We start from the raw sequence: 144,179 nt of genomic DNA on the forward strand, positions 1-144,179 counted from the left end.
TCCCTCTCATTTTGCCTGTTAGATTCAGAAGTTATTTTCAATACTAATGATATAGTATCACTCTCAGTTATTGTACTACTTCTGCTGTTAGAAGGTTTACCCTCCACTTGCAGGCTTAACCCCTAATGTTTCTATCTCAAGAAATGGGGTCTTTAGGAAGTAATTAAGGTTAAGTGAAGTCATAAGGGTGGGGTCTGAAAGGACTTAAAAGAAGAAGAGAGATCTGCCCACCTCCCCACCTTCCCTGTGAGGACACAGCAAGACAGTGGCCATCAGCAAGTCAGGAAGAGAGCTCTGGCCAGAACCTGACGGTGCTGGCACTCCAATCTTGGACTTTCAGCCTCCAGGACTATGAGAAAATACATTTCTATAGTTAAGCCACTCAGTCTATGGTATTTTGTTAAGGTAATATAAATTGACTAGTATATCTACTTCAAATGATTTAAGGAAAATAGGCTTTATCGTAAGGATACCGTTGTGTTTTTTTATATGAAATTTATTGTCAAACTGGTTTCCATACAACACCCAGTGCTCATCCCAACAGGTGCCCTCCTCAATACCCATCACCCACCCTCTCCTCCCTCCCACCCCCATCAACCCTCAGTTTGTTCTCAGTTTTTAAGAGTCTCTTATGTTTTGGCTCCCTCCCTCTCTAACCTTTTTTTTTTTTTTCCTTCCCCTCCCCCATGGTTTTCTGTTAAGTTTCTCAGGATCCATATAAGAGTGAAAACATATGGTATCTGTCTTTCTCTGTATGACTTATTTCACTGAGCATAACACTCTCCAGTTCCATCCAGGTTGCTGCAAAGGGCCATATTTCATTCTTTCTCATTGCCACGTAGTACTCCATTGTGTATATAAACCACAATTTCTTTATCCATTCATCAGTTGATGGACATTTAGGCTCGTTCCATAATTTGGTTATTGTTGGAAGTGCGGCTATAAACATTGGGGTACATGTGCCCCTATGTATCAGCACTCCTGTATCCTTTGGGTAAATTCCTAGCAGTGCTATTGCTGGGTCATCGGGTAGTTCTATTTTTAATTTTTTGAGGAACCTCTACACTGTTTTCCAGAGTGGCTGCACCAGTTTGCATTCCCACCAACAGTGCAAGAGGGTTCCCGTTTTTCTACATCCTTGCCAGCAAGGGATACTGTTGTTAAGAAGAGCTCACAGGGGGCGCCTGGGTGGCTCAGTCAGTTAAGCGGCCGACTTCAGCTCAGGTCACGATCTCGCGGTCTGTGAGTTCGAGCCCCGCGTCGGGCTCTGGGCTGATGGCTCAGAGCCTGGAGCCTGCTTCCGATTCTGTGTGTCCCTCTCTCTCTGCCCCTCCACCATTCATGCTCTGTCTCTCTCTGTCTCAAAAATAAATAAAAACGTTAAAAAAAAAAAAAAAAAAAAAAAGAAGAGCTCACAGATTTGTTGGGAAAGCGGGAATACCAGACTTTAAAATGGGTAGGGATCCAAGCTGTTGTGGAGGGATAGGAAGTTGGTACTGTAGGAACAGGTTCCATTATTGGGTTGAATGAACAACTCTGTCACTTGGCCTTGTGGCATTCACTCAGGAGTCAAAATCTCACTCAGAAGTAGCCAACTAGCTGAGTTTATGCAAAGTACTTACCCCTTGACAATACAGGACAGTAAAAGGAAGGATATAATCAGAGAAGCCTTTGGGCATTGCCTCACCTTCTACATTGGGAAAGCAAACAGCTGGTCTTACCACCTACCCAGACTGCACAGTTGGGAGAGGTAACACTCCAATAGAGACGTCAGTGTGTTCTTAAGAAGAGGTAAAAGAGTGCCTGGGTGGCTCAGTCGGTTAAGTGTCTGACTTTGGCTCAGGTCACGATCTCATAGGTCTGTGAGTTTGAGCCCTGCGTCAGGCTCTGTGCTGATGGTGTGGAGTCTGCTTCAGATTCTCTCCCTCTCTCTCTCTCTCTCTCTCTCTCTCTCTCTCTCTGTCCCACACTCCCTCCCTTTCTCTCTCTCAAATATAAATAAGTAAACATTTTTTAAAAAGAAGGGGTAAAAAAATTGCACTAATGTGTACCATACTATTATGAACAGAATTTGGATATGAGAGTGACAAATAGGGCACTCTGGATAAGGGAACATTATGAGCAATGGTGCCATGGTATATACGGGGGCATATGTAGAGAATAGTTTTATTCTTTGCAGTTTTCTTCTCACAAGTCTAAAATACTCTCTGTGACTTTATTCTCATGGCTTCAACTGCAACCTGGCTGCTAATGATTCTCAAACTTATATCTTTTTTATAGACCATGACCCACTTCCAAACTTGTGGTAGAGTGAATTATTGTCTCAAATTATTTACTTCCTCTTCCTGAAAGAGGATTGTTATTTCCTGGCTTGTTTACCATATGACTTGCAGTGCTTCCTCTATGGGGGTATACTTCCCTACCCCACTGATGTTGGCTTTGGCCATGTGACTTTTTTCAGCTTATAGGATGTAAACTCCTGTGACATCAGATGCGTCTGAGCAAAAACTTGAAGAGTCACTGTAAGGTTGGCTCTAGGCATGCCCCAGATGAGGGCTGCTGTCTCCACCATGGTCAGAGAACAAAGACAACAAATAGGACAGAGCTGCAGCTAATACATATTCTCAGTAAGAAACAAACTTTTGTTGTTAAAAAAAAAAACTGCAAATGTGGGGTTTCTTACCACAGTGTAATCTGGTGAAATATATTTCTCTTCAGTTTTCTATTGGACTCATCTTCTGAATGTTCCATGATTCCAAAGTACCTAAAATTAGACTCCTCATGTATTCTCTTAAATCTGCCCACTTTTTCTGTGTTCCTTGTTTCAAAGATGAATAAGACTGGCAATTCTGTTATCTTCCTTTTTGTTCAGAAGCTAACCCTGCCCCACATAACTAATATTGAACCAAGTTTTGCAGAATCCACGGTTTTTTCCTTTCTGACTCTTCCTCTCCAATTCCCCAAGCTACAAAAATAAAGTCAGACTCTTATGCATGGCATAAAAGAGCTTCATAATCCTACCTATCACTGTACACAGTTGAGTGAATTAAAAAAGACGGAACAAACATGCTGCTTAAATGAACACAAAGCACAGGTTTGAGAACAGTGTGAGGTTGGTTATTCTAATTCAGTAAAATCCAGCCTGGATCTTGAAAACTATCAGCCTTTTAAAAGAGACTTCTATCATATTTCGTTTGAAAACTGAGATTCTCATGACCCAGAGAACTTAGACTATGCAGAGATCACCACTGGACTGAGTCAGCAGACTTTGGTGGGTCATGTTATCTTGGTCGAGTCTCCCAGTGTCTCCAATCCTATGTTCTCATCTGAAGATATGAATAATGTCTGTCTCACTTGTTTCCCACGGCTGTTGTGGAGATCAAATGAAAGGATTCCTCTGATAACATTTTGAAAATTATGAAGCCTGAAAAATATATTTTTAAAAATTTAATTCCAGCATAGTTAACATACAATGTTGTATTAGCTTCAGGTGTACAATATAGTGATTCAACAATGCTACACATTACTCAGTGCACATCAAGATAAGTGTACTCTTTAATCGTCATCACCTATTTCCACTGTCCCCCCCCCCCCCACTCCCTCTGGTAACCATCAGTTTGTTCTCTATAGTTAAGAGTCTGTTTTTTGGTTTATCTTTTTTTTTTCTTTGTTTGTTGTGTTTCTTAAATTCTGCATATGAGTGAAATCATATGGTATTTGTCTTTCCCTGACTTATTTCACTATGCATTATACTCTCTAGATCCATCCATGTTGTTGCAAATGAGAAGATTTCATTCTTTTTATGGCTGAGTAATACTCCACCATCTATACATACAACATCTTCTTCATCCATTCATCTATGGATGGACACTTGAGCTGCTTCCGTAGCGTAGCATGGCTATTATAAATAATGTGACAATAAACACAGAGGTGCATGTATATTTTTAAATTAGTGTTTTCATATTCTTTGGGTAAATACCCAGTAGTGGAATTACTGAATCATATGTTAATTCTATTTTTAATTTTTTGAGGAATCTCTATACTGTCTTTCACAGTGGCTGCACCAGTTTGCATTCCCACCAACAGTGCATGAGGGTTCCTTTTTCTCCATATCCTTGCCAACACCTGTTATCTCTTGTGTTGTTGATTTTAGCCATTCTGACAGGTATGAGGTGATATCTCATTGTGATTTTGATTTGAATTTCCCTGATGATGATTGATATTGAGCATCTTTTCATATGCCTTTTGGCCATCTGCATGTCTTCTTTGAAGAAATGTCTGTTCATATCTCCTTCCCATTTTGCAGTTGGGTTATTTGTTTTTTTCTGGTACTGAGTTCTATAATTTCTTTATATATTTTGGATACTAAACCTTTATCAGGACATGTCATTTGCAAATACCTCCCCCCATTCAGCAGGTTGTCCTTTAGTTTTGTTGATTGTTTCCTATGCTGTGCAGAAGCCTTTTTATTTTGATATAGTCCCAATAGTTTATTTTTACTTTTGATTCCCTTGCCTCAGGAGACATATGTAGAAAAATGTTGCTATGACCAATGTCAGAGAAATTATTGCCTGTGCTCTCTTCTAGGATTTTATCGTTTCAGATCTCATGTTTAGGCCTGCAAAATATTCTTTTTTTTTAAATTTTTTTTTTAACGTTTATTTATTTTTGAGACAGAGAGAGACAGAGCATGAACGGGGGAGGGGCAGAGAGAGAGGGAGACACAGAATCTGAAACAGGCTCCAGGCTCTGAGCTGTCAGCACAGAGCCCAACACGGGGCTCGAACTCATGGAGCGTGAGATCATGACCTGAGCCAAAGTCGGACGCTTAACCGACCAAGCCACCCAGGCACCCCTAGGCCTGCAAAATATTCTTAAATTAGTTTTTTAAAGTTCAGTTTTGTTCTTTAGTACTGGGTACCTAAAGCAAAGTTTTTAATGAGGTCCTCAGAGAAAGATGCAAAAGTCAAGGGCTAGAGGTAGGAAATGAGAACCAGGCTCATCATCCTGGGATACAGGAGCAAATGTTGGTAGTGATGAATTAGTGGGGGGAAAGAGGAAGAGTGGGAAGGTGGCAATTCTGTGGATATCAAGCAGATTAGCCCAGTGGTCTGAGGCAAATTTTTAAAAGAAATCTTTGTCTTAAATTTTGAGTGACCAATATTTGTGTTCCTGGGAGAAGAAAAAAGAGCCTTAAGTTTACCTAATTTGTAGCTTGTGTATATAAATATATATATATATATATATATATATATATATATATATTTTTTTTTTTTTAATTTTATATTGTATATATATATTTAAATGAAATATTTATGCATGTTCCTTTTTCACTCCATAGAGAGCTGGTGACCCCTAAATGCTATTGGCCAGGTACTTTGAGATTTGGAGTTAAAAGACAAAGCATGCTAGGTTTGCCAGTTATCTGCAGGGGCTGACTCATGTAGCTCTGAGTAGTAGCTACTTAGAAGAGATGTAAATATTGCAACTCACTGTCAGCTGCCTGCATCATCCACAGTTTTAAAGTATATTCATCATCATTCTGTCCTGTCAGAGATCAAGATATAAGACTGAGCCCTCTCATTGAGTATGAGTAAACAACTTATTAAACAGGAAATTGAATCATTAGTGGTTGAGTCAGCATCTAATGATGATAATAAAGAACTCATGTTCTTTACTTTATATCCATCTTGAGCATAAACAAATTTGACCTGTTCAGCAGCAACACGTGGTGTTACTCCAGAAATAATTTAATCTTTGACTCAACAGGGGTGAATTAATGTTTATGAATTATTTCAAATAAAATAATCACTTTGATTAGTAAAGGTTATGATCTTAACACCTAATCTTGATTAGGTTATAATAAAAACTTTTAAGGGGGCAAGGCAATTTTCTTCCCATTATGTGTAAGTCATGTATGTGCTATCTGGTTAGGGATATAACAGCTGTGGAAATCCTCAATATTGTGCATCCAGAAAGCCTGCATTCCCCATTTATATAACTGTTATAATGGTGCTACATTATATCAAGAAAGCAATAAGTGGGTAGAAAACACTGAGTCTCTTGCTTAAGCAAGTTTGCAAACAAGTTGACCTGGAATGTTCATGAACTCAAAGAAACTGTTAGTAATAATCTCTCTTTTTCTTAAACATACTTCATAATTCACCTCTGAAGGGCAAGGATTGGCTTGGGCAAAGGTTGAGTTGGTCATTGGTAATCCCAACACCTCCCTCCACTCCCTGCTTTTCCTCAGCTCTTATATTAAGGACAATCTTACGTTTTTATTTTCAATGCCATGAATTCATTAAGAAAGGTATGGAATTTCATCTTCCTTCAGTTTAATACCCCTGATAGCATACTTTCCTCTGACCTTGCTTTGTGGCTCTTTTACCTTTTCTGTGCCCTTTCTCCTCCTTTGTTTGTTTGTTGTCTTTTATGCAAGTAAATTCCTTCCTTTCTAATGTGATAAAGTGCAGAATCAAAGAGTTTGAATGCTGGAGTTAACACCCTGGATTTAGTTCCTACCGCTGCTGTGTGTAGCAGAGGGACCTTAGGCAGCATACTTACCCTTTCTTTGCCTTCCTTTATCTACCTGAAAAGTGGGGTAAGATTAGCACCAATCCCATAGAGTTGTTGGGATTGAGTTAGCATGCAAAGTCCCTAGAATAGTGACTACCACATAGTAAATGCCATGTCCTCTAGAATGAATGCAGGTTGGATTTTCCTTTATTTTGTTCACTGCAATGTAACTATCACTGCTATCTCCCCAATACCTAGAACAGTGCCTGACACCATTGTTGAATGAACCAGTTTTTTCTGTCACATTACTTCCACATATTTTGCCTCTCAGGATCCCATCATCTACTGCTGACCTAAATTGTCACCTATCCCTGGGTTTAAGGATTTTGAGTAGAGTAAAACATGGCAAATTTGAAATTATAATTAGTAGTCATGGAATTACCAATGAGAAGACTGTCAATGTAATACTCTGTATGAAAATATTATATTTAAATTTGTGGTGACTTGTGTTTCCCATTTGTGCAGTTTGAGCTGCCTATAAATCTGCCACTTATTACCCGTAGTTTTGATTCTATAACAAAAATAGTTGAAAGAATAGTATAATAAACGGCTGCCATACCCTTCACCTGGATTCACTGACAACATTTTATCATATTTGATCTCTTTCTTTCTGAGCTAGATTTTTTTTTTTTTAAATCCCAGGTTGCTACATTGTTTAAAAGACAAAAGTACGCAAATGGGATATATTCAAAAAAGTCTTATCCTCATCCCTGTCTCCATTGTTTTTAGGTCATTTAAGAAAAGTTAGTTTCTGATTATTTTTCCTGTGTTTCTGTTTGCAAAATAAGTAGAGATCTATGTTGACATATACTACTTTTCTCATTCTCCTGCATGTATAGTGTAAATTTTAAATAGTTTCTCCTAGTTTGTCATTTCTATTTTGACTATCAAACTTAATTTATTTTTCTTTTATTACCTCTGATTTTGGAGTTTCTGAGTTTTGGAAGGTTTTTCTCATGTCCAGGTCATAAAGAAACTAAACCATGTTTTCTTTTCTTTTTTTAAAGTTTATTTATTTACTTTAATGTTTGTTTATTTATTTTGAGAGAGAGGAAGAGACAGAGAGAGAGAGAGAGAGAGAGAGTAGGAGTGTCTGCCTGCGAGCAGGGGAGGGGCAGAGAGAGAGAGGGAGAGAGAGAATCCCAAGCAGTCTCTATACTGTCAGCATGGAACCCAACTCGGGGTTCGATCCCACAAACCGCAAGATGATGACCTGAGCTGAAATCCAGAGTTGGACACTGAACTGACTGAGCCATCCAAGAGCCCCACCATTGAAAATGGCTTAGGATATGGCCACATTTACAGTTTTGAAAGAGCACTCTACTCTGGAAAGAGCACTTTCCTTTTTAAAAGTTTATTTATTTATTTCAGATCAGTTTGGAGTTTATTTTGGTATAAGGTGTGAGGTATGAATCCAGTTTTATTTTACTTTTATGCAAATTGCTATCCAGTTGTCTCCTTAAATAAATTGCCATTTATTTAAAATTTCATCTTTACTTCAGTGATTTGAAATGTAATTTTTGACGTTATTTTAAACTTTCCTAGGTACTTGTTATTTCTGGAACTTTTTTTTTTCTATCTCATTGTTCTGCATAATCACTTACCATTACTATACTATAAATTATATCATCTTCATGGTATGTTTTATAATGGTGGGGTTAATCTCTCATTTTACCTTATATTTTCAGAATTTGTATTGCTATTCTTATGTATTTATTTTCCACATAAGCCCTATCATAAACTTTTCTAGCCCCAAGAAACTGCTGAAAGCAAATAGAGCAAAATGCAGCAAAAATTCTAATGAGACAACTGGCAACAATTCAAGTGTTGGCTCTTTGTGCAATAATCTGGAACTAAAACCTGACATCTAGTGTTCACTGAAATAACTTCATGGTACTAACCAAACATCTGATATTCTTATACTATAAGCAATGCTTTTTAAAACTTAGAACATATTTTGCCTTGGAAAAATGTAGATGTTAGTGAAAGAGAAAGCTTAACGTAAACTAGAAAGAGGAATACTGAGACACTATTCTCTCTTTATAATTTTTTAATATCACAAGGGCAGGAATAAGAGAAGTGGAAAAGGGGCACCTGGGTGGCTTAGTTGGTTTCATGTCCGACTCTTGATCTTGGCTCAAGTCCTATCTCACGGTTCCTGGGATGCAGCCCCTGTATCGGGCTCTATGCTGGCAGCACGGAGCCTGCTTGGGATTGTCTCTCTGTCCCCCTCTCTCTGCCCCTCCTGTTTGTGCTTTCTCTCTCTTTCTCTCAAAATAAATTAAAAAAAAATTTTTTTAAAGAGGAAGTGAAAAAAATGCACTTAAGAAAAAAAAAATTCTCTTGAGAAGTGAACAAAATAGAAACAAGTCTGATAACATACATGATTCCAGCACTGCTGAAGTAAGAGGGGGTGAAGAAAAGAGGAGAGACTGAGTGGTTACTTTCCCTCTTTACTTTCATTTTTCGGTGTAGTAAGAGCCACAATGAGAAAAGCAAGAGGGAAGTGATTGTTTTTTTTTTTTTTTTTTAAGTTTATTTTGAGAGAGAGAGAGCAGGGAGGGGCAGAGAGAGAGAGAGAGAGTGGGAGAGGGAGAGAGAATCCCAAGCAGTCTCCACGCTGTCAGTGCAGAACCCCATGTGGGATGCGAACTCACGAATGGTGAGATCATGACCTGAGCCTAAACAAAGAATCAGATGCTTAACCAACTGAGTCACCCAGGCACTGCCAGTGATTGGGTTTTATAGCTGGAGCAAAGGTTTCTAAGAGAGATTGAGAAACATGGGCTATTACAAACTTGGGAAAATGGAACTATGCTGTTAATTCTAGCCGCACTAAGGGAACAGTGTCCCCACTGAAATAATTTTAATGCAAACATGCCAGCCTGAAAGGAAGAAATCATTTCTACAGTTGGTGCTACACTCTTCCATCGTACGTTCAGTTTTATTTTTCTCCCTGTCCCTAGTGTGTACTGAGGGTAGAGAACAGATACAAAACTTCAGGTTTTGTCACAGACAACTTAAGGACATTTAATTCATAGTTACTTCATATTCTTTCTCAAAATTCAAATCACCGAACAAAAACTAGTGATTAAAAATGCAAAACGAAAAGAATCAAAACTTGTAATATTAAATGAGATTCTGTTTTAGAGGATGTATAAGTGTCACCCCAAATTGCACTTCCTTATGTTGTTCCGAAATTTTGAGATTAAATTCTCAATCGTCCTTCTGTATTTTCCCCTAGTTGTTCTTAGGCAGGGTGAATATTCATTCTTGCAAAACTACACAGACCCTTGCAAAACAGGACAAGTACCTGTCTTAGGAGAGCTGAGCATGTTACCCATATTGACTCCTTTCACCATGTGTAGCCATGGGCACACCATGAAGTACTTGCTACCATTCACCAGACTCCTCTTTTCCCGGTAAAAGCCTTTATGCTGCTTTCAGAACTATTTGCCTACAATTTCCTCTCTTCACAGTTGAATTTTAAATAGATGATACAGACTTTTCTGTGATTGCTTTGCATTGCTTTGCATTTGGTGTTATCATGTACATCTTTTCCATATCAAGCAGTTTTCTGGTGTTCTGTAGAGTTTCACTGAATGGCTGCCCTGTATTTAATCAGTGAGTTACTTAAAATATTTAGTTTACTTTTGAATCTTAATGAACAATGTATAATGAAATCCTTTTATTAAATCTTTGTAGACTTGCTATCATACCAGTAAGATACATTATTATTATTTTTTTAATGTGGACTCATTTTTAATGTGGACTCATGAGAAAGAGAGAGAGGGAGAGGGAGAGAGAGAGAGAGGGAGCAGGGGAGGGAAAGAGAGAGAGAGGGACAGAAAATCCGAAGCCAGCTCTGTGCTGACAGTAGAGAGCCAGATACGGGGCTCAAACTCATGAACCGTGAGATCATGACCTGAGCCGAAGTTGGACTTTTAACCAACTGAGCCACCCCGGTCCCCCAGTAAGATATTTTTAGAAGTGGAATTCTTGGGTGAAGGGAATATGTGTCCCCCTGCCCCCCGAATTGGTCTGTTTTCTGTTAATAGGTGTTTCAGATGGCAGTGTAACATACATACAGAAGAGTGCATAAATTATAATTCTATAGCTCAGTGAGCTTCCCAGAGTGAACATACTTTCATGACCTACCTGGGTCAAGAATCAGCACATTACCAGAAATAGAAGCCACTTCCATCCTCTTCTTGCTGCCATCCTGAAGGGTAACTGCTTCCTAAATTCTAAGGCTATAGATTTATTTTGCCTGGTTTTGAACTTTATACAAACAGAATCATACCGCATGTCTTCTTGTTTCTGGCTTCTTTTTCGTACATGTATTTAAAATATTTGATAGGGCAATGTAAACTTTTCATTCCTTACATATTCTTGTCCTCTCAGCATAATTTGACACCATTGACCATCCCTGTTTTGATATTTTTCTCCTTTCTGTTTGGTGACAGTCACCTCCTGGCTTTCCTCCTGCCTTTGCTACTCTCTTTCCCATTCCAGAACCTTCCCCTTCACTCAACCTTAAATTGTTGATGTCCTCAAGGCCCCTTCCTAGGCATGCTCAGCCAAATACATGGCTTCAGTTACCATCTATGATCCTACTACTCGTAAATTTAAACCTCTGTTACAGACAATTTCCCTGAGATACAACTTGAACCTATCACTTAATAGGTTTCAAAACTCAACATCCCCAGACTGAACAAACAATCCCTTCTGCTCCCAGTTGCTTCACATCTGGTGCTGTTTCAGCACTTCTTCCCTCAGTGAAAAACACCACCAGCCACGGGTTTCACAACATAGACACCTACCGTAGACACCGTAGACACCAAGGAGGCATTCTTGACATGTCTGTCTCAGTATATCCTGTGGCCATGAAATCCTGACACCTTTTCCTCCTAAATACCTGTGGTAATGGTTCGCTTCTCACCAACATCATTACCTACATCAAAGCCAAACTAAACTTGGATCACCTCTTGCCTAGACTATTGCAATACCCTCCCGATTGATTTACAAACAGATGAATAGTCTGCTTAAAACTCTTCAACACTTTGTATGTCATACTGAAGTTTCTTAAGTCAGCATTAAGGACCCAGTCCCTTCCTACTTCTTGAGTCTCTTTCTTCTTGCCGTTCTCTCCTTACTCCAGATATTTCTCCACACATTCCTTAAAAGAGCTAGAAACAGGGTTGAAAGTTGAACTATTATATCCAACATGGTTATCTGGAAAATAAAAGTAAAAAATATATATATAAACTTGCAGTGAAAATTGATGGAAAAAAATCTCTTTCAAAATATGGAGCCCATTTTGGGGCGGGGGTGGTGGTGAAAAATTCAGAAAGCAATTAGATAGATAAAAGAGTAATCGCCCCCAAAGAGTTTCAAGCTGTTTGGGGCCAATTAGCATAATGAATAACAGTACAGGCTTCAGAATATGACAAAATCTGGATCTGATCATGATGTGGCCACTTAAAACCTATACAACATTTGCTGAGTCCTAACACCTCTGAGCCAGAATTCTCAAAATAAGATAATTCCTATCCTTCACAAAGATTAAGTTATATATATCTACATTTGGCACAACTATCAGTACACCGTTAAATTTTAAATAAACTGTAGGCAATTATTATTAAGAATAAAGTAAGGCTATAATATTATTGCCATATACCAGATAGGAATAACCCTTGTTTAATCAATGCTGAACATAATAAGCATCCCTGGGGCAGAACCTAGACCATATTCCCCCAAGAGCTTTATGGACTCTGATTCCTTGGTGCTCTTCCCTTGGGACCAAGGATAAGTTTCCAGGTAACCAGTCACTCAGGATGGCTGAGTAAAAATAAGCATATATTTACTCCCAAGGAGTCTTGTTTTTTTATTAAAATGATTTCAGTTTGTTTACTTCTCTCAGAATAAACACTTAAAATTGAATCTCCCTTTATCTTTGTAGTTGGGATTCTATGACCTCTATTGGAATAAGAAAATAATATTTTCTGTATGGCTAAATCAACTTTATACAGACTAGACAAATCCAACTATTGTATTTCTGCCTGCTTGTATTGCAAATGGGAGAACACAGCTTGTGATGCTTACCTCTTCCTTTGCAGTCCTTGAAAGATTTATATTTATGTATATATATATGTATACATACATATATACACACACTCATACATACACACATACACACACAAGTAATTGGAAACCAAATTAAAAAAAATAATGATAAAAGACTAATGAAAGTATTTATTTAAGCATTTAAATTTCCTTTACGAAAAAGATACATGATTTAGTGAAAAAAAAAATAGATTGAAATCAAAATAAGAGCATTCTGGTTTGACATCTAACACTGATTATATTATCTTGAAGATGTAATTTATTTTCCCCGATCCTTAAATTTTTCATATTCAATGCAAGTTTATCATCTTATCAAAATTCTATGAGTTTATACATATGCATATATAAATATGAAAGGAATGTATATATAGATGTGTGTATCTGTGAAAATGTTTATATGCGCATCTGCGTTCACACCCACAGACATCCTCTGTTTCTAGTATTTAAAATGCCCACATCTTCATTCCTCAATCCAAGACAACTGAGCAGTGGGAAATTTTTAGAAACGCAAATTCTCAGGCCCTACCCCAGAGGTACTGAATCAGGGGTTGTGGGGGAGACACTCCACCATCTGTGTTGCAACCTGCCTTCCAGGTGATTCTGAAGTGCACTAAAATGTGAGAACCACTGCATTCGAACATTCCCAGGGAAGAACCATAGGCTAGAGCTGTAAGCAGAAATGGAGAACCAGTAATTAAAGGGGGAAAAGCAGGATATTCTACAGACAACTTGGGTGAGAAGTGGTAGGAACGGTTTAGGGAGACACAGCAGAGGCAGGCACAGGGGAGTGCTCTTTATGGTAGTAGGGAATTGGTATGGCTGTAAAAATACACTGCAGAAGCCGGAGGGGCAAGAATAGAGCTGTAGCCACATGCTCACATGTTAAATCACTGTTCTCATGCAGTCATTTCTGCAATTGTGCTAAGAATTGCTGGATTTAGAACCTTTTTCCTGCAGTGGGTCCCAGAGGAAGATAATGATCCTGTTCTCAGCCATAGCTATCTCTGACCCCTAGTTATTTACGTAGAAACCTGAGACAGGAAGATTTAAGGCTTCTCAGGTTGATCCTGTGTATCTTTTCCAGAACGTTTTCAATAACCCAAGATTCTTCTGATTCCAGGTTGAATTTCCCCCTCATTGGCAGCTTGGGAATATCTGTGTTCAGGGATAGGAAGAAAATTCCTGGAGTTTCAATGGGCTAGAGGTAAATTTGACCAGAGAAAGTTGCAGGGGTGAGAATAAGCCTATGAAAACGACAAGGCAAGAACTCAGCATGGACACTCTTCAGGAGGCTTATGGATGCTATGTTGTCATCCAGGACATTACCCTGAGAGGGGAACCCCTGGCTTTGTAACTTCCTGGCCAGTGTGAGGGCCACCAGCTTGCAATAACCTTTTCTGCGATGCTCTGGCAAGGTATAGCCATGGCACATGGTGGCAAACTGATCTGTGAGAGACCAAGAGACTGGGTTTCCCTTGTCATCGCGGACACATACACTGGGGAAGCAAGAGATGAGGTTCACGATGTACCGGAGACACTGTTCATTGCCACCCCGCGACCAAGTCCTGTTGAGAAGATCAGCATCAGCAACACTCAGGTAAGTCAGTTGTGGGGAAGAACCCATTCTAGAAGAAAACAACATGAGAAGGAACGTGAACTTGGGATTATATGAATACAAACAGCTGCTTCACTTTCTCCACTGATTCAAACTGAGAAACCATTCCAGAGATCGTGCTTAACAAATACCAAAATATTTTTAATGAATTAGAATCTGTCACTTCCCACTTATGAACATCATTTAGGGTTTCATTTCTGATAGGGCAAAATACTCATATCAAATTTAAGTCTTTCCTTTCAAATTTATGCCTATTTCTTTTTGTCTTCAGTGTAGATTAGGGCAAGTATTTCATTTTTCTGTAAAACAATTCTGACTTGTTCTTAATTTTTCTTTAATGTTTATTTATTTTGAGAAAGAAACAGATAGAGTGAGAGTAGGGGACAGGCGGAGAGAGAAAGGGAAACACAGAATCAGAATCAGGCTCCAGGCCCTGAGATATCAGCATAGAGCTTGACATGGGACTTGAACCCACGAACCGTAAGATCATGACCTGAGCTAAAGTTGGATGCCTGACCAACTGAGCCACCCAGGCACCCCAGCCAACTTGTTCTTATAAAGTCCTAAGTCTGTTGACACCCTTCTGAAACCTGAACAACTCCAGATTCTTGGGCCCCTAATCTTTTCCTTGGTTAAAAAAATAAAGTAGTAGTATAAAACTTACATCTTTCTGCATCCATGGCCAGAAGAGAAATACAAGTTGCTGAACATTCTAGGAATATATAGATGCTCAAGAAATGCTAGTTTTTCTTACCTTCCCCTGAAAGGTCTGGAAAAATGTCTAAAAGTTCATGGTATTGAGATAAAAAGATAGGAACTGGTACAATTACTAAGGACTGAGATGGGATTACTTAGTTAAGCCTATGGGGCTGGTTTTGCCTCAGAATTTGTTTTCATTCTTGAAGTTATCAATGTTATAAGACCATCCTGTATGTTCATTAAGAGACTGCTAATGCCATTCTTGATATGATCTTTATAAAGTACAAGTTTGTGTTTTCTTTTCATTAGTGGCTCTGCAGTGTTAGCTCACATTTTAGGCATACTATGGGCTCTGGAACTGGGCCAACTGTCTAACCACTAAGCTTGGGTAAAAAATAAATAAATACAAGCAATAACTGGCTTAATAGAATTCTTAATTTAATTTTTGAAGATGAACTTTATTATTTTTTTTAAGTTTATTTATTTTGTGAGAGAGAGCAAGGGAGGGGCAGAGAGAGAGAGAGAAAAAAAAAACCCAAGCAGGCACCACACTGTTAGCACAGAGCCTGAACTCAGGGCTCAGTCCCATGATCATGACCTGAGCCGAAATCAAGAGTCGGTAGCTTAACCAACTGAGCCAGCCAGATGCCCGGAAAGACAAAGGCTGAGAAGCCTAAGGCAGAGAAGTCACTGTAAATAAAAACATTGCTAAGACCAGTGTTTTAGGAATAGTTGTCTTAGTAGTTACATATATGACCTTGTATCTGAAGGGCAGGGTATCCAAATTAAGAGTATATGAAGTTTGATAATGACTTAGGTGCTAAAGACAGTATCTTCCTAATGCAGAAGGGAGCAATTGGTTTAAATTTAAATTAAATTAAATTTAATTTAATTTTAGAGACAGCGAGCATGAGCCCGTAAGCATCTGTGCACGAACACCAGGTGAAGGTGGGGAGGGAAGGGTGGAGGGAGACGGAGAGAGAGAATCTTAAGCAGGCTTCATGCCCAGCATAGCGCAGAGCCAGATGTGGGGTTTGATCTTACAACCGTGAGATCATAACCTTAGCTAAAATCAAGAGTTGGACACTTAACCGACTGGGCCACCCAGCTGCCTCAGAAGGGAAACGATTTAAATCAAAATCCGATTTTAAAAGGCCTGACTGGGGATGGAGAAAATTTTTAAATAACATTTCAGGGATATGACAGTAAACAGACTGGGAAACTCTAAAACTCTAAAGGAAAAATAGCCTCGTTTCTTCAGTAAAAAGTAATGTAAGAACTAAAAAAGATGAACGGGGAACCCATATATAAAAAAAAAAAAACTAAACAGAGATTAATCAATTGCAATATATGAGCTTTATTTAGGTGCTTATTCAAAACAAACTGCTAAAAGTATTATGATAGTTTGGGAAATGTAACTACTGACTGGTTTAAGGAAATACTGACAACATTTTAAGATATTGTAGAGCAAAGGGCTGGTGCAGCAGACCTAAGGACTCTATCTTTAGAAAAGCCTGCTTGTGGGGCGCCTGGGTGGCTCAGTCAGCTGAGGGTCTGACTCTTCATTTCGGTTCAGGTCATGATCTCATGGTTTGTGAGATTGAGCCCCATGTTGGGTTCAAGACTGACAGTGCAGAGCCTGCTTGGGATTTTCTCTCTCTCTCTCTCTCTCTCTCTCTCTCTCTGTCCCGCTCATGTTCTGTCAGTCTCTCTCTCAAAATTAATAAATAAACATTAAAAAAAAAAGGAAGAAAAAGAAAAGCCTGCTTGCCAGGTTGGCCCTTGGCTGGTATCTGGCAATTTGGATTTCTGCCGGTGTCCTGCCATTCCCAGACCTGATAGGAGTTGAAACTCACTGTGCCTGTTTGTAACAGTCAATGTGATTTATGATGAAAACCTGCCTTCCTTCTGGAAGTCTAAAAAATTGGTATGTGCTAGACAGAGGGTGCCTCCAACAGAAATCCTGTATATGTTGTGACAACTTACTGCTGGGGAAATCAAGTGTGTTTTGTGTGACTCCATTGGGGAGGATTCTGGAAAGCTTGTCCCTGGTTTCCTTTGGACTTTGCCAATGCACCTTTTTCTTTGTTGATTTTGCTTTGGGGTGTATGTATGCTGAGTCCTATGGGTCCTCCTAGCCAATTAGTGAGCCTGTGGGTGGTCCTGGGGACCCCTGACACAGAAGTGATATTAGTATAGTGTGTGTGTGTGTGTGTGTGTTTTTTAAATAATCCTTATCTTTTGGAGACATATATTAAAATACTTAAGAATTAATGGGCGAATCTCTGAGATATTTGCAGATGGGGTATGGATGAAACAAGATTAGCCATATATTGATGGGAGGTTCGTTATAGTAGTCTCTCAGCCTTTGTATGTACTTGGAAATTTTCATAACTGAAAAAAGTAAAATAAAAGTAAAGTCCAGTTGCTTTATGTGATTTAAAGTGCTCATTCTTCTTTAGGTTTTGTCTTGTTTTGCTCAAAAATTCCTTCACTATACTCCATAGAAGAAAAAGTAACATTCACTGAGGTGGATACTTTTTCAATATATCATGTTTCATTTCTTTACATAGTACATGTAAGGAAGATATTATAGGTTAATTTTCAAAAAGAAGAAATTGATTGAGGCTCAGAAAGATGAAGCAGAAAGGAAAGTAACTAGCAAATGGCACAACAAGGGCTTCCCAGTGAGAAAGACAGAATCTAGATACAAAGTAACAAATCTTTTGAAGACTGGATTCTGGAGACAGAATCAGGAATTATTTCCTGGCTCTGCAATTTACTCCTGTGTGTTACTTAAACTCTGTTCAAAAAGGGAATTCCACAGTTAAAGGGATCTAGACATAATATACATAAAACATTTAGTGCCTGGCATATAAGAGCTCCACACAAGTCAGTTATTTACCCTTATCCTTGAAACATGAAAAAAAAAAAAAAAGCACTTTGGGCTCAGACAACAGAAGCTAGTTAGAATTATCTGCAGGAGGAGCATACAGGAATGATTTTTCTGTGTATACTGTGAAAATACAGGACTCCTGAGTCTGTTTATCACTAGGCACAAAGACTCCGGTTTGATTTTGCAAAAAATTATGAGCAGTCAAGCACAGCAGAAACAATTAAACACACACAGATCCACAGGCGCATACACACACAGACAAATCTAGACCCCGTGGCTCTAATCCAAGGTACCCAAATGTTCCTTAAAAATACCATGTATTCTAGGTACTACTATTTGTACTCCTATATAGTAAGTCCCATCCCACATGTAGAAACTTAGTTTACATACAGGGAACTGGTGTTCGGCAGAGTTGGAAGACGAGAAAAATGAACGGCCTTGAAGGAGGTTAGCTTTACATCTAACTGCTTTGAGTTGGCAACAGCTTTGGAAACATCATATAATTCACTCTGCAGCCCTGTACATGGTAAGAAATAATGAAAAATGTGGGTATTTTATTTGAAAACACAAAAAGGAAATTTGTTGCAGTATTTTTATACTAATTATCATCACCACCACCAGTTTGCCACCTTGCATTATCCTAACCACTATATACTTACATATGAATTATTACAGTTACTCCTTGCCTGATTTTCAAACATTGTGTGGGATTTTCAAATCCCCATCATATTGTTCATCACGATCATGGTCTCCCATTAATATTTCTGATGAGAATATCCCTTAGGAATTTGGAATTGCTTGTGGGATTTTCTTGATTTTTCTGACTTTCCAGACTGATCTTTACACTCTTTAAGGTAAGAGAAATTTTATAACTATGAAATTCTACAATCTAATATACAGCTAGAAGTATAAAAGAGCTCAAATTGATTTGGCATGTCATTCTGACTTAAAGACTCTTCCAGCCTCTTGTCCTAGATTCCTGTTACAGAAATATCAGCATATAGGGGCGCCTGGGCAGTTCAGTCAGTTGAGTGTCTGACTTTTGATTTCAACTCAGGTCATGATCTCACAGTTGGGGAGAGGGAGCCACATGTTGGGCTTTGCACTGACAGTGTGGAGCCTGCTTGGGATTCCCTCCCTCCCTTTCTCTCTGCTCCTTCCCCACTCATGCTAGCTCTCTTTCTCTCTCTCTCAAAATAAATAAGTAAACTTAAAAAAATATATCCTCAATAACAAATCCCCTCCCCCAAAAGGAGTATCAAGGTATAAACTATACTCCTAAGGTATAAACGTAGGAGTATCAAGATATAAACTTACTTGTATCCTACACATTTATCACAGCTATACTATATTATCTATAAATCTTTATTTAGTACTTGTCATATGTAAAGCCCTATGCTGGGCACTGTGTCACAGTGAGACAAGAATGGTACTGTCTCTGTTCATCAACGACGAAGCTCATTGCATGGAATGTTAGCTTCTGTTTACTGAGAACTGACTTGCTCTCCTTTTCCAAAATCCTATTGGCTCTCTCCTTTCCAGTCTGGGTCTTCATTAGTCGGATCCCCTCGAAATTGACTTTCCCACTTCCACCCATATCTAATGGCTTTTTCCCTCCTTCCAGTAAGTCACTTCTTGAAGAATACATAAATGCAGGAATGGAAAGCCATATTGAACACAGTCTGGTATCAGAGCCTTGGCTTCTCCCTCAGGGAGTTAAGTCTAAGAAAAGATAAGCAGGTCTTCAAGTTAATGCTATTAAAAATTATAGATGCTGTGGCTAGAATCCCATAGAATAGCCCCAAATTACATCTAAGTAATTCAAAAGACTATGAGGAAAAAAAACAGCTTGTGCTAACCAAGGGTATGGTAGTTCAAACAGAATTTCTTTTTCCTAAATTAGACTGAACTAATTCTTTATGAAATTTAGACTAACATTTCTTTGAAAAACCTTTTTAAATTATAAGATGCAGCAGAGAAAACTATATAACAAATGCTTAGCTTAATGATTATTTTAAGTACTATTAATGCCACAAAGAAATTTACTTACCCCCTTCTATTTAATACTCTCCCAATCACAATTCCCTCACTCTCCTCTAATAATAACCATTATCATTTTTATGACAATCGCATCCTTGTTGTAAGTTTTACTATGCAAATGTGAGTCCTTAAACACTCTTAGATTTTGTCCACTTTTTGTCTGGTAAATAATTTACAGATTTTCTTTCAGTGCCTAGCTCCCCTACACCCACCTTTAAAAATTCTTTCAATTTATTTGTAAAGAATCCAGTTTGCTGGGTAGAATTTCCATAGTTTGGATTCTGCTGATTATCCTTCCATGGTATTGTTGACCATGTCCTTCTGTCCATTGTATAGACTACCATTTTAACAAATGATTTTCTCCTTTCCCACAGAAGGAACTTTCACTAATTGTCCTGCCTTCATCCATCCTACCTCCTTCGAAAGGCAGGAGTTGTTCATTGGGTAAGACAGAACTCAGGCCATTTAACCACAGTTGATTGGAGTATAGTAACAGTGGGCAGGCTTCTGCAACTTTTAGCTCATGTCAACAAACTCTCTCATGTGCATGCAGCTAGTAGTGAACAAAAGGGCCTGGTCTGTCTGTCTGCTATATACTTCTTTATTCCTGGCCTTTGCAAGGCCAACACAAGGAATTTGGCTCTTTCTAGTAGGTTAGTGGGTTAACCGTCATTTAATATTGTTTATGGATGGCTCTTAGATTAAAAATGACAAAGGCATTCCTGGGCAGAGTGTGCTGTTGCTCTGAACACCCACCACTAAGGTAGCTACGCTGCCTAATGTTTAATCTATCCAGGCAGCCCAACAGTGGCTCTGTGGCATAAGATAAAAGATTGACCATTTCTATGGCAGTAGATAGGCTTCTGAAGTTGTTCATGATTTGGGGATGTTATGGAAGCAGCACTTTTTTAGATGCTTTGATTAAAAATAGATGAAGAGTGGATCCTGAGAAACGTAACAGAAACCCATGGGGGAGGGGAAGGAAAAAAAAAAAAAAAGAGGTTAGTGTGGGAGAGAGCCAAAGCATAAGAGACTGTTAAAAACTGAGAACAAACGGAGGGTTGATGGGGGGTGGGAGGGAGGGGAGGGTGGGTGATGGGTATTGAGGAGGGCACCTTTTGGGATGAGCACTGGGTGTTGTATGGAAACCAATTTGACAATATATTTCATGAAAAAAATATATAGATGAAAAAAAATAGATAAAGATACTGATGACTTCTCAGAAGCTATTCAGTATTCTAAAGAGAGGGGCACCTGGTTGGCTCAGTTGGTGAAGCGTCTGACTTCAGCTCAGGTCATGATCTCACAGTTGATTCGAGCCCCGCGTTGGGCTCTGTGCTGACAGCTCAGAACCTGGAGCCTGCTTCAGATTCTGTGTCTCCCTCTGTCTCTGCCCATCCCCTGCTCATGCTCTATCTCTCTCAAAAATAAACATTGAAAAAAATCAATATTCCAAAGAGATTATAGTTCTTACCATAGAAGTCTACAGCCAAGAGGCCACATCAGAAGCTAAAGGTGATGCCTGCACTGATTACATACTAAATGAGGGGCCTTTACCACTCCAGTTATTTTAGGTACTATTAACTTACATCTGTCCCCATCAAACTTCAGGAAAGATGGTTGTGTCAATTTAAATGACCATAACTGACTCATGATTAACAGCTCAGCCTTCTGGAAAAAAATACTGGCAAAAAAATAAAAAAAAACAAAAACATCCTTCTGGATGTTCTCTTCCTAATGATGGGTTCAGGTGATTTGAGGATAGTAGACCTATAGCACCATAATGTATACAGTTACTGCCATGATTTTTCACACCAAGGAAGAGATACTCATTTTCACATTAAAGTAATAATGATGAGAAAATTTTCCTAGGTTGGCTAAGTGAGTGGTAGAACCATGTCTCACTTCTAACCAGCATAATTGGGGTAAGTCTGTAAAGCTGGGAGACAGTTTAGAACTTCCACTATGCGGTCATTTTGAGCACTTCCAAATGGATTTCACAAAACACCCCAAGTCTTTAGGTTATGAATATGCATTAGTCATTGCTTGTAGGTTGAAGGGAGTAGTTAAGATGGCAGAGTAGTAGGGAGGCCCTGGGCTTGCCTTGTCCCTCAAACACAGCTAGATCAACATCAAACCATTGTGGACACCTAGGAAGTCATTGTTTGCAGGTAGATAGAAACTTTTCCTGTGAGAGGGCTTCAGCTATTTGTTGATGAAAAAAAATTACCAGACTTTAAATTTCTAACATGGGGGACCCCGCCTTCCTGTCACATGATCAAGAAACTCATTTTCAATGGAATAGTTAGAAATAGTAACTTTGTTGATTGTATCACCCACCAGTCAGTATGAAAAGTTGAAAAAATGATATACTGAAGCTGAAACTGTCCATCTACACTATTAGAAAACTCTTTTTTTTAAATGTTTATTTATTTTTTAGAGAGAGAGTGAGCAGGGAAGGGACAGAGAGAGAATCCCAAGCAGGCTCCATGCTGTTAGCACAGAGCCCGACACGGGGCCTGAACTCATGAACGTTGAGGTGACGCCCTCAGCCAAAGCCAAGATTTGGGTGCTTATCTGACTGAGCCACCCAGGTGCCCCCATCACACTGTTGGAAACTCTGAATGTATTTTTGTCTTGGCTAAAAGTTCTTCCACTAGCATTGATAACCATGCAGTTGTCTCCTCAGAGCTCAAATATACTCTTATTTTAATCATGTCAGGATAACCTATGCAGATCAGTTAACTATCTCTTTCTAGAATCATTTGCTTCAGAAAGAAGAGAAGACCTACCTATTGGCTTATACTTAAGTTAGGGTCATTTTAAAAGATTATGACAGGAAATGATTAAGGGTAATAAATAAAAATATGCTGATATTCATTGACATCCATATTAAAGTAACATTGAGGGAAAAAAAAAGTCACCTAAAAGCAGCCTCATTTAAATGGCCTCCACATACCCCAATGCCAAGCCTCATTAGGAGTAAAACATGAGTTCTTTTTTTTTTTTTCACAAAACTGTAGTACATAAATTGTAACTATATAAAATGTATATATGTGTATATATATGAATTTGTGTACTTAATATAGGTCATATCTATCTAACATACATGACAAAAATGAGAACAAAAAAGACTGCTTAGACTCACACCTATCTCACCTTGTATTTGAAAAACTTGATCCCAGTTGATAACATCATGTTCTTCCAACAGCCGTCGATAAGCCCTGATATCCTTGTAGAACACAGCATAGGCATTAGTATAATGGTCCAGGTTATCCATCTCAGCCTAGGATGGAAGACATAATCATAAAAACATAAATATATCCTCTAGGTAACCCAAATCCTAGATAGATTAGATACCATTAGCTGCATATGTCTAGATAATTCCCATTACCAGAGTTAGCCATCTATAAACAATGGCTAGATGGGAATGTGGCTAATATACTGTAGAAAGGGAAGAAACAGAAATTTTGGAACTTTTGCTTGATAATTCTTCTGGTATTTGGGAATTGTTAAGATATTTCACATTTTTCTGGGATATTATTTATTTACAAAAATGAAATGCATATAATTTAATGGAGCCACCTACAAGAATCAAATGGAACTCTCAGAACTTTCCTAGTGTGGTCAGAGCAGCACACCTTTGATCACGTGAGCTTCTCTTTGGTCTTGAGGCAGAACAGGGCAGATGTCATCCTTTTCAACCTTCTTAGATATTTATCCACATGACCCAGAGTCATCGGTCACAAGGAATCATCTAACCAGTGGAAGAACTAGTATGCACAAGTATGTATGCTTCATGCTTCTAGAGATTATGAAACACTAAAGAAGCACTTAACACATGTAGAGTAGTGGTTTTCTATGTCTGATACTCCAAAGCCAGTAAAATTAGAAACTAATGGTGACATGTGTAGCGTGTTAAGCTAACATGCATGGCTATGATAGTTATAATATCCCCTTTACCTAATCTTTTCTTTCTAGTTGATGTCAACTCGTATATGTTTTGGCTTTTCAAAACTGTACCTCTTTCTGTCGCCGGGTGATAACAGCTTTGAAGTCTGGCCATGAATCCACTACCACTTCCTTTTGAAAGGGATTCCCACGATTTATGTTCATCACAGCTCCATAAACCTGAGCCAGAGAACCCAGAGAGACAAGCCAATCACATTACTAACTATTCCAGTTACATGTTACAATTTTCACTTCTTCTGCTGTATAACTGAGGCCATGAGAAGGGAAATTATAAACATGTACACACACATATATATACAACACGCACACATACAAACTTTTCTCTTGTTATTTCATCACTGTACATGAAAACTGATAGTCTGTGAAAGCCTATGAAAACACTCCCCAAACTTAGGTTTTTACCATACAGCAGTGAGAAGTACCAAAACAACGGGGAGTCGATGGGTGCTTGGCACATAGGCCATAATAAATACTTACAGAATGCATCAGAATCTGATGTATGGATTTAGGGATTATATATCTTTTAAAAGTTCCACAGATAATTTTGATCCTCAGGTACTTCTGCTGCTTATTATACTCTCTGAAAATAACCTGTTAAATGCAATGACTCCTTCAACCCTGAATTACAATTAAACATCACTGAGGGTAACCCCCTCTCCGAATAAAAGACCCCTGCATTTCAGATTTGATGGAGCAAGGCTCTATAAGCATTCCCGGAGGGTCATAACTATGTCTCATTCATTATTATATCCATGGAGTCTGATACAGTGGATCAACTACTTGTTGACTAAACGGTACTGAATATTCGAATTCCCTTCTGCGGCCTTTCATATTTAGTCTCCACTAAGAATCAAAGATGCCTGCCCTACAAAACAACTTCCATATGTTATGTGTGTTTACAGAGAAGAGAAAGTTGTGGAGACTGAGGAGAGTGAGCTATAGGCTAGTGCTCCTAGCAGCATCTTCATAACAGATAAAAACTGGAAATAATTGGAGTGTCCACCAACAGTGGGAAAAATGAATACATGTTGGCACATTTATACTTTGGATTACAAAAAAGAAACTTAATGTTGAGCAAAAGAAGGTAGACACCAAAAGATACTTACTGTGATCCAATTTACATTATATTCAAAAACAGACAAAACCAAATTATGGCTTTAGAAGTCAAGATAGCGGTTACTCTTGGGGAACAGGGAAAGGCAGTGTTTGGAAAAGAGCTTTGCAGGGTAAGGAGAAGTCATGCCTGAAGTAATGTTCTTTCTTGACTGGAGTGCAGGTTATATTGACACTTGTTCTATGGAAATTCATTGAGCTACATAATTATGTACATTTTCTAGTATGTGTTATACTTCAGTGAAAACCAATTTAAATTCTAAGGGCATTGGAACCTACATTTTACCTCTTTCATCACATCTTTATTCAAATCACTCACCTCAATGACAACAACATTATTCAACTGTCTTCTGTCTTACCCAGCCTGGGACCTCACTCAAGTCTTCTCATAGACCATCTCTTTCCAAATTTAGTCTGGCTAATACTAATGTGCAACATGGATCACAGTGAAAATCTGAGAAGTAAAGCCACCTGGAAGGGTCATGCTTGTTTCCTTAATCATTAAATTCTGGGGCTGCTGATCCTACATATATATAGGCATAAGCTTATTAAAATGTCTATTCCCATGAAGACACCATACATCTTTATTCAAAAATGGAACTTAGATGTGCTTGGAATGCTTAGAAGAATAGAAGGGAAAAAACCTTTCCAATATTCAGATTGTGAAAGAAAAAAGGCAACCAACATGACTTGTTTGTAAGAGATTTGCAACCAACTGCAAGATTTCGCATTGGTTGAAAACTAAGAAACAAACTCTTCTAACAGCTGTTCTGTTTAAAGGGTGAGTGTTGAGAGGAGAGGGAAGTAGCTAGGGGAAGTAAGGATGCTGGAGGAATTAACAGTTGGAGTTTGTGGAGAAAATTTGGAGGAATATTTAATCACTGAAATACTATGATGAAGTAGGTGGGGGGATGGGTAAAATAGGTGATGGCACCAGGCCAATAAGGACGGCATTTGTGATGAGCACCGGGTTTTGTATGGAAGTGTGGAATCACTAAATTGTACACCTGAAACTAATATTACACTGTATATTCACTAACTGGAATGTAAACAAAAGCTTAACAAAAAGAAAAAAAAAATGAGATTATAGAATACAGAGCCATGGCCTCCAAAAAATGGAGGAACTGTGTACAATAAGACTATTTTTTATCTTTTTTATTCTTTAAAGGCCGCGTGTAACTGAAGGGGTATTTTGAAAGTATGGTCACAGAACCCAAGTCAGGCATTACATAACAATGAAATAATTGAAGTAAGATAAAGAGTGTCAAAGAAAAAGAGACTTTAGTGTATAGAAAACGAGTAATTGAGAGTGCCAAGCTAAGCAGCTATGAAAGAGAAGATTATACAAGGAAGACGTTGATTTGTGCCTACATGCTTCATTTCTTTAAGTCTTACTTCAAATGGTGTTATGAGAGGCAAACATTAAAAACAAACAAACAAACAAACACCACACAGTTTAGGATCTGATAACTTGGATTTAAATCTGAACTCTAGCACTTAGATATAGGGAAGGCATTTAGTAACATCATCTGTAAAATCATAATGTAAACACCTGCCTATTCAGAGTATTAATATTCTAGAGGGATTAATAAATTTTTATAAAGCTCAAATGAGATAGTGTGAAAGATATTTTGAAAATGATTATATACCATTCAGACCAACTCAACTAATCCGAATTCAGAGGTCTTTAAAAAATAAGATTTGAAAAGGTGGGGATTAAGAAGTAATTATTTTATAATGCTGCCAGTGACCAACCAACAAAAGTTTATTGAGTAACTATTTTGGGCAGAGCCCCATGGCAAGCACTGTATGAACGAGGAGTCCAAAAAAAAAAAAAAAAAAAGACAACATGTGCACTTGGGCATCTGGTAGCTAAGTCGCTGTGGGAGAAGCAGTAGATATGAAATCAAAGGAACTAAGAACCGAGATTTAACTTGATTCTTTCCTTGCTTTAACCTTTTTGGACTCCAACTTTTGGAGTCCAACTTAATTTAAGTTTGGACTCCAACTTAAATCATTTTTAAAATGGATTAATAGACATCTTACAAAGCTGGTGGAAGGATAAAATAAATTGAAACTATCTGTATGCTAAAGTACTGTCCAAATATAATATTTATAATGTAGGGGCCCATTATTTGTCTTGATGATCATAACATCTTAGATGACCCTGTGAAGGTCACCAAAACCTTTTTAGTTCTCTCCGATGAAAGAGTTGGCCAAACATTTATTCACTTTTGTGTCTGCATTCAGAATGGGAAATTTTGAGTCAGATTGTCCATTTGGTACTCTTTTAGTCATAAGATTTCAAATTATCCCTCAGATTTTCTCTACCATGCACAGTTTAAGCATGATTGGTAGGGCAAGATGACTAAATTTAATCAACCCAGTAGGGTGCTCCAGATCACTTTTGTTAAAAGTCTAGTGTAAATAAGGATTATCCAGCATGTGTGCTAAAAATACAGCTCCCTAGTCTCCATCCTTAGAAATCCTGATTCATTATATCTCTTCTGGGTTATTAGCATGCCACTCATATTTGCAGTTAAATGCTCTACCACTGAACTATAACCCCCGCCACTCACATTTGAAAACCACTATTGTAGGGCTATCTCCTTGGTCAAGAAACTCAGCCCTCACAGACGATTTCTTTGCATTCTGCATTTTTTTTCTCCAAGTGCTTAAAGTATTTTTAATCTCACATTTATTTGTAATCTTTGATTAATGTCATCTTCCACAGTAGCTCTGAGTTATCAGCAGGCCCTCATGGACTTTGAGAAGACTTCAACAGATAGAGGCTTAATGACCAATAAAGCCACTGAAAAGAAACTTCAAAAATAAAGATCTTGAAGTAATCGGAAAAACTTTATAATGACCCCTGAACCTCAGCTTCATCGTGAACCTAGATTATGTTCTTATGAGCAATACCACTTAATCCATACCCTTGTGCCATTAAAAAAAAGTTCAGTTCAAAACTCGAGTTTGCTTTAGAAATAATCTAGTCCAGTACCCCCTAAATTTTCCTAGACATCATCTAAAGTGGCTGTCAAGAATATAATTACCTGGGCCGTATCTACAATGGACGGGATCAGTCTCTGGCAGGAGGGGACTGGGAAACAGTATATTTAATAAGGGCTCTAAGAAAGTCTTGACATCAGAAAAATTTGGGAAACAGCTATAAGTCTGACATTATTTCACAGATAAATAAAATAAAGAAATAAAATCAAACTCTTAAATGTGTCATACCTTGAGTGACTCAGGAAAGTGACTCTTCAGCATTTTTTCCAGTATCAGTAATTTGGTAGAACAGTTTAGCACCGACATCTTCTCCAGGGCTCTAGCAATTATTCCACACCTAATTAAAAACTTGAAAGTATAGTTTTAATTTTTGCTTATTACCATCTGAAGCTCCTGAGGAATATCCTTGAAATCCTCTTTTCACCGGGTGTAGTTCGGAATGCTGTGGCTCCCTTTGAAGAGGGAAGGAAACGATGGCAGTGGAATGGGTTCCCACTCAGGGAACACGTGGGAATAGAGAATGTTAATGACCTAATCCTGGAAAGAGGTGAGTATCTACAGTGGGTTAAGTCTTGCTATTATACACATTCTGTGTACACTCAACTCTTCCTTTAAGACACCATAGCAGTTGTGATTTCACATTTGTTTGTGTTTTAATTAAGTCTGTCTCAAGTAGACTGTGAAGGAAGGCAGTGTGGGGGCACCTGGGTGGCTCAATTGGTTGAGCGTCCAACTTCGGCTCAGGTCATGGTCTCATGGGTCATGAGTTGGGAGCACAGAGCCTCCTCTGTCTCCCTCTCTCTCTCTTTCCCCCTTCCTAGCTTGCTCTGTCTCTATCAAAAATAAATACACATTAAAAAAAAAAAAAAAAAAAAAAGGAAGGAAGGGTTCATGTCTGCTTTGTGCTCCATTGTACCCCCATCACCTACAGGGCCTGGCATATAGTAAAGGGCATTCTAGGTAGTTGCTGAATGATAGGAAGCTCAGAGTAAGAGTCTTAGGGTTAAGTAGGGAAACTTCTTTTTACAATGTGGGGCAAAGACCAGAGAAAGACTTGAGTGGGTCAAGTGTCAGGTGGTTATGAGGAACAGCTTGCATAGAAACATCTAGATTGAAGATGAAGAATCACATGTGAGCAAAGGCTGAGGCTCATTTTATTAGTATTATTTTTATTTAAAAAATTTTTTTAATGTTTATTTTTGAGAGAGGGAGAGAGAGTGACTGAGCAAGCACAAGTGGGGGAAGGGCAGAGAGAGGAGACACAGAATCAGAAGTAGGCTCCAGGCTCTGAGCTGTCAGCACAGAGCCTGAGGCGGGGCTCGAACCCACCAACTGTGAGATCGTGACCTGAGCCGAAGTCAGACACTTAACCGACTGAACCACCCAGGTGCCCCAGTGAGGCTCATTTTAGTGAGATAAAATTAAGGAATGAAAAAAGGGTCTTAATATAATGTATGTAATCCAACCATTCATATACAATTATATTTTCTAGATTTGGGGGCTCCATATCACGTGATTTTTGCGTGCAAGAAAACTTTTTTTTCTCAACATCCCAATCAGGTCTTGACTGAATTAAAAAATATACATATTTTCTGTTTTTCTATATTCAATGTAGTAGAGTTTATCCACTTACTCTTAGCAGTCAGGCACTGGGATGGCAAAGATAATTCAGCTAGACAGGAGAACCTGGTGCTTCTGGGTTGTGGTGGACTGTTCCTGCACAACACATTTCCAGATAGAGAAAGCTACTACTTGATTTCCTTATGTGGCAGCTCTGTGTGACTATAAGATACTCAGAGTTTGATTATGATTTACTTAAAATCTACCATAAAACTCTACATATAGTTTATGTGAGTCTGAACTAGAATCATATTTCTTGTGACCAGGCCCCGTGGGCTCCAGTTAGCTGAGTGGCACACCTGAGGTATTTGTATTCTCTGTGGGAGTCAGAAGAGATACTGAGGGCCAGTACCAGAAAATCAGGCTTCTGGACCATAGCTTAGTACTCATAGCCTGGGTCAATATTAGAAGCTTTGCAGAAATAGTTTCCAGAGCTCAGGTTGAGCAAAAGAAGGAGAAGTTGAGCCATCCTCTCTTCACCCTTGTATCTACTTGACTTTTCATTCACTCATGCTATCTCTGAGTAAAATTTTAACTTCTTAATAGATCTTCAAGTTAAATATATCACTTTACTGTAATGCAATATTTTTTGAGAAAAGGTGAAATAACATATTTCATAGAGAAACTGATCATGTAGCTCTCATTACATTTGATGTCTAGAAATGTTTTTGTGTCCTGATACATAGCAAAGTAGCTAGTGCAAAGAGTAGGAATTCCAAGTACTTGTTGCTGATTTGCTGATTTATTGTCTGGTTTATTCCCCAAAGCATCTAAAACCCTTATACACATAAGTAAAATACATGAAGAAAAATTAACTTTAAATGAACATTCAGGCAAGGGGAAAATAGAGGTATAAAAGTAATATGGGGTCAAGAGTGAGGCCAGTAGGCAAAGCATATGGAGTACAGTTCTCCATATAGAGTTGATCCTCTTTATTTGTGGATTCCATATTTATGAGTTTACCTACTTGCTAAAATTTATCTGTGAACCCCAAAATCAATATTGCCAGTGCTTTCACAGTCATTTTTGGTTATGCCCAGAATGGTGAAAAATTTGAATTTCCAATGCCCACATTGTCAGCTGAAGTTGCAGAAACTGACTTTCTGTTCCAACTCTCATACTCTAAACATGTCCTTTATGTGATCTCTTTGTTCCACATTCTTTTGCAGGTTGTGCTTTTTGTTTTGGGAGTTCACTGTTTAAAATGGCCCCAAGCAGAGTACAGTAAGACCTTGGTTTGTGAGCATAATTCATTCTGGAGACATGCTTGTAATCCAAAGCACTTGTATATCAAAGTGAATTTCCCCATAAGAAAGAATAGAAACTCAGATGATTCATTCCACAACCCCAAAATATTCATACAAAAATGATTACAATACTGTAATATAATACAAAACAATAAAGAAGATACAAAATATAAAGAAAAATAAATACATTAACATCCACTTACTTTGCAAACATTTGTGGCTGGTGTGAAGGAGATAAGAGAGTGGAGGGTTATTGTGTACGACAACTTTCACTATCACTAACAGATGTTGACTACAATACAGTATTAATAAACTTGTCATATACTGTATTTAATGTAACTGGCAATAAGGCAGCAGAGGAAAGGGTCTATATCTGACCTAGAATGAAGCAAAGAATTCATAAGCTTCTTATATGGAAAAGTAAAGGACTGTCCATAGGTGCTTTGAAGTAACAAAAAGTATACTAGTACCAGTTGGAGGCACCTTCCAATGTTCTGAAAAATCACTGATTTCTGCCAAACACCACGGCCAGAGACCGAGCATCCAAGCCATGGGAGACGATCACACACAACCCCACAGTGAGCAAGAGAGAGAAGAACCATTGGCTCAGTGGTGATCATGTGACATTTGGGATCCTGTACTACTTGTGTTGCAAGACATCACTTGTTTATCAACTTAAAATTTATTACAAATGTTTGCTTGTCTTGTGGAATGCTCACAGAACAAGTTACTCACAATCCAAGGTTCTACTGTACTTAGGTGCTGTGTTCCTGAGTGCAAAAAGACTGTGATGTGTCTTACCAAGAAAATACATGCTTTACATATGCTTTCTTCAGGCATGAATTCTAATGTTCTTGATTGTGAGTTCAATGGTAATAAATCAACAATACATATTAATGTCTTTAAACAGAAATACATAAAAACCACGTTATGTGTTGGTCTGCTGATGAAAATATTGTGACCAGAGGCTTTCAGGAACCTAATCTTTTATTTTCCCTGGAAGCGATGGTTCAGAACTCACTAAGACAGTGTTCCCTGTGTTTATTAAACATAGCTACCACAAATAATGAGAATCAAGTGTACTCGCAGTAGGTGATTTGTACTGTAAGCTTTCGAGCAGCTAACACAAGAGAAACAAATGTGAGTAGTTATGTGATTCAGTTTGTCCATAAAATTATCCATATGCTCTTTACCATAGCATTTGCTTGACTTTTCACTTGTAATATCTCGAAATGAATTTCTCTAAGTTCTACATTATCAAAACCCTCCTTGATCCGGCTTCAATATACCTTTATAGGCTAAGGAACTCTTTCAATCCACAAATTTTGCAGGGTGACAAATACTGGTGATATTAAAATCAGAGAGACATTTCTCCTTTGGGTACACACAGAGAGGGTACTATATTTGTTAATGAAGAAAGAGATTTTTTTAAAGCACTTGTGATCCAATGGTAGTAATTATTTTTCAGACGATAGGTTTTCTGTTTAGAGATTCCTCTCTTATCTGTTTCTCTAGTAGTGCCCCTATCAGTGCAAGTAATTTAATATTTTGCAATGCTTGTTTTCCACATATCAAAATTTACAACAGTAAAACAAAAACAAAAACACCAAAAAACAAAAACATCTTTTCCTGTAAACTTGATTATGATTTATTCCTCCTATATAATGCTGAATTTCACCTTCCCCCTCTATTTCTCCCATTTCTTCTTTCAATTATAATTAATGATTTGGAAACTTATAATTTTAACGAACAGATGCTTACCTGCTATGGAGAGTTCAGTTTGCATCAGGGTAGTGGTTTCTTTTCCGTAATTGGTGAGTTTATTCTTCAAGCCTACTTCCCTAATTAGTCCTTAGTGGAAAAAGGAGGTAGTGGAAAAAAAGTGTCCACACCTGTAGAAGGGGAGGAGCTTATGGTGTCGGGTGAAAATCATCACACATACAGCATGAGTATTTTTACTCCGTCTCTTTTTTCTATCACATTTAGACTTACAGTGTAGAAACCAGTGGATACTTATCTTGATTTAGAGATGGACATTTTCTAGACACAAAATCTATCTATCTGTTAAGATCCTGTGAAACAGAATAAAAAGGAATGGGACCCAGGTGAAGGGGGTACAGTAAGTAAATGACAGAGAGGCACTGACCCCTTATATATTTTTATCCGTTTTGAAGAAAATGATTTTGCTTCCCTAAACTTCCAAGGCTGACAAAGGGGTAGTCTCTAAAAAGGATACTTGTGGAATTGAGAGTTCTTTTGGAAATTTTGATACTTTTACCCTATTCTTTTACATGAAAAGTCAGAGTTTACTCCCGTCTCTCAAATGGCTGCAATTTCAAGCGCCATATAAAACTTACACGGGCATGTCTTCCCACAGCACAATTCCTGAGCTTTGGGATAATAAATAGTACGAATGTCTCAGTGGTATATGAAGAATGTTTCAATCTGAATGTGGTCACATGGGAAGATACTGGTTACCAACTTATGTCTCATAAAGTCAAGATTAAATGAGGGGAAAATCAGGGCATTCTTTACTTAAAGATGCTTATTTAAGTAACACAATGGTTAGCTGGTACTTGAAAATGACTGGAGAAGTTGTATTAGATGACAGTTACTGGATGTCAAAATCAGACTGTTTTTGATCTGGCTATATTGATAACTTTTTTTCTTTTAAGATATTGACTGATGGTAATATATCTGTTCATGGCTGTAAGGATACTATATAAGTCTAATCTCTTCTAAATATTATCTGAGGAAAATCAATTTTAAAAAAGGAACAGATACTGTTATTTGTCTAACGGAAACTGTTTTAGATGTGATGTACAATGTCAGGAAAAAAAAAACCTTAAAAAGGATCAAGTGATTTATAGCCTCTGAGAGACATATAAATGTCTTCCCAGATTTACACCTCATCCTGTTCTCAAGTGTATCTGAAATAGAAACTTCTATTCTTTTTTCAAAGAAAAAATAAAATAAAATAAAAAACTAAGCAGAATAGGTGTTTTTTGTTTTTGTTTTTGTTTTTTGCCATAAGTAAAAATATCCACAGCATATTACCTTTCCAGGAAAACTACATTGGTTGAAGGTAATTAAATTTGAAATGTGTCCATCAAGGTAAAGTGAATTGTTAACCTGAGACTAAAAGGAAAAAGAAGGGAGGAGGAAGCTTGCTTACTAATATAAGATAAATTTAAAGAGATTTTCTTCTGCAAACCCACATTCATACATATTATCATTATAACACATAGTATCATTATACCTAGGAAAATAGAGGGATTTTTACGTTGTTGTAAACAGGATGCGCTCATCAGCCTCAGGAGCCTCTTCTATTTGTAGCTTATCAGAAAATCCCTAAGTCAAAATTACTATTTTTCACTTCTTAGTTCTATCACTTACTATTTGAGCAAGAGTATTTGAGGCAGGTATTTAGCCTCCCTGAGCCCCAGATTTTTCATTGCAGGATGGGCTAATAGTTGCCATTATAGGGTTTAATCCCTAGTGTTATTAGGATTAAACATTGGTATAAATGCACGTATACATCCAATTGGTTTAGAAGAGTGCCTGGCACACAGGACACATCAATAAACGCCATTTTTGTCATTGCTATTATCGTTATATAGCCCTGTTTCCCCATTTGAAAAACCTACCTTAATTTTAAGGTCTTCTTTAGGGCTGGAAATGGGATGAAATTGACTAAGGCACATTTACTTCTATTAAAAAATGAAATTGTTGGCCGGGTCGCAGCAGCTCGGGAGGCGGCAGGAGCGACAGCGGCCAGGCAGCCCAGCTTCGCGAAGGCTCTGGGCGTGCGGCGGCCCACAGGCACCTGCACGCACGGGCCGCGCCACCAGGATGCCCAGGAGGAAGGTCAATTCCCCCGAGGGGGCGGGAAAGGAGGAGCCCAAGAGGAGGTCGGCATGGTTGTCAGTTGCAAAACCTAGGGCTGCAAGAGTTGAAGCCAAAAAAGGCGGGAAAGGATAAATCTTGAGACAAAAAAGTGCAAAGGGGAGCAAAGGGAAAACAGGTTAAAGTGGCTCAGCAAGAAACAAAATGACTTACCTGCAGAAAACGGAGAAACTAAAAATGAGAGTCCAGCCTCTGATGAGGGAGGAGAGAAAAAAGCCAAGTCTGATTATCAGATCCCATGTCTTATCAGTGGCCACTGTCTCCCTTCCTGTACAGATCACAGGAATACTTTTATCAACTATTTTGTAAATCCAAGTTTTTTAGTAGCTCTAGAAACTACTATATATATATATATATATATATATATATATATATATATTTTTTTTTTTTTTTTAAGTATTTTTTTAAGTATTAAGAAGGAGGGAATCCCAACTTAGCCCATTTTTTAAGTGTAAATGCTTTTTTTTTTTTTTTTTTTTTTTTTAGCAGTGAAGTCATTTGCTGGTTGTTTATTTTTTGGTACAACCAGGAAATAGTGGGATATTGAATATGGGAGGCTCTGATTGTCTTGGGTTTCAGCTTAACATTCCATAGATGGGGTAGTTTTTATATACTACAAAAACAAGCATCCTAAATGGCAATTTGGAGTCAGTCATGCATTTAATATGTCTTGAACATTTTAAATTATAGTTCTATTACCATGTTGTTTTTGGTAGAATTGTTTCCTAAAGAAAGCCACTCCTTGATCTTGGCTCTCCCCATCAGGATTTTGTGAATTCCGTAACATTCTTGGTCATAGTAGTCCAGTTTCCTAGTAACTTTGTTAATGTGCTGTGCAAGATTAAAAATTTGAGTATGTAGTATATCAAATTGTGAATTAATGGGACTTAACAATGTAACAGCATATCAATATTTGAAGATATTGGTACTTGATATACTGTTAAGGAAAGTTTGGCTCCAAATTTTAAGCTGGAGGGTCACTGGCATAACTTAGAAAAGAATCACAAGTACATGATTTTTTAGATTTTCGGTACATACATTCAGAAGTGTATACAAGTTGAATTGTCGGTACTGATCCTCAGAACAAGCAATAAAAACTGAAATATGAAAGAAAAAAATGAAATTATCTATAGTAGTTTTATTGAATTTTGAAAATGTCATCTCTTCATCTTCCTCTTTGTCCAATTTTAGCAGCTATCAACCCATCTTTGGATATAGTTGCTACACAATTTTATAGCCTTGATAACAGCAGGTCACTTTAATGAGAGCAAACATCTAAGTCAAGATAAAGTGGTTGTATGTTGGTCTACTAGCAATGAAATACATTCAATGGCAGCAACTCTTAAGAAAAGCTGGTTAGAATACAAAAATGGCTCAAGTTACTTTGTACATGATGAAGCCCAAATGGGAAATTTGAACTTCTCTCTGCTCTTTTCCTTCTCTCCTCTCCCTTCCTCAAAGTTGAGTATTTCTTGACAATGAGTGAAACATGAGAGGATTTAGAAGACTTTTTTTTTTTTTAGAAGACTTTTGTTTGAAAACTAAGCCAACCTGAATGATTCACATACTAATTTTGACAGGTGCACCTGCATTTATCTTTTGGTTGAGAATGCCAGGAAATTCTATCCAACCAAATAAAGTAAATCCTATAATTTTAGGTTCCAGTGCAGGTGAGTCATATTTAAACAAAACTTGTTTGTTAAACATATGCCCAACTGAAAGTTGAGGAAGACAGAAGGGCTCCTATAAGATAGGAATTTTAAATGACAGTGCACTAAGTTCTGCCACATATCTGTATAGGCTACCCATTCACCTTCCAAATCATAGTTTACCTTGCTTCTTTTATGCTATATATGAACACTATCTGCCATTCCAAAATATATATGTTTTAGCCTTGAAAGTTTGTGGCAAGTGGCACTCTCCACTTGTGGAGAGGAAGTGTTCCATAGCTGTCATGGTCTGTGCATATGAAAACTTACCTGAGTGAGGATACTACATAGGACAGTCATCTGAATTATTGGGACCCCACACAGTTAAATTTTACTTTTATTTGGGTCTGTGATTAACTCTTGAATTCGTCACAAAGGGTGTACCAAAATTTAGTCTTCGAAGAAAATATTGTGTATGTTTTCGATTGCCTGCCACGTGCCAGAAGATACTGTAGACCTCTCAAAATTAGATCACATACTTTTCAAAGCTGTAAGAGGGTAATATGACCAGTTCATGCATGGTGAAGAACTGATTACTCAGTAAAAATGGTGAATAAAAATTCCAGCAGACATGCAATAACCTTGAATGGATGCTCTGAGATAAATAGCAGACATTTAATTAACTCGTCTTTCCCATCAAAAGCTATTATAAACATAGTGATTAATGAGAAAGATCTGTAAGTTGGGGCTCTATTTGTCACTCTAAAAACAAAAGTTCCAAGTTTCCAAGTGAGGGGCTTTACAGATTTTGTATTACCTTGTACTTTTAGTTCCTTTGCCTGGCACTTAGCAGGCAGTCCCAAGTATAGCGAAATGTTTTCTTTAAACGCTGCACCGCAGGTTTCCTTTCTTGAAGACTTCCTCTAAGATCTATTAATGTTCTCCTTGACCATTATTTCCTAAAAGGATATTGCTTTTGACTCTTTCACTAAAGCTCCCTAGGGTTCCACATGACAGTGTGGTCTCCCTTACTGCAATGAGCTTTAGTTGGAACTTGTTTAACTAAGGTTGTGTTTCTGCCTGGAGGGTATCAACACAGTTATGGCACCTTCTACCTTAACTGACAAGATCGTCTAGGCTAGAAAGAAAATTAATGAGAAATTGCAGTTATTTTAAAAAAATTTTTTACTGTTTATTTATTTTCGACAAAGAGAAAAAAACAGAGCATGAGTGGGAAAGGGGCAGAGAGAGAGGGAGACACAGAATGTGAAGCAGGCTCCAGCCTCTGAACTGTCAGCACAGAGCCCTATGTGGGGCTCAAAGTCATGAGCTGTGAGATTATGACCTGAGCCAAAGTCGGACACTGAAACAACTAAGCCATCCAGGTGCCCCAAGAAATTACATTTATTTGTTATTTTATTTTACAAATAAATAAAAGCAAATCAGACAATATACTGTAGTGTACAGAAAAGACTTTTAATATATTCAAATGATAATTTACTCATATATATATATATACACACACATATATATACATATATATATACATATATATATATATACACACACATATATATATATATATACACACACACATATACTTATTACTACAATGAGAAAAGGTTTATAGAAAGGGTTTTTTGTTTGATTTTTCTTTTAAGGGATAAATGTGCTTAGGTTTCTTTTAGATAAAGTATGCTTTGATGACAGTGGAAAATATTCGATATCTAGTCAATAACCCAACCAAAGAAATATGGTCATGCTACCTCCAAAGGCAAAGACACCTGGCAAATCTTAATTATGCCACAAAAATCCAGGGAGTTATGTAAAAGAATTAAGGCATTTGGGGATTTCTCAAGTTCCAGATAACCACACAGAAAATGCAAGTCATGAGCTAAAGGATAATAATGCTAGCAAACAATTGTGTTTCTATGTACCAGCTACTACACACACCTTATATATGACAGTACCACATTTCCACTGCACTAGCCAATAAATGAGTTCAATTCAGTCACTGTAAATCATTAGATTGTGACTGTTCCTTGTTTCATGGCTTCAGGCAAATAACCAGAGATACAGCAACAGAAATGTGAGTTCCCAGTTTTGGCAACTACTCAAAACAGTTTTTAGGACATTAGATGCTAACAGATCTATAAGGCTAATTTTAAGTGTGCATTGGAAATACATCCTGAAGAAGACTCACCCTCTGCAATATCATCACAAGTAACAGTTTTATAAATTCATAGACATTAAATTAATATGGACCAGTCTAAAAAAAAAAAACCTCATTAAGAGGCATCCAGTCTCTTATAGGCTTCTTCAATGAAAGTTAACATATTTTTCATCTGGGATGAATTATGGAGAACATCCAAGTCCTTCAGAAGAGCATTATGGTTTGGAATTAACGTCAGAATTTCTTTCTGTGGGTATAACAGAATTAGTTTAAAATTAAAAAAAAAATTGAGATATAATTGACATAGAACATTAATTTCAGGTATACAGCACAATGATGTAGTATTTGTATATTCTGCAAAACGATCACCACAATGAGTCTAGTTAACAATTATCACCATACATAGCTACAAATTCTTCCTGTGATGTGAACTTCTAAGATTTACTCTCTTAGCAACTTTCAAATATACAGTACAGTATTATTGACTAGTTACTGTGTTCTACATTATATCCTCACATTGATTTCATAACTGGAAGTTTATACTTTTTGACCATATTCACCCATATAATTAGTTTTTAACCTTTTATTGTAAGAAATGTCAAATGTATGTTAGAGAAAATGGTACAAAGCCTCATATATCCATCATCCAAACTTCAGTACCCATCAACTTATTTCTGCTCTTTCAAATTTGTATTATTCTGTTTTCCCTCTGCCCATTTCCTCTCCTTTCACCCTAAATGGATTATACATAAGCCTATTTAAAATTGTTATTTTTTGAAGTTTATCTATTTTGAGAGAGAGAGAGGGAATGAGCATGAGTGGGGAGGGGCAGAGAAAGAGGGAGAGAAAGAGTCCCAAGCAGGCTCCGCCCTGACAGGGGGCTTGATCTCACAAATCATGAGATCATGACCCGAGCTGAAATCAAGAATTGGATACTTAACCGACTGAGTCACCCAGGTGCCCTATTATAAACATTTACACTATAATACCTACTGGGAACCTGTGAAGGCAGATACCAGCGTATAGTTGGCTACAAATAACACAGCACTATTTTATGAAGAGTTATAGGCCATTTTTAGAAGCATAAACTCAACTATTGGAATTTACTTCCCGAAATCTATCCTACACTTATGACCACACAAATATGTAAAGATGTATGTATAAGGGTGTACTGAGCAAATAATTGCAAATAGTCTTCATTTTAGTAATTCACAAATTATGGAATGGTATATTCATATAATGGGATGTTATAAAGCTATTGACAAGAATGAGACAGATCTACAAGACGCTCACAAAGAAAGATGTTCAAACCATTTTGTCAAATGATAAAAATAATGTTTACTAAAAACTTATGTATTTCATTTGTTTAAAAAAAAGAAAAGGATATTATGGTTTTATATATGCAATTCATAACTGGTGACATAGTTGATATGGTAAATTGGCATTTACCTGAAGTGTGGGAGCTTTGAGACTCTTCTGAGAAAGTTCTGGAAGACAGAGTACCCCACTATCTATCTGAAACATCTAAAGTTGAAAAAGAAAGCTACAGATTATTTCAAAAGGCTGATTTCTCTCTTCTTACATTCAAAAGTTGTCTTGGTGGAAAGTAAGCATTAAAACTTTTATCCACACTCTAGCAATACATTATTAAGCAATTACCTGTTTTACTTTCTCTTCCTCTTCTTCCACCTCACTTGTCAGAATTTGAATTTTGTTCTTTAGGCTGTGAATACTCCCAGTCATTGACTCTATGGTCTCTAGTATTTTATCTATTTCCTCCTGAGTCCGAAATAAAAAGTTAATATTTTAAACTGAATATATTATTAATTGAAACCCAAATAGGTATTGATATACATATACATATTTTAAAAAAATATCTCATACACTGAAACACTTTTGGAAGAAACCGGTATATTTCTTTTTTTTTCTTTCAAAAAGTAGACTTCCTAGAAACTAATTTACCAATATAATAATGCATTGTAAGGAAACTTAATTTCCCTGGAACAAGGAGATATATATACCCCATGTACAAGAGTATTTCCTCAAAAACTAGGCAAAACTGCTACAATCAGAGATCCTGGAAGATCCGTGCAAATGTGGCAGAGCCCCAGGACTGATGGCCTAAAAATCTGTGCTTTGCCTGTTCATCTCTATCCCCACCACACAAACCTGGCAATCACTCATCTTTCTATTCTCCAGTTTTCCCACTTCTGGAGCACTGTCATGTTATATAGTTGCAATAATACAGTATGTGTAGCCTTTTCAGTTTGGTTTCTTTTATAATATGCATTTAAGGTTCCTCCATGTCTCATTAGGGCTTAATAGCTCATTTCTTTTTAGTGGTGAATAACATTGTCTGATGTGCCACAGTTTATCCATTTGCCTACTGAAGGACATCTTGGACTTTTCCAACTTTTGGCAATTATGAATAAAAGCTACCACAAACACCCATATGCAATATACCAAGGAGCGTGACTGCTGGATTGTGTGGTAAGAGTAGGTTTCATTTTGTTTAAGACGCTGCCAAACCGTATTCCCAAGTGCTGTACCATTTAGCATTCCCACCAGCTAGAGTTCTGTTGCTCCACATCCTTGTCTGCATTTATTGTTTTCCATGTTCTAGATTCTGGTCATTATAATAAGTGCATATGAAGGAAGTCTCTTTTCATCTCTTGTTTTCCACTCCAATTTTTTTGGTTACTTCCAGTTTACTTGTACTAGAAACTAGAGAGTTTGCTTTCTAGCATTTGCTGGTCAAGTTTCACCTGTTCCTCAGCCCTGAATTTCCTGTGACTTGGCTTTTGGATTTTGAAGAGTGCTGTCCAATACCACTATATGTAAGGTGCATGTATTCCCTTCCTGCCATAACAAACACAAACTTGGTGGCTTAAAACAGAAATTTATTCTCTCACAGTTCTTGAAGGCAGATGTCCAAAGCAAGGTGTTGGCAGGGCAGATTCCAGATCCCTCTGGAATATCTAAGGGAGAATCCTCTCTTGGTTCTTCTGGCTTCTATGGCTACAGCACTCCAATTTCTGCATTTTTTTTTTTTTTTCCCACACAGACATTTCCTCCACGTCTCCGCATAAGGCCACTTTTGTCTCTTTACTAGACAACTGTCTTTGGATTGAGGGCCCACCCAAGATAATCCAGGATGATCTCGAGATCCTTAATTATATCTGGGAAGACTCTTTCCAAATAAGGTCACATTCGCAGGTTCCAGGGTTAGGACTTGGGCATCTCATTTTGGGGGCCACCATATGACCCAACCCAGAGGAAATGAATAACAGCACTGAATACAGAAAACAGTATTAATAGGACTACAAATTTCCATTGTAATTAAAAAATTATTTTGTTGCATTGCTTTGGTTATCTTCTTTGGGTATTCCTACCCTACCTATGCCATATCTTCTTTGCTGAGCTCATACATTTGTCACTTTTTCTCAATACCTTTAAAAATTTCCATGTTTCTTTTTGATTCTTAAAATTTTATCTTTATTTTGTTTATTGTAAGCATTATCTGTTGTGTTTAATTCTCCTTCTAATTTAGTCTGTACACCTGAAAGGTTTCTTTCTTTTACTTACTTTTAATTCTTCCCTGAATTCTGTAGCTGCAGTTTTTGGTATCTCTAATCCTGATTAATCATTTTTTCCATACCCTCTATAGTTTTTCTGAATTTCTTTGTTTGCTTGACAATTAGGTTAGTGTTCATCTGTTTTGTGAACACATGTTTTTGGTATGCTTTTGTTATCTGTGGATTATTTTTTGTCCTTATTTGTATATTTTCTTATGTTAACTTTGGTTGTGAAATTCTATGGTTCTGTTCTTAGGCAGAGATCCACAGAGATTAAAACACTAAGGCCCAGCAGATCTTTTACCACCTTCTCAGAGTCACTCCAAGACTTTGCTGACTGCCTTTTCCCTAGTATCATCACGGAGTGAGAGAGCTCAATGAACACACTGTTGTTGCATGAATACAACTTGTTACTCATTAGCTGATACAGGTTTTGGAAAGTCACCATCAAGAATAACTCTAGGCTACAGTGGGGAAAAGCAGCGGTTCTAAGACACACAGCGGAAAACTGATGGATACAGACAAAACCTACAAACTCCTAGTTCAAAGGCTCTATTATATCAATGAAGAACTCTTATACCAAAATGCCAACAGTGCTTCCATTGAGTAACTGAATATTAACCAAGCAAAACTAAGACTGTTATAATGTTGTGATATAAAAAATATGTATTTGGTCTTCATCCCTGGTTTCTGGCACAGAGCCTCTAAAATCCTTGTAATCTGCTGAGTGATTGGGGTGACAGTAGCATCTTTTCTATTCATAATAAGCCCCTTTCAACCTTACCTGAGTTTATGCTAATAATGAATGATTTAGAGAGGACAGAGTCTGGTTGCCAGAGCAACCCATCATGTCAGTACAGGGTTGGAACTTTTAGCCCCACTCCTCGATCTCCTGAGAAGGGGAAAGGGGCTGGAGATTCAGTTATGCTCACGTGATGAAGCTTCCATAAAAACTGTAAACACTGGGTTCAGAGAGCTTCTAGGTTAGCAAACACGTTGGGGTGCTGGGAGGGCAACACCCTTCCCCTATACCCTGCCCTATGTATCTCTTCCATTTAGCTGTTCTTGAATGTATCCTTTATAATGAACGGGTAATAGTAAGTAAAGTGACTTCCTGAATTCTGTAAGCTGTTCTAGCAAATTACTGAAAGTGAGGAGAGGGTCATGGCAATACCTGATTTGTACTTGGTTGGTCAGAAGTACAGGAGTGGATGGCAACTGTCATCTGAAGTGGGGGGCAGTCTTGTGATACTGAGCCCTTAACCTGTGGGGTCTGTACTAATTTCAGATAGTGTCAGAATTGAATGAAATTGTAGGACACCTAGTTGGTGTCTGCAGAGAACTGGAAAAGTGCTTCGTGGAAAACCCACGCATTTGGTGTCAGGGGTGCTGAGTACAGAGAAAACAGTTTTTTCCATTTAACTCTATTTACCCTTTTGGCATATGGAGGTCCAGTTTTTGCTGTAAAACAGAAATGCTTCTAAGTATTATAAAAATCACAGTATCATTTACTATGTTTGATCACTTTCAAGTGGTTTATGCAAATATTAAATGTTAAGATAACATTTGCCATCATTTACTTTAAAATCACCTTAAAAAAAAAAAAGTCAAACTCACAAAAAAGAGTAACAAAGTGGTTACCAGGGCCTGGGGGGATGGAGGAAATGGGGAGAGGTTAGTAAAGGGTACAAATTTTCAGCTATAAGATGAATGAGGTGTGACGACCTAGTGTGAAACAAGGTGATTATAACTGACAACACCATACTGTACACTTAAAATTTGCTGAGAGAACTTAAATGTTCTTACCACACACAAAATAAAAAAATCATGTGAGGTGATGATGTGTGAATTTACCAGGTGAGGGAATGAATGCTTTCACAAAGTGTACATATATCAAGTCACTACAATGTACGCTTCAAATATCTTAAGATTATAGGCCAAGAAAGCTGAAATTAAAAAAATAACCTGTATAAATGTCATCCAGGTACTCATTACATGGTGGAACTATATCAGTAGTGAAAATATACTCTTAAAAAGTAGTAACAGTGGGATAAAAACTTGGTTATCATCTCACACCACGAAGGAAGTGGAGTTTCTATTTAAAACGTATATAATTCATTAATTTATAATATATGTAAATTATATACATTTCATTAATTTATAATATATGTAAATTTGTTGCTCAGAATCAAATCCATCCAATGTTGATTGTATGGAAAAACCAGAATAAAATGTGAATTCTGAATTATTAGAAATCCTTGGACATGCACATTCCTTGCATAAACTACCACCCAAACTGTATTTTCTGAATTGCTAACAAAGACCTATGCGCCATTACCCACGAACTGCTCTGAAGTGGCTAAGGGATATAACGTCTAACTATTTAATAAGCCCCCTAAGTTTGCTTTTCTTAAATGTTCAAATATCGACTAATTAAAAGTCTGAAGTTAATCATGATACCCAATGTTATCTCCCATTACCTTCTACAAGAAAATGATCAAGAATCAGAATTTGAAGTTGGGCTAAGGTCTACATCATAACTTGAAGCAATATGTGTAAGTTTTAGCTAAAAGTATTGGATGTCTCCATTTTTCACATTTGTAAAATGAGATCACATGGCATAGACCTCTTTAAGTCATTTTTAGAATTAAGGGATATAACTATAAGTGCCTAGAGTAGTGCCTAGAACATAGAGAGCCCTCATTACATGTTAGCTATAATGATAATAAACAACAATAATAATGATGACCATGCTCTTCTTGTCAATAAGTACCATATACAGAATGGAAAAACTAATATGTTTTGAAATTCTATAGCATTTAGTGATGACCTCCTGTAATTTGATAATCCAAAATAGTAGTTCAGTTAAAGTCAGATAAAAAAACAGAATTGCTAATCATTAATATATTAGAAATACTTTTAACTTTAGAGGCCCAAAGTTTAGGCAAAGTTTCTGCTTTGACTAATAATAATAAAAATAATAATAATAATTTAATGAATTACTTGTTCTAATATCAGTATTCATTACTCAGAGAATATCATGATAATTAAAAAAATTTCTTGTTTTTTTCCCCTTTCTCCTAACTCTCTAATTACGGACTCCCTGTTCAAATATCATACCTGCAATAATGCCAGACCTTCTTCATTAGCTCTGTGCTCTGCCCTTTCCATTTTCAGTAGACTTGACACATTAGTTAAATCTTTCAGCTTTTTGGGAGGGACTTTAAGATTTTCACACAGTTGTAGCAATCTTAGGGATAAAATAAAAACATAATTATATTTACTTTTTTAGTACCATTATTTTTGGTTTTGTTCTGTTTGAAGTACTGTTGCCATCTCTTCTCTGACCTCATATTCCCAAGGGCTATAATATTCTTTTATTAACAGTGGCTAACATTAGCAGTGAGTCACCCATAAAAAGCCAAGACATCATCTTTAAACCTTTCAATTTATTAAGATTTATCTCAAATCATAGGGCACTTAAGCTGCTTCACAAAAGGAAAAAATTCTATTTTACATATTTAACAATTAATTGTATTATATACATTTATTTATACAATTTAATTTTTATACAATTTCATTTATACATATTTTAAAGTAAAACTTTCCTTGTATCTTCTGAAAGTGTTTCCTGGACTATTATAGCACATAATTCTATCGGTTATTGTGATTGTTGGATAAAAGATGGAACACTACTCTGTAAGTCATAATTATGACCCTGGATGCTATATTTCAGTTGTCTCAGACAATGTACCCAATGAAAAAGAACTTCTATATCAGTTACTCTAACAACGGCTTTGAAGATAAGTGAGTGCCATAGAGTTTAAGGCAAATAAAACATTAAGATTAAAGTGCTTTGTTCAGAGGCGCTTGGGTGGTTCAACTGGTTAAGTGTCTGACTTTGGCTCAGGTCATGATCTTGTGTTTCATGAGTTCGAGCCCAGTGTTACACTCTGTGCTGACAGCTCAGAGCCTGGAGCCTGCTCTGGATTCTGTGTCTACTTCTCTCTGACCCTCTCCCGCTATGTCTCTCTTTCTCTCAAAAATAAATAAACATTCAAAAAATAGAGTGCTTTGTCAAAAGTACTATCATCATAAATACTATTCAATATTAAAGTTAAGAAATCCTTTCTAGGGCGCCTGGGTGGCTCAGTCGGTTAAGCGGCCGACTTCGGCTCAGGTCATGATCTCGCGGTCCGTGAGTTCGAGCCCCGCGTCGGGCTCTGTGCTGACAGCTCAGAGCCTGGAGCCTGTTTCAGATTCTGTGTCTCCCTCTCTCTGACCCTCCCCCATTCATGTTCTGTCTCTCTCTGTCTCAAAAATAAATAAACATTAAAAAAAAAAAAAAATTTATAAAGAAATCCTTTCTAAATATATAAAGGAAAAAAATTAAAGAACAAATTAAAAACAAAAAGATAAAAAAACAAATTAAAAACAGAAAAAAATTAACAAAACAAGGCTAAGAAAGCCTCCTTCAAACCAGGTTGATTAGATCACCAATAGAAACTAACCTATTACTACCCTCACTTGTAGCAGGGAGCAATACAGCTTTCCTAGATTTGATTCTTGAATTCGAGGAAGAAATCAAGGAGGAAAATCTAAATTTGGTTGCTTTTACCTAGCAGCAGCATTTTGGCATTCTCCAAAACCCTACAACTTAAGATTTGTAGGGTTTTAACAAGAGTGGAAACCAAAACTCATCTTCCAAAAAATACCAGATAAGAACGGTAAACTGTTAACTTCGAATTGCTCAACATGAAGGGAGTTAAAATTGACAAAATATTTTTTCAAATCCCAATACAAAACAATGAACTGTAGAAGTAGGCATTTTGTGATTTTCAGACTCTTCTTAATAAATTCTCTTAACTTCAGAATTGCATGCAGCAGCAGTTTAGAATATACATTTCCAAATTGTTCATCTTCTTAAAACAATAGAAGCAAAAACAACAACAACAACGAAAACCCAGTATGAAAGAAAAACTTTATATCCCACAAATGTCTGTTCTGGTAACATAGGAACAGATCAGATTTTTACTAATTATGTTCTAACAATTTTCTATTGCATAACTATATTACCTTTTCTTTAGATAGTTAAGATGATACTGAACTTGTTCATGTTCTCTAATATTGTTACTCAAAATTGTTCTGGAAAAGAAAAAAGATATTGAATAAGTAGTAGTTTGAAATACAACTAATACAATGTTTACTTTTTTCTCTCTGATTTCTTTCATGTGTCTCTTACTAGCCAGGAAGAATCAATCACTTTTTATTTTATGTTAAATACATTTTAAGCAGAGATAGAATCAAAATTCTTTTTATTACATTTTATTATTGTAATTAATTTAGATGAGTTCAGTTTCTTGATGGCAGAATCCATCTTTATATCCCCTTTAGCATGATGGTAGCTTACATATAGTGCCAATTCAACTCAACTTCTTCCTAAATATCCCTAGTGAGGGAACAACTTTAAAGTTTACAAATAGCAAGTTATGCCACATAGGCTTTGTTTTTCTTTCTTTGATGGAATGATAAGCTTCTGAAATTAATAAAGACTTCTTGCTTAAGGCTAATAGCATCACAAGACATTACGTGTATCTTCTTCTGAAAGAGAAAAATACCCTACCACCATAAAACAAATAATGACAGTTAAAAGGATACCGTTTGTAGGAAACATTTGAGTACAAATCAGGAGTGAAAAAATTTCATACTTACATTATTACTGATTCCATCATAGCTTGTAAATGCTCTCTGCTCCTCTTTGAAAGAGGCTGCCAGGTTTTTCTCTTGTTGAATGCTACCTTTACCCGTTTTAGATTAGTATGCTCTGTTTGTCCTGTTACTGGTGAGAAAAGAGACTCTGGTCAATCTCAAAGTTTTATGTTTTTACTTAGGAAGAGTTTCAAGTATAAATTTACTTTAAAAAGCTAATAGAATTACAAGAACCAAAATATTATAAAACTGCAGGAATCGTTTAACTTCTTTTTTATTGCACAGCCATAATATGTCAAGTGTCAAATATGAATATGCTGTCTATTATTATGTTAGCTAAAATATTAGTAGCTGACATTGCAGATGCAAACCCAAGACAATTCTAAATGAAGAACCAGGCTACACTTATTAGGATTCAATATAAAAGTCTGGTTCCCAGAAATGATATAAATTAAAGAGCTTCATTGAGAAGACTAGAAAGCTATTTCTACCAAATGTTGAATGGCAACTGGAACAAAATATTCAGGGTCTCCTAGGTTGTTGATGTTGTTCTACTTATAAGGGATAAACAAAGGAGATATGCTACTGGCTCCTCTGAAGATTAGTTCTGGAGAGAAGGGAGATAAAATAATTATAATTAGAAGTATGCAAAACATTACAAAAGAAAAAGTTCTATGTACTATGTGCACTACAGTAATATAAAACCAGAGGACCTAGCTTGGTCTTGGTGAGAAGACGGAGGGAATTCCTCAAAGAAGTGATGCTTAAGTAAAGATGACTGCTCCAAACTAATTTACTCCAAACAAAATTGGACAGTAGCTCCAAACTAATCTATACAATGGTGGTAGGACAGAAGCATATCTGTTTTAAGGAGAAATCAGTAGAGAAATCATGTGTCTCCATGTCACAAATCAGTAATAATTCAGACTATGGGACACCGGTTTTTTCTAGTTCCTATCAATTTAGAATCCTACACAATATTTTGCTAGAGGTGGTAAGTAAAATTTCAGTTGAAGAAAATAACTAACAAGTACTACTTATTCTTGCAAAAATGAGAATGCAGCTGTTTATCACTATCTTTTCCAGAACTCATAAACAAGATGCTGAGAATTTTTTCATGAATACAGATAGTATTGAGACCGACAGACAAGTTAAATAAGCTAGAGAAAATAAATACCTTCAGAAGGCAGATGCTTTGGATTTTTATTTTTTGCTGTGTTTCTAACCTAAAGGAAAAAACACATGCACACATAATTAAGCATCAGGTAAAAAGATAGCGTTTTTGATATATATTTGTCATGTACGTCGAAGAGTATCCATATATCTTCCGACAAGATGGAAAAAAGTAGATTGCCACTTCTGCAGAACAAGAGTGTGTATTTATCACAGGCAGCAGATATACTAAAGCATTTCCTGGACAATGGTGATAATGTACAGCAGAATTCCATACAATGTCAAAGAATGTTTTAAAGAAATTGTTAGTCATTTTGCCTGTGAAATAGTGTTATATACTTCACCTACAAAAAAACATAGGGAAAAATACATTTTTAAAATTATTTTATAATAAAGATTTTGGAAGAGAGGGGCACAATGATGGTAGACAGAATCTAATTTCTCCCAAAGTAATTTTTCTCTATGATTATAAATATATCTTCTCCTAACTCACAGATTTTCCTTTTAACATAGAATCTCTATACACTTTATTCCTAGTCTTCACATTTAAACCTTAGCAATGCCCCATTACCCCTTCCTGCAAATAATTCTCTGATCAATATCTTTGGAAATTGAAATACATAATTTTCATCTGAGAACTTTTACAAATCATATTGCAACAGCTCCCACATAATATGAATTACTACAATTTGTAGTAAAACTGCCCTTTAGTCTTCACATATTCCTTCACATAGAACAGATGATACTTTCAATCACAAAGTTCTAAATGATAAACTCAGTATTTTCATTACCTTTCTCTCTGGTAACTCCACTTCTTCATCATCAGTTTTTCGTTTTGGGTTTTTTTTAAACTGTTGAGATCTTTTCTTGGAAGCCCCTGCTTTGTTAGACATCTTGATTAAACAGAACAATCATAACAAAAAGTCTGGAAAGATAAAAGGACACAGAAAAGCTTAAGCCTACATAACAAATTTTGTTAAAAAGAGCTACCTATACATGTTCCAAATTTGCTTTAAAAAAATCGTAATGGGGGCGCCTGGGTGGCGCAGTCGGTTAAGCGTCCGACTTCAGCCAGGTCACGATCTCGCGGTCTGTGAGTTCGAGCCCCGCGTCAGGCTCTGGGCTGATGGCTCGGAGCCTGGAGCCTGTTTCCGATTCTGTGTCTCCCTCTCTCTCTGCCCCTCCCCCGTTCATGCTATGTCTCTCTCTGTCCCAAAAATAAATAAAAAACGTTGAAAAAAAAAAATTAAAAAAAAAAATCGTAATGAAAGTTTTGGGACAGTATTGTTTTTAGAACATTTAAACATATTTCAAAACAAACATCAGTTATTATTAAAGTAAGTGTGTCTAATTCAATTTCATTCTTAAAAATATCTTCCATTTTTATGGCTTTACAAAATTATGTGAAAATGCTTTTGCATTTCTTACTTTATACTTCCTCAATACAGTAACATTATCTCCATGTTTAGATCCAAGAAAATGGAAATATAAGGTATTAAATTGTCTTACTCTAGTCACAGATATTCTCCATTCTCCTTATGAAAGGAGATAATCTTTAGGATCATATTATGAATCTATGTTGTGGAAATTCAGGTGGAAAATTCACTCATAAGGATTTAAGCTCTAACTCTGCCTGGGCTATTTGCCTTTTAAAAAAGCACAGAAGTATACTGATTACCCTGTCCTCCCACAAATTACAAACAGGCACAGAAGTGGATGAAGATGTCAATGACAACATTTAGAATGACTCCTTTTCCCTATCTACTAACTAGTAAGTCACCAAACTTTTCACTGTTAAAAGGAACAGAGGAATAGGATGTTTATTCTTGCATTAGACCATAAGGAGTAGGCAGCATAGAAGTTAGGTACAGTATACATGGAGGGGTGTGTGAATGTGTTTGCAGACATACCTGGGAGATATTGCAGGTTCTGTTCTAGACCACTGCAATAAAATGAATATTGCAATAAAGTGAGTCAAATGAAGTTTTTGGTTTCATTTGGATGTAAAAGTTATGTTTACATTATACTGTAGTCTAGTAAGTGTGCAATAACATTATGTCTAAAAAAACAACCAATGTACATACCTTAATTAAAACATACTTTATGGCTGAAAAATGCTAACCATCATCTGAACATTCAGCAAGTCAATCACTGATCACCAAAACAAATATCATGATAGTGGAAAAGTTTGAAATATTCCAAGAATTCCCAAAATGTAACAGAGACAGGAAGTGAGCAAATGTTGTTGGAAAAATGGAGTCAAAAGACTTGCTGATGCAGGATTGCCAAACCTTCAATCTGTAAAGAACACAGTATCTGTGAAGTATGATAAAATGTGTGATAAAATGAGGTATACATATATGTGTGTGTATACATTACATATATATGTTTTCTAGGCATATACAGTTAGATATGTATCAGTCACCATTTAAAATTTTAGAGTTTATTATTTTTTTTTATTTATTTTTTTTTTTAAATTTTTTTTTTTTTCTTTTTTCAACGTTTTTTTTATTTATTTGTGGGACAGAGAGAGACAGAGCATGAACGGGGGAGGGACAGAGAGAGAGGGAGACACAGAATCGGAAACAGGCTCCAGGCTCTGAGCCATCAGCCCAGAGCCTGACGCGGGGCTCGAACTCACGGACCGTGAGATCGTGACCTGGCTGAAGTCGGACGCTTAACCGACTGCGCCACCCAGGCGCCCCTAAAATTTTAGAGTTTAAATATACACGCAGATTGAGAGATAATAAAGGAGGTACTTCGGATAAATCTATTTCTTCAAATTTTAAAAGGTGGAGTTTCAAGCTTTTTTTCAGTAAGATTAACACAAATAGTGAGACATAATTAATTGAACAATCACCAACTACACTTGAGGACTACTTGTAAAATCGTTGACAAAAAGCCGTGGAAGTTAAAATACACTTTACCCTGCTCTTGAACAATGTGGTGATTTACACCTAGTCTCTCGTGTTATATTCCTGAGATGCCCGATTTTCTCAACTTGTCATCCATGCCCTTATACTTCCCCTACTTAAAAAAGCCAAACCACGTGAGAGTTTCACTTGTGGACCTCTCCTGGAAGGCTGCCATATATACAGCAGTACAGGTTGTTCACTGAAGAGTATCTGGGCGAGGGAGCAAGAGAGGGCTGGAATTTAGTACTCACTTCATCCGATAGGTCAAAAATGGTGCAAATTCCTTCTCACTCCAATTATTGAGAGATGGAGTCTATGTTCCCTTATCTTAAATCCTGGCATTCTACTGTTTGAACAATAGAATACGGTGGAAATGATTCTGTACCAGTTTCCTGGCCGAAACATGGAAAGAATAGCAGCTTCAACTTCATCATGTTTAGGATATTTGGTCTAGGAACCCAGCTACCATGCTATAAGGAAGGCTAACATGGGGAGGAACTGAAGCCCCAGGCAAAATCCCCAGCTGAACTCCCAACAAGCAGCCAGCACCAACTTGCCAGCCTGGCATGTACCTGAGCCAATCAATATGCCGCAGCTGATCCTGTATGGAAAAGATATGAGTCAGTCCTACCAAGTTGTTTCTGATCCCAAATTCTGGAACAAAATAAATTATTTTCTCAAGTTAAAAAAAAAAAAAAAAAAAAAAAACCTTCCCCAATACCTAGCATACCACACCCAAACTCTTTACCATGCCATTTACAGTCCTGAACAATCTAGCCCTGCCTAGCTCCATATTTTTCTCCCACTACTCCTTGTAAGACTCTCTCTCTCTAGTACATTTGAGGATTTCCTGAACACACTTTGAGTATGCATGCACTATGCCCTCTACCTGAGCTGCTCGCTTGCCTCCGTCCACCCTCCCAGAGCATGAACCACCTGTTTTCCATGCCTCCTAACCACACCACTCCACTCTAAAAGTCTGTGGGCTCTTATGGTCTCTAACTTTCAGCTGGCACTTATGTATAGTTTGGTTCTGTTTATCAATTTTTCTTGATATTCTTTATTCAAGAACATACAATTTACTGCTACTCCAAATTTAACTCACAAACTGTGACAGTCCTTTTAAATATAGAAACTGATAGTATCCCTTTAGAAACTTTTATTGCAATTTGGCAACAATTTTATGTATGCTGAACTTGATTATAAAATAATTGGCTGTTTTTTCTTTTTAAATGTCATTTTCCCAGTAATTTATTAAAAACAAACAAACAAACACCACTTTCTTTTTTAGAGACGTTTTAGGTTCACAGCAAAATTAAGCAGCAAGTATGTAGAGTACCCATATACCCTCTGTAACCACTCACTACCCCCAGCCTCTTCCACTACCAACATCCCACACCCGAGTGGTACATTTGCTACAATTCATGAACTTCCACTGATATATCATATCACCCAAAGTTTACTAGCATTCATTCTTGGTGTTATATACTCTACGGGTTTGACTAGTAATTAATTTTGGGTTGTACTGTACAAAAGAATCAGTTGTGACAGATTAAAAGTAAATAAATAAATAAAGTTGGTCTTTGACTACTGGCAAGAGGAGATGCACCATTTTCATCGATACCTATTTGAGGCACTAAACCATAGCGCGAAAAGTTTCTCAACCTCCGCACTATCAACATTTTGGATGGGGTAACTGTTGTGGGGGATGCATTGTAAGATGTTTAGCAGCAGTTATGGTCTCTAGTTGCAAGCACCCTTTCTTTGCAGCCCCTCAAGTTGTGACAACTAAAACTGTCCCCTGGTGGGAATGGACATCAGATTGAGAACCACTGCCAAGAGCAAGTCAGGGATAAGGATAAATGGCCTAGTTCCCAATCTTGACTCTGCCATTTAACTAGCTGTACAATTTTAGGCAAGTAAAGTTGTTCAATTTCCCCACTGGTAAAATGGGTTAAGGTTAAAAAGCACCAACATTAAAGGTTTTTGTGAAGCTAAAATTTTGTACAGAATACGTAAAATGCGTAGAACATAGTAAGAATTCAATAAAGAACTGTCATAATTTTCTATCACTTTTGGGCTAATTGTAAAGGAACTAGAATAGAAATTTTAATATAAATGTAAAAGGAATATAAATTTTGCCGTTTTAGATCCACAGGAAACCACAGCCTAGCGGTAGTGGGTAGGGACAGATATGAAAACAATTGCTATATAAAATTACATACCATGTGAAAAAGCTAGAAAAGACAAATAAGTGAATGACTCGAATTGATGTGTGTGGGAGTGGGGGAAGAATGCTACATGCTATGCAGAAAAAAAAAAAAAGTAACATGTGAATTACATTTTGAAATATTTAGCCAGAAGGACCAGGAATGAAGTATTTGAGAGAAAACAGCAAAAGCCTGATGGCAGAACAGTTTAAAAGAAACTGGTCTGTTCAGGGACAGGGAAAAATGCAGCGATATTTTAATGTGTATGGGAGTAATGGACAGAAATAAGACTGGAACGGTGGTTTGCGGCCAGACACTATACTGCAGTAAAGAATTTACCCTTACTCTGTAGGAAACAGGGAGGCCTCCTACGCTGTCCTGTTTTCCTTATCGGTTTGCTGAAATTCGTGGAAACCAACTCTCTCAGTCTAGGGCTCTATATAGGCACAAAGGGCGAGCGCCAAGTCTCGCACAACACAAAAATACTCTATGTTTACCTCCTGACAAATGCCTCGGGATAGCAACGCTGCCGACCGAAGTTACCTTAGTGCCCAAAGATACTAATCTCTACAGCTGCACTTCGCCCCAAGATGCGCCGCAGGATATTATGGAAAACGAACGAGGAGGAGGATGAATTGGGGAAAGGAGGAACTGAGGAGCCAGGCGTGGCTTCACTCCGGCCTCGCAAGTCAAACAGTTCAATCCTTGGCCCCAAAAGTGATTTCCCTCTCACTGGAAAATCATCTCACGCTCCCGAAATACAAGCCGCGGAGACTGCCATAATCGCACTGGCCACAAAACTCATTCCGCAAGCTGGACGCACCCGCCGATAAAAAGCGTTCATTACTCACCAAAGGTGCCTACTGAATGCTCCAGGAGGCCAAGCTCTGAGCAATTGGCGCCAAAACTGTTGAGAATCAACAAGGCCCGGAAGTGGGCGGGTAGAAACCGGAAACCCGGGAGTAGAGAGGCGAGCATTCTAGCCCCCCCCCTAACGTCATCAGAGGCGCGCCCACGAGAGCGCGACGAGATTGGCTGCAGGGAGGGCGGTGTCCGCCTACACCCCCTGACTCCTCCAGCTGACTTTTGCGCAAGCTCCGTGAGGGGCTCAGCTGTGTGGATCTTTGACTTCTAGGGCTGGGTGGTCCGAAGCCCAGCCGCCGTCTCTCACAGCCGAGGTCTGAGACAGGCAGGCCGTGAGTAAGACTGTGTATTTAGGGATGTCACCTTTCACTGCCCTCCATTCTTCTGACTCCTCTCTCCCCATTTATCCTTGTCCTCTGAGCCTGTCCTTTTTCTCCTCCCGACTTCCTTATTTACTTTCCCACTGTGACGGCATCCCGCTCTCCCCTATCTTCTTGGGTTTAAAATCTCGACCGACTTCTCTTCAGCGTGATCAGTGGGAATTCGGAGGTACTTCCGGAAAGAAGGTGTTAGTTCGCCTCGGGGGCCATGTCGCCATCTTCCCCCGGGTACCCCAAAACCCCGAGATGCCGCTAGGCAGAGGGCGCTTGCAAGATTGCAGAGGGGTGCGCGGGCGCCACAGCTGTCTCTCTTCTAGGCTGCAGCTCTTGTTACTGTGAGGTTGTTTGTAAAAGGTGGAGGACTGAAAGTGACTTTGTGTATACTTGTGGAGTTAAGGGTAAGAGGAGAAATAGGAAAGAGAGGTCTAAATTAGCATAAAATTATAGTTTACTAACTTGTTCTGTTTTATCTTGAAAGAGCAATCTTTGAGACGCTGGAAACCTTGGATAGTGTGTGTATGTGTGTAAAGTTTTAAATCACTTGATGATTTTCTCCCATCATTTTCTAATATTTAATGATATACTTATGCTAATATTAAATACAATTTGCATGCTGTGTCTTGTCATCTCCAACCCAAATTGGTTGAACATTGATTGAAGGTGGTTAGCCTTTCCTAAAGTATTAATGTGGAACCACATATTAACAGAACTTGAGAGTTATTTGATTCAGAACGGTAGGTATTTTACCCATATTTTGGGAGGGTCAGTAGGGATGGGCTTCATCATTACTCTTTAACATATTGTAATCATCAGTAACTTATATTTGTTTTACATGTTTTTTCTTTGGATCCTTGAAGCCTCTTTATGGCGAGAAAAGGTCAGAAGTCCTGTTGCCATCAGTAGTAGTTGTGATGTCTGTTTCCAGCCTTTGATTTTCTGGAATTTGCCATGTGATTTTCTGGAAGTCACTAAATAGAGGGCCCTTTCCTATCATTTGTCCAGGTTTGGAGAACCAGTATTTTAGGCAAATGAGTGTGATATATTTTGTCTACAATCTCATATCAGGCAGTTTTCAAATTACCTTTTATGTCATTGCTGTAATGTTTCAGTTATAAATTATTTCTCTCACCTATTTTTAAGCTAGTACATGTAGTTTATGCTTGCATTATGCTTGCAAGAAGATGGATGACAAGGACCCCATGGATATAATAGAGTAAAAATCATAGTAGCTTTAAAAGAATAAAGGGAATTGTTTTGTTGTATTTCTTTTTACATTTTGTTCTGTGTACTTTGTACCCAGTTGAACATACTGCATTTACAATGTTTTATCCTGATTCTTTCACTTAATACTTTTTTTTAAAAGATTTTTTTTAACGTTTATTTATTTTTGAGAGACAGAACGTGAGTGGGGGAGGAGCAGAGAGAGAGGGAGACGCAGAATCCAAAGCAGGCTCCATCCAGACTCTGAGCTGTCAGCACAGAACCCCATGCAGGGCTCGAACTCATGAACCGTGAGATCATGACCTGAGCCAAGTCAGATGCTTAACCAACTGAGCCACCCAGGCACCCCTCACTTAATACTTTTTGAGCCTGTCTCCTTTTTAAAGAAACTGCATAACATTTTAAATTTGACTTATGTATAATAGTATATTACGTATATATAAGTGCATATAATTGTACAATTTGATGAATTTCCACAAACCGAATACATCTATATAATCAGCATTCAGAGCAAGACCATCACCCCAAAGCACCTCTTTTGTTCGCTTTCTGCACTAGCTGCCATGAGTAACCACTCTTCTGACTTCTGACATTAAAAATTGGTTTTGTCCATTTTTTTTTTTTTCTTCAACGTTTTTTATTTATTTTTGGGACAGAGAGAGACAGAGCATGAACGGGGGAGGGGCAGAGAGAGAGGGAGACACAGAATCGGAAACAGGCTCCAGGCTCCGAGCCATCAGCCCAGAGCCTGACGCGGGGCTCAAACTCACGGACCGCAAGATCGTGACCTGGCTGAAGTCGGACGCTTAACCGACTGTGCCACCCAGGCACCCCGTTTTTCTAAATATATTTTAATAGCTATGTAAAATTCTATCACTTGTATATACTATTATTCACTTATTCCTACATTGTTAGACATTGAAGATGTTTCTAAATTTTCTTTATTACAAATAAAACTATAGGAAACATGCATTTTTATATGGTAACTTTCCTAGGAGTGTTGTTCCTCAGTGGAATGGCATAATCAGTCCTGACACTTTTTGTGCATATTGCCAATTTGCTTTCCAAAGTAATTAAAGCAGTTTATATTCCCACCAGTGGTTTCTCTTTTGTTTCACAACCCTCTAACAAATGTTGAGTATTCTTATTTTCCTTTAAGGTTCATTAAATTGATAGGTAAGAGATGGTATAGAAAATAGAGTTTTAAGTTCACTTTACTTGTTACTTTATACATTATAGAGCATGATGAATATATTAATAACATTTGCATCCCCAAACCTTTTAAAATACTAGGCTCTATATGTTGAAGCTGTATGACTCTAGCAAGTATTTACGTAATTCAGATGAACAGTGGAATTTTGATCCAATTTCTTTACTCATTTATTTCTCTGGATCTTAATTTCTATGTGTAAAATGGTGAAATCAGACTTAGTCACTTAGTGTAAGACTGTGCTAGTTATTAGGAATATACAGCTCTAATGTTGGGTCAGTTAATAAATTGGCAGAGAAATATGTATATATGTGTATAATTTTATACACCTTAATATATTTTATATAAAAGTTAAAAACAGTATTTTAATATGTTGTAGTGTGGGAGATGACAGATGTCTAAAGAGAGAAACAGTGCTGTGGTATGGAATACTGAAGAGGTCATTTAGTCCAGCATGTGAGTTCAGGGAAAACCTTTGAATATATTATTTAAATGCTAGGACTTTGAAACCTAGTGCTGCCTAGGTTTAAATGCTGGCTCTTCTGTGTCTCAGTTTTCTCATCTGTAAAATGGGGATAACATTAGTACCTATCTTGGTGGTGTTGTGAGGATGAAAATTGCTACTCTGTGTAAAGCCCTTGTAGCAGTGCCTGGCATGTAGAAAGCCCTGCGTATTGGAGATGATGCCTTAGCCAGATTAGCCAAAGAAGAACATTCTAGGTAGATGGAAGAGCAAGAGCAAATCACGGAACTTTGATACAAGCAGGGAGCTATAGGTTATCCAGTATTTCTGGAACAGTGATGAGTCTGAGAAGTAAGCAGTGATCAGGGCATAGAGACCTTGAATGCCTATTTCTCTTGTTCTCCACTATTATCTCCAGCACCCAACACAATGAGTGTCATAAAGTAGATGTGAAAAATGTTTTCAATGAAGAAATCAGGAGGCTGTATGTTATCCTCTAAATAATGCAGAACCTTTGAAAAATCCCAAGTGAAGTGTGACATGACCATATTTGCATTGGTGTCAGTGTGTAGAATGGATTAGAGACCCTAAGACTGGCCAGTAAAACCAGCTAACAAAGTATTGAGTTAGAAGACTAGAACAATGATAGTAATTGTGGAGAAAAGGATCCAACGTTACAAATTATCAGGTATAGGAAGCAGGAAAGAAGAGATGAAGTCATACTAAAATGCCTTTTTTTCCCTTCTCACCAATAGTTCCCATTTGGCTTTTGTAAACACATATATACTGTACTTCTTTTTCTAGGCCAGTTCGTGTTCCTTTTAGGTGTTTTCCATGCTCCATCATGTTGAGGGCTAAGACTTGGCTTCTTTTGCTTTCACCTCATCACCTGAAGCAGCTCAAAGAGTCATCAGGATCCAGGCTTATATGGCGGAGACTTCTGCACCAGCAACAACCCCTTCATCCAGAATGGGCTGCCCTGGCCAAAAAGCAGTTGAAAGGCAAAAACCCAGAAGACCTGATATGGCATACTCCAGAGGGGATCTCCATAAAACCCTTATATTCTAGCAGGGATACCAATGACTTACCTGAAGAACTTCCAGGAGTGAAGCCATTCACACGTGGACCGTATCCCACCATGTACACCTTTAGGCCCTGGACCATCCGCCAGTACGCTGGTTTTAGTACTGTGGAAGAAAGCAATAAGTTCTATAAAGACAATATTAAGGGTGAGATTTTTATGCAAAACATTATATTTATAATCAACCATACATTTCCTGTTCCTGGCTTCTTTTGAAGGGAGACTGGTTGATCTCTGTAAAAATGATAGTCACTTTATAATTTTGTGGTTAAGACTATACTCTGAGAAATATGAATGTTTTTCAACTTCCGTGGTCAAAAAAATGAGTGATCCAGAATAGGGTGCTAAATTCTTGAATGCCAATAGCAGTTACATACATGTTACATAAAAAGGAATTAGTTAAACTCATATGACATGAGAGACATTGGCTTTTTCTTTGAGAAGCTTTTTTAAAATTAAAGTTTATTTCTTTTTATTTTAAATTTATTTTTATTTTTTTAGAAATAGAATGTGTGTGAGCAAGGGAGGGGCAGAGAAAGGGGAAGAGAGAATCCCAAGCAGGCCTCACGCTCACTGCTAGTGCAGAGCCCAATGTGGGGCTTGAACTCACAACCCATGAGAATGTGACCTGAGCCCAAATCAACAGTCAAATGCCCAATGAACTGAACCACCCAGGCATCCCTCTTTGAGTTTTTACTTAACGTTGTTAGGATAGGAATTAAAGAGGACATGGTTTAAGTGGTTTAAAGAAAGTAATAAACAAATGATAATGTACAAATATATTTAGTGCAATCTGGCACTTAGGTCTCTAAAAATCATATTAACTACTATTTCTTTCTGATCTATATTAAAATTATATTGTTTGCTAAATTTGAGGATCTGTACATTTATATTGCAGATGGAGGATCTCATATTTAGTGTAAACTATTTTTATTTTTTTGCATGGTGTTTATAATTCTGTTTTCCAGAATATTTGAATAGCCAAGACATCTTGTTATGACCATATTAAACACAAGAATAAAAATAAGTGAGCATACAAATACCAAGTTATGTTAACTATTTGTGAACAGCCAGATCTTTTCATGAATCTTAGAAAGTATTTTTACTGAGGGGCGCCTGGGTGACTCAGTTGGTTAAGCGTCCAACTCTGATTTCGGCTCAAGTCATGATCTCAGATTGTTGAGGTTGAGCCCTGAATCTGGCTCTGTGGTCACAGCTCAGAGTCTGTCTGGGATTCTCTCTCTCTCTGCCCTTACTCTGCTCATGTGCACATGTGCTCTCTCTCTAAAAACAAATAAATAAACTTAAAAAAATATTTTTTTACCTAAAATTGTTAAGGGCAAAATAGGTAAAGGGGATTAAGATATACAAAGTTGAAGTTATTAAAAAAAACAAGGTTAAAAAAATCCTCAAATAGACATAAGATAGTGAGATGTTTTGTTCTTTTTGTTCTGGAACCCAGTTTGTACATTTTGCCATATGGGAAAACAGTTTAGGAGATGAAGTGTCTTTATTTAAATTTGTTTTGACATGTATAAGCATAAAAATAATGTTTGTTATAAAAGTATCCTATGATGAGCTGAATCGACACCGTTAGTAGTGTTAACATAAATCAGTTTACTTTGATGCCAGACTCTTTAATTCTACATTGTTTTTCCTTTGTGTGTTTAGCTGGTCAGCAGGGATTATCAGTTGCCTTTGATCTGGCGACACATCGTGGATATGATTCAGATAATCCTCGAGTTCGTGGTGATGTTGGAATGGCTGGTGTTGCTATTGACACTGTGGAAGATACCAAAATTCTTTTTGATGGAATTCCTTTAGAAAAAATGTCAGTTTCCATGACCATGAATGGAGCAGTTATTCCAGTTCTTGCGACTTTTATAGTAACTGGAGAAGAACAAGGTGTACCTAAAGAGAAACTCACTGGTACAATCCAAAATGATATACTAAAGGAGTTTATGGTCAGAAATACTTATATTTTTCCTCCAGAACCATCCATGAAAATTATTGCTGACATCTTCCAATATACAGCAAAGGTATTTTCTGCTTCTTGTGGGTTTTGCTTTCCTTCTTTAGATGCAGGAATTTTTATAAAATATCATAACCTAATTTGAATTTGATAAGTGAGTCTGAATAATAGCATAAAGTCAGAGTGTGGGTTTTATGTTTATGTGTGTTGCTAGTTCGTATTTTTTTGCTTTCAATGTACTCCTAGTGTGTTGTTACCTATAGGAATCTTGGCATTAGACATTTACTGTATTTTACTTATTTTTAAATTTGTATCCTCTGATAATTGTTAGAATCAGGGAGGGCTCATAATTTATACTTTGTTTCTTGCCAGAGTTCAGATTCAGTTTTGAAGTGCACACTTGTGTCTGACAGTTGGAGATCAAAATATCAGCTGTATTTCTATTAGAAACTAGATTAGAAGATGTCATTTATACCTGCATCCACAATGTGGTCCCTGATATTTCACTCCTGTATTAGGTTTATCTTCCCCAATCAGAGTGGTGGAAAAAGAAGGTTCTTACAGTGTTCCTATCTTAGCAACAATCCCTCCACTGGGAAACATAAAACTTCATTTTCCTCCGAGTAACTAATATGTATTTTTCCTCATCATTTATACTCTGCTTCTTGCTGACAATGCTCTCCGTTTCTTTACCTACCTTAAAGTTAGACTATTATTTCATGGCAAAAGGCCAGTCTCTCCTCTACCATGAAACCTTTTTTTAAAAAATCTCTTTTATTTCTTGTAATTGCTATTACCTCAGAACTCTTGCAAGCATTGCCTACTCTTCTCATTTGATATTCAGCTTTTACACTTTGCAGTTTTATGTCTTTTCATAGATCTCATTTGTCCCTGTGAACTATATTGTATAGAATTGTATATTTTTATCTCCCTTTTCAATTTCAAGACCATATGTGCAGGATTACATTTATTTTTTATTTTTATTTTTTCAGTTTTCCCAAAACTTTTTATTTTGAATACTTTGAACCTTACAGAAAAGTTAGAAGAATGGTTTTGTGTGTGTGTTTTTTATGTATTTATTATTTATTTAATATAATTTATTGTCAAGTTAGCTAACAAACAGTGTATACAGTGTGCTCTTGGTTTCGGGGGTAGATTCCCATGATTCATCGCTTACATATAACACCCAGTGCTCATCCCAACAAATGGCATCCTCAATGTCCATCCCATTTTCCCCTCCCCTCCTCCCCCCATCAACCCTCAGTTTGTTCTCTGTATTTAAGAGTCTCTTATGGGTTCACCTCCCTCTCTGTTTGAAACTATCGTTTCCCCTTCCCTTCCTCTATGGTCTGTTGTTTCTCAAGTTCTACATATGAGTGAAAACATATGATATCTGTCTTTCTCTGACTGACTTATATGACAAACACACGTACAAAGATAGCAGTAGCTTTAACAAACAGGAGTCGATTCTCTTTCATATGAAAGAAGTTGGAAAGTAGGTTATCAAGAGCTTGGTTGTAGGGTTGCTCCGCAGTCATTAGGGTTCCTTTTACCTTGTGCTACCTTACGGTTGAGGAAGTAGGTGGGCTGGATGTGTTTGGCATGGGGAGAGGGGCAGCTCCTCTGATTTAAGGTGAATTTCCAGAAGGAACAAATGAAAGTTCCACTATCTCAATGGACACACACAGTAGTGAGAGGAGATTGGAAGTACAGTTCTTGCACATCGGCACTCTGCATTTACGGTTCAGGTATTACGGGAAGAGAGGGGAGAATTGAATAGTTGGTAGCAGGTTGCTTAGTTTGTGCTATTATGTACTTGGGCATTTCCCCTTTTGGAAGGTCCTAATGTCATCTGCAAGTTCAAAATTGTTTTATATAATCCTTCACGTAAGTGTAAAAGTTCTGGTTTCACATACTGATCAAATAATGTTACATTGAAGTACTTTGTAAACTGTAAACTTTTCTATTTTTAAAAAATTTTAATTGTAGAAAAATACACAATGTAAAATTTACCATCTTCACTCTTTTGAAGTGTACAGTTCAGTGGCATTAAGTATATTCACACTGTTGTGCAACCATCACCACCATCCATTTCCAAAACTCTTTTCGTCTCGCAAACCTGAAACTCTGTGCCTGTTAAATAATAACTCCCCATCCTCCTCTCCCTCCAGCTCCTGGAAACTGTCGTTCCACTTTCTATCTCTGTGAATTTGACTACTCTAGGTACCTCATATAAGTGGAATGATAAAGTATTTGTCTTTTTGTGACTGGCTTACTTCACTTAGCATAATGTCTTCAAGACTCATCCATGTTGTACCATGTATCAGAATTAACCTCCTTTTTAAGGCTGAATAATATTCTAATATTCCAATATTTCTATTATTTTTAAAGAAATTCTGCTACTAAAATCTCTTTGTAGAGAGGCACCTGCTTCTGTCGTTGCTTCTTATTTATAAGCTCTAAATGCACTCAAATTGTCTCTCAATTCCATGTAATTCAGTTCCCTTACTGTTTTTGCAATGGAACATTTTTCAAGACCTTTTGGTTAATTATAAGTATTAAAAAATGTAAATTACAGATAGTCCATAGCATACATTAGCAACAGCAAGTAACATTTTTTGAATGCTTCCTCCGTACTGGAATAATACTAAGTGGTTTAGGTGAGTCATTTCATTTAATCCTACAGCAACTCCATGAGGAAGTACCTCTATTTTATATTTTAAGAAACCAGGGAATAACTAGGTTGAGAATCTTGCCTGTAGCCTTATGACTAGTTAACTGACACTAGCCATCAACTAGACTTTGAGTACTTTGACTCTAGAGCCCATGTTCTTAACTACCATACTCAGTTTCTGTGATTTAGCTTTTATTATTTTATTTGGCCAATTCTTGGGAAGGAGGATAATTTTGGGGCTTGGCAGAATATTTGTGCTATGTACCCTCTCTAATAAATTTTACGGGAATGGTAGAAATGCCATCTTTTTAGTGATTTGGCAAGAAAGAACCTGTCTGGGATATGCTTAGCATTAAATATCACAGTAAATCCAATTGAAGTCTTTGATTTCTAATCCATGTATCTTAATCCTGTTTTATTTCAGTATGTAGTCATTTTCAGTGACTTCAAAAAGAACTTCAAACAAGAAAATTGATAACTAGTAAAACTTAAATGTATTTATCCTTAGAAGATTAGCCCAAAGTTATGAGATCTTAGGATCTCTTAAGAGGTCACAGTCCTTGGTTTGGAATTAAAGATGTTTATTCAGTTTTCGGACTAAAGGTTCATTCCTACTTTTAGCTAATTAATTTCAGAGTTTAAACTTTGACTCTAAAGAATGGTTAGTGCAAATTCTTTTTCACCAGAAAAATAAAACAGGTGCAAATTTTACAATGGTTCATTGAATCACCACTCAAATTGAGGAGTGAATTAAATATAACAAAGTAAGCATTAAATATTTTCAGTTAATGGTAAAGACTACTTAGTGTATCTGAGTTGAACATCATTTAGAAAATAATAGTCTTTTAGAAAATGAGTTTAATAGAGAACCTTTAAAATTTTTTATTCACTGTTATATTTTTTATTATTTTATGTAGCACATGCCAAAATTTAATTCAATTTCAATTAGTGGATACCATATGCAGGAAGCAGGGGCTGATGCCATTCTGGAACTGGCCTATACTATAGCAGATGGGTTGGAATACTGTAGAACTGGACTCCAAGCTGGTCTGACAATTGATGAATTTGCACCAAGGTGAGTAAATTGACCTCAGAGATTGTTTCAGTGTTAGGAAAAATTTTTAGGACCAATTTATGAGTATATAGTAAATATATTGATAAAATGAATTTGTGTATATAAATGTCATACTAGATTCTCTTATGTTTTATTGGAGTAATAATAAGAGAATAAGCCAATACTGTTTACAATTAAAAATTAGAATTAAATTTTACTCTACTTCTTGGTAAATGAGAGGAATCTTGTTTTTCAGTTGTTCACAGAACACAGTTAACTGGCGTATTTTGACAATTAAACTGTAAACGTATAAATGATATTGACTTTTATTCTTTATTTTTCCATTTTAAAAAGAAGTCATCTATTACATTTTTTCTGTTGCACTTGTAATTTAAGTGTTTTGGAATTCACAGTGCTATTAAACATTTCTGTTTTAAAACAGCTTATTAATAAATTTATATAAAAAATATACTTGATTGAAGTTTAAGAATTATTTAAATTTGGTGATTAAAAATTGGACATATGAGTAATTGCTAAGTTTTGCTCTGGGCCAAGCACAAACTTACTTACGTGCTGGGAATAAAATTTGTAAAAACATGACTTTTGCCCTCAGCGAGTTCATAGACTCTATATCAGAGGTTGTTGCATACATATTATGACAGCAGTTCTCAAAGTGTGGTCTAAGGACCCCTCAGGGTAACTAACCCTTCCTGGGATCTTTCAGGTCAAATTGTTTTCATGATTGTATTAAACTTTATGTGCCTTTACCACTTTCATTATTTCAAGAGTGTACATTATTTTGCAGAAGCTACATGATATGTGATGTTGCAATAGATTGAATGTAGAAAGCAGATACTTATTCCAACTGTCTTCCCTTAAGCCACACATTAGATTTGCAAAAATGTAAAATAGTGACTTTTTTATTACAATTTTTTTTATTTTAGCAAAGTAATTGCTTTTCATAAAAATGTTACTTTTGTTAACATGTATGTTTACTGTTTCTAAATGAATTAATATATACAATATTGATAGATATTATCCAAATAAAAATTCTTTGGGATCTTTAGTATTTTTAAGAGTGAAAAAGTATCCTGAGACAAATATTTGAGGACTGCAATGTTAACAATTTCTTCCAAGGGCATATCAAAAAATTTTACTAGTTTTTAGCTTAATTAAGGCTCACCTTGTTTTATTTGAAGAAACACAGCCTTTCTGCCTTTCGGCATGGGCAAGTAAACTAAATGTGTAAATCAGTGACAGAATATAAGATAAAAAGGAGTAGTGGGTTTGGGGGCAATTGGAGAAATACATTCCTAGACCAAATATACTATAATTCTTTCAAAACAAAACAAAACAAAACAACAGGAAAACTTTCTTGCTATCCAAAACCACAAGTTTGTGGTTTTATTCCCTTCATGGGTTACCCCTGACTTACATATTGGTTATTCTTGAAGTATTTATTTTTGGATAGTGATTCATTCTATATTTAAAGACACAAGAGGAACTTCTTTTCTATAGAAGACCAACTGTGAAGTGAATAATTTCTACCTGAAGCAGATAACCAGAGCTATTTCTTCTGTGTGCCTAAAACTGTACTTTTATCTGTTAGGTTTAAAGTTACTTATGTATATATGCTTATGATTTGATTTTAATTCAGATTAAGTTGTTTGAAATTAAAATGTGGATGCTGTTTTGTTTAGTGTGTGGTACAATTAGTTTTATTTTCCATTTTAGATTGTTAAGTATAATCAAATAATGGAATTAACATTACTATTTTAGGTTGTCTTTCTTCTGGGGAATTGGGATGAACTTTTATATGGAAATAGCAAAAATGAGAGCTGGGAGAAGACTCTGGGCTCACTTAATAGAGAAAATGTTTCAGCCTAAAAACTCTAAATCTCTTCTTCTAAGGGCTCATTGTCAGACATCAGGATGGTCACTTACTGAGCAGGTATGTGTATAATTTAAAGTGTAGAATTTTAGTAAAGTCATATATTGTCTTACAAGCAAGATAGCATAGTCAGGAAGTAGGTTTAAGAAGCTATCTGTTAATATTTGAAAATTATAATTTTTCTAAAGCATAATGCACATTGATGGTTTTTACGCATGTATTATAATAAATGAAGTTGGCTCCCTCTAGTGGTGAATAATATAAAATCATTTAAACGTTAGCTTGTATGCAGTGCTGTTTTACCTTTTTAAAAGTAAAGAAAAAATATGATGAGGAAGAAGTAAAAACCACAACTTAGTTAATATCGCCTTAAATAATTTTAAGAGTTTAAATTATTTTTTTAATATTTATTCATTCAGAAAGAGAGAAAGAGAGCATACAAACGAGGAAGGGTCAGACAGAGAGGGAGAGATAGCATCCCAAGCAGGCTCCCCACTGACAGCACAGAACCCACTGTGGGGCTTAATCTCACAAACCGTGAAATCATTACCTGAGCCGAAATCAAGAGTTGGATGTTCAACCGACTGAGCCATCCAGGCACCCCAAGAGTTAAAAATTCTTAACATAAAATCACCTAATTAAAAATTTGTGCATCTATATTATTTATTTTAGTTATATTTATTTTAGTTTAAATAAATATGCATGCAAACACACCATTTAAATGCTATTTTCATTTGCATAATTTAATTTCATTCTATTAAAAAACTGATCTTTTTTCATGCATTTTCTTTACATATAAAATTATTTTGATATATTAAAAATAATTCATAACTTTAAAGCTACATTTCTTTTATACACCTAAAAGTAAATAAAAACTAATATATCTATTAAATATTGCTTCAGGTCCTTATAAATGGAGAAGTAGAGATTTCAGGATTGGAAGGAACTTTAATAATCATTTTTGTCTTAACCTCCTCATTTTTACAGCTAAGGCAGCTAAAGTTCAGAAAGGTCCAATGCCTTGCCCCAATCATAATCAGGAACAGAATGAATCCAGATTTCTTATCTGGATTCATTGTTCATCTGTTTATTAATCACTTATTAATAAATCATTTATTGAGTGCCTATTAAGTCTGGCTTGTTTACTAATTCGTCTTAATTTGTTGGATATTCTGAAGCCTAATGTAGGCATTGGCAAAGTAAGTACACAGTAGCCACTGCTTAATCATAGCATCCTTTATCAGTTGTCCCCTTGTTTTGACTTTTTGCTTTTCTCTAAATGTTTTAGGACCCTTATAATAACATCATTCGTACTACAGTAGAAGCAATGGCGGCAGTGTTTGGAGGGACTCAGTCTTTGCACACAAATTCTTTTGACGAAGCCTTGGGTTTGCCAACTGTGAAAAGTGCCCGAATTGCCAGGAATACACAAATCATTATTCAAGAAGAATCTGGGATTCCCAAAGTGGCTGATCCTTGGGGAGGTTCCTATATGATGGAATCTCTCACGAATGATGTTTATGACGCTGCCTTGAAGGTCAGTTTCTCCTCTTTGAAATTTTGGTTTTAAGATTTACAGATTTATAAAGGTTTGTAGGTATTTTGATATGTAAATCAAATCATAGATTTATATCAAGATTTATAAAATGTTCGAGAGAAAAAAATTTTAGGTTTGACCTTCTAGTATACAAAACTGAGACATAATTTAAAAATATAATTGTATTTGTATTAAAGTATTTTATTCAAAGAGTTAAAAAGAGTATTAGTATTAAAAGGCTGTAACATAAAAAAGCAGTCCTTTGTCTTCTACTTGCTTTTTTTCCTGCTTCTTTGAATCAAATACATCTTTTTTGTTTGTTTTTATCTCCATATTTAAAAATTATACAATAGTTCTAATTCCATCAATTTTAGTCATTACCTATTGCTTTGTAGTATGGTAGTTTAGTGTTTTAGCTGATTCTTACCTCTTCTTTCTTTTGTCTCATAATACTACCAATATAATTACATCTCAATAGTATACATCCTTCTGAAGTCCTCCAGTGCTGTCATTTGATTTAGACTAGTTTCTCTCTAGACCTGCTGACCATTGCAGTCCTTTGACTAACCTTTGTCATTATCCTGGGAATTCTTTTCACCTCTGCTATGTTGAATCTGTATCCTGAATGCTGTGTCTATCTCTGTTGATTTATCCCTTGTTATTTTGAACGATACCTCATAGGAACCTCTCAGAAGTTGTACATAGGTGATGAATTATATGAAACTTGGGATGTTTGAAAATGTCTTTATTCTACTCTACTATTTGGTTGATAGTCTGTTTGAAATTATTTTCATTTGAGAGTTTGTAAACATTGATCTGTTTTTTATTCTAGCTTCTAATATTTCTGTTTAGAAATCTGATGCTATTTCTACTCTCAGGACCTTTCTTTCTAACAGTTTTAGGATCTCTATTTTTGAGTTGGGGGACATTGATGTGTATATTTTTCCTATATTGGACTAGACCTTTGGTGGGCATTTTTTATCTGGCCTATTTTTCATGTTCTCATAACTCTGGAAAATTGTCGTGTTATTTTTTTTGATAGTTTTGTCCCTGCCATTTTTTCTGTCATTCTCTTTCTATAACTCTATTCTGTATTCTCTATTCTCTGTTCTATAACTCATCTTTGAGATTCTGTTTTGTTTTCTTAGGGAGTCGTCAACTTTAAATTTCTACTCACTTTAAAATTCATATATCATATTTTTAATTTCCAAAAGCTCATTTTGTTTTCTATGTTTTATGTGTTATGTTACTTGTTTCATTAATATAGAATATAATCTTTTTTTCTGAGGATATTATATTTTTTGAAGTTTTCTTCTCTATCCTGTATTGTCTCTTTTCTCTGTGTGCCTTTTGTCTTTAATCTTATTATTCAGAATACAGGTTTTTATATCAAGATATCTTACTCTTGCCTCTCTATGTACTTGGTGTTTGATAGCCCATTGCTTTTCTACAGAGATAAACTTTGGTCTGTTTTTTGCAGATGTAAGCTTTGGTTGTCCTGACAGAATGGGAGAGGGATAGTTCTAAATTCTCAAGTAGTCTTCCTCTTTTTAGCTTCCTATCTTAGCTTTGGCTTCAACATAAATTCTAATTTCTTGAATTCTTCTGGAAAAAAACAAGTTTTACTTTGTTCCTTTCTGCTGTGTCATATACCATTCCACCATTCATTTTCCCACCACCTCATGTATAAATAAGGCTGTGATTGAAGGTTTAGATGTATGCTGGTGTCAGGAGCAGTAGAGTTATGTTATTATTGTGCTGATCAAATAAAAAATGAAGTTGCATTTTGAAATACATTCCTTAAAGAGTATTTATTTATGTATCCATGAAAACTTAAGTAACTAAAAATAAAGACTATTGACGTTATCTTTAGTTTTCTCCTAAGACTTGAGTGACAGGTTTTGTGCTTCCAGATATACATCTTAGTTTTTCTGTTGTCTTTTGAACTTTAAATATATAATTTCTATCTTTTTTGAGATATAACAGACATATAACATTGTATTAATTTAAGATATAAAACATGATGATTTGATATATGCATGAATTGTAAAGTGATTACCAGAGTAAGTTTAGTCACTTTCCATACCACACAGTTATACAATTTCTTTTTTCTTGTGATAAGAACTTTTAACATCTACTGTCTTAGCAACTTTCAAATATACAGTTCAATATTGTTAACTCTATGGAACTTTTTTCCTCTTTAAAAAAAAAAATAATGTTTATTTTATTTTTGAGAGAGAGAGAAATAGAGACAGCACAAGCAGAGGAGAGGCAGAGAAAGAGGGAGACACAGAAGTGAAAGCAGGCTCCAGACTATGAGCTGTCAGCCCAGAGCCCGAGGTGGGGCTCAAACTCATGATTTGCAAGATCATGACCTGAGCCGAGGTCAGACACTTAACCAACTGAGCTAGTCAGTTACCCCATTTTTCCTTTTTTTTAAAAAAAAAAATTTATTTTATTCATTTAAGTTATGTCTACACCCAACATGGAGCTCAAACTCACCCCAAGATCAAGAGTTGCATGCTCCCCCTGACTGAGCCAGCCAGGCACTCCTAACTATAGAAAAGCTCTTGATGTTAACTTAATTCTTTTCTTATGAAACATTAAACTTACCACTAGAATAGTTTAGGATTTTAGTAATATTGGTAATTATGTAACATAACAAATTTGTATAGTTTATAAAAATATCACTATATTCTTTTCCAGTTTTATTAATCTATTTTTCTTAATAGCTTATTCATGAAATTGAAGAGATGGGTGGAATGGCCAAAGCTGTAGCAGAAGGAATACCTAAACTTCGAATTGAAGAATGTGCTGCCCGAAGGCAAGCAAGAATAGATTCTGGTAAGATAAAATGAAAATGTTTATATGTGAAATCCAGTACTGTATTTAAAAAGAAATATTAATTTCTGTTTAAAGATAACATACATAGTTAATAAAACAAAAATAATAGAAAAATGAAACTTAGATGTTTCTTTATCTATCTATCTATCTATCTATCTATCATCTATCTCTTCCTGTTTGTATTTTTGCATGCATGTATATGTACAGAGTATGTGTTGAGGTATGCCCGTGTGTGTGTGTGTGTGTGTGTGTGTGTGTGTATGTATGTATATGTGTAAGTGGGTATCTCCAGCGTTTTGAAGATGGTATTATTAGTCATTGTGCTCTGCATTGGAGTATTTATTCATTCAGTCAGTGAACACTTTTTTTTTTAGTATTTACCATTTGGGGCACTGTATTATGTCTGGGATACAACTGTGAACAGGAAAGACATGATCTCTTCACCCTTAGAGTTTACATTTTAGTAACAAAGAGACAGAAAATGGGCAAGTGAACACATAATAAAATAATTATAGATTGTGATGAGTTCTGAAAAGGAAATAAGGAGAAGAGTTGGGTGGCAGGATGTCTTTAAATGGTAATAATCTGGTAGTTTGAGGCAAAATATATTCTTATTATGTTAAGGAAATATCTTTATAATTTTGGTTTATTACAGATTTTAAAAGTACTTTTTGTTAAAAGCTATTGGCTGTAAGAGAATACAAGAATATATTGAAAACATTATTGGATGTTAATTCTCTCCCTTATAAATCTTTATTTGCTGCTATTATTTTAATTTTGTAGTTGTAGAAGAGGATTTATCAGAAACTCTGGGAAAGTATATAGTTTGAGAGAATAATAAAAATCCTCCCTTAAAGAGATCTGATATATACCAGTTCTTTCCCCTCTCACCCCCATTTTGTTGTGATTTGCTGATCTATATTGAAGTTTCATTAAGATTTAAGAATACTATTTAAAAATATTAACCTTATAAGCAAAGTATGTGATGATCAGAGCATTACTATTATGGAAGTATTTATGAATAGAATCTACATATTATTTTCCTCTGGGAAATTGATAGGTTCTGAAGTGATTGTTGGAGTAAATAAGTACCAATTGGAAAAAGAAGAATCTGTGGATGTTCTGGCGATTGATAATACATCAGTGCGTAACAAGCAGATTGAAAAACTCAAGAAGGTAATGATAGCTATCATTTTTTGAGTGCTTTCTGGGCATTGTGTAAACCCTTACATTGTCTTGTTTAATCCTTACAACAACCACATGAGGTGGGTATTATTTCCCAACATTTTAAAGTTAAGGAAACTAAAGATAAGGGAGATTGAGAAACTTGCCCAGAATAAATAATTGAACAGCTAAGACTCAAATTCATTTTAAACCAAGACAGCTGCCTCTGTAATACTTATATGTTATTATTAAAAATCTCACTGTAATAACACCTCACATAAATTACAGATTAAAACAAAGGCTTAAATGATTATATATCTCACTCAAAACTAAAAATTAAGTTCAGAGTATATGAACCCAGGGCTTCTCACTGATTTGTTTCCATTAGCCCATGGTTCCTGATACCACTATGAAAGAATCATTTGCTTTCTGTTTTTTTCTTTTTTTTAATTCAAATATATTTTAATAGTGCTTTAGTAAGATACCATTTGTAAATGAAATATATTTATTTTAATTGAAACTAGATTATTGTCTTAGCTTTACTGCCAATTTCTCACTCAGCTGAATCAAAATATATGAAATACTAAAATAGATAAAACATTCTTATAGTTATAATCTATGTATTTATTTTGTATGAAGCTACTGTGGTCTTTTAATCTCTGGCTTTTGTAATTACTGTTATTTCCAAAGCAAGAAATTGAATTTTTTTTCTTAGATTGTATTTAAATTCAAGTTAGTTAACATATAGTGTAGTATTCATTTCAGGAGTAGAATTTAGTGATTCATCACTTACATACAACACCCAGTGCTCATCCTAACAAGTGCCCTCCTTAATGCCCATCACCCATTTAGCCCATCCCCCACCCACCTCCCCTCCAGCAACCCTCAGTTTGTTCTCTATAGTTAAGAATCTCTTATGTTGTGCCTCCGCCTCTGTTTTTATCTTACTTTATTTTTCCTTCCCTTCCCCTGTGTTCATCTGTTTTATTTCTTAAATTCCACATATGAGTAAAGTCATGTGGTATCTGTCTTTCTCTAATTTATTTTGCTTAGCATCATATACTCTAGTTCCATCCATGTTGTCACAAATGGCAAGATTTCATTCTGTTTGATGGCTGAATAATATTCCATGGTGTGTGTGTGTGTGTGTGTGTGTGTGTGTAAATATGTACATCTTCTTTATCCATTCATCAGTCGATGGACATTTGAGCTCTTTCCATAATTTGGCTATTGTTGATAGTGCTGCTATAAACATTGAGGTGCATGTGTCCCTTTGAATCAGCATTTTTGTATCCTTTGGATAAATACCTAGTAGTGCAATTGCTGGGTCATAGGGTAGTTCTATTTTTAACTTTTTGAGGAACCTCCATACTGTTTTCCAGAGTGGCTGCACCAGTTTGCATTCCTACCAATAGCGTAAGAGGGTTCTCTTTTCTTGGCATCGTCACCATCATCTGCTGTTTCACAAGTTGTTAATTTTAGCTATTCTGACAGGTGTGATGTGGTATCTCATTGTGGTTTTTGATTTGTATTTCCCTGATGTTGAGTGATACTGAGCATGTTTTCGTGTGTCTGTTAGCCATTTGTATGTCTTCTTTGGAGAAATGTCTGTTCATGTCTTCTCATTTCCTAACTCAATTACTTATTTTTTTGGGGTATTGAGTTTAATAAGTTCTTTATAGATTTTGGATACTAGCCCTTTATCCGATATTTCATTTGCAAATATCTTCTCCCATTCCTTAGGTTGCCTTTTAGTTTTGTTGATTGTTTCCTTCACTGTGCAGAAGGTTTTTATCTTGATGAGGTCCCAATAGTTCATTTTTGCTTTTGTTTCCCTTGCCTCCAGAGACATGTCTTATAAAAGTTGCCGTGGCCATGATCAAGGTTGCTGCCTGTGTCCCTCTAGGATTTTGATGGCTTCCTGTCTCACATTTAGGTCTTTTATCCATTTTGAATTTATTTTTGTGTATGGTACAAGAAAGTGGTCCACAAGAAACTTGAAATTCTTTAGTTATCATTAATGCTTTTTCTGTGTTTACTTTCTCTGTGATAGTTTAAGATACGACTTTTTTCTCTATTCTGTTTAGATATTCTTTAAGAATCATGGGTACCTTGGTGACTCAGTCGGTTGAGCGTCTGACTCTTGATTTCAGCTCAGGTCATGATCCTAGGATTGTGGGATTGAACCCTGCATCGGGCTCCACACTGAGTGTGGAGCTTCTTAAGATTGAAAATCTCTGTCTGTCTCTCTCTCTCTCTTTCTTTCTCTCCCTCTCTCTCTCCCTCTGCCTTTCTCCCCCACTCCAGTGTGCTCTCTCTCTAAAAAAAAAAAAAAAAAAAAGGAATCTAAGAGTTTGTTCAGTTAGACTGCATGCAGCACTATCATTTTCCATTTTTCTATTACACTTAATGGCATTATTTCCATTTTCACCCTCAAGCAGAAGATAATAACTCCTCTCTCACATTTTTATCACTTTTTTAAAAGGTCCTCCTTAGGATATATCATTTTATTTTGAGTCATCACAAAAGTCTCAACATATATTATATTTGGAAAAGCCCTTTTATCCCCTCTTATACTTTACACTTTTATTAACTCTGCACCCTTACAGCTTGAGGCGTTCCATTTACCATAAATGATGTTAAACTTTATTTCAGGCAAGAGAGAAATTCGGTAATGTTAATGGAGTTGGGTTTTTCCTTGCCTTTAGTGTAAGATTTTTGATCCATTTCTGCTTATAGATATTATATGATTTTAGTAGCTTCTTGAGTAGTATCATATTTAGACTCTTTTATAGGTGGTGCAAACTTGTAGAAAATTGGATTTTAGGTAACTTTGTTTAGGCAGATTGTTGGCAGAGCAGAGTAGAGCTAGGATATGAGGGGAAAAGGTTTTGACTGTGCTTTTCATGGTCTTTCTGTCTCCACTGCAGTATTTCTCATCATCTCTCTTTTTCTTTCTCTTTGAGAAGAAGAAAAACAATATACATACATATTATTACCAATATATTGTTAGTTAGCTAGGGAAAACAATGTATAACAAATATTCTCTATGTTGTAATCTGTTATTATTTTTTCTTCCTTGTCACTATTATTCTTTAGTGTGCCTTCCATATAAAAGACCTACTTGTTTTTGATGTCTTGTTACATTAGTAAAGCCTAAGTAGCATGTACTAACTACTTCAGAGAGGCTTCAGTATTATTTATCATTGCCCTGTGTATTTCTGATTTATCAGGGCTATGCAGAATTCAGTATTGTTTTAAATGTTTACTGAATGAGTAAATGAACAAATTGAATCAATATCAGACCTAGGATACATATTATTTTCTCCTTTTGTTTTATTTTGTTTTTGTGGTTAAGATTATGGAACAATTTCCATATGACGTATATCAGTGTCTAATCTCCTGATCTCTGTTTTGTTCTTTTTTTCATGTAAATTGACCCTTTTCTTGACCTTTTCCATAAGGTCAAATCCAGCAGGGATGAAACCTTGGCTGAACGATGTCTTGCTGCATTGACTGCATGTGCTGCCAGTGGAGACGGGAATATTTTGGCTCTTGCAGTGGATGCAGCTCGTGCAAGGTGATGATATTTAAGTTCGGAGATTTCCAAATACCAGAAGTTGACCAATTTAGGGGTGCCAGGGTGGATCAGTTGGTTAAGCATCTGACTCTTGATTTAAGCTCAGGTCATGATCTCAGGGTGGTGGGGTTGAGCCCCTTGTGCTCTGTGCTGAGTGTGGAGCCTGTTTAAGATTCTCTCTCTTTCTCTCTCTCTCTCTCTCTCTGTCTTTGCCTCTGCCCCCCTCGCAGTCTCTCTCTCTCTCTCTCTTTTTCTGAAATAAAAATTTTTAAAAAGTTTACCAGTTGAGATTTTCAAAGTGTACTTAAATAAAAGGTTGCTTCTATAAACCTTGTGAGCCTAAAAGAAAATATTGGAAATGCAAATGAAGTTAATTTTTGTTTTTCTTAAATATCTGTGCACTTGCGACATTCATATGTTTTTTTAAACATGTAAACATTACGAGGCTTTAATCCTTCTAAATAAAATTTAAAAAAATGAAACATTAATACTTAAAAAAATACCAAGCACACAGATGTCAGATTTTGAGAAAGTCCATCTTACTAGTAACTAGCTAAATAGATCTAAACATTTCTACAGTTAGATGAACAAAACAGAGCAGAAGTGATCGATTTTTGTCAAATTCAGTTACTGGCAAAATAAGGTAGTGAGAACTGTTCAGGTGTGTGTGCTCATTTCTCATCTCCAGAGTAAAGCTGAGGTCAGTCATCTCAGCAGTTAGATGGTAATGAATTATAAGTGAAGTGATGTATGTTCTTCACCAAGGGCATCATGAAACTTCTCTGAGCAGGAGACATGGGTAAGCCCTCTCCTTTCCTTCATGGGATGAAAGGTAGTGGGCTCACCACCCCAGGAACTCGAGTGCCACGATGTGGTGCAGGGCGCAGTGCAGCCGGTAGGCCAGCTAGCCCAACAGCGGGGCCACCGAAGACTTTTTATTCATTTGCAATACTTGGATGGCACCAGGGTTCGAGCAGATAGAGCATTCGTTATTCATGATACTCTAGGGTCCAGTGGTGTCCCGCCGGCCTATTCTGGAAGCATGTGGAGCTATTAAAGGTGTATAAAAATCAAACAGATTTTGATTTAGAGTTCATTAATGCATAAGTACTTAATTTTCTGTTTAGTGACCAGTTACTGAAGCTTTCTAACAAGGTTTGGGAAAGGGTTAAAAGTATTCATAGATGAGAAAGGATGAACCAGCCTTTCAAGAATTTCAGCAAGTGATAACAGAAAAACCCACCGAAGCCCTTCAGAGGCAGCTAAGCCTCCTTCATCACCTCCTGCAGGATGGGTAGAGTGTATTAATCCTGTGTATTTCCCCTGGCTCAGGACGTTTCAAGCTGTTGTAGTGAATCCATGTCACTCATCTGCAGGTTGAGAAGTTTGATGTATTTTCAAGCATAGACATTTTTATTTTTGACAGTACACAAAACTACTCTTTGTCCAGAGGTAAGCAAGGCTTCCAAAGTTATTCATAGATATCTTTGAATGGATACCCCAAAATAAAGGTCAGTCAGTACTTTGCCTCATAGGACATACAGAAAAGCAAGTGAACCACAAAAAATTTTCTCTCCATACATGATGTCATTGGTGAATTATTTTTGCTTTTGTTATTTATGAACTTTTTTTTTTAACATGTTGTTTTAAGTACTTAAGAAGTAGGATAACTAGTATGTGGGTTGCGTTTTTGTTTTTATTTTTGTTTTTCAGTTTTAACTTCTTAAATAAGGTGATTTCTGTGCTTAAAATCCTCCAGAGGTTTCTCATACTTTTAAATTAAAACCTAATCTTACAGTGGTGTGCAGGATTGTGTGAGATGTGACTCTGGTTTCTCTCTCTGACTCAACCTTATTCTACTTCCTTCATTATGCTGTGTCCCCAGTGTCCTTCTTTCTATTTTTATGTGGTTTTTTTTTTTTTTTTTTTTTTAATTTTTTTTATGTTTTTTTTTTTATTTTATTTTTGAGACAGAGAGAGACAGAGCATGAACAGGGGAGGGGCAGAGAGAGAGGGAGACACAGAATCTGAAACAGGCTCCAGGCTCTGAGCTGTCAGCACAGAGCCCGACACGGGGCTCGAACTCACAGACGGTGAGATCGTGACCTGGGCCGAAGTCGGAAGCTCAACCGACTGAGCCACCCAGGCGCCCCGTCTATTTTTAAAACATAGAACATGTTTTGGTTTTTTGTTTTGTTTTCTTTTTTTACCTCTGAGAACATTTGCACTTAGTATTTTCTTTTTCAAACACTTTTCCATTTTCCTTTATGTTCCCTTCAGTTTCTCCTTTTCACTACTTAGATCTTAGTTCAAAAGCTTTATCTTCATTATCTTCAGAATAGCTTTTCCAGACACCACATTTCACCTTTTTAGTGTGTTCATAGTACTTATTATCATATGAAATCCATATTAATTGATTTGAGTTCATATGTATTGTCTGTATCATCTGACTAGATGGTAAGCTCTGTAAGAGCAGGTTTCTTTTCCCCCTCCCCCAGTCTTGTTTATCACCATATGTCTGGCACTTACCATGCTTGCCCTATATTAGACACTCAATAAATGTTGAATGAATTAATAAACAAATGAATGGAATATGCTAAAATTCTTTTTATCAAAAAGTATCAATGGGAATCTTGCTCTTTGCCCAGTAGTATTTAAAAAAAATTTTTTTTAATGTTTATTTTTAAGAGAGAGAGACAGAGTGTGAGTGGGGGAAAGGCAGAGAGAGAGGGAGACACAAAATCCGTAGCAGGCTCCGGGCTCTGAGCTGTCAGCACAGATCCTGATGCAGGGCTCGAACCCACAAACTGTGGGATCATGACCTGAGCCAAAGTTGGATGCTTAACCAACTGACCCACCCAGCCCTCCCCAAGCCCCCCACTCCCTGCCCTAGTTGTATTGTTAATTGGTGAATTATTCAGTAATCTTTACATGCTTGTCTATTTATAATTTTTAAGTCAACCATTTTTTGTTTCAAAAATGTTAAATTCCCTACTGTCCTAATGTTAATGCTGTGCTAGAGGGAAAAACAACCTTAGGTTGACAATGGCTAGGCCCCCTGTGATTCTTCTTTAGCATATGAAAATCCCTTTGGAAACTTCCCCCTTGACTTTACCTCCCCAACTCCCAAGTATATAATCAGTCTCTCCTTACTATCCCAACGCAGCTCTTCCTGCCCATGGGTCCTGTCCCCATGCTTTAATAAAATCACCTTTTTGTACCAAAAAAAAAAAAGGGAGGGAGAAAGATTACTATGTATAGAGGCATCCAGAATCATTTTTCATAAGTATTCTGAGGAAAGAAGCTTTCATCAGTGCAGTAAAAAACATTTTTATTTAAGTGAAATAAATCAGTGAGAGAAAGACAAATACCATATTTTTTGATAGCCTACTTTTTACTTAGGTAGTAAATTGTGTCTAATTATATTGAATATTAAAGTAAGTATTTTTTATCTCAAATAATGATATTAACAGAACCTCTATTTTATTATTTTAATATTTTAGATGTACAGTTGGAGAAATCACAGATGCTATGAAAAAGGTATTTGGTGAACATAAAGCTAATGATCGTATGGTCAGTGGAGCCTATCGGCAGGAATTTGGAGAAAGTAAAGAGATATCATTTGCTATCCAGAGGTAATAAATGAGATTTCTTAAACCAGAATGCCATCTTTTCTGTGAACATAATCCCAATGAATCAGTTGCAGGCTTAATTTTCTTACGTACCATTTGGAAAACATTTGAATGGACTTTCCCGTTAGTCTGTAGGTTTACTAAAATAATATATTCAATTTTCACTATAGTTCCCTTTAAGAGTTTCTAATTAAAACAAATGTTTGTTCAACTAACATTGATACTGCTTCATACCCCCAGGTACTTAAATTTCAGTCTCCTTATTATAGTATACTTACATTCTTAAGTTTATTCAAATTGTTTAATTGTCAAATAGTTATAAAATAATTTTCATGTTTGAAAATAAATAATTTGGTTGCCATCTATGCATAAATTAAAAGCAGTCTCACTGAATGGACAATAAATAGTATTGTCAAGCATGATTAGGAACTATAAATTAATACAAATTGATCATGCTTTCCATGTGTAAATGTAGCTTCCTGATGATTGTTTTTCTCAACTTTTATAACAAATTTTCCACTTTTTATGTCACTACTTATAGATGAGATAAATACCAAAACATCCAAGGTGAAAGTCATCAAAATGGATTTTTTTTTCTTTTAACAAAAGCAAATGTATTTTTTCATCTGGGCTGTAAATTTATTGGTTTAAGTTAGAAGGTATTTTGATTATATGTCATTAGAAATCACCACATTGCAGTCAGCTTGAAGGAGTTCACACTTGTGATGGGTAGGTGAAATATGGACAGCTCAAAGCAGCCAGTGAGTTACATTTGTATGAATGACTCTGAAAGGCACTTTTAAGCTTCTTTTTAAATATTTATGCATATTATACGCTGGAGACTTGTTTAAGAAGGCAAAAAATTGTCATTTTCTCGTCTTCGCTGTGATGTTCTCAAGTATTATGGGCTTACAGGCTGGGCCATCTTTCAGACTTTCCTCTGTGGGGGAAGGTGGTAAGCATATCCAGGCTTTAATGGAATTCTCAATGTAAAATAGAGATATTCATAAAATGTAAGTAATGGATGTAAGAAGGTATTTTTACATAAACTTGAAAGATTTACTGTGAATACATTATAGATTTTATATCTTACTTTTGGACAATTAATATATAACTGTTGTATTTTATTTTATTTTATTATTTTTTTAATAACTATTGTATTTTAAAATGTTCTTAGGGTTCATAAATTCATGGAACGTGAAGGTCGCAGACCTCGTCTTCTTGTGGCAAAAATGGGACAAGATGGACATGACAGAGGAGCGAAAGTTATTGCTACAGGATTTGCCGATCTTGGTTTTGATGTGGACATCGGTCCTCTTTTTCAGGTACTGAAAATGTTGGGATAACTTCAAAAAGAATGTCGTAAATCACTTATATTTAGAAAAAATAGTAAAAAAGACGATAAACCATGATGATGTTTTTCAAGGTGTAAAAGAAGAAAATGAATTCCACAAATTCCTTATTTTTGAATGCATATAATCCAGTTAATTATGACAGAAATAAGAAAGAAATACAATTTATATTAATGTACTTGTTTCTCACACTTTGTAAAAATCAGTGTCAGTAACTAAACTGTTATTAGGTTTCTAAAACAGAAGATTACTTTCAAAGATCTCATCGTACCATTTATTGAGATTTGTCTGATAATTTGTGGAAAAGGTAGCCCACGTCAGATTGATGAAAAATGTTTTGAAAGGGAAATCAACCATCAGAGTGAGAGCTTGATTCATAGTTAGGTTTTCTTTTTAGTTACTCTCTAGTAGTATTTTATTTAGTCACAGAATCTTTGACCCAACAGGATAATAATTTGTTAGAAGTAAATGAAGCTGAAATTCTCTATAGAATGATACAACTTTAATCTTCTCTACAAAATATCTTTGGTTGAGTACATTGTAATAACTTCCATAGTAAAAGTTTTATCCACTACATACTTATTGATCATCTACCAAAGGCTAGGTTCTGAGTTGAATAAGATATGATTTTTGTCTTCAGGGAGGTTACAGGCTCCTAACAGAGAAAGATTTACTTATCAGTAAACACAGCAGAGTAATAATTACTGTAATTAACATTTCGACAAGGAACTTACCCAAGTATCCTAGGAACTTATGTTTGAGCTGTGCCTTTGGAAGTATAGAGAGCAAGGCAGGGAAAGGCATGCTAGGAAAAGGGTTGGCTTGAGCAGAGGTGCAGAGGTACAGAGCCGTGAGAAGGCATGATGCCTTCAGGTAACTGTAGGACGTTCAGTAACATTAGAATACAGTGCTTGGGGTGGTGTGTAGATTATAATGAATATAGCCTTGTATGCCATTCTACGGAGTTTGAACATTATCCCAAAGGTGTCTAGGTAGAGTGACAATCAAATTTATACTTTAGAAAGCTCACTTTCCAGGAAAATCACTTTCTTAAGCAGATTGAGAGGAGCTTCCTAGATGCAAGGAGTCCAGTTAAGATGTTCAGTAATGAGTGAGAAGCAATGCAGGCCTTACCCACAGGCAGTGTCAGGGTCTTAGCAGAAGTTGGCCAGGATCATGAAGAAAATTTAATAAAGGGGTTATTTATGGGGAATGGAGGTAGGCTTAAGAGAATCAGCTTATAGAACATTCAGATGAAGACAGCTATGTAAATTGGATATACATGTCTGGAGCATAGAAGAGAGGCCTCTGTTATAAATAAGATTTTGAGACTTCTCAGTATGTAAATAGTACTTGAAACCATGAGAACTCATTTAACTTCTCATGAAGAGTGTGTGTAGCAGTATGAAAACTTGAACATTAAAAGGAAAAAGAGAAGGAGGCAGCAAAGGAGAAAAAGGAAATGGAGTGAGTAGTGGGATGAACACTAAGGAGGAAGGAGAATTTCAAGGAAAAGGAGGTACTATTATTCCATGATGTGGATGAGTCAGCTAAGATGAAGACTAAAAAATTGATTACATTTTTGCAAGTAATGAAATAACATTCCTGAAGAGGCGCGCCCTTTGTAGAATCTCCCATAAGAGTTTTCCCTTTTGAATTTTTAAATAATACTCTGGAGTGTCTAGAAGAAATTCAGTTAGCCTGAACTTATGGAGATATGTCCTTGAACTGTGTTCATAGGTAAATTTATAAATACATTTAAGGTAGGTTTTGTTAAGCATCTCAAATATATTTTAAATTAAGTAAATACATATATTGAGATTGCTTTCATTCTTCCTTTAAGTTGACTACTTTCTCATTCTAGTTTTTTATTTATATGCTACTTCCCTTTTACTTCAGCTTTTTGTTTGTTTTAAATATTGACCAAATATAATACATTTCCAATATTTAAAAATTAGCTTTTGGGAAATATATATATATTTTTTTATAAAATGAAAGTAATTAAAAACTATGGTCATTCATTGGCACTTAAAAGAACTTTTCAAAGAGCTAAAAGTTCATTTCCCTATTGCATGCCATCTATAAAAATATAATTTGCCTTTTAGTACCACAAATTTGTTAATATAATACTATATCATTTAAAAAAAAGAAAAACTTATCTGTGGATGAAGGTAGAATCCTGCAGTTCTGTGTCTGATTTCATTAAAATTAGATTTAAAGTTGGGGCGCCTGGGTGGCTCAGTCGGTTAAGCGTCCGACTTCCGCTCAGGTCGTGATCTTGCTGTCTGTGAGTTTGAGCCCCACGTCGGGCTCTGTGGTGACGGCTCAGAGCCTGGAGCCTGTTTCGGAATTTGTGTCTCCCTCTCTCTGACCCTCCCCCATTCATGCTCTGTCTCTCTCTGTCTCAAAAATAAATAAACGTTTAAAAAAAAAAATTAGATTTAAAGTTTTAAAATGTTCACTATTTGTTGACATAAAATACAGTTTAGTGTATCTAAGCATAAAGCAGGAACCAAATTAAGTGGAATTTTAATCTAATACGTTTTGATAACATGAATGATCAATCGTATAAGTCAATTAGGTTTCTTACTTTTAACAACTCAATATCAACAATATGCACATTTTCTTAATGGTTTTAATTTCATAGGCTATATTTCTCACAGACTAGGTTTTACCAATCTGCTGTGTGATTTTCTTAGAGATACTCTTGAATATGGCTTCATTACCAAGAGTGTAGAATCTTTTGTTTTCACACTGAAATTATGAGGCTTAAAATATTGCCAAACTAAGAAAATTCTCAGATTTTGGTAATTTTTTTGAGCTTATTATTGTGCAAGTGGTTTCTGAGATAGCCTTCTCCTTCCCAATTTCTCAGTTTACAGTGTATTTACAATGAGAAACTTGTATGTGTCTTTTATATGAAGTGATTTAAATGCATGTAAATTATCAAGAGCAAATATTACAGACTCATTGCAGGGAATGAATATGGTTCTGGGTAACTCAATTCATAATTGAATACATGAAAATATCCTTTATGACTGTGTATGCACACTGGTTAATGCGTGAAAAGCAGCCTTCTTGACACCATCTTTTTTCTTGCTTATGCATTTGCCTGGGTATTATAGCTCCTTAACTAATTTCTAGCGTTCTTACATTATTTCGATTCATATGTTGCTGTCAGTTCAGTGTCTCCGTGGGAGACGGAGGTCCTGGAGCTTCCTAGTGTGCCATCTTGCTAACATACCTCTTTCCCATTCTACTTTAAAACCTGAGATTCACTTTTCACATTGAATCGTATGTTTGGTCTTTTACCTCTTCATAGATACTATAACATGTTGTCTTTTACTGCATCACCACTCAATAAATGTTGATAATGAAGACAACAGATGTATTTTTCAAAAATTGTAATGAATAGATAATGTATTTCGCCTATATTCTTTGTCTTAAAAGTTTTTGGGGGGACCATATTTTGATGTAACAAATCTAATTGATAAATTCTAGGGCTAGAAGCGATACAGCCCTGCTGTTTATTGCATCAATTGGATGAGTTGGTATTTATGATTTGAGAATGGTGAAATATGAGGTTATAGTCACTTCAAGATTTTTAATGAGGAAAACCTTGGAATGCTAATTTACTAGGTAACAGTTTTAAAATACTTTTTGGAATAACTTGATGATTTGTCTCTTTACTTTATAATTGTTTAGACTCCCCGAGAAGTGGCCCAGCAGGCTGTGGATGCAGATGTGCATGCCGTGGGTGTGAGCACGCTCGCTGCTGGTCATAAAACCCTAGTTCCTGAGCTCATCAGAGAACTTAACTCCCTTGGACGGCCAGATATACTTGTCATGTGTGGAGGGGTGATACCACCACAGGTATTTTTCATCGCCTGTATTTTTCTAGTGCTATGATGGGAATCCTGAGTAACATTAGTTTATATGTAGTTCCAATTTAGTGTATACTTTTACTAAAGATAAAATTGTTGTAGATTTTGATCTAAATTATTTCCTGGTGATTTTACTAAGTAAACTGTAGTAAGAGTCCAAAAGTGGGCAATGTTATTTTCTGTTCAAACTATATTGTAATTCATTATGTATAATTTAACTTAACAGTATGCAAAGCTTCTCTTTATGAGAGAATTACTTCTTTGCAAACTAGTAACCTAGATAGAGATGTACTTCCTTCATATTTGGTATAGAATGATGGAAAAGGAATAGGATAAAAGTAATAAAATTTCACAGCTAGAATAGAGAAGAATGGTAAACACACAGTGCATATATTAACCCCTAGCCACAGATAGAGTGAGCACTCTTTGTCCTGGTAATGAAGTGAGTCCTTTAGTTAACCAGTCAGCAGCACTTGCTTCTGTTGTCTTAGAGTAGCTACCTTGTTCATTTTTTTCATGTTTCCATCCATACATACTGCCTTAACTCAGAGCTGTATCATTTACATGGTCTTATAAAACCTCTTTTTCATTAAAGCTAATTTGATTGGGGTATAGTTTTCTTAGAGCCAAAAATACCCTAATTCAGAAATAAATAGAATCAGCCTGGTCTGAAAATTATTGGCTGATTGGGGAAGAGGTGGATTCTTGAACAAAAATGTGGATCCTCTTAGAAAAGGAGAAATGAATGCTAGGTAACAATCAATGATGTCAATTAATTTATTAATGGGGTGGGGGGATACTTTCCACATATTACCTTATATATCAGTTAAAATAATTAGTTAAGATCTAAATTTGGTCTGTTTCCAATCTAGCTTTTCATTATGTCAAGTTTTCTTTTTTTATTGAGAACAGAAAACATACAGAGGTAGAAGATATATGTGATTGCTCTAAGTAAATAATTGATAGATGGTACAAAGACAGTAGCATAAATTCTTGGTGAAATATGATCTTATGTCGAGGTCTACTATTTTTTTTCCTCCATACCACTCAGAATATACAATAGTTACTTATATACTACTTATGAAATCAGAAAATATATGTATGAAGTTGTGACACTGATAATAACGTAGGACTAGCAAGCAAGCTGTGTTATTTATTCTTTCTAACAACACTAAAGTGATATAGTCAACACAAAACTGTTTTTGTTAATTGCCTATTATTTTCGCAAATATAGTTGACTATTTGGGAATATAAAGGACCTTTATTCTTTATTGTCTGTGTATGGAAACTTACATCTGTATTGCAGTTTTAGAGTCTATAATATCTAAGCTCTTAGACGTGATATTAAAACTTAAGAACCAAAATAGTTAAGCTGCACAAAATATTGAAATTGAAATATGAGTTGAGAAAAAAAAGAAACCTGTTATCTAAATGAGCTGACATTTTCAAGAAATATATTTCACACAAGTTGTATTAACCCTCTGGATATTTGAATTACTCAGAACATTTGTAGGTATTTTACACACTTTTTTTCCCTATGAGTTTAAAGACTAAAGATTATTTTCTGTAATGACATACTTGTGTGTTAATATGAGTATCCTCTATAATATAATTGTAGCAATCAACATTTACACACTTTTTTCACTATTTGCGGTAAATATATAAAATAATGTTCTTACTCAGTTGAAAGTCATTTAGATTTTAAATTAGGAAACACTAATATATAGTAGTTAATCAAGCTGACTTAGCCACTGCCACTGTGGAGCTCACCATTTCTGCAGCCCGATTAAATAAATATGGTCTGTCCTCACCAGTGTGTGTTAGTATAGTCTGGATTTTCTAACCTTCTTAAAAGCAGTGGCTTCCAAGTATTTTCAGCAAGGTTAGCAGCCTTATGATGCCTGCTTCTTTCATGAAGGAGGCAATATGATACTCCTGGCCAGTTCAGTGGAGGATGTTTTAAAATACCAACTTTTTTTTTTTTTTTAATGTTTATTCATTTTTGAGAGAGAGACAGAGACAGCGTGAGCAGGGGAGGGACAGAGAGAGGGAGATAGAATCCAAAGCGGGCTTGAGGCTCTGAGATGTTAGCACAGGGCCCAAAACGGGGCTCAAACCCACAAACCTTGAGATCATGAGATCATGACCTGAGCTGAAGTCCAACACTTAACTGACTGAACCACCCAGATGCCCCTAAAATAACAACTTTTTATTTGAAAATAATTCCAAACTAATAGATAATAAAAATAGTACAAAGGACACCTGTATACCCTTTACTCAGATCTACTTGTTTCTCACATTTTATCCCCTCACTAAAGTATATTTTATAAGACTGTGTTAAGGCTTAGGTAAGTCAAGAAGCCTTTCTCCATTTGCAATATTTCACGGTCCTCTTCCAGGTGAGTTCACCTTCCAAATCCACAAGTCAGGTGAGAGAATAAATGGTGCATAGCATTACTAGGAAAGATAGAATGAAATAACTTATCCATTTGGCCATCCCCAATTTGGAGATCATTGTTATTGTTTCACAAGTTTCTTTATGAAATCTTAAATCTATAGCACCTGCCCAAGAATAATGATGTGTTTGGGGTATCTTTAATGTGTCAAATGTTGAGGTTATAAAAATGATTAGAAATGTTCTCTACCCTTAGAAGTTCAGACTTAGAAGAAGAAAAGTTAAATAAGATGTGTTAAGTACCATTGAAGAATTATAATATTGTAAGAGTATTACAAGGAAATAATAGAAACAGCAAAAAAGTCATCGGGGATAATTAGCACAACCATTTACTTTATCATCTAAATGTGACCACTTTTGAGAACAAATATGGGTGCTATTAAAAAGGGTGCTGTAAAAACAGGGTAATTAAAAAAATGAGCAGAGGATCTGAATAGACATTTTCCAAAGAAGACCTACAGGTAGCCAGCCAGGTACATGAAAAGATGCATCAGGGAAATGCAAATCAAAACTACAACGAGTTATCACCTCACACCTGTTAGAATGGCTATTCTTCTTTCTAGAAGGAAAGAAATAACAAATGTTGGTGAAGATGTGGGAAAAGGGTACCCTTGTGAGTTGTTGGTGTGGATCTAAACTGTTGCAGCCATTGTGGAAAACAGTATGAGATTCTTTAAATTAGAAATAGAACTGCCATGGGATCCAGCAATTCTATTTCTGGGTATTTATCCAAAGAATATGAAAACACTAACTCGGGGCACCTGGATGACTCAGTCGGATAAGCATCAGACTTCAGCTCAGGTCATGATCTCTCAGTTTGTGAGTTCGAGCCCCACGTCAGGCTCTGTGCTGACAGCTCAGAGCCTGGAGTCTGCTTCGGATTCTGTGTCTCCCTCTCTCTCTGCTCCTCCCCCCACTTGCATGCGCGCACTCTCTCTCTCTCTCTCTCAAAAATAAATAAACATTAAAAAAATTTTAAAAAAAAGAAAGAAAACACCCAAAGAGATACATGTACCCTCTGTTTTTTCCTGCATTATTTACAATAGCCAAGATATGGAAACAACTTAAGTGTCCATCCACAGATGAATGGATAAAGAAGTGGTATGTATACACCATAGAATATTATTTGGCCATAAAAAAGAATGAGACCTTGTCACTTGTGAAAACATGTGTGGAACTAGAGGGCATTATGCTACGTGAGATAAGTTAGACAAAGATAAATACCATATGATCTCATTTATATGCAAATCTTAAAAAAATGCAAAAACCGAAGCTCTTACATACAAAGAACAGATTGGTGGTTACCAGAGGCAAGGGGAAAGGGGATGGGCAAAGTGAGTGGAGGTAGTCAACAGCTACAAATTTCTAGTTATGAAAATAAATAAGTGATAGGGATGTAACATACACCATGATGACTATAGTTAATAATGCTGTAGGGCATGTTTGAAACTTACTAAGAGTAAATCTTAAAAGTTCTCAACACACATACACATGCACAGTTTTGTAGCTATGTGTGGTGACGGATGTTAACTGGACTTACTGTGCTGATCATTTTTCAGTATATACACAAATACTGAATCATTATGTGGTACACCTGGAGCTAATACGTTAAATGTCAATTACACCTCATAGAAAAAGGACTCCTAAAAACAAAGAGGGTACTGCAACAATAAGCACAAACCAGAATGTCCTAGGATATGTGATCACCCTTGTGGATAAGGATCAGGGATTTAGAGGATATCCTAAAACTCAATGTTATAGCTACAGATACTCCAACTTTTAAACAGACTACAGCCTGGAGCAGTATTTGTGTCCTGGGAATCTTTTCACTCAGACTGTTTAAAATAAATTAACAAATAGCAACAGCAACATGGGAGAATTTGTTTTTAAATGAGCTAATCTTTGTTTACAGAAAATCTGATTTCTTCACAAAGCCAAATTTAAAGCAGCATCATTCACCCAAAGAAAACAAAAACACTAATTAGAAAAGATATATGCACTGCTATGTTTATTGAAGCATTATTTGCAGTAGCTAAGATATGGAAGCAGTGGGGTGTGAAGGGCTTCATTTTCAAAAGAAATCGTTATGACACCTAAATATTTTTATATACAAATATGTCACATGAGTAATAAATGGCTGTAGTCTCACTGAAAAAGATTCAAATTGTATTGAATATGTGTGCATGTATGTATGTGTATATTAAAAACATGGAATATTACACAACCATAAAAAGGATGAGATTGTGCCATTTATGACAACATGGATGGACTTAGAGGGTGTTATGCTAAGTGGAATAAGTCAGACTGAGAAGGGAAAATACCATATGATTTCACTTATATATGAAATCTAAAAAAATATGTGAGTGAGTAAAAAGCAGAATGAGACCTATAAATACAGAGAACAAACTGGTGGTTGCCAGAGGGGAGGGAGTAGGGGTTGGGTAAAATGGGTGAAAGGGAATGGGAAATACAGGTTTCCAGTTATGGAATGAGTAAGTCAATGTAATGAAAGACACAGCATAAGGAATATAGTCAATGATATGATAACAGTGATATAACAGGACAGATGATAGCTACATTTGTGGTGGGCATAGCATAGTGTATAAACTTGAGTCACTGCTTTTTACATCTGAAACTAATATAACATTGTGTGTCAACTATACTCAAAAAAAAAAAAAAAATTAACAAAATAAAACACTCTCCAAAAGAAGAGTATCACCATTCACAAGTTGCAGACAAAATACCTTAGAGGAAATAAATAGCCTTGTAAGCTCAAACCTATAATGTGATACTGAATTAAACACAAATAATGACAAGTAGTAAAAATTTAGGTGAGAGAAAATTATACAGCTTAGGGCTCAGAAGTTCTCAATCAGTGGGGCATACAACTTCTACCACATACCACACACTGGGGTATTTGGAAAAGGGGCAGAGTATGCTTTGTTCTTTTAATGACTTCAAGTACAAGGGGTGCTGGCAGCTATTATTAGCTATCCCAGTGAAGGAAGAATTTTTCAACCCCAGATGCCATTAGTGTACCAGTTGAGACAGTTGGGGGCATCAGGGACAAAGAAAGGGCAGCATTTATTGCCCTTTAGTTTCATTTCCTTGAAATTAAATATTGTCTCTTTTATTAATTAAACAAATTCTTTCAACAGGATTATGAATTTCTGTTTGAAGTCGGAGTTTCCAGTGTATTTGGTCCTGGGACTCGAATTCCAAAGGCTGCCGTTCAAGTGCTTGGTGATATTGAGAAGTGTTTGGAAAAGAAGCAGAAATCTGTGTAACATCCTCTTTTTGAGTTAGCTTTTTTTCTAGAATAGTCTTTCAATGATGGTCAAAGAGTAAAACTGTGTCTTCAATTTAATTCAACCCCTGATACGTACTTTCTTAAAACTACATTAAAATACCTGACTTAAGAATTTTGTGATGTTATAAGCGTGTATGTACAGTTTCACTTTAAAAATTAAATATACTTAAAAACTCTATAATACATGCTCAGTACTTCATCAGAAACTCTAGACAGTGGTATTATTTCAGAAAATCATGGTATTTATTTGAAGTATTTCTTACAAAACTATTTTTCTATTTAAAAAAAATTAAACTTTACCCTCCCCCAAATTTCTGATTAGTCTCATTCTTCAGTTTAGCATTGTATTGACTTGAGCATGATAAAATAAAATTGATATATGAATAAAATAATTACACCTATCTTGGAAAAAATAAGGAAGCATATTTATGTAGAGAAACATATTGTGGTTGTGGTCCTCAACCAAACTCTACCAGAATTATTTCAATAAGAATATTAAGTTAGACCCAAAAGTTGGAACAGGGGAGAAATGGCAGAATATTGCTTCAAATCTGACTTTACTTTCTTCTTGGGCATGAACATGTGACTTTGTTATTGCTGGGCTTGGCTCAAGACCAGGAGAGTGGATGCTTATAAATATTTCCTAAGATGAATGTGCTTAGGTTGTTAATATATGACTTTCTCCAGAATGATGTTGTAAGCTGGGAGTATAGAAGCTAATGGTACAGTCCAAGGCTTAAGACTTGATAACCAAGGGAGTGCATGGTGTAAATCACAGCCTAAGGGCAAGAGAAGCTGATATGAAGTGTCCCAAATCAGTTAGTGAGGCAGGAAATAAAAGGGGTGAATTCCTCCCTCCTCTGCCTTTTACCTGTTTTCTTTTTCTTTCTTTCTTTCTTTCTTTTCTTTCTTTCTTTCTTTTTCTTTCTTTCTTTCTTTCTTTCTTTTTTTTTTTTTTTGAGAGAGTGAAAGAGAGAGAGAGAGAGAGAAGTGGGACTCACTCAAAGCAGGGCTTGTGTTTTACCTGAAGCAGGGCTCTTGCTCACCTGATGTAGGACTTGAACTCCCAAATCACAAGATCTTGACCTGAGCTACCCAGGTGCCCCTTTTGTTCTATTCGGGTCCGCAACAGATTGGAAGATGCTCGCACACGTTAGGGAGGGCAACCTACTTTATTAAATCCGCTGATTCAAATGCTAATCTTATCCAGAACAACCCTAACAGACACTCCCAGAAATAATATGTAATCAGGGCACCCCATGACCAGTCAAATTGATTACCTGTTGTAAGTACCTATTACCTAATATTATCACGGAGCCCTTGTACATTGCTGGTGGGAGTGTACAATGTTGTCGCTACTGGAGAAAATGATACAATTCCTCAAAAACACTGAACAGTTACCAAACAGTCCAGCAATTCCACTGCTAGGTATATATGCAAAAGAACTGAAAGTGAGGTCTTGAATAGATATTTGTGTACCCATGTTCATAGCAGCTTTATTCACAATAGCCCAGAGGTGGAAGCAACCCAAGTGTCCTTGAGAGATAAGTGGATAACAAAATGTATACTTAGAATACTAGTCAGCCTTAAGAAAGAAGGAAATCCTGACACATGCCACAACATAGAAAAAGCTTGAAGACATTATGCTAAATGAAATCAGCCAGTCACAAAAGGCAAATGATTTTGTTTATATGAGATTTCTAGAATAGTCAAACTCACACAGGCAGAGAGTAGAATGGTGGTTTCTAGGGCCTGGGGAGAGGGAATGGGGCATTAGGGAATTGAAAGGTTATAGAGTTTTAGTTGGGGAAGATGAAAAGTTCTAGAGATGGATGGTGGCAATGGTTGTACAGCAATGTGAGTGAACTTAAAGCCACAGTACATTTAAAAATGGTGAAGAAGGTAAATTTTATGTATATTCTACCACAATAAAAGTATTTAGGACAGTCTTTCCATATGGTACATATTTTATAAATGGTATTAATATTGTTATTGTAGTATTACTATTGTTAAAAAGAATGGTAAGGCATGAAGCTGGGAAGGTAGGCAGAAGCCAGATTGTGTACAGAGGCAAGTTAAGGGATTTGAACTTTATCTTGAAAACACAGAATCCTATAAGGGTTTTTACTAAGGAACTAATCTGACGAGGTTTGTGTTTAGCACAACAGCTGTGTGGAAGATGCCTTTTAATGGGGACAAGACTGGAGTTGAGAGAAGACTGTTAGAATAATGTAATAGAGATATTCTTGGTATCTAAACTTATCTGCTCAGGTGCTGCTCGGAGACGACAAACATGGAGAGGATAAGATCTTATTTTGGAAGACTGAATTGACAGAATCTGTCTTCTATCTTAAAAAAAAAAAAGGTTCTTGATCCTTGGGTATTCACTGTGTGGAATCTGCTATATCCCCTCACCTATTATGGTGGTTCTTTTGTGGACCATTTTTGATGTGCAGTGATTTCGAGACTGGATTTACTGACATAACGTCAAAATCGGGAAAAGGTAAAATGATGGGATTTGTTTTCCAGTGATCTTTTTGTCAATACTAGAGTTTTTCTGGCTTTGGAAGCATGATAGAATGATGTCTTTAGGGTGCATCAAAATCCTTTCCCTGCTAGTTACTGGAAATGTCATTGTTATATAAATATTCTCAAATACAGGAAGTGGAGGAAATGTTTGAAGAGGCATCCCTTCTGAACAAAACCTGCCTGGAGGTAGAAGAGTTAAAGTAACAAAACCAAAGAAAACAGGATGAATTCTTCCTGTGATTTCCATTTCAGGGAACAGGGACTCATATAACAGAGAGGAGAGGTGAGGGGGCTGTTAAACAGCTCTATCTACCCACAGACAAGATTATGCCATGTGTCACCACCACCCCTCACTGGCATCTTCAAATTCCCACCTGCTTCATACTACTCGAAAACTTTTTCTTAACACAAAGGGGATCTAATAAAACTATTTATGTTAAGACATAAATGTCTGCTACTGTAGAATATGTTTATTTTACCCGGTATATTTTTAATTTAAATGAGAAAAAACTTATCAAAGTGATGACTAAAAACACTTGTGACTCTAGTAGACACTCAGTAAAAATGATGATGGAAACAACTAACATTATTTCCACCGATAGACAAGTCCTGACTCCTTTCCAAAGAATCATGAACCATCCATTAGACAAATATTTGTGCCTAACTGTGAAAAATTCAGTAATCAAAAATCTTTTCAAAGAAAAATCGTTTTGGTTTTCCTCAATAAACATAATGCTATTGTTTTCTGTTTCTTAGATCCTCTTTTTATTTTTTTCTGCTGTACCTGTAGGTGTCTCCCTAAGTTCAGATTATTCTGTTTCCCTGAAAACACATTCTTGAACTAATGCCCCATCCTAGAGACCCATAGGCTCTGCGAACACTGTCAGGGAAAGCACATCTCTTTAATAATCTGCTTAGATGCACCTAATGTCATCCTTTTTGATTGTGGTTTGTGGTCAGTACAACTACGTGTTGATAATTGTTCGTGAACTGTGCTGCATTTGTGCTAAAATGATGAGTTCATTAGCAGTGAAGCTAGAATGTGACCTTGGATATGAGATTATTACTGAATTCTATTTAGTAAATCCGTCTCTAATTCACATTAACTCATTTTAAGTCTCTAATTATTCACGGCCTATTTCCTCCCTCTGCATTCAAACCCCTTGTTATACTGACCTCCTTTACCACTTAATACGAGATCAGGGCATGATATTAAGAGTATTTACACACAACACAAAACACAAATTACCCTGAAGCCCTTAAAAAAGAGCAATGCAGAATTTAGTAACTTCTTTCAGGGTTATCTGAAATAACAATACCCTCTAATAATACCCTTTTGGTTCTGAGATCATTGGCAAAATATAATTAAGGTAAATGTCATGAATTTATGTAATATACACTTTTATTGGTTGACTACCATTTGTTAAATTCTAATATGCTATTACTTTTGGAAAATAAAAACATAGATTTCATTGTGTTTTAGCTAAGCTGCACATAGCCAGTAAGCATTACATATGTGTATAACAAAAAGACATCTTTGTTGTTATTTCCTTCTGTGAACAAAAAGCTTAGCCCAGAGCTTGCTTAGGAGGGTATAAGAGAAGAGTAACAGTAATGACATTCTTAGGCTTTCTGGATTGTCTTTACTTGACTTTAAATAGTCTGTCCTATTGCCTATTTAGTTTTGTCATTTGATTAGACCATATGGTCATCAGAGCAATTTAGTGACAATTTTCTGTCAGAATAAATGGTTATCCAGACAATAAGTTTAAAAGGACACCAGGCAGATGACTCTCTTTGCCTCTAAAGTGCTCTTTGGTTTAAGGCATCAAAGACCTCTAAAAATATGTTTTTAAATTGTAAATACATCTGCTAAAAGCCTAATATTAAATTAAACATTTACACTCAATTCTAAAAACATTGACTAAGAGGCCATTGCTAATCGTGCACAGGTTGCACACTGTCAGACTCCAGGGGGAGCCATTTACTTTGCAGTCTTGCACTGTCCTAGTCCTGCATGTATTCTGCTGCAATTTTCTGTCTTAAAAGAGGGATGATGAGAGAGCCCATGTCAAATGTTTGTTTTAAAGATTAAATGAGATAATGCACGAAACCTGCTTTGAACTGTGCGGCACACAGTAAAAGACTAATAAATGTTTTCCACAGTAATTATTATTGTTGTACTTTATGCTAGCCTCACTTCTAGCCCTTGGAAATAAACATAATATATGCATTTGACATGATTCTTATTCTCAGGGAGCTAGTAGCCAATTTGCAGCAGATGAGCTCATGAGGAGACTATGACTACAGTGTTGTAAAGGAGGTATCCATGTAGTGCCATGAGAACACAAAAGGAGTTGCTAATTTTCTCCTGTGGGGGAAATGAAAGCTTCAAAGAGGAGACAACATCTGGACCCTAAAACAATGAGAGAGATTAAGTGGCCAGAAGTGTGAGTACGTAAAACAGGTATGTGGAAACAGCTTATTCAGGGAAATGGGGGCAGTGAATGTAGTCGAAGCATGCAATTCATGGTAAGGTTGAAATACAGGGTATGGACTTTATCATTTATTAACATCTTACTGTGAGATTTTTTAAAAATTGTAGTTTTAAAAACTATAAGAATTTTTCCTCTCACATCCTTTTTATAACTAAGGGCTTTGTGATAGATAATAGCTTTTTTAAAATGACAGTGAGATAGGAGGCAAAGGAGATATTTTGCATTTCCCTTTTTGCCTAGGATTTGCCAAGGTGTCTGTGATTAGGGAGATATTTCTTGTTTTGGAATCTAATTATTTCTTACTAAAAATGTGGTTATAGCTAAGAATACACCTCTTAGTTTCAGACCATTTTGTAAACCTCACACTCAAACCCAGGGTCATTGTATTAAATATGTATCACAAAGGAATCTGCCATCACTGGCAAATCATTCCGTAGTTTGGGAGAGAAAACAAAACTTTTCAGGTATGTGCTGTACATGTATACCTATCTTGTCAGCACCATTTAAATAAAATGGCTTAGAGAGATGGTGCCTGCAATAGGCCTGAATATTAAGACAAGCTGTGTTTGTTGCCTGCCTTTTTAGGTGAGAGAAGTTAATCACTTCTTATTTTGGCTTGCCCAAACAATAAGACACGTCTCATTTTCAAAACCCAGGATTTTTGACTAGAATATTTATTTTGATTATGAAGCAAAGATTCAGGACTAAAAAGGATTTTTTTTTCTTTTTTTTTTTTTTTGTCCAGGATTCAAAGTATCCTTTTTGTCCTACAAAATGCCAGAAAACATTTGAGATAATTCTAGACTTATATTTGCTAAGAACTCTGCTAAGGGTTCTTTAAGGGTTCTTTAAGTGAATTTGTGGGTATGACTCACTCCTCACTGGAGTAAAAATTTTTCAGTGAGATCTCTTTCCTGAGGATGTGACTAATTGGAATTACCATGGTTTACTCGACAAAAAAATGACCTTTTACTCATTCAAAATTTCTGACTCTCATCAAGTTGCTATTCAGTTGGACAGTAAATTTGTAGACCAAGAGAAGAAATAAATACTATGATTCCAAAGATGCTGTCCCCAAATACACTTCCCTGCACGCTTAGTTATGCTGGAAATTACTTTAACAGGAGACTGCATCTCTAATTCCAGTAGAATTGAGAGTAAACTGCAAATATCTTGGAAAAGGTATTGACAATCCATATCTGATCTTGTTACACACATCATTTTGATCTGTATGAGATTATAAAGGAGCTAAAGGAGAAAACAGGGTATTTGTGTCAGTACTAGAATGGGCGTAGGGGCAGAGAAAAAGAGAAGATTCAGGCATAGTTTGCAATGGATTTTCCTGCATAATGGGAAGTTGGCAGCCAAGCCTTTTTTTGTTTTGTTTTGTTTTGTTTTGTTTTTTAAGTCACCTGTGCACAGCTTATGCTCTCATGCACCCTACTACTCTCCCACCCTTATCCCCAGTGAAAATATGGCTTTACTGAGGCCAAATTTAGTTGAAGAACCAGGAGAGTCCAACACGTGTATGATAGAACATTTCCTAAAGAGATATCAATAACAGAACTCTGCGCTCTGTAGGGAACCAAGAGTGGAAAGCAAATAGTGTGCTAAGGAATGCTGCCTGCACCCTTTTCTCTGTATGGGTACATTTCCTCTGTCAAATTATTTTCATTAAACAATTTGAGTATTTTTAACAGATGCATATGTGTGTATTTGAGTGTGTGTCCTCACACACACTCATGCACAATCAGGGCTAAAAGAAAAAAATTTCACTTTGGGTGTCTGCCGAAGGTCCACTAAATGATAGCGAAGATGAGCCAGTGTTGCGGAACTAACCGAATTGTGGGTGTTGATGGGTATAATGACTTCTAAGATTCTTATTCCGATATGAAAATACATTTTCCTTTTCTGTTCTCTGTCCCATCAATCAAGCTTCCTCTGTAGGCTTTCATGGTTATGCACCCAGGATGTGGTCTCTTGGCTCAATCTCAGTGTCTCATGTTGAGGTGTGGAAAGAGCATAGACTTGGGCATTAGACTTACCCAGTCTGTTTCAGCCTCTTACCACATGTTGGATTCTGGGCAAGTTATCTATTTACTACTGAGCCTCAGTTTAAGAAATACTTTAATATCCTCCTTGAGTTTTTTTATATGAATGTGTATCTCAGAAAGAGTAAACACCGAAGAATCTTGGTTTTATTTCCCTTGGATAGACAGAAAACAAATGTGCAGGTTATCCAATATGACAGTGGACAAATTTTTCATTCAGTTAAGACTGGAAGGAAGAATATCAAATTTTCTATTTTACTTTAACTACTACAGATATCAGAGGACACTAGTACATAAGGTCTGATATTCAGTTTGTTTCTAAGGTGTGGATTTGTGATATCTAGAAATCTACAGCAGCACATCCAAAGTAAGTTCTATAAATGGATTTGATTTGAGTCACCTTGTCAGTTTAGAAACAATATCATAAATATAAATGACAAAGTCCCAAGGAAAGGCAACAGGCATGCCACTTTGCTAGCTTTCACAAAACCTAATTTTCCATGCAATCTCTAGTGCATTAAAAAAATGAAATGTAACATCACTGTTGAAGGCAATCTCCAGATGGCCTTTTATTAGCTACTGAGGAGGCCGCTTCTATTCTCCATCAACTGTACACACTGCAGTGACAATTTTCACCTTTACATGCAATAAGCTATCATCGTTGCATGAGACACTAAATGACACTTGGAGGACTGGTCCCTAAAATATATTTTGAAATGCCAGGTGCAGGGCATAGTTCATATGATCACAAATCTGGATTTTCTCTACTTACTTGAAGGTCAGACAATGTTGGTTTGCAGTCTCAGGAGCTTTGGTAAAATATGAAATTGGCCCTATATTCGGAGGGCAGGGAGAGACTGAAGAAGGGGCAGACCACTTCAGACTGGTAAGTGGTAGTTTTAATCAACAAGGGAGCTTACATATGAGACTTGTCTTGGGTGGCTGCAAGATGAGTAGATCTCCACACCTCCCTGCCAGAATCTTAAAAGTTTATATAGAGGTCTTAACTGATTCAGTCATGAATTTAGTCCAGATGGTCTCAACAATATCTTAATCTCTCAAGGCTGTGCCCTTGAAATGGCTCCGGCTATGGGAAAGGCAGACAAACATCCATTCCAAGGACAGGGGAGGGGTGAGGAGCCTCAGATTGGCCAGGTCCAGCTCTCAAGTCATCTGGCAGTCATGTCCTCTCCATGACCTCTCCCAGCAGACAATGTCAGCGAGTGATTTTTTGTTCACTTGTGTATTTTTTTTTTTTAATTATTTCTGCTTTTGACCTCTCTTATGAGAGTTCCATTGAATGGGATATACCTCATAAGAATTTTAAATTGGAAAAAAGAAATTATTGAGACTTTATTCAACTAAGCATATCCCAACTGTTTAAAACTAGAAGTTCCTTTGTAACAGTAGGTCATGTTAATTTCATTAAGAATACTGAGCATACGGGAAACTCCTAGCTTCACTTTACATTAGCTTACAGAAAATCTTTGTCTACTTTCTATGAGCTTCTCTGTCATTTTCCAGTGCTTTTCTATGTTTCTAGTTGCGTTACTTCTATAAGGATCTGCTTACAGCAACTTCATTCAGGTTTTCCTAGTGATAACAGATATAAGGGGAAAAAAAACCTAGAAAGATGAAGAAGAGTTAGGGCTTAATACATATATTTTAGGTGAAACTGTGGATGGAGCCTAGATCCTGACATTATTGATTTACATGGTTATTAAGGATATGAGAGCCAGGTTATGATAAGCCCTTGATCTAAATGGGAGGGATTAAAGATAATCCAGAACAACACACATAATGAAATGGAGGCCAAGGACTCTTCTAACTGGGTCATTCAGTCCTCCAAGGAGCCTACATGAGACCATGAGATGTGGGTCTCTCAACTCATGCTCTGTGAGGCATTAAGAACATGGCATACTGACCAATATGCTGATTGGTTGGTATTCGCATCAAATGCTCTGGTAACCAAAAATCATTCTGTAATAAGAGAATAAACTCTCATTCACAATGAACATCGTGTGGAGGGAGAAGACAGCTGAATAAAAGGCTATGGCACCCTGTGAAAAGGAAGCCCTCAATCAAAAGAAAAGATGTGGAGGAGACTGAGAGGAAGAACTGGAGCATAGGTGAACAAGTGGTATTTGTTCTTGTTCTGGCCACTTTACATTTTACAATGACAATCGCTCTGAGAAGAACATGTTATGATCCTCAATTACAGATGAGAAATGGTGCCCAGGATGCTTAAATGGCTTTTCAGTCAAGTGGTGGAATCAAGCATTGAAATGAATGACAACACCAAAGACTGCTCCATTTCCACAGACAGTTGCTTTGTTCTCCATGTTACTCCCATCCTCCTCCCTGCAGAACCATTCAGGACTCAGCCAGGCTATTTAAGCTGGCACCAGAGACACTTTTCTTTTAGCTACCTTTGCTGTATTGATTCAGTTGATATTTGTCTCTCATTAGCCTCTAATATATACTGTCCTCACCTGCTGTGCTCTCTTGTACCCTGCTCTAGGTGACCCTTGTACCAAAAGCCTTTTATCCAAAAGTAAAAATTATACTCCATTTAGAGGCAAAAACAAAAACAAAAACATTTGTCACTGATTCAATTGCCAAAATGGAACTGGGTCTTGTCCATCAGGAATTAGGGGAAGGTGGGTGTTGGTTAGCAACCTTGGGAGTTCCCAGACTTCTCTTGGGTGGCTGCAAGACCAGTAGATTTCTATTACCTGCCATCAAAATCTTAAGAGTTTATATAGAATCCTCAGTGGGGTTCTGCCATGTACATAATCCAGATGGTCTCAATAACACATTACTTTCTCAAGGTTTTGTCCTTGAAGTGATTCCTAGTAAGGGAACAATGTGTGAAACATACATTCTGAGGACAAAAGAGGGGGTGAGGAGCCTCCAATTGCCCAGGCCCAGTTTATGGGTCAACTGGTGGTCATGTCTTCTCAATGACCTCCCAACAAGGGTATAGTCTAGAAGACCCAAGCAACTGACTAAAACACAGTGGAGAAGGCTCAGGACACTCTGAACATCCTTGGAAAAAAAGAAAAGTCTATGTCTTCATTCAGGGAGCTGTGATTGGGTACTCCAAGTTTGGATGGAGCCATGAAGCTGAAATGCATAAGCACAGCTCTCTTGAATTCAACTTTACCAAAGTATATGACATTTACTCTTAGTCAATCCTTCCCATTTCCTAACAGATGACAAAACGGACACTTAGAAAGGTAAAGTAACTTCCTGAAAGCCTCCCAGTCCCATTGTGGTGAAATAATGATTAGTCCCTCAGCTGCATGAGACCCTCAGCTGGCAGTGTAGCACCGGGCAAATTGTTGCTAGTGTTTGCTTGCCAGTGGGACAAGAATTCACCTCACCGTCTTCTGTTCATCCTAGGAAATTCTCCCTTGCTCCCCTTCCATTCTCTCCCTAATCTTCCAGTTTAGGCTCTCCCATCTGAGTTCAGACAAGCCAGACTCCTGGATGTGACCCTCTGTGTCAGTCCTGCTATGCCACTACTTACGGACAGACACAACCTTTCTTTCAGGTTACGCAGTAGACAGATGATTGCACGCTATGAAATGGAAGTGTGTAGAGAGAAATGTGAAAATACTACTTCATTCCAGTCTCTGGATGTATTCACTATGAAATGTTACATGTGTATCATTTATATATGTTTTTATATTATATAAGTGGGACAATTCTATATTATGGTTTTGTGAATTGCTTTTTATAACAATGTATTATGTTTTATCTCAGTGTGTATGGATCTACCTCATTCTTGTTAATTCTCCATGGCATTTCAAAACTGTACTTATGGAACAACTCTTCTATGAATGAACATTTAGGTTGTTTCAATATGAGCACCAATCTTACTGTTAATTTCAAACTGAGTTCCAGGATTGAAATTGTTGGTTCAATGCTTTTCAGCATCAATATTTATTCTTCTATTAAATAATAGAAGTCTCCTCTCAGTGCTTTAAATATGAAAAGAAAAGCTGTAATTGTATGCCAGAGTGATCATTTATCTTGATCATAGAAGAGAGGATGAGGTGGCCTTGCCTCAGGTGAGCAGTGGCCAGGTCATATCCATGGAACTTTCCTCAGATGGCTTTATCTGTGACCACCTCTCCTAAGACAGGTAGGGTCTGACCTTTGAAGTACAAGAGATACTTCACTTATGGAGGCCTGAAAAACCAGGGCAAGACAAGTATGATTATTCTTTAATATTACCTTGAGTTGGAAGCAAAAAGGGATTGTTTGGGAAACACACTTTGGTCGAATATTTGTCTTTTGGAGTTCTGCAACTTGTATTCTCTGCTTTATAGGAAGAGTCAATAAAACAACAAGACTGACAAAAAGAAGGGAGTCTAGAATTTATTTGGTCCAGAATTTCCCAAAACATCAAGATGATTTATTCCTGATATTTTGAGCTTGTGCTAGGGATTTTATTTCATAAGAGAGACCAAAACTCTATAGTCAGAGACATTATTTAGGCAGTAAATACAAGGGAAGAGTCTCACTATCTAAGTGGATTGACAGAATCCTGTAGGGAAAAATTGACTGTAGTCTAGCAGAGTTCAACTCCTCAGCATCAGCTCCCAGGGACCTCAGAGTTAGGTATATTTAAATGCCCACTCTTATTAGGCTGCCTCTTTTCTATATTTGTTCCATGGAATTGCCCCACCCCATCAGCCAGAGGGCTTGACTATATGCCTGGATCACTTAATTTCAAGAACATCAACTGATGTTTATGGTGGCACACATAAAATGACATTCTCCATCCTCTCTCATGCATCAGTTTCTACCTGTCTAGTCTACCTGTTCTCTTAGGCTCCCTTTTCTATTCTTCCATATGCTCTAGTTCTTATTATTATTTCAGTGGTAATAATGTTGCCTCTACCTGTAATACATGTTCTCCTGATCTCTATCCTTTCTTCAATGTTAAGCAAAGATGCTGCCTCCTCTCTGGGACCTGCCTATATTCTTTCATCTTTCCCCAATTATTCATGAAATATTGTGATTCATTTGCTGTTAGGGCATTTGCTAATTGGTATTATATTAGACTCTGCTGTTAATAGCATAGAAACTAAATCTAATTCACACTGATTTTCTCCACAGTCTAAAATTTGCACAGAGAGTAGGTGCCCAGTAAATACTGTGGAATTAAACTTCTCAGCTAATCTTGCGTTTGTGATCCCTGTCTTAGAACTTTACCCATTCATTGTGTGCTAATATTTCTTGTTTCCTTATTTCCTCTTCTCCTAGACTGTGAGCTAATCTTTGGTAGTGATCTGACTATGAAGTGCCTGGTTTCCCTGACTCAGTCTCTGGGTCTTAATATCTCCATTCCAGTTCTAATTAATGTCCACGGTTTCTAAGTTTGTATGCTACTACATTTGCAAAGTTGAAGGAGGTTTAATTTGTGTTCTATGACTAGTATTTCTGCATACTGAGATTCACATTCCTCATTAAAAATATGGGAAGAGTAATTTACCTTGCAAGGTAATGTGAAGATTAAGAGAGGTAATTTATTTGAAAGAACTTTGTGAACAGCCAGTCATCATACAAAATGATGTTGTTAGTGTTATTAGTAGTAGTCAGTTGTAAGCTCTTTGAGAGTAAAATTATCTTACACTGTTGTATGGCAGATTGTGTTGACTGCTCATCCACCAGCTTTCTATAAGCTCCTTTGTGTTTCCTTGCCAGCAGAATCCTCATCCTGCTGTAGAGGTTGAAAATGCCTAGGCAGCTAGGACTTTGGCAGTGGCCCCAATTTTGGCCAATCAGACCTGAGCGGAAGTCAGCTCTGTGGTTTCTGGGAAATATTTAAATCCCTGATTTAAAAGAAAAAAAAAAAAAAAGACGGAAGATAAAATCCCTTGCTGCCTTGCTTTGCTGTGGTTGCTGGGAGCTATTAAGGCTATCTTACCATGGCAAAAGGAGAAAAGCCAAAAATGAGAGCCAGTAATTTTAGGGTGGCAGGGGTAGAAAGTTGTCAGGAACAGGTGTCTCTGATCCTATTGTTGAGCAACTACACAGACTTTAGAAGTGCCTTACCTCCAGGACTTCCGCAGTGGGGTAGAAGAACTATTCTTATCAATTAAAGCAGTTTTAACTGCACATTCTGTTCTTGCTCCCCATGCATTCTAATTAATATATACTTCTATTGTATCCTTCATGGAGTCAAGACCAAGTTCAGGTTCTTAAATACTCTCTCTTTGATTGTAATTATATTTATCTTCATTGCATGTTTTTGTGAAATAAGTCTTGGACTCCTTGCAAAGGCAAACAAATTGCACCCTAGGAAAACAAAGACAGATTGTTCAGATTATCTGACCATGTTATTAGCAGGACTCCACAAGCGGAAGGCCTGAAATAAACTAGACTTAAATTGAAAGCAGACATGCTGGAGGCAAGATACAAAGATTCAATGAAAATGAAAGCTGTGATCAAGGGCAGTGCTCCCAACTGTGGCTCTGCAGACTGGCCATGCAAAGCTTCACAGCCTTTTGCTCAAAGGGCCCGCACCTTGCTTCATTGTGTTAATTGCTCAGTTCTTCTCTACTTCTTTCTTCCCCTCTTCTCATTCCTGGAGCCAGTGTATTAATTTATGCAGTTTAATGAGCTCTCTAATCATTTAACTTAAGAAACACTGAAACACAAATATGCTCAGAAACACTCCAAATTGTGTATATACTTTCTAAGGAAACTGTCCTTAGAAATATCCAAGGCTGTTAATGAAAATCTGTGTTGCCTAAAATAATCCATCTAGAATTGTTTATCAGGCCACAACAATAATATAAATGGCATCAAATCCATTTTACCAGTTGGATGACCTTCTTTGTTAAAGCTTGCTTTCTAATTCTATCCTAGCCAGCGATTAACTCTCAGCATGAAGAGGAAATATTGCTTGAATGACTGACAGATGCCCTTATCAAGTGATTGTACTGGTCTGGCAAAAGAGCCGGCTGGTCATTAGTGGCTACAACAGTTTTATGACCCGTGAAATTGTGTAGTAGTATAGTGATTGTCCATAAGAACTGACCAAAATGAAGGTTCTGTTTTTAACCACAGCTGGAGACCTCTGGAGCCTCTTTTCAGATATTAGGACAGAGCCCCTTCCATTGAAATTTCCTATAAGTGACAGATGGAATTACAGTGGTCCAAGAGCCCAGGCTTCCTTCTCTCATAATTGGTATTGCTGCCACATTTAGTTGTTTTATTGTCTAACATGGAGACTCACAATTATCGAATTGAGTCTTACTGTTCAGTTAGGCAGAGGGAGGACACAGGTGGGAGCAGAAAGGTGTAAAACCAGGAAATCGAGAGTACTTGGATTTGGATAATAGAAATACTGACATCAAGGAGATTTAGGATTATTGGCAGTGGGTTCCCAGTAGTGATATCCTCTCAGGCACCTCTGATCATTTCAGCTCATCTCTGACAGTGAAGAGAATAGGCTGACTGCTGCCTCTGTATTAAGCGTGCCAAGGTTGGAAGGACTGCAATAGCAGAAATGGCCAGGAGAGGTCAGCATTCAGGAAGACTTGGGAGGACTCAGCAATTTGGGAAAGCTGTGGCAGCCACAAGCAATTCAAAAGTGATAGGCATCTTTGACACAGAAAGAAAAGGTGTGGTTTCCTCTCACGGACTTGATTGTGAGATAATTATTTGGTAAGTACAGCATAGTAGGATTGCTGTGGACCAAGTCTTTTCCTTCATGGTCCAAGACTAGTTATTTGTTTCCTTTATAATTGACTATTTCCTGCTGCCTCTATTTCTCCTCAAAATGTATACTGTTTTCCTTATCTTTCTGTTATTAATGGCTAGCATGTTACACAGTATTTATGAAGGTCTCTGGCACACACATACACACACATAGTATAAGACAAACACACATAAGCACATATCTGTTTGCACAAAGCACAATTCGCTTTGTTTCTGGCAGTGTTTATTCTAAAATTTCCAAATAATATCACATTAGTTTGTCATGGCATTAAATACTTTTGGAAAACATAACTGTTCATGACTGCTGCCTATTCCATTAACAAGTTATAAGTAATTCACATAGCTACTCCTCTATCTTTGAGCTTTTAATAGTGTTTAGTGTGGGATCCACCTGACCTCAGTGGCGTCCTCGTTAGGAGAGTCCAGCTAACATGCTTTCTGTGTTTTGAGCACACAAAATCAAAGTAGAAATTACCTGGGATATGTGCTTAGCAGACCTAGATTTTCATCTGTACTACAGACTCTCTTAGACAACCGTGTGACCTCTTTTTTTTACTTTTTTTTAAAAATTTTTTACATTTATTTTTGAGAGACAGAGAGAGACAGAGCGCTAGTCGGGGAGGGATAAAGAGAGAGGGAGACACAGAATCCGAAGCAGGCTCCAGGCTCCGAGCTGTCAGCACAGAGCCCGACGCGGGGCTCGAACTCACAAACAGTGAGACCATGACCTGAGCTGAAGTCAGACACTTAACTGACTGAGCCACCCAGGGCTCCCCCCCCCCCCCGCCAGTGTAACCTCTTTGAACTAGTTTTTACACAGATAAAAAAAGATTAATAATATATATGGTTTATAAGGTTATTATTATTAACTTGTAAGATTATAAGGTTATTATAAAAATGAACTAAATCTTGGGAAAGCAATGGAACTAAAAAGCGCTAAAAAATACATTCTAAGAATTACAAGGACTTTTTCCTCTCCTAAGCAAAATCATTAGAAGAGGACAAAAACCAAGCAGCGATAATACCTACACTAGCCAGGGTTCCTGGTCACAAAAAAAAAAAAAAAAAAGAAAAAAGAAAAAAAAAATAGAAACCAGGTCTGACTGAATAAAATGTATTGAAAGGACAGTACATAAATCTCTGAATTTAAGGGAGGGCTGATGAAACAGACTCAGAAAATGTGCCCAAATTTGGAAACACATCACAACCAACATTTTATTCTGTAAACAAGCAATTCCTTGCTCCATTGCCTTGAGACACTGGTCATGAGGACATCAGTCCCTATTGTCACCAGCATCCTCACGCCTAGGTACTCTGCTATTACTTGACTCTCAACTTCACCTCATCCGCTCTAATTCATTCTTTAATTAATGTTTTTGTAGTTTTTATAGTGTATGTTTGTACCTCTTCTGTTAAATGTACTCTTAGGTATTTTATTTTTATGATACTATTTTAAATGAATTGTTTCCTTAACTTAATTTTCAGATTGTTTATTGTTAGTACAAGAAACACACTTGGTTCTTGTGTATTGATCTTGTTTGTACTTTGCAGAGTTACTGAATGCATTTATTATTTCATTTCTACTTTTAGTGGATTTCTTAGGATTTTCTATATGCAAGATCATGTTATCTGGAAATGGAGATCGTTTTACTTGTTCCTTTCCAATCTGGTTGTCTTTTTGTTCTGTTTTTCTTTTGTTTTTGTTTTTGTGTTTTTCATTTTTTTCCCTAGTTATCCTGGCTAGAACCCCCAATACGATGTTAAATAGAAGTGGCAAGAGTGAGCATATTCGTCTGGTTCCTATTCTTTGGGAAAAGCACTATGTCTTTCACCATTAAGTATGATAATAGCTTAGTTTTTCCATAGATGCCATTTATCAACTCAAGAAAGTTTCCTGCTATTCCTAGTTTGGTGAGTGTTTTTTTTTTTTTTTTTTTTTTTTTTTTTTAATCATAAAAAGGTACTGGACTTTGTGAAATGTTTAGTTTGTTTTTGTTTTCTTGTTTTGCTCTTCCTCCATCTGTTGAGATGCTCATGTGACTTTGTCCTTTACTGATTTTGGTGTATTACATTGGTTTTCACGTGTCAAACTATTTGCTAATGGTGTAAAATTCCTTTTATATGTTGTGGATTCTATTTGCTAGTATTTTATCGAGGTCTTGATTTTCTCTGAAATATTTTGTATTACTCTTTCAAGGTTCAGAGGCACAAGTTCTGAATTGGATGTCTGCTGGCTGATGCTATTCCTGACACTCATGCCCTAGCGGCCAGAGGGCTGGGAAAGATAAGGGTCTTTTTGTTTTTGGTAGTAAGAGATAGAACCCACCTCTACTTTGAGATTGCCCTCAAACAGGAAGAATTTTTTCCGTACTAGCCATCCAAAAAATGACAAATGTCCATTACAGCATTCCATACAAACATCCACATTTTGGAAGTTACTGTGTTATATGTTAATTTTCACATTGATAAGCCTATAGTATAATGCCATGAAAGGGGCAGGATTTTTTTCAAAAGGTGAATTGTGCTGCATTTTCACTTTGATGTGCAGCCTCTTTGCTGCCTCTGGGCTAACAGTATAGGCATGGGGAGAGGCTTACTACCTAAATTACAGATCCAATCATAGCGTGATGGGAGGGGGGTGATTTTTGATGGAATAAATAAATTTAAAGTGCTAAAGAGCCTCTCTGTCTACTTTTCTTCTTACTGCTATTGCTGCTGCTGGGTGAAGATGGTAACAAGCTATCTCAGGAAGGTCAGAGGTCCCCGTTTGTCCCCACTCAGTTCTGTGTTTCTGTATAATTCCTCTTTACACGATCCTTCCATTCTTGGCACACATACCTGAGTGTACTGGCAGAGCCAAGTGTGAGACCCCACCAGCCCCAACATGGGATTTGGAAGATGAGTCAGAGAGAGGTAAGTGCCAAACCTGGGCCCCTCTATCTCACCCAGTGAAAAATCACCAATCAATGTGTTCCGTGTCTCCTTGTGAATTGATTATCCAAAGCCCATGATTTAACACAGAACTGCCTTCCCACAGCACTAAGGAGAGAGCAAGACATTGCATATTGTGCTGAGCAGAATTTCCTTTTGAGTTTTGGTCACAGAACCACCAGCTCTCTGAGAAGACATCTCCTCCGTTACCCTTCAGTTTACTCTCTACTGAGGGCAAGGCATCGCTGATGATTGAACACATGTGTCCCTTGATTACAGGCTGATGTTGCATACCATTCAGCCTCTCTCCCAGTGTGCTATTCAGAGTGAATGAGCTCATCCTCTGATTATAGAGGCATGCAAGATAAACATGCTCTTACATTTTAAATTAAGTCCTGCATTTCTTCTTGGAAATTAATTTAAAACGATCAGATACGTGTTTATTTGATATAAGAAATGCTTCTGAATCTTGCTGGAGTGACATCAGATGAGGATTTCATCATCATGATGGAACAGGGAACAGGGTCATGACTCAACCAGGAAGCTGCTAGTGACAGCTAAGAGATGATGATCAGGACAGTTAACCTCTGGGGACAGATGGTGGGATTTATGGGCATCATCACATTCTGAAATGAAAGTGGGAGATTGTGGAAACCCTTTTATGGTCATTTACAGTTTTTTGCAAACAGAGTCAAGTTCATGTTCGGGCCAATAGGAGGAGCCTGTCCATGGACTGGGATTTGAAAAAAGTGAAAAATGGCCTCTGAACTCTGTGAAACCCCTTTAGCTCTTTATTAATGATTCTAATACCACCATGAACAGCCATTTTTGTGCGTTTCAGGCATAGCTCTTCAGTAATGCTCTTTTAATGTTAAAATATTCCTGGGAAAACAAACATGTGAAACCAGAGTCAGCTTTTCTCCACTTAACTTGAAACATTTTTTTCCCCCTCATTTATTTAACATATCATTATTTGGCACCTACCACATAATAATTTTTTGGTAGTGTGTATATTTGAGGTAGAGAATACATAGACAAAGTTTAGAACTTTTCCTCTTTAGAGCTTAAAGTCTAGTTAAGAAAATAAAACATGCAAAAATAACTTTAATATAAGGCACACAGTGACATATACCTAGAACAAAGTGAAGGAAGATTTCAGAAAAGGGAAAAAATTACTTCTTTTTTTGTTTTTGTTTTTTTTACCTTGAAACTATCTACTGTTCGAAAGGATACCATTTGTACTCACTGAGGGATTGGATATGGAATACTTTCCTCTCTTTTTGTATATCCTGATGTGACAACAAGAATGTAATAGTAACAAAACCTGTAAAATACTTTAAAAAATCAAGTATGTTAGTTCTAGCTTTATTTTTTTTTAAATTTATTTGTTTGGTGTGAATTTTTATTTTATTGATTTATTTTTATTTTTTTGTGGTACAGCTATCTTCTTTTTTATTTTTTTTTTTCTTTTCCAAATTTTTATTTATATTCTAGTTAGTTAACATATAGCGTAATGTTATCTTCAGGAATAGAATTTAGTGATTCATCACTTACATGTAACACCTAGTGCTCAACACAAGTACACAGCATCCATTTAGTCCATTCCCCACTCACCTCCTTCCATCAACCCTGTTTGTTCTGTATCATTAAGAGTCTTTTATGGTTTGTTTCCCTCTCTCTTTTTTCCCCCTTCCTATATGTTAATCTGTTTTGTTTCTTAAACTCCACATGAGTGAACTCATGTGCTATCCTTTATTCTTATATCCATTTATCAGTTTAAAACCTTTATACAATAAATATTTTCTGAGCCATACTATGTGCAAGTCACTGTCCTAGGCACATGTGAAAAAATAAAAAAAGCACAGTCCTTTTCCTCATGGAGCTGCAATCCAGATGGGGGACAGAAGTTAAATATATAGTTCCATTATTGCACACATAGCTACATTGTGTGTGTTAGCTACAGATAAAGAAAACAAAGTGTTATACATAGGAGTAATAAGGTGGTCTTAGTTAGCCTGGGATGGTGAGAAAGGCCTTTCTGTTGAAGTGACATATAAGTGAAGATCCGATATTAAGGAGGAGTTAGCTGGACAACCAGGGAGGGAACAATACTTCCTAAAAGTTAAAGTTGAGGATAAAACAAAAATAGAGAAACCAAGCTTCCTCAAAACATTGGAAACTTGAAAGTTGGCCACTGGGGTATAGGAATTGAAGAGATTAGGGCAAGCATGGGGAGGCAATTACTGGTGGGGTGGGCAGTATACATGGAATATTGTGGAAAGTGATTTAAAAAAAAAAAAAGGAAGAACTTCTCCCTTCACAACACTGAGGTAAAATCACTGAGTAACCATGAACCTAAAAATGGAAATTATGTTCCTATGAGGATATCATGAGGGCTTAATTAATGTGGGTAAAGTACCTAATAAGTGTCTTGGGATATAGTAGCTCCTCAATAAATCTTAGCTCTCTTTCTGCCTCTTTTCCCATTACCTCATTTCCTTGCTCTCATTTTTCTTTCTGGATAAAAGTGGAAGCACAGTTGGATGGTTTAGCAGGTGTCGGATGTTGTTGGGCACCTAGAGTTAGAAAGATATACAAAAATGGGAGCAGGACTCATTGAAGGCCAGGTGATCATCCTACTATGGCCTCGGGAGGCAGTATGTGCAGTGGGTAAGAGCATGGGCTTTGGAGTGTGGGCTTCACTCTGGTTCCCATGAGCCATGGGATTATGATTGACTAAGCCCCATGTGCAAATTAAGATGAATATCTATGTCAATATGGTTGCTATGAGGACAAATATAACAAGTATCTAGCACAGTACTCAGCACATGGTATTGTAGCTATTTAGAACTTTGTTGGGACTCAATCGTCCTTAATTGATGATGTCCTGCTTCTTCTTGTATGTGGACTGCACATGCCTTCCTTCATGGATCCTTCTCCATGGGCATCAGGAGACTAGCATCCTGGTCTTATGGCTTCTAGGGTGCAGTAGTCCCAGCAATTAAATTTGGGTGAAGAAAGAGAAAGGAGAAGGAACAATCAGGTAGAGAAAGAAGGTGACTTCAAAAGAACTGCTTAACACCCCTGTTTCAAAATTACAGGTGTTTTAATTAAATATATCTTTTATATAAATTTTGTATTTTAAAACACTTAAAGATTTAGAGAAAAATTGAGATGATAGTACAGAGGGTTACTTTTATTATCTCTATTATTAACACCTTACATTATTATGGTTCACTTATTGCAATGTATGAACCAATATTGATAATTATTAGCTAATATCCATATTTTATTCATATTTCTGTAGCTTTTACTGAATGCCTTTTTACAAAATTTTCTGTTATCCCACCCATGATGCCACATTCCATTCTTAGGCATGTCTCTTTAGGTTCCTTGAGACTGTGATAGCTTCCTGACTTTCCTTGTTTTTGATGAACTTGTCAGTCTTGAGGGCTATTGTTCAGATATTTTGAAGAATGTCCTTCAATTGGGATTTGTCTGATATTTTTATCATGATTAAACTGAGGTTATATGCTTTTGGGAGGATACTGCAGTAGTAAAGTATCATTTTTATTACATCATATCAAGGGTATGTACTATCAACATGATTTATCACTGTTGTTGAGGACAGAAAGTACTCATTTGAAGGGACTGCAAGGAAATCTCCTTTCACTGAGTGACCATCGAGGTCTGTTTTATTTATTACTTATTTTATTTATTACCTGTTTAATGTTCACACTTTAAGAATTATGGTTTAGGGGCGCCTGGGTGGCTCAGTCGGTTGAGCGTCCGACTTCAGCTCAGGTCACGATCTCACGGTTCGTGAGTTCGAGCCCCGCGTCAGGCTCTGGGCTGATGGCTCAGAGCCTGGAGCCTGCTTCCGATTCTGTGTCTCCCTCTCTCTCTGCCCCTCCCCCATTCATGCTCTGTCTCTCTCTGTCTCAAAAATAAATAAACATTAAAAAAAAAAATTAAAAAAAAAAAAGAATTATGGTTTAATCATCCTTTTTCGTAGTTGAGGAAACTGATATTGAGAGAAGTTGAAAACCCCCAGCATGTACAGTATAGACTTAGTATTCAGAAGACTCAGGTATGTCTGATGCTAAAGTCTACTTTCTTTCTACAATACCAGTTTGTCTTCCTTGTAATTGGGCACAACCTCCATTGCTGGTTGGACTTGACATTTATCTGACTAAAATTAAAGGAGTTGTGTGATATGCCTTTTGATAAATTGAGTAGGAAATATGTGGCTTCTTTGATATTGGATTCAGGTGCACATTTTACCTGGAGGCACTTGTTGTTAATTTAAAGTTACACTTCATACTAATTTAGTCTCAAGTGAGATCTCCTTTATGAATTGAAGCTGCTGGGTACTAATGAAATGTGAACAGGCAGAGGTGAGCAAATATGTTTAGATATCATGTGCTGCTCCCATAAATAGATGAACTTCCATAGATTTGATCTAGAATTTTGATGAGCAGTTGATGAAATATTCAGAGGAAAATAACCCTGTAATTTGCTCATGCCAATTTGTTCCTTTGGGTGAGGGATTTTCATGGTGCCAGGAGAGAGATTGAAAAGATTGACCATGAGTCACTATTTAAATGTTCTCGGTGCAGTGACCTGTCTCCCGGCTGCTATTAGTTTAATCAGTGAGGCACTGATATCCAGGGAACACAATATAAATGAGTTTCTGAATCTCATTTCTTTCTAGGCTGGATACACATGCCTTTAACAAATTTTAAAGTGTTGGTTACACAACGAAAAGATATCTCATCACTACTAGTTACAAACTTGACATAAACATTTAATAGAGATAGTCTAGAATAGTGTTGATATCAGGGGTATAGGAACTTAATTGACCTCAGAATGAGTCATACAGATATAAGTACCAAGAAAAACAATAAGGGGGACAAGATGCACATCTCAATTTTTGAACTGGAATTGCAGAAAATAATGGTAGCTGGGCTGAAGCTAGGGTTCCACTAGATGAAGGGCTGAGGAGTTTGATGTGTGCAATGACTAGGACAGTTGGGATTCTATAACAAATTCTGTCTGGAATTTGTCTACAAGTTATTTTCCCCTTACTTCTTGGTAATAATATCCCAGATTTCTTTTGGAGAACAACTTCTGCCCTCAGTGCTGGTCTTCAAACTTGTATTTTCAAGAGTAGGTTCTGACTGGTTTGAACAAATGAAGATCGCCCTCTCCATACTCACACTAATTGGTTATGGATGAGTAAGTGATTTAAAAGGATCCAGTTAGAGTACACCTCAGGAATTTTTTGAAATGATAATGAGATTCTTCTGGTATTAAGAATAGAAGCTTAGAAGTGCTACAGCCACAAGGGAGAGTGGCAGGAGTTGTTTGGGGCCATGAGCTAGATAGAACCCTAGAATGGAGCCAAATCTGAAGAAAACATGTGGTAGATACTGGAAATGTCTTTTGAATTCTAGATCAAGCTGGCAGTACCTGATGTCAGATGTCAGACATGAGCAGATTAACCACCTTGTTTGTTTGTTTAAGGTTGCCACATACATTTATTTGTTTGTTTGTTATTCACACCTAAAAGGTTTGTAAGTCTCCCTCTGAAATGGCACTGGCCCCCAACTCAGCCATAGCACAAGGGGGAATTATGGTGAAAATTAAGAAAAAAATCACCATAAAAGTCACCATGAGTGAAAAGAACGCCTGGCCTGTGTGCACATGGTGCTGTAAGGATTGGTGAGACTCTGATAGAACACTCTACTCCCTATGCATGTTGTGTGCACCACCCCCCCCCCCCCACCCATGGGGGAAGAAAAGGAAAACCTGTTTACTAAGGGCTCCTCCAGTTCTGCTGTGAAGTTCCCTCTGGCTTCCCACCAGAGACTGAGAGAAAATGGGGGCAAGAGAAGAAACCAGAGAGGTGGACTGGAGTCAATAGAAATTGTTGCTATGGAGGTGTCCAGGTCCTGAGAAGAAATGTAAGCAATCAGTGCAGCAACAGCAGAGGGACTGCAGTCCTGGTCCTATGAAGAAACAAACAGGGGAATCTTGGAAGGAAGTTGCCATAACTGGGGCATGAGTGTCTTCCAGGTTATAAATGTAAGCATCCCTGGGGTGACTGAAACTATTTTGGAAGTGAAAACCCTAACAAGGGAAAGAATATACATTTGTCAGCAGGGTGTATCGGTACTTATCAGTGATAGAGCCTGGGATAGTGTATTTGGGGACATAATCACTCAGGTTTACCCGACATGCTCTGTGGTTGATCATTTTCCTACTTCAGAGCATTCAGTCTCTGGAGAAGAAAGACAGTGCATCCTCAGTATTGAAAATGTCAGTGTCAATCAATGCCAGGAATGCTCTTTGGAGATTTTAAATTTTTAAGTCTATCAAGGGGTTGAATATTTATTTGAACCCTCTGTGTGTCATTAATCTGCAAGTTAGGAACTTGAGTTTTATATTTGGCTCTGCCTTTAATTACCTAGTTATTCAGGCTTCCTGGGTCCTTCTTTGTCACTAACTAGTTAGAGATATTTGGATAATTTTTTAAGCTTCCTTGGTTTATATTTCTGCAAAATGTGACTAATGAATATATCACAGAGCTGCTGTGAGGATTGGATGTAGTAATTTATGTAAATCCTTTAGGACAGTGCCTGGCTTACAGAAAAAAGATCTCAAATGAGTCTGTATATCTCCCCAAAGTTATGATTTTGGAGTGGGAAGGAGCTATGTGATATTACTTATTACTAGACTTCTTAGGAGTAAGGAATCCAAAATCTAATAATTACCCTCCCTAATGACCTCCCAAGGATGAACCCAATGCCATTCAAAGTGAGATGTAGTTGGATATCTTCCTAAGAAGGATGTAACAGTTAGTATTCATAGCAATGGGGTCCAGACAGAGCAATGAGAGGTTGGGACATCTGTGGAAAGAGTGTTTGAAAATAAAAATGGCCTATTTTATCATATGTGATTTAGATCCCTTTGTATTCTGTGCATCCTTTATGGTAAATTTGGTGCTATCCTTATCTTGTAACTGAGTGAAGGTATGAGGCATCTGTAGGGATAAAATGTTCGTGGGGATGTAATCTTTTTTTTTTAAAGCCAGGGAATGAGAGAAACATGATATATTGATCTGCTAGTTTGAGAAACTTTAGATTTTAATAATACTACTACCCTTTTAGCCCTATTTTTAATTGGATGTCACTCATCAAAGTTTTCTGACAATGAGAAAAATATTCATATCTAAACACAAAATGAATGAGCTACAAACAAGTAGCAAAATCTTCAATTAACAAAAGACATTAGAAAGAGTGCTCCTTTTGCAAGACTCACCACATGAAGTGTTTTTTCATCTCAAGCAATTAAAAAATATTACAACTTGAGAGTAATAGTCAATTTGCAGAAAATCAATGCCAATTAAACAAGAACAGGGTTCTTTCTAGGCTAAGTATCCTTGAGGAGGAAAAACATGACATTACCCTTTGTCACAGATTTACTGTCAGTATATCAGGTCATAATACAGGATATGACTGCATAGGTATTTTGAGCATCCGTAAAGAGCCAGTGATGAGGAACATATACTTGTATAGAATTGGTGAGTATGTTTCCCTAGAGAAGGTGCATATTCAGACCCTTCAGATGAGGGAATGGTTGTGTTATTGTTAAGAGAATGATCTTCCAGATGCTCTTTAAAACTACTAACAAAATTTTCTTGTGCCAGCCTAGTATTTTGTTCTATAAAGAGTAAACAATACAAATAAACCAAAGTTGTCTTGGTATCAGGTTAATCCTTTTATTTATGTCACCCCTTTATTAAGAAATTGAGCCACCTGGGTGTCTCAGTTGGTAGAGTGTTGGACTCTTGACTTCGGCTCAGGTCAAGATCTCACAGTTTGTGAGTTCGAGCCCTGCATTGGGCTCTGCACTGGTGGTGCGGAGCCTGCTTGGGATTCTCTCTCTCTCTCTCTCTCTCTCTCTCTCTCTCTTTCAGCCCCTCCCCCACTTGCTCTCTCTCCCTCTCTGTCTCTCTCTCAAAATAAAAATAAACTAAAAGAAAAAAGGAATTGAGGCTTAAATTCTCATTTCCCCATTGATGATATAAACATGTGGCTCCTTTCATTTCTGAGGGTTTGTTCCTTCAACTCTTCTACCTTTTAAGATCTCTTCTCACATCTCCCCTGGGACATTATCTCTGTAGACACCTCTTTTCCGCATCTTCAACTTTTCCTTCTCTTCTGGCCTGTTTAGCTTGGCCTCCATGCACACCCTTGCTCAAGGATGCTTTCTCTACCCTTCTTACACAAACTTTTCTAGATCTTATTCATTCTCTGAAACCAGTTCTTCCTCACCCCTGGTCTGCTTCATAACCCATGACACTGCCTCTGCTCTTACTGCTCACAGGAACTGCTCTTCTTGAAGGCATTACTGATTTCCTGATTAGAATGCTATTGGACATTCTTCTATAATTGCCTCCCTTGGATTGCCCTGTTTCATTTTCTACTGTGAATCTCTTTTGACTTTGCAAAATAATGTTTTACTTTTTTAAAGTCGTAACAACATAGTCTTCAGTTTCTTTTGGTACTTCAGACTTTTCCTTCCTGCCTCTTTGTGGTTTCTTCTTTTTGCATTAAAAATTTTGTTTTTCTATTTCCTAAAGTGTCCCACGGAACCCACAGCTCTTAGTCTAAATATACATTGTCCATGTGATCACCAAAGGAATCCATTTAAAATTTGAGTTTTATGATACCACTTGATTGCTTTAAACTCTTCAGTAATTCCCCAAAGATAAACTCCATGTGCAAATATTCTTATCTGTGGTTTGTTCCCTGCCTAACTCTACAGTTCCATATTTCTTTATTTTCTGCTTTATAATTTACAATCTGGTATTTTAAACCTACTCATCTTTCCCCACTGTATTTTATCACTATTTTGCTTATGTTAATTTTACCCCTTATGCCTGGCTTGCCCTTCCCTACTCTACTTCACTCTACTCCACACATTTGCCTGGTTAGCACCCACACAGCTTGATATCAGCTCAAGTAGATATTCAGGAAGACCTCCCATTACCCCAGTGGCTAAGTTAGGAGTCACTCCCTAGTGCACATTTAACACATGTGCATGGCTTCATCAGTATACCTACCTCAAAAATTGTATAATTGTCTACTTTTAAGTCTGTATTCAGTATAGATGGTAGGTTCTTTGTGAGCATTTTTATTTACCCTGAGCCCACCAGACTGCCTGGAATATCAGTTTAGTTAATCCCTTAATACTCTCTCCCAAAAAGACTTCTGAGGAGAAAATTGGCTTTCTTTGTTTCATTCTGGCAGAACTTTTTGAACTTGATAACTGTTCAATTCTTCCAGATGTATTTATTTTGTGCTACTTGTAAAGATTAAAGGCTTTGAGAATCTAGATAAGAAATAAGTGATTAGGTGAAAAATAAAATACATGAAAATATATACTGTTTTCTATGGATTCATGCTATGAGAATAGAATACAAGACATTTGTTTTACTCTGGAATGCCAAAAGTTACTAACAGGACATTTCTATTCATTAAATATTATAGATAGTACTTTTAATGTTTGTGCCCCTGGGACTTATGATGTAGGAAAAAGGATCAAGTTGTTGTTGTTGTTGTTGTTGTTTTTAAGTTTATTTATTTTGAGAGAGAGAGAGAGAGCATGCGCATGTACACCCACTCCTGGCAGGGTCAAAGGGACAGGGAGAGAGAATCCCAAGCACACTCCATACCCAGCATGGAGCCCGAAAGGGTGTTCTATCTCACAAACTGAGAGACCGTGACCTGAGCCAAAACCAAGAGTTGGAAACCTAACCACCTGAGTCACCTAAGTGCCCTCAAAAGATCAAATTTACTTTTTGAATTAAACAGTTTTCTTTAGCCATGAGCTTGAGAAACAAAGAAGAAATGACCTGGATTCTCCCATTTTTCATCCCAATCTTCATGCCTTTGGACTTACGTCAAAGGCAGAGCAAACTTAGGTCTGTGCACTTAGAAAATAGGTAGCTCTAAATTGCAATATTTGTTAGGGCTCTTTAACTGATATCCACATTCTTGAGTTACTTGGTAAATGATTTCATCAAACTTATTCTACATATAAGTGCCAGAGAGGAAATCAACTACTTCATCTACACTTTAGGATAACCTGAGCCTGTCCTACTTTCTTAGCATATCCCAGCATTCACCTCTGCATATATCCTCTTTAATTAAAGATATCATAAAAGTTAAGCATAAGGAAGGCCCCAGAAATACTGCTAATGGTATAACTTTTAATTATTTAGCAAACTTCATGAAACGTGTGGGACTACATTGACATCCATTATTTTTTTGTGAATGCATTGCAACAAAGGGCCTCTCTCTTGTGATTCATTAGGTCTTTCACTGCTGCTGAATCTCCTCTGATAATATTTCATTTGTGTACCACTGGGATGCATTGCTGCCAAATGAAAGAGGATAGCAAAGGAAAGAAACAAGTTTCTGTCCTAAAAATCACCTGGGGCCTTCATTAAAACAACAGGAGACTGGCCCTAATAAAATATTATAGGAGAACCAAGTTGGAAAGGCCCTGATATCGCCTGAAAGCAGCCTCCCTTCAGGATAGCAATCTCTGCTACAACTGTCGAGTGCCAGTAATTCAGTTCCCACATGAATATATCCGCCAGGGAGACATTCTTGCTCACAATGCGCGTATTTTCTCTACTTGTTAAAAATGATTATTTATTAGGAATTTTATTTTGTATTCTATTCGTTTGCTTTCCATTATAACTTTAAATTTTTCCTAGGTCTTCCTGGCTTGCCGCTCTTCCTTCTTGTCTTCCATTTAACAGGCATCAAATTTTAATACCAACGTTAATTTGGGGTCAGACAGATATGCACCTGAATCTTGGCCCTAGCACTCCTTAACTGGAGGACATTCACTATGCTACTTAATATCTCTAAGCTTCAATTTCTCATCTGTAAAATTGGGGATCATTAATGATTACACACTAATTACAATAATTAAGTTTGCTAAGTACCTACATGTTAATTATATCTCTCCTTGGTTTTTGAACTTGGATATCCACAGGTATAAGATACCCTGTCCCTGACCTCAAGTTTCTCAGAGTTTACTGAAGAAGAGAGACAAGCGTTGATTAGTATGTTTGTTACTGGAACTATATATATAGTAAAGCTCTTATGGACATGTGATGGTTCACAGACTGTAATTATCTGAACAAAACTTTAAAAATTTTAAAAGTTCTGTCTATATTTACATATCATAAATTTTAGAAATTAAAATATTCAAAAGAGAGAAAAGAAAATCATATTCTACTCTAAGCACTGTTGACATTTTGTGGTATTTATTTTCAGATATTTTCCTTTTGTGTGTTTTATTTATATAGATGTATCTATATCCATATATTACACGTTTATACATAAAGGGCTCACATTAAACGTTGCATTTTGTGACTTTATTTTTTCCCTCAGTAGTGGACTATGATTTTCTTTCCAGAGCCACAGTTTTTAAACACCCTTTTCTTTTAGCCAAAATGCTACATTTTGGATATTTCATCCCCCTACTTCAGTGTTTCTGTTTTCTTTTTCAAGGCATCCCCGAGGGAATCTAGTGTTCTCTCTATAGAGGTAATCCTTGCCAGGATTTGGCTGTGGCATATTGTGGTAGTGGCATCAAGTTTGGTTCCCCAAGCTCTAAATGTCACTTTTAACATCTGCTTTGTTGCCGGACCCTTGCCAGGAAAAAAAATTAAATATAGGATAAGGCTGTTCTTCATTCCTCAAGGCCCCACTGCTTTTAGGACTGCCTCACTTAAAACAGAGCACAGTGAAAAAAAAATGTAGCTTCTTTAATCTATAGTTTTAAAAAATCTTAGTAACTGACCCCACTAAACATTTTTTCTAAATTAATTCAGACAGAAACAAGGATGAAATTTTCTTTTTCATGGTTGACACAAAAAAGGTTTTTACAGGGAAAATTAATTACATAACCATTCCTAGAAAGGGGTAATTTAGATTCTTGAAAATTATTTTTATATTTTTTGAGACATTATTTAGATACAAATATCATTTATATAGTACATGTATTTTGAACACCTCAACTTCCCACCTGATGTTTTCTACTTTCAGTGAAGTCCCATTTCCTATTCCCATTTAGAGTGGGCTGGAGAAAGGGATGTGTCATTCTGTGCAAAGATCTCGGGTGGAGTTGCATGTTCCTAGTGCAGCTTGAAACTAGATGCTTCAAGGGAGTTCTTCTCTTGTAGGTCCAGAGGGAGTCAGCAGGGACAAAGGATTAGGGTTCTCTTTTCCATTCTTGCTGTTCACCTTAAGTTCTGCTAAACACGAAAGTAGGAAACACCCTAGCAAGATCTCAGATGTTAGGTTTACTGAAAAGATTAAGGCTATTGTTCAATGGGTATAAAGTTTCAGCTATGCAAGGTGAATAAATTCTAGAGATCTGAAATACAATATAGTGCCTGCAGTTAAGAGTGGGTAGACTTGTTAAGTGGGTAGATCTCATGTTAAGTAGTCTTAACACAATAAGAAAAAGAGAGTGAAGGAAGAGAGAGAAAAAAAGGAATGAAGGAGAAAAGGAAGGGAAGGAAGGAAGGAAGGAAGGAAGGAAGGAAGGAAGGAAGGAAGGAAGAAGGGAGGGATGGGGAGGGAGGGACAGAAGGAGAGGGAGGAAGAGAGGGTAAGGAAGGGAGGAAGGAAGGAAGGAAGGAACAAAGGAAGGAAGGAAGGAAGGAAGGAAGGAGGGAGGGAGGGAGAAGAAAGGGAGGGAGGGAGGGAGGGAAAGACTTGGGGAAAGTATGATTTAAAGATAAGGGAAGATGATTCCCCTTCCTGGCTTTGATTAACACTAAATAGTATTTAGTATTTCAAACACTAAATTTGGATAGCTTACTTTCTAATTCTTCACTTTTTCAATTATTTACAGAGGTGTTCAAGTAATTGACAAGCTGTTGCTTCAAATTCTTTCCCTTCTTAAGTGACATTATCATCACATCACTTTTACCTTTATAGTCAAATGTCAATATTCTTTCTCTCTCTCTAGTGGTGGGAGATGGAAGAGGATCTTCCTGTATATTTCTATCTCTCCTCCTTTGGTATTCTTTTTGACTTGCCATTATCTTATTGATGAAGGATTTTTCTAGGTCTATCTGTGTTTAGATTAGGAGCTTTGTTGAAAGCCAGGATCTGATCCTTTGATTACTTTTTGTTTCTCTGACTGTGCTTTACACAGAAGGAGTTCAATATATTTTGGTTGAAAATACTGACTAGTAGACCAAAGTTTTCAATGTCAAAGAGAATATTCTATTGTATAGTACATAATTCAAAAGGTCTTTGAAGACCAGAAATAGCAAACAAGGAAAGTCACAGAAGACTCTTTGATTCCCTTACAGAAGTCAGAGCCACATTAGATATTCCCAACTGTCAGAGAAACATCTGGGATTCTGTGTAATACTTTTTTTCCGTACCATTAACTGTAGAACACATTTGGACTATCTTTATCATAAATGAAGGTAGCAAATAGACAAGATCAAATATGTAAGGCCTTTACCACCCCCCACCACCATCCCCTGCAAATCCACGTACTTTACTTACAGACAAAGGCATGTTACTATTTGTCAAGAGAAGAATGCAAATAAAAAATAAAAGACTAAGGATATTGACTCTTAAAAAATAAACTTCATAATCTTTTCCCAGTTTGGGCTAAATATTCAATAAATGTGTGTTGAGATATACTCTGCATCCAAAAAGCAAATCATGGTCCTGCAGTGTTCCCCTCCCTCTTTGGCTTAAGCTACTGCCCCCAAATCAGAAAGAGTCTCAAAGTCCCATATTTCATTCATTAGTCTAAATGAAATGTTTTGCCACGTGTGTTAGTTTGCTAGGGCTGCTGTAACAAAGTACTGCAGACTGGGTGACTTAAACAGTGGAAATCAACTTTCTTGCAGTTCTGGAGACCAGAAGTCTAAGATCAAGGTGCCATCAAAATTGGTTTCTTCTGAGGCCTCTCACCTTGCCTTGTAGTTGACTGTCTTCTTCCTGTGTGTTCATATGGTCTTCCCTCTGTATAAGTTCTAATATTTTTTTAATAAATATATTAGATTACAGTTTACATTAATAATCTCATTCAACTTAATTACCTCTTTAAAGACCCTATTCAATTACAGTCAAATTCTGAGGTACTAGGGATTAGCACTTCAACATATGAATTTAGCCACACACAATTTAGCCCATAATACCATGTCTGATGATTCATATATATAATAGCAAATGGTGTCTGGACTTTGGTAATAATGGTTGTTATTTATATGATCTATTTCAAAAAAATAAGTAAATAATCTTCTTTTTCTTCATAAAAGTACCTCTGTATAAAGCAAATTTTAAAAATCCTGAATGAATTTTGAATAATCAAAAGTCTTTTTTCACATCCATTGAGGCAAAGTTAGTATTTTTATTTTTTATTCTGTTAATATGCTGAGTTACATGGGTTGATTTTCAAATGTTAAAACAATACTTTTTTGGTATTAATCCTAGTAGATCATGATTTAAATATTACTAGCATTTATTGTTACTATTTTGTTATGAGGGATATTGCTGTCCATTTTCTTTTCTTGTAATATTCATTTTGGGTTTGGGGATCAGGATTATTCTGGTTTTACAAAATGAGTTTGGAAGTATTTTTTCTCCTTCGTCTCTGTAAGCACTTGTTTAGAGTTAAATTATTTTTTCCCCCTAAATGTTTGATAGAATTCACTGGTGAAGTATCTGGACTAGAAGTATTTTTGAGAGAAGGCATTTATTTACATATTCAATTTCTTTAACTGATATAGGACTGTGGGCATTTTTCTATTTCTTCCTATATAAATTTAGTTAATTTCGGTTTTTAATGAATAGGCATTACAGGTTTTTTGGTAAATATGGAATATTGTTTTAATACTAATTCTGTGTTATTTTTTAACTGCTCTAGTCTAAATGTAGTAGTGTTTCCTCTTTAATTTGTAACATTGTTAGATTGTTCTTTCCCTCTTTTTCTCTACATATTAAGCCAGAGGGGCTATAAATTTTATCTTCTCAAAAACCAAAATTCCATTATTTTTCTCTATTATTTGTCTGTTTTCTTTCTTTCATTTTTAAAAATTATTTTCACTCTTCAACTTAGTTTGTGTTTGTCTTGCTCTTTTTTTTCCTACTCATAAAATAAAAGGCAATATGGCTGGTTTCAAATTATATTTATTTTCTAATATTAGTTTTCTTCTAAGCACTGCTTTAGCTGCATCTCACAAAGCTTTATGTGTTGTGTTTTCAGTATCACTTATTTTGAATTAATTTTAAAATTTCCATTGTGATATTTTTGAACCATTTGCAGTGATTTAGAATTATACTGCTTACTATTTTTATTATTAATATCAAATTTACATTTAGATTAGAAAATATTATGTACTGAATTTAATTCTTTGAAATTCACTGAGTTTTTTATTTTTTTATGTTTTATTTAAGTTTTTGAGAGTGTAAGTGGTGGAGGGACAGAGAGAGAGGGACAGAGGATCTGAAGCGGGCTCTGTACAGACAGCAGCAAGCCCGATGTGGGGCTTGAACTCACAAACCATGATATCATGACCTGAGCTGAAGTTGGATGCTCAACCAACTGAGCCACCTAGGGACCCCTGGAATTCACTGATTTTTTTTTCAAAAAACCTAATTTATACTCATTCTGGTGAATGTATCATCAATTTTTGAGAAGATTGTACACTATGCAGTTATTAGAGAGTTCTATAAATGTCAACTAGGATACTTTGGTCAATTTGCCCTTTAATATTCTATGTTTTGTATTTGTTTGTTCTATAAATTACTAAGGCTGGAATATTAAAAGTGCTAACTGCAATTGTGTATTATTTGTTTTCTCCTTAGTTTTATAATTATTATTTTATGTTTTTAAACCTGTGTTATTAGGTGCATACCTGATTTAGGATTGTTATGTATTGTTAATGAATTGACCTTTTATTATTATGAAATATCCCTCTTTGTATTTGATAATATTCTTTCTCTTGAAATCTACATAGTCTGATATGATAGACATTATAACATTTTTATGTTTGATATTTATATTCTACAACTTTCTATTTTTTAATATTTTATCTCTCTCTTTAGGCTTAAAGTATATAACTTTTTTTTTTAATTGAAATTCAGTTAGTTAACATACAATGTAATCTTGGCTTCAGGAATAGGACCCAGTGATCCATCTCTTATATGAAATCCAGTGCTCTTCCCAAAAGGTGCCCTCCTAAATGCCCATCAGCCATTTAGCCTATCCTCCCACCCACCTCCTCTACAACAACCCTCAGTTTGTTGTCTGTATTTAAGAGTCTCTTATGGTTTGCCTCCCTCTTTGTTTTTATCTTATTTTTCCTTCCCTTCCCCCATTTTATCTGTTGTGTTTCTCAAATTCCACCTATAATGAATTCATATGATATCTGTCTTTATCTGACTGACTTGTTTAGCTTAGCTTAATACCCTTTAGTTCCACCCACCTTTTTGCAAATGGCAAGATTTCATTCTTTTTCATCACTGAGTAGCATTCCATTGTGTGTGTGTGGGTGTATATATATATACACACACATCACATCTTCTTTATCTATTCATCAGTCAATGGACATTTGGGCTCTTTCCATAATTTGGCTATTGTTGATAGTACTGCTATAAATATTGAGGTTCATGTACCCCTTCAAATCAGCATATTTGTATCTTTGTATAAATACCTAAGAGTGCACTTGCTGGGTCGTAGGGTGGTTCTATTTTTAATTTTTTGAGGAGCCTCCATACTGTTTTCCAGAGTGACTTCACTAGTTTGCATTCCTACCAACAGTGCGAAAGTGTTCTCCTTTCTCCAAATCCTCACCAACATCTGTTGTTTCCTGAATTGTTAATTTTAGCCATTCTTACAGGTGTGGAGTGGTATCTAATTGTGGTTTTGAAATGTATTTCCCTGATGATGAGTGATGTTGAGCATTTTTTCATGTGTCTGTTAGCCATCTGGAAGTCTTCTTTAGAAAAGTGTCTATTCATGTCTTTTGCCCATTTCTTCCCTGGATTATTTGTTTTCTGGGTGTTGAGTTTGATAATAAGAATAGATAAGTTCTTTATAGATTTTGGATACTAACCCTTTATCCAATATGTCATTTGCAAATATCTTCTCCCATTCCATTGGTTGCATTTAGTTTTGTTAACTGTTTCCTTCACTGTGCGTAAGTTTTTTGTTGAGAAAGTCCCAATAGTTCATTTTTGCTCCAGAGACATGTCAAGTAACAAGTTGCTGTGGCTAAGGTCAAAGAGGTTGCTGCCTGTTTGCTCCTGTAGGATTTTTCTCCTGATGGTTTTTTATCTTACATTTAGGTCTTTCACCCATTTTGAATTTATGTTTGTGTATGGTGTAAAAAAGTGGTCCGCATTCTTCTGCATGTCGCTGTCTGGTTTTCCCAGCACCACTTGCTGAAGTCTGTCTTTTTTCCATTGGATACTCCTTCCTGCTTTGTCAAAGATTAGTTGGCCATATATTTGGGCCATATATTTGAGCCCATTTCTGGGCACTCTATTCTATTCCATTGATCTATGTGTCTGTTTATGTGCCAATACCATAGTGTCTTGATGGCTAGAGCTTTGTAATACAGCTTCAAGTCTGATATTGTGATGACAACTTTGGTTTTATTTTTTAACATTACTTTGGATATTCAGGGTCTTTTGTGGTTGCATATAAACTTTAAGATTGTTTTTTCTAGCTCTGTGAACAATGCTGGTGTTATTTTGATAGGGATTGTATTAAATATGTAGATTGTTTTGGGTAGTATCAACATTTCAATAATATTTGTTCTTCCATTATATGAGTAGGGAATGTTTTTCCATTTCTTCATTTCTTCTTCAATTTCCTTCATAAGCTTTCTATAGTTTTCAGTGTACAAATTTTTTACCTTTTTGTTAGGTTTATTCGTAAGTATTTTTTGGGTTTTGCTGCAATTGTAAATGGGACCTATTGTTTGATATCTCTTTCTGTTCCTTCATTATTGGTGTATAGAAAGGCAACCAATTTCTGTACAGTGATAGTATATCCTGAAACTTTGCTGAATTCATGTATCAGCTCTAGCAGTTTTTTGGTGGAGTCTTTTGGGTTTTCCACATAGAGCATCATGTCATCTTCAAAGAGTGAAAGTTTGACTTCTTTCTTGCCAATTTGGATGCCTTTTATTTCTTTGTGTTGTCTGATTGCTGAGGCTAAGACTTCCAGTTCAACATAGATTGAACAACAGTGGTGAGAGTGGACATCCCTGTTGTGTTCCTGACCTTAGGGAGAAAACTCTCAGTTTATCCCCATTAAGGATGATTTAGCTGTGGACCGTTTATAAACGGCTTTTATGATGTTAAGGTATGTTCCTTCTGTCCCTACTTTCTTGAGAGTTTTTTTTTTTTTCAAGAAAGGATGCTTGAATACAGAGAATAAACTGAGGGTTGCTGGAGGGGTGATGGATGGCGGGGTGGGTTAAATGAGTGATGGCCAGTAAGGAAGGCACTTGTTGGGATGAGCACTGGGTGATATATGTAAGTGATGAATCACTAAATTCTATTCCTGAAATCATTGTTACACTATATATTGACTAACTTGAATTTAAATAAAAAAATAAATAAAAATAAAAGACCAAAAAAAAAAGGATGCTATATTTTGTCAAATGCTTTTTCTGTGTGTATTGAAAGGGTCATATGTTTCTTATCCTTTCTTTTGTTAATGTGGTGTATCACATTGATTGATTTGCAAATATTGAACCAGCCCTGCAACCCAGAAATAAATCCCACTTGATCATGGTGAATACTTCTTTTGATGTACTGTTGAATTTGATTTGCTAGTATCTTGTTGAGAATTTTTGCATCCAGGTTCATCAGGGATTAGTTTGTAATTCTCCTTTTTAGTGGGGTCTTTGGTTTTGGAATCAGAGTATTGTTGGCTTCATAGAATGAGTTTGGAAGCTTTTCTCCTATTTCTATTTTTTGGAACAGTTTGAGGAGAATAAGTATTAACACTTCTATAAATGTTCTCTAGAATTCCCCTGGGAAGCTATCTGGCCCAGGACTCTTATTTTATGGGAGATTTTTGATAACTGATTTAATTTTTTTGCTGGTTATGGGCCTGTCCAAATTTTCTATTTCTTCCTGTTTGAGTTTGGTAGTGTGTGAGTGTCTAGAATTTGAATTTGTTCATTTCTTCCAGATTGTCCAGTTTGTTGGCATATAATTTTTCATAGTATTCTCTTATAATTATTTGTATTTCTTTGGTGTTGATTGTGATCTCTCCTTCATTCATGATTTTTTTTTTTTTTTTTTTTTTTTTTTTTTGGTGCGGGGGTCTTCTCTCTTTTCTTTTTGTGAACTCTGGCTAGACGTTTATCAGTTTTGACTATTCTTTCAAAAAACCAGTTTAGTTTCATTGAATCTGTTCTACTGTTTTTTTTAATGTATCCTGTATTGTTTATTTCTGTTCTAATCTTTATTTATCTTCTTCTTCTGGCTTTGAGATTTATCTGCTGCTCCTTTTCTAGCTCCTTTAGATGTAAGGTTAAGTATGTATCTGGGATCTTTCCTGCTTCTTGATATAGGCCTGAACTGCAATGTATTTTCCTCTGAAGACTGCCTTTGCTGCATCTCAAAGGGTGTGGACTATCGTGTTTTCATTTTCCCATGCTTACATGTATTTTTAAATTTCTTGTTTAATTTCCTAATTATCCCATTCATTCGTTAGTGAGGTGTTCTTTAACTTCCATGTATTTGAGAGCTTTCCAAGTTTTTTCTTGTGGTTGATTTAAAGTTTCATAAAGTTGTGATCTGAAAATATGCATGGTATGGTCTCAGTCTCTTTGTACCTGTTGGGGGTTGATTTGTAATATGTGATCTCTTCTGGAGAATGTTCCATGTATGCTCAAGAATGCTTTAGGATGAAATGTTCTGAATATATCAGTTATGTCCATTTGGTCCAGTGTGTCATTCAGAGCCTTTGTTTCCTTGTTGATTTTGTGCTTGGATGACCTATTCATTGTTGTATGTGGAGTATTAAAGTCTCCTACAATAATGGTATTATTATCAATGAGTTTGCCTGTGTTTGTAATTAATTGATTTATGTATTTGGGTACTCCAAGTTGGGGTCATAAATATTTATAATTGTTAGCTCTTCTTGATGGATAGACCCTTTAATTATGATAAAATGCCCTTCTCCATCTCTTGCTACAGTCTTTGTTTTGAAATCTAGTTTGTCTAAGTATGGCTATGCGGGCTTTCTTTTGATGTCCATTAACATGATAGATGGTTCTCCATCCCTTTTATTTCATCTGCAGGTGTCCTTAGGTATAAAACAAGTCTTTTATAAACAGCATATAGATGGGTCTTGTTTTCTTATCCATTCTGATGACCTATGTCTTTTGACTGGGCATTTTGTCCATTTACATTCAGAGTGATTATTGCTAGATATTTAGTGCCATTGTGTTTGTAGATTTCATGTTTCTGGTGATGTTCTCTGGCCCTTTGTACCCTTTGCTACTTTCCACTTACAGAGTCCCCCGTAGAATTTCTTGCAGGGCTGGTGTAGTCATGAACTCCTTTAGTTTTTGTTTGTGTGGAAGAATCTTTATCTCTCCTTCTATTCTGAATGACAGCATCACTGGATAAAGGATTCTTGGCTGCATATTTTTCTTATTCAGTACATAGAATATTTCCTGCCACTCTCTTCTGGCCTGCCAAGTTTCAGTGGACAGATCTTCTACTAACCTTGTGTGTCTGTCATTGTAAGTTAAGGACCTTTTGTCTCTAGCTACTTTCAGAATTCTCCCTTTATCATTGTATATTTCAAGTTTCACTATGATATGTCCTGGTGTTTACCTGTTTTTGTTGATATTGAAGAGAGTTCTCTGTGCTTCTTGGACTTGGATGCTTGTTTCCTTCCCCTGATTAGGAAGTTCTCAGTTATAATTTGTTCAAATAAACCTTCTTCCCCCTTTTCTTGCTTTCTTCTGGAAATCCTATGGCACAGATATTGTTTTGTTTCTGAAATCACTTAGTTCTCTAATTCTCTTTTCATGATCTAGTAATTTCTTTCCCTCTTTTTTTTTGGCTTCATTATTTTCCATAATTTTATCTTCTATTTCTCCTATTCTCTCCTCTGCTTCTTCAGTTCTCCCTGTCACTGTATCTAGTTTATTTTGCATCTCAGCTATAACTTTTCAAAATTCATCCTGACTAGTTCTTAGGTCTTTGATCTCTGCAACAAGGATTTCTCTGATGTCTTCTATGCTTTTTCTAAGCCCAGCTATTAGTCTTATGACTGTTGTTCTAAATTCTTCTTCAGATATATTGTTTATGTCTATCTATTTTGAGTCAGTACCTGGCTGCTATTTCTTCTTAACCTTTCTTTTAGGAAGAATTCCTCCATCTTGTCATTTTGGCTAAGCTTCTGTCTTTTGCACATATTTTTAAAATTTTTTTTGACAATTTAACGTTTATTTATTTTTGAGACAGACAGACATAGCGTGAGCGGGGGAGGGTCAGAGAGGGAGAGAGGGAGACACAGAATCTGTGGCTGGCTCCAGGCTCTGAGCTGTCAGCACAGAGCCTGACATGGGGCTTGAACTCACGAACTATAAGATCACGACCTGAGCTGAAGTCGGATGCTTGACTGAGCCACCCAGGTGCCCCTATCTTTTGCATATTTTAAAAGTGTGTTATGTGTCCTACACCTGAGAGTCCCACAATAGTAAAGAGGGGTCATACACTATCCAGGGAACTCCAGGAAGTATTTCTGGTGTATGTTGTATGCACTCTGCTATCGTGTTTGGGCTGCTCTATCTCACTGGTCAGTCCTCGGCAGAATACCTCCTTTCCTGCAGTGGTGGAGTGTTTGGACCTTTAAATAACTGTGCTTTGATTTGTTTGTTGAAGTAAACCTGGGGAAAAAAGGTGTGTGTGTGTGGGGGGGTGTGAGGGGGAAGTTCTGATCCCATAAAAAGAGAAAAAGGAAAGGGGAGAAAAGAAAACCAAACAGAAGATCAAAACAACTATAAGGCTGATCCCAAGGAAAGGGAAAGGAGAAGAAAGAAGAAAAAAAGCAGAAGAAGAGATAAAAGAAGGAAAAAGAATAGAATAAAAAAGCCTGATCAAAAACAAAAACAAACAAACAATATATATATATATATATATATATATATATATATATTAGATGTGACAAAAAACAAATCAGAAATTATGAGCCTGATTCCAATAGAAAAAAAGAAGAGGGCAGAAACAAACAAACAAACAAACAACAACAACAAAAGTTGTCTGTTGGTGTCTGGAGGTGGTAGCTGTGCTGGTCTGGAGGAGAGACTGGCTGCCTTCAGTCAGACTCAGTCTTGTGCCAGTAAATAAGCAGTTGTGAGGCACGGAGGGGCAGGATTTGGTGTAAACGTGTCTTGCTTCTGCTGGGGGCCACTGTGCTGTTCTCTAAAGTCCCACTGTCTTGTTGGGGAGAAAATGGTGTCACCTCAATGTCTCTTCCCCGGACTGGGGCTCTCGACCCATACTCTTCAGGCAGCCCTCACAGAATAGCGAGGGCAGTCAGTTTGCGCCGAGTCACAATTCTTCCGTGCCTTCCTCTTGGTGCTCAGCTGGGATTCAAAACTCCATGTCTTAAAGGATCTGGCACCATCTGCTCCCCTCCTCCACAATGGAGCCTCTCCACCCTGCTGACGAAAGGCCTTTGACTGGCACCTGCAGGGTCTTTTGTCCTTGGGGAGGCAATAGCCCTGTTTCCAAAATACTCCAGGAAAGGGACTACTTTCTTCCAGCGTGCCCTGGAGATCACTACACTACGCTATGCACGCGAGACCAACTCTCTCCTCCCCAGGAGCACACACGAGGTTCCACTCTGGAAAAAGTTGCACATTTCCAAAACCTCGGAGTGTCAGCTCCAAAGGCTGTTTGCAAAAAACTGGGACACTAGGTATTTCTCCTTCCTCTGTCTCCCTACAACAACTGTGGAGGTCCTTTTGTTGCACTGCAGTTCTATTTCCTGGGTGTTCCAAGTCATCTGACCCCAATACAGCTGTGTTTGAGGGACAAGAAAATCCAGGTCCCCCTACTTCTCCGCCATCTTAACTCCTCCCAAAGTTATTTCAAATACATATCTTTTTTAAAAAAAAATTCTTTAAGAAATATCCAAACCCAACATGGGGCTCAAACTCATAACCCCCAAGATGAAGTCACATGTTCTACTGACTAAGCAAACCAGGTGCCCCTAAAGTACATATCTTTTAAATTACTTATGTGATTAGTTTTTAAGGTTAGAATTTCGCTATTTGTTTTCTCTTTTTTACTCCCTTATTCTGGATTATCGTTAACTTTTTACTCCCTATTTTTTCTATGTTGGCTTTTTAACTATAATTCCTTGTTTGTTTCCTGTTTTATGGCTGTGCTAGGGATTGAAATATGCATAATGGTTTATGACAGTTTATGTTACATTCCCACCAGCAAAGAATGAGCATTCTTGTTCCTCTATTGGAGAAGCAATTGCATTGATCTTCTGACAGCATTGTGGCTAGCACTGATTAACTTCCCTTTTAGTGTGTTTTCAGTGTTGATCTATGGTGTATTTTTACTTTTCTGTCAGATAAACTTTTGCCTTTCTTTAACTTTAAATCCATTTTTTCTTCATTGTCATCATTAGATAATTTTTTTTTGTTATTTTAGAGAAAGAGAGAGTATGAGTGAGGGAGAGGGGCAGAGTGAGTGAGAGAGAGAGAGACAGAGAAAATTCCAAGTAGGTTCCATGCATGGAGCCTAACACAGGGCTCAATACCACAACCCTGGGATCATGACCTGAACTGATATCAAGAGTCAGATGCTCAACTGACTGAGCCACCCAGACATTCCAGGTACTTTTATTTGGGTTTTTGTTTACTACACACCTAGTAAATTGCCTAATCCAGTATCTTGGTAGGTTTCCTTTACATACTAAAGATAGTTAGAAAGTTGAACAGGAAAATTCCAATATATTTTAAACTTCCAATATATTTCTTAGTTTGTGAAAATAATTTCTAATTAATTATGTCTGGATTGCAAACTCTTATGATTGTAAATTCTTTAAGTGTCAATTCTATTTTTTTTAATTTTTATTTATTTTTGAGAGAGAGAGAGAGACAGAGTGCAAGCAAGGGAGGAACAGAGAGAGAGGGAGACACAGAATCTGAAGCAGGCTCCAGGCTCTGAGCTGTCAACACAGAGACCGACCAAGGCTCGAACTCACGAACCATGAGATCATGACCTGAGCCGAAGTCAGACGCAAACCAACTGATCCACCCAGGTGCCCCAAGAGTGTCAATTCTATAACCCTAGAGTCCAGCACAATCCTGGGAACTTTGGAATGGCTCAAAAAAAGGTGTTGGTACAAAAAGGATTATTGTCTGGAAAAATATTACCAGCATTGCCATCTTGTACTATATCATCACACACATTAAGAGCCAAATGAGAGAGTTGGGATTGAGATATTAAAGTTAAATATTAGGAATTGATATCATGGTCTTAGCTAGGGAGTATGTTCAAGTGGAAGGAGAATATTGGACAAAAATTAAGGACAGTAATCACAAACATAATTCAAGAAGATAGTTGGGGCTAGGGTCAAAAGGCAAGGCAGTCAGATTCATATTTCTCTAGCCTTTATCATTAATCCCAGCCAAATATAAATCTATCCTTGATCACCATTGTCACTGAATATTGATATCAAATTTGCTTCATTGCACTAAGTTGTGGTATCCTATATTTCAATAACAATTTCTCTTTATTTCAAATGCATCAGTCATCACATTTTTCAGGGTTTGGAAGTGAGGAGACTATCTCATTCTTGCTAGCCTCTGAAGAGTTGGTTTAATGCTTAAACATAGGAGTCCCTCATCATGTGTTTATTTTATGCGATTGAATATCAAACTAGAATCAGAGGTGAAAAATCATGACACAATTCAGATATGAAAGTATTTTGCAAATTATGATGACATTAGGAAGTATGAGATGCCATCATTTTCAGTTTGGCAACCTGTAAAGGAAAAGATGACTATTGGCAAATAATTTACCTAACAAGTAATAGAAAATAAATATTTGCCATTTAACTAACATGTTTTTAACAAATTAAAGGGAACAGCATAACTTAGAGCATTGGGCAAAAAATAATTTTGTGGAAACAAGTCTCTTGGGACACATCCCTTTTAATAAGGAGAATTATTCAGTATTCCAAGTATAGGGGTGAGTTCCACTTGGGAGGCTGGTGTGAATAAGAGGAGGTATTATGCCTCCAAAGAAGCAAGTGATCTTGCTTGAAATTCATTCATTGACCTGCCCTGAGTGGCATGAGATGTAGTCATTATAAAATGGCCCCAGATTTTTTGTGATTAAACATAAAAATTGCAAAGAATTTAACTATTACCTAATGACACAAGCATCTTAAAACCTCAGATACAACCAAGGCCAGGAAAACAGCGATAAAAAGTCAATTTTAAAATAGATAAATAAAATCTTGAAATAAACAGCAGTAAAAAGAATGAAATTGGGAAAATAAAAGCAGAAATGTGCTGAGCAAAACACCTTTTGGATTGAGGATAGCTATTAGTGGAAAAATCCAACAAGATGAGAAAATGAATGAGACTCACAAGAGCTGGAACACATGGTTTTAAAAGCTGAGGAAAAGAGAAGCCTTTATTTTCTTCGTAGGTAGCTGATTATGATCTTAAAAGGAAACACTTCATTGAAACCACATCTGCCTGAACGATTTTCTCTGAAGGGGCTGAAAGCTCAACAGATGAGTATTAATGAATAAATTGAATGATTGAATTAAGGCCAAGTCCCTGTACACAGAGATAATCCTAAATATCTGTAAGTGTTACTTTATCAAGGCCCATGAAATTTCAAACTAGTTAAAATTGTTAGCCTATTTTTCTATCCTTTTTTCCAAAATCTGATTTTCCTCTTACCCATTTTATATGGCTTTTAAAAAATCAGACTTATTTATTTTTATTTTTTAATTTATTATTTATTTTTTTCTTAATTAAAAAAATTTTAGCATTTATTCATTTTTGAAAGGCAGAGAGAGACAGAGCGTAAATGGGGGAGGGGCAGAGAGAAAGGGAGACACAGAATCTGAAACAGGCTCCAGGCTCTGAGCTGTCAGCACAGAGCCTGAAACGGGGCTCAAACTCACTGACCGCGAGATCATGACCTGAGCCGAAGTCAGCCGCTTAACCGACTGAACCACCCAATTTATTATTTATTCTTGAGAGAGAGAGTGAGAGAGAGTAAGAAAGAGCATCTGAGTGGGGGAGGTACAGAGAGAGAGGGAGAGAGAGAGAATCCCAAGCAGGCTCCGCACTGTCATCATGGAACCCCATGTGGGGCTCAAACCCACAAACCATGAGATCATGACCTGAGCTGAAATCAAGAGTTGGATGCTTAACTGACTAAACCACCCAGGCACACCCAAAATCAGACTGTTTAAACAAAAATCTAAGGTTTCAGATAATGGCAGTTAAATAATAAATTCACTCATGATTTATTCATTTGACAAATATTTTTCGTGTATCTATTGTTCCTAGTGTTACATATATATAATGGTGGGCAACATAGATATGGTCCCTGACCTCACAGGTTAGATGAAGGGATGAATGTAAAACACATCGTTTCCCAAACCAACATATAATTATAAACCATGATAAGAACTATGGAGACTTTTTTTTTTTTTTTTAAAAAAAAAGGACTATGAAGGAATGATTTCAGACAGAGGGAAAAATAGTATGAGCTGAGAAGATGTTACAGTGTTGGTTGTTAATGAAAAGCATTGTATTCCTTCAAGGATTTTCTTTATGTGAACAGAGGACCCGTCCACCCACATAGGGTTTATTATTATGATAATACAGTGGTCTACGAGATTTTTCTAATTCTCAATGATTCATACAACTTAGAATTATATACATTAAAATTTGTTTAAATCCCTCTCTCACCTTCTCCTTGGTATTATTAAATTTGTATGAATTCATACATAAATTTTATACAGGCGTGTACATATTTTTTACTTTTATTTTTTATAAAATGGGCTCATACTATACACATTCAACTGCAACTTGCTTTTTTTACTTAACACTATGCCTTGAGAGCTTTCCTTTCTGGTACATAGAGTACACATACCATTTATTATATGTATGCATGATATTCATATATATCTGATGTATGTGATATATAGATATAAATAATGACTATATCATAATTTCTATAACTATTCTCCTATAAATGCACATCTAGATTGTTTCCAAGATTTTGCTACTTTGAGCAATGCAGCCAAGCACATTTTTGTACATAAAGTTATATCTGTGTATTTCTTTAGAAAACAATTCCTTAGATTTAAAATTATAGAGTCAAAGGTACACATTTTTAAAATTTGAGAGCTTTTATAACCAAACTTCATTCCTCTCCAAAAAAAGTTTTCTCACTAAAAGCTACAAAGGTCGCCGTTTTTTCCCACATGTTTGTCAAAACTAGGTATCATTAATCTGTAAAATTTTGATGGAGAGTTCTTGACACGTTTTCTCTTCTACACAAAGTCAATTGCTTTTAGAGTATAGTAAGTAGCATCATTATTTGTATCAGGATAAAATACCGAGGGGTAGTTATTGTGTCAAAGTGGAGAAGGCCTGGCTTGCATGAAGGCATTGAAATTCAAATCAAACACTGGGACAGCCAAATAAAACAGGTTTGAGTTGGAGTCCACCAGCTTGAATTTGCTAATATAAAGGGTCTGTAGTGGAAAGATCTTTGGCCCCAGTATTCTTGTCCTCCAAATCATTCTAATTGATTGTCTACTCAATGCCACATATACAGAAACTGGGCCTGGTCTCTGAATAGGCTTTTAGACCGACATATATGAAGATTCCTCATTAAAGATTGAGATGGTAGAATTTCCCTTTCTGACACTTTAAGATGTGGATATTTTCATGCTCCTGAGGACCAGCCATCCATGCATGAAAGTCAGTCAATATAATAAAAGAAACATAGAATATATTGAAAGGGATTTCTTGTGATTTTAATAGGTTTCATGCACAAAAATGAAGAAAATATTTCAAAAACACTATGTGCTCTGTACAGATATAACATATTAGCTAAAAACAGGAGACAATTACCTTACAGTAAAATTCTATGAAACTGATACACTTTTAAGAAATATTTATTTTTGAGACAGACAGACAGACCTTGAGTCGGGGAGGGGCAGAGAAAGCCAGGGAGACACGGAATCTGAAACAGGCTCCAGGCTCAGAGCTGTCAACACAGAGCCTGACGCGCGGCTCAAACTTGGGAACAGTGAGATTATGACCTAGGCCGAAGTCGGATGCTTAAACAACTGAGCCACCCAGGCGCCCCTGAAACGGATACATCTTTAAAGGAGAATTCTAATCCTTTTTGTTTCACAGAAATGTAATTTAGTAAGTTTCAAATGACTGTTTTCCGTGATGGACTGATTGAAGTCATAACATTGAAAAGTAGAACAGTGTAGATGAATCAGAATGAAAATATTGTCAACACACAAATGTTTTCTCAGCCTGGAAGATTTTGTCTCTTTTCCCAAACCTAATCTGAACTGTATAGTTGACATATGTTGATGTATCTGAAGGCCATGAATATAGAGAACAGCTGGGCAACTTACTAATCTCAGTGAACATTTTTTTTCTGGTTTGTACCCCAGTGCTTTTCATGTCAATGAGCCTTGAAATTTTCCTTAGCTAGAGAAATCAAGGATAAAATTTAATTTTCTCCAACTCAGCATATATCTACTTTAATGAGCTCTCCAGGTCTCTCTTAAACTTAAGGCATTCCAGGTTTGCCTAGATAACTGCATGATAACAAGAATTCTTACAGAATGTCTCTTATGATTGAAATGCATGTCAGCCCCAGGTGAAGAATTTGTGAAGTCAGCAAAACCGAATGGGAAAGTGACATGATAGGGGTGGTGTGAACTTCAGAGTTAGTAGGTTTGTTTCAAATTCATGTCAGTCATTTCTCTGTGATTGCTGGGTGATTAATTACCACTGGTTTGTCATGTGCATTTGATGAGATTGAGTGTGTAGGGCACCTAACAGGGGGCCAGCGCATGAGTCTCAGTAAATGTTATTAGTGTGCTGTGAGTGGTTGTTCTGTCTGTCTCTGCAGTTGCCCTTCCCTCTTTTTTTATTTCCTACGTAGCTTTTTGAAAGTACGGAGTTCTTAGAGAGAAATGGTCTTCTGTCAAAGATCTATGAAGAGTGTATTCAAAGTAACTTCATCCCCCTGCTTGCCATCCAACATCACCTCGTTTGACCAAACTCCTTTGACTCTTCCTATTGGCTGATACCAATCATCCCTACCATCATCTCCTGCAAGTTTGGAGTAACTCCCAACCTTTCTCTCTCCTCTGTATTTCCCCCAACTAATTAAAAAGCAGCTTCTGAAATGATACATAGTCAAGTGATTATGCCTGTATTGAACTGGAGATTATGTGTTTGCCAGACAATATCGGCATAGCAGTATTCCAGCGTAAAATGGAAATGATGTCATGGGATTGGATCTGAGCAAAGCTAGTAGGCAGAAGAGTAGAAACGGGTGATTCAGAATCACACTGTACCATTTCCTCTTGCTCTATAGCTTCTCCATCTACCTATAGCTGTGGAAAAGTAAGGTCTAGCTTTTATAGTTTCTGCATAATCTGTTAGCATGGTTGGTCCTGAAAGTAGTGAAAAAAATCCTTCCAACGAGTAGCACTTTGGGTTGTGCCTTTGGCCATTTACTCCAAGTAGGAAGACAGCTTGAGGTATAAATCCATAGTGATTCAAGAAGAGGAACTTACAGGTTGGGCAAATGGTCAAGGACGTGGAGAAAACAAGGGTACAAAATTGACAATGAGGATTTTGGGGGTGAGGGGTATATAGTATGGGTACTGAGTATGATGAGATTTATATTTCATATAAAAGTTTCCCAGAAGTCTTCAACTGATGAGAAGGATTTTGGAAGTACACAATCCAGGTCCTCCTTCGGGTCAAGATACCCCTTCCCCCAACTATTGGGAGTGTTAGCTGTTGATAGATCATAACTGCTTCCTTCTCTCAGAATTACCTGAGTTGAAGTGAACTGACTGATGCAAGAATAGTTTCCCTCTCCAGTGCAGACCACATCCAGTTACTAGTAGATGTAGTAGTAAAACCCTTCACCCCAATTTAGGAAAACTTTAAAGTTTCCTCAATACATAGCTCTTTGTAGAATTGGCTGAAGCCTCTGTTTAAACTATAGTTTCTTCAGATTTATCAAATTAAAGTTTCCACAGATAAAATAATTCAAATATTTCCTAAGAGGTTTATTATTTTGTTTGCATTAATGATTTCATATCACGTTAACAACCATGAATATTTGACAATTTGACTGACTATGGATATATGGGTTTTATAATTTGAGTACGGCTGACCTAATGGTGCAAAAGAGATGTGTCTACCTGTACATCTGTTTATGAATTGTAACATAGGATGTGAGCATCAATTTTGCCAAATTGGCAAAATAAACAAGGGAAGTTAGCTTGAAGGAGATTGTTGCAAATGCATGAAGGATTGTTGATTCCAGTCTGGCTGAGAAAAACAGATCGTAACAGATCCACCTGACTATTTGGAAAGTAGAGCTACTTTCCCTTTGGCTGTCATCACCTGTGATCAACATTCCCAGGATTTCTGAGAAGTGCCTGTATTATTACCATTAGGATAGCCAGTCAGAGGTGCTGAGATCCAGATGGTTGTCATGTATGTATGGAGAAAGACTAACATAATTAGTTTAAGGCATATTTTATGAAAAAGGTTGGAAGGAATAGAAGTCATGACCACTTAACATGCTTCATTGGGGTGTCTCTTCATTTCTTTGGCAGTATAGCCAATGTACCTTGGGCATCCTCTGGGAGGCATTTTCATTTTATGTTAACGGATTCTAATTTATTTATTGGATAATTGATTCTATAACATTCTGCACAAAAATCAGAGGAAAATATCATTGTAGAAGCTCATGGTTTTCTTGTGTATGACATTATTATGTATGACATTATGTTCCCCCAATATGACTTAAGACCCAGGATAAATGTCCACGTGAATAGCTGTCCTCATTCAAGAGGTTTGTTATAATTTTTTGGTAGTGATACTAAGGATGATTATCAGTTAGGGATTACATTTGGCATGAGGTAGTCTCAGTGTGCCTATAGCCTTATGTCCCATCATTCTTGGTGTGTGGCTATCAGACTTATGGTTTTATGATAGCTGCTTCAGATGCAGACCATATTCTAGGCACAAAGAAGGAAGGAACAAGAAAGAGTAGGAGAATTGTTTCTTTAAGTAATACGAAGCATTTCTAGACACCCCTAGCAGAATATGGCTTATCTGTCATTGACCAGAAATGTGTCACAAAGCTATCATTGCTGCAAAGGAGGCTGAGCAAATCTGATTTGTTTTTTTTTTTAATTTTTTAAAGTTTATTTATTTTGAGAGAGAGAGAGAGAGAGCACAGTCAGGGGAGAGGCAGAGAGAGAGGGAGAGAGGGAATCCCAAGCAGGCTCCATGTTCTGCACAGAGTCACACATGGGGTTCAATCCCTCAACCACTAGATCATGGCCTGAGCCGATATCAAGAGTGGATGCTCAACTGACTGGGCCACCCTAGCACCCCTGAGAAATGCTAATTTTAGTTACCAAATTGCCAGTATGTACAATTGTAAGAATGAAGGAGAGAATGGATATTAGGTAGGCAAACGGTGGTTCTAACAAAATGGGTTTCCACTCTTATTTTACCTTTATTCCCCAAACTATGCCCACCATTGCTAGATTTTTTTTATCTGCATCATTGTCTACCTAAACACTAAAGGGTTAGTGATATATTTCTCTAGAGTAATTCTGTGCTTATAAAATAGAATTAGAGTATGCATAAAAATCTCTCTGGGTAGTCATTTTTATGAGAAGAGCCGTTTTCAGCGAAGAGGTTGCCAAATTATCTTTGTAATAGTTCTGCCAAATATGTAATAATATTTCACTACTAAGAAAATTACTATATTAAGCATGATCCTTGATTAATTAACTTTGAAAGGTCACCTTTTGATCAATGCCATGTAAATGATTTTATTCTTAGACCAGAGAAATCATTTTTACCATATATGAGTATATGTCAGTTTTAAAAAATAGATGAAATGTATTTTTTTTCTTGCATCTGACAATATTCAGGTTGGTTTCAGCAATTTTAATATCCCTGTAGTTCAGTTACAAAAATTATATTGCTAGTTTCATTAGCAATAGAATGACTTTTTTTAATGACTAATTCCTTGCTGAATTTCACTGGCATGCTCTTCCTAAAGAGGAAAGCTACAAAGGACAAGCTTCCCAGATTGCTAAATTTCATTAAAAAAGAGTCCTCTGGGAAGGAGACAACTTGAAAAGAAATTCAATATTTGTTTACTGTCATCATCAACTTCTACTGTCATATGGAAATGTAAAAAAAAAAGTCAAATGGATGCTCATGGCATTTTCAAATCCAAAGATGAGATTGTAATTGATTTCTTATTTACCAAAGGGAAAAGAAATCTAGGGGCAAAATGTTGTAGCGACTGAAATAATATAATTTTAAAATTGGTTTGTTATTATTAATCAAGTAGAAAATCTCTGGATGCGTCTTGACAGACATATTAGCATAAGATTACAATGTTGATAGTTTTTTTTATAAGAAAGTCATTAGAATTGTTGTTTTGCTGTTGTTAAATAAAGTGGTATTTGAAGGTACAGAGGAATAGTAGATGTAATAAATGCAGGAGATAAAGGGGAAAAAAGACAGAGGAAAAAAGACATCTTAGGTGAATTTTGATTTACTCTGTGTTTAAGAAGCAATTTAAATTCACACAGCTTTCTATTTTCTCACAGCCATTTGTTGACATTGACCAGCAGCGTATTTAACTGAGGTGAAAGACTGATATTTTGGGACAGACACTGGAAACATTTTTAAAAAGGAATAGGTTGGAAAATCCTAGGACATTTAGAATTAACCCAGTGAATTAAATAAAATGAGCCACTTAGTTATGCTCTCCCTGAACATCCATTTAATGTATAGTGTGCTCCAATAGATCTTTTAGTTGAGAGCATCAAAATAACTTGTCAATCAAGACTTTTTGCTGGAGGTAAAGTCTTCACTGTCAAAAGTAAGTAATTGAAATAGTTCTCGATATAATTAACACACACACACACACACACACACACACACACACACACACACACACACACAGTAGCAGATCCTGGCCAAATTTCTGGTCTCCTATAGTAGGTCCCTGTGACTTTGCAGTAGGCATGATCTCTCTCATGTCCTCAGTCTGCCAAGGCTGGAAGTTCTGGGCAGCAATGCCCCTAGAAGCAGCCTTCATCAATGGTGTTGGGAGTCCAAAGAAAAAATCCTTCAGCTTCCTTGCACGTGATAATTCAGTTTACACATTCTCCCAGAGTTTCCCCAAGATAATCAAGGCCAAGCTATCAAGAGAAGTAACTGGTTCATTAGTACACCCTTTATTCCTTCCCTTCTTGATTTTATTTGCCTTCTCCTATGCTGGTGCTTCTGAACATAACATCACAAATAAACTATTACTGTTAAATTCTTGCTGCAGGGTCTGCATGTGGCAAAACTGCTCTTAAGATATAGCATGCCATTTAATCTCAATTACTTGGCTTTTACAGAAAAGAATATTGTGAGTTTTTAAACTTCTTTCTGACTGCTATGATTTATTTTTGCTGAAATTATACAGTTAATTAATTCTTCATTTTGGTTTTATTTATTTTTATTTTTTTATTTTTTATTTTTTCAATATATGAAGTTTATTGTCAAATTGGTTTCCATACAACACCCAGTGCTCATCCCAAAAGGTGCCCTCCTCAATACCCATCACCCACCCTACCCTCCCTCCCAACCCCCATCAACCCTCAGTTTGTTCTCAGTTTTTAACAGTCTCTTATGCTTTGGCTCTCTCCCACTCTAACCTCTTTTTTTTTTTCCTTCCCCTCCCCCATGGGTTTCTGTTAAGTTTCTCAGGATCCACATAAGAGTGAAACCATATGGTATCTGTCTTTCTCTGTATGGCTTATTTCACTTAGCATCACACTCTCCAGTTCCATCCACACTAGGAATTTACCCAAGGGATACAGGAGTACTGATGCATAGGGGCACTTGTACCCCAGTGTTTATAGCAGCACTCTCAACAATAGCCAAATTATGGAAAGAGCCTAAATGTCCTTCATTTTGGTTTTAGAGCCCCAGCTTTTACGTGCAATATTTGTTTATATTTATTTTCTACAAACAAGTGATAAAATAAATTGAGAGCTTGGGTAAATGCCTAGGAAGAAGTAAAAATGAAAAATCTCCACCATTTTTTTCTATTTACTATTTTGTCTAATCTCATAATTTGTCTAGCAATATCTATGAAAAAGTAAAATGTCACTATGAAACAAATTGATGTGATTAGATTCATTTAAGAGATATAAGCATTCCCACTTAATGGTCTATCACTCATTTTTCTGCCATGTAAACCAGATAATCAGAATAAGAACTTCCCCTGCCCAAATTACACATTGTGTAAAGTTTGTGTTCAGTGCTTTTCTCATGCTTTTCTTTCCTAAATTTACACCCCAAATTCTTTTTTTGGGAGTCCCATTATGCCACAGCTTCATATCTTCTTCTGCCTGCTAGCTATCCAATAATCCCCACCGAAGAATCTCTTCCTAGCAGACTTCATAAATATTCACTGAATAAATGATTGTGGGAGTAGCTTCCTGATCTTTGATCACAGCAAGACTGTTAAATCTTGAAGTAGAAGTTGTGTCCGAGACAGTCTGATGGTGGCAGAGTAGAAGTCTACTCATTAGCCAGTTCAGCATTATTTTCCTGAAAGTGATTTCTAAGTGTCCCACAGAGAATTCCTCTAACCCTCACAATAATTTTGTAAACATCTAATTCCCTATATAAAACTCCATGCTGTTTAAAATACCCAGAGTGCTTTCTGTTACAGTGAACCAAAATAGTACCTGATACCCAAGGACTTATAAGCAACAGACCTCAAATAATAGAAATAGAAATTTGTTGTTTGACCCAGTTAGATTTGAAGGCGGTCAGGAGTAGGTTATCATTAGAGGATGACATATTCATTCATGACATCAATCATTAAAAATTTAAAGACAGACCAAGTAGTGATTGCCACAGCATGTTATGGTAAGTGTAAAATCTCCAAGGACTATGGAGTGAGGCAATTTCTTCAAACTCTGCTAGAGAGAAAACAATAGAATCAGGGCTTTCAATTCCACACTCAAGGCAGTAGTATCAAAGAATCAGAGAAAATAGAACCACTAAAAAATATCTTTCATCAGAGCTGCAGGGTTTAGTAGATAATTATCAGGTACAGAATCTGATGTTGTCATTTCCTAAATAAACATAGATTAATTTTGCAGTCTCAAAATATCTTTTGTGGAACTTAAAATTTATTAGGAGTGAACATTGAGAT

General features: G+C 36.6%; 3 protein-coding genes and 1 pseudogene across 9 annotated transcripts; 2 read left to right on the top strand and 2 right to left on the bottom strand.

Moving 5' to 3' along the window:
- Positions 1-12,986: 12,986 nt before the first annotated feature.
- GLYATL3 (glycine-N-acyltransferase like 3) lies at positions 12,987-28,392 on the bottom strand. Its single transcript, XM_019457377.2, has 5 exons — positions 28,281-28,392; positions 23,979-24,086; positions 23,115-23,241; positions 18,306-18,432; positions 12,987-14,330 (listed from the first exon to the last, which is right to left on the bottom strand). The coding sequence occupies exons 1-5, from the start codon at positions 28,356-28,358 to the stop codon at positions 13,904-13,906; spliced, it is 867 nt and encodes a 288-aa protein (XP_019312922.2). The 5' UTR covers positions 28,359-28,392; the 3' UTR covers positions 12,987-13,903.
- Positions 28,393-34,576: 6,184 nt separating this feature from the next.
- LOC128777780 (non-histone chromosomal protein HMG-14-like) lies at positions 34,577-36,087 on the top strand (annotated as a pseudogene).
- Positions 36,088-38,060: 1,973 nt separating this feature from the next.
- CENPQ (centromere protein Q) lies at positions 38,061-55,724 on the bottom strand. Of its 7 annotated transcripts, none has more exons than XM_019457371.2 (9): positions 55,550-55,724; positions 49,896-50,029; positions 49,109-49,157; positions 47,935-48,061; positions 47,299-47,367; positions 45,343-45,472; positions 40,307-40,426; positions 40,097-40,171; positions 38,062-38,894 (listed from the first exon to the last, which is right to left on the bottom strand). In XM_019457371.2, the coding sequence occupies exons 2-9, from the start codon at positions 49,995-49,997 to the stop codon at positions 38,763-38,765; spliced, it is 804 nt and encodes a 267-aa protein (XP_019312916.2). In that variant the 5' UTR covers positions 49,998-50,029; positions 55,550-55,724; the 3' UTR covers positions 38,062-38,762. The 7 variants fall into 7 exon arrangements, with proteins under 7 accessions (XP_019312920.2, XP_053760787.1, XP_019312916.2 ...); XM_019457373.2 differs by lacking the exon at positions 55,550-55,724 and adding an exon at positions 52,592-52,620; XM_019457374.2 differs by lacking the exon at positions 55,550-55,724 and adding an exon at positions 52,271-52,575.
- On the top strand, positions 55,302-90,978 carry MMUT (methylmalonyl-CoA mutase). The gene is made up of 13 exons (XM_019457367.2): positions 55,302-55,425; positions 59,172-59,596; positions 61,120-61,487; positions 65,012-65,169; positions 66,928-67,099; positions 68,328-68,576; positions 71,309-71,420; positions 72,481-72,596; positions 76,049-76,164; positions 79,668-79,799; positions 80,974-81,121; positions 84,854-85,021; positions 90,646-90,978. Exons 2-13 carry the CDS (start codon positions 59,212-59,214, stop codon positions 90,772-90,774), a joined length of 2,253 nt encoding a protein of 750 aa, XP_019312912.1. The 5' UTR covers positions 55,302-55,425; positions 59,172-59,211; the 3' UTR covers positions 90,775-90,978.
- Positions 90,979-144,179: the final 53,201 nt, after the last annotated feature.

Source organism: Panthera pardus, unplaced genomic scaffold, assembly GCF_024362965.1.
Source record: "Panthera pardus isolate Hobbes unplaced genomic scaffold, ASM2436296v1 HiC_scaffold_17, whole genome shotgun sequence".
In the NCBI taxonomy this organism is placed as follows: domain Eukaryota; kingdom Metazoa; phylum Chordata; class Mammalia; order Carnivora; family Felidae; genus Panthera; species Panthera pardus.

Excerpts from the sequence above, each read along its gene's own strand:
- GLYATL3 (XM_019457377.2), bottom strand. The coding sequence starts at position 28,358 with ATGTCGGTGCTAAACTGTTCTACCAAATTACTGATACTGGAAAAAATG. Across the intron at positions 24,087-28,280 it reads ACTTTCCTGAGTCACTCAAG|GTTTATGGAGCTGTGATGAA; the intron begins GTATGACACATT and ends TCTCTGGCTCAG. Across the intron at positions 18,433-23,114 it reads TCAAGTTTTTCAAATACAAG|GGCTGCAGAGTGAATTATAT; the intron begins GTGAGATAGGTG and ends TACCATGTACAG.
- CENPQ (XM_019457371.2), bottom strand. The coding sequence starts at position 49,997 with ATGTCTAACAAAGCAGGGGCTTCCAAGAAAAGATCTCAACAGTTTAAA. Across the intron at positions 40,427-45,342 it reads AAGGTCTGGCATTATTGCAG|GAGGAAATAGATAAAATACT; the intron begins GTATGATATTTG and ends TTTCGGACTCAG. Across the intron at positions 38,895-40,096 it reads TCAAAGCTCCCACACTTCAG|AAAGAAATTCTGACGTTAAT; the intron begins GTAAATGCCAAT and ends TTATACCCACAG.
- MMUT (XM_019457367.2), top strand. The coding sequence starts at position 59,212 with ATGTTGAGGGCTAAGACTTGGCTTCTTTTGCTTTCACCTCATCACCTG. Across the intron at positions 65,170-66,927 it reads ATTGATGAATTTGCACCAAG|GTTGTCTTTCTTCTGGGGAA; the intron begins GTGAGTAAATTG and ends TTACTATTTTAG. Across the intron at positions 79,800-80,973 it reads ATATCATTTGCTATCCAGAG|GGTTCATAAATTCATGGAAC; the intron begins GTAATAAATGAG and ends AAATGTTCTTAG.